At 34.5% G+C, this 144,179-nt stretch overlaps 7 protein-coding genes across 9 annotated transcripts in view; 1 reads left to right on the forward strand and 6 right to left on the reverse strand.

Moving 5' to 3' along the window:
* Positions 1 to 11,934: 11,934 nt before the first annotated feature.
* Positions 11,935 to 45,605, reverse strand: LOC132706325 (endothelin-converting enzyme homolog). Of its 3 annotated transcripts, none has more exons than XM_060677599.1 (12): positions 45,470 to 45,605; positions 27,193 to 27,259; positions 26,967 to 27,136; positions 18,692 to 18,923; positions 18,501 to 18,635; positions 18,162 to 18,448; positions 17,910 to 18,080; positions 17,706 to 17,854; positions 17,484 to 17,650; positions 17,087 to 17,431; positions 16,764 to 17,036; positions 11,935 to 14,203 (listed from the first exon to the last, which is right to left on the reverse strand). In XM_060677599.1, the coding sequence occupies exons 1-12, from the start codon at positions 45,479 to 45,481 to the stop codon at positions 13,839 to 13,841; spliced, it is 2,373 nt and encodes a 790-aa protein (XP_060533582.1). In that variant the 5' UTR covers positions 45,482 to 45,605; the 3' UTR covers positions 11,935 to 13,838. The 3 variants fall into 3 exon arrangements, with proteins under 3 accessions (XP_060533582.1, XP_060533581.1, XP_060533579.1); XM_060677598.1 differs by lacking the exon at positions 45,470 to 45,605 and adding an exon at positions 42,793 to 43,055; XM_060677596.1 differs by lacking the exon at positions 45,470 to 45,605 and adding an exon at positions 30,900 to 31,036.
* Positions 45,606 to 46,238: 633 nt separating this feature from the next.
* LOC132706383 (G patch domain-containing protein 4) lies at positions 46,239 to 48,596 on the reverse strand. Its single transcript, XM_060677693.1, has 2 exons — positions 48,423 to 48,596; positions 46,239 to 48,369 (listed from the first exon to the last, which is right to left on the reverse strand). Exons 1-2 carry the CDS (start codon positions 48,493 to 48,495, stop codon positions 46,352 to 46,354), a joined length of 2,091 nt encoding a protein of 696 aa, XP_060533676.1. The 5' UTR covers positions 48,496 to 48,596; the 3' UTR covers positions 46,239 to 46,351.
* A 134-nt stretch (positions 48,597 to 48,730) lies between these two features.
* On the reverse strand, positions 48,731 to 52,453 carry LOC132706384 (protein Fer3-like). Its single transcript, XM_060677694.1, has 4 exons — positions 51,681 to 52,453; positions 49,286 to 49,418; positions 49,037 to 49,224; positions 48,731 to 48,985 (listed from the first exon to the last, which is right to left on the reverse strand). The coding sequence occupies exons 1-4, from the start codon at positions 51,726 to 51,728 to the stop codon at positions 48,818 to 48,820; spliced, it is 537 nt and encodes a 178-aa protein (XP_060533677.1). The 5' UTR covers positions 51,729 to 52,453; the 3' UTR covers positions 48,731 to 48,817.
* Positions 52,454 to 61,357: 8,904 nt separating this feature from the next.
* LOC132706169 (proteasome subunit beta type-3) lies at positions 61,358 to 63,220 on the reverse strand. Its single transcript, XM_060677339.1, has 3 exons — positions 63,097 to 63,220; positions 62,335 to 62,900; positions 61,358 to 62,274 (listed from the first exon to the last, which is right to left on the reverse strand). Exons 1-3 carry the CDS (start codon positions 63,097 to 63,099, stop codon positions 62,226 to 62,228), a joined length of 618 nt encoding a protein of 205 aa, XP_060533322.1. The 5' UTR covers positions 63,100 to 63,220; the 3' UTR covers positions 61,358 to 62,225.
* A 1,096-nt stretch (positions 63,221 to 64,316) lies between these two features.
* Positions 64,317 to 65,791, forward strand: LOC132706399 (DNA polymerase beta-like). The gene is made up of 6 exons (XM_060677729.1): positions 64,317 to 64,478; positions 64,528 to 64,727; positions 64,780 to 64,940; positions 64,989 to 65,111; positions 65,159 to 65,330; positions 65,379 to 65,791. The coding sequence occupies exons 1-6, from the start codon at positions 64,412 to 64,414 to the stop codon at positions 65,658 to 65,660; spliced, it is 1,005 nt and encodes a 334-aa protein (XP_060533712.1). The 5' UTR covers positions 64,317 to 64,411; the 3' UTR covers positions 65,661 to 65,791.
* Positions 65,792 to 66,978: 1,187 nt separating this feature from the next.
* LOC132706400 (prostatic acid phosphatase) lies at positions 66,979 to 71,975 on the reverse strand. Its single transcript, XM_060677730.1, has 4 exons — positions 71,577 to 71,975; positions 71,430 to 71,528; positions 69,428 to 70,026; positions 66,979 to 67,787 (listed from the first exon to the last, which is right to left on the reverse strand). Exons 1-4 carry the CDS (start codon positions 71,673 to 71,675, stop codon positions 67,337 to 67,339), a joined length of 1,248 nt encoding a protein of 415 aa, XP_060533713.1. The 5' UTR covers positions 71,676 to 71,975; the 3' UTR covers positions 66,979 to 67,336.
* Positions 71,976 to 98,077: 26,102 nt separating this feature from the next.
* LOC132706491 (polycomb group protein Psc-like) overlaps positions 98,078 to 144,179 on the reverse strand; it is a 48,271-nt gene continuing 2,169 nt past the window's right edge. Inside the window, exons 2-8 of the mRNA XM_060677846.1 lie at positions 127,691 to 127,843; positions 127,508 to 127,598; positions 126,319 to 126,493; positions 121,380 to 121,709; positions 121,236 to 121,316; positions 101,908 to 103,337; positions 98,078 to 100,770 (exon numbers count right to left, since the gene is read on the reverse strand). Of these exons, the coding sequence (XP_060533829.1) occupies positions 100,179 to 100,770; positions 101,908 to 103,337; positions 121,236 to 121,316; positions 121,380 to 121,709; positions 126,319 to 126,493; positions 127,508 to 127,598; positions 127,691 to 127,820 (2,829 nt within the window). The 5' untranslated portion in view covers positions 127,821 to 127,843 and the 3' untranslated portion in view covers positions 98,078 to 100,178. The remainder of the gene's footprint in view (positions 100,771 to 101,907; positions 103,338 to 121,235; positions 121,317 to 121,379; positions 121,710 to 126,318; positions 126,494 to 127,507; positions 127,599 to 127,690; positions 127,844 to 144,179) is intronic.

Genomic DNA, 144,179 nt, shown 5'->3' on the forward strand with positions numbered 1-144,179 from the left:
TTTAATATACTGCTCAAAAATATAAAACGTCTCTAGAACAATTCATTCATTTATTCAATACTGTTCAGTAATACCTAGATTATAAACCAGCATTATTTATAAGTACGCTTGTACTGCCATATAATATTTCTTGATTTCTGTCTCCTTTTCCATGGTTATTTTGTAATACATACTATTTTTATTTTTACCTGCACGGATCTTAAGTATAGCAAACATCAAAAGTCCCAATATAAAGATGTATTTCTATCAATTTGTAATATTTTGAAATAATCAGTTTAACTGCTCATGCAAATTTATAACTGCAGTATGTGAGAAAGCAGTATACCGACGCGTGGGGTCGCCTTTAGGTTGGGGTGTCCGGTGCGACGTGTCGTAGACTTTTATTCGGTTGTCAACGTTCTGCGGCACGTACGGCAACGACAACGCGCGTTTTGTTTTACGTTGGCTAGACGTATTGTTGATCTTAATTGCTTGAATTCAGGGGAACCACGAACCACCACCGCCATTCGCAAAGTCCCCTAGTTCGACCGTTTACGACTTCGAAGGAGGCAGTAAAACGATTTACGTCCGATTTTTAATTTCGGTTTCGGTTTTCGGTCACGCACGTCCGATAAAAGTTAATAGGAACAAAGCCTGTGCTGACAGCTGGCCGAACCGACGATTGTTTGGCGTATTATAAATAAGGCGGCCGACCGCCATGTTGCCGGGACTTGTGCAGTCGCAATTCACACGCCCTCGCTTTTCTTAATTGAAATTTAAGAAGGCGCGAAACGCGCTCCCGAAGCGTCTATAGTAAATTTAAAACGGCCGTTCCCACCAACATTTTTAGCGGTCCCTAAATTTAGGTTAAGGGCTACGTTCGTTTGCTAAACCCGTATAGCCGGGTAGCAATGGCTATATAATTTTTTCAAAAGCAACCCATATTGATAATTTACTTTACTGAGATGGAGAAAAATATTACGAGAGAACTTATATATAAAAGCGGTTCGGCTACAGCCATATTCCAACCTCCACGAGCCTCGATAGCCGTACATATCCTCTGTGAGACTTCTCTTTCGCATAGCTTCCAGCTTTTCAGTGGTCTGTCTCTTTTTCTTCTTTTTGGTAGCCCGCACTCATAATTTGTTTTGGGTATTCGCTCATTCGACCCATATATACAAACCACATCTGTTGTTTTTCTCCAATAGCATCTAATAGTCTCTTTTCTATATTCATTCTGTTGAAAATTTCGTCATTATACATCATTTCTGTAGAAACTACCTTTTCTTTCATAGACTTTGACGTTTTCCACAAACAAGCCTCTGACTCATACGTAATTGTACTTTGAACAAGGGAACATTCTCTTCTTACACTGGGTGTAATTGACATATAACAATTTTTCCTTCAAAGTAAATAAGACCTAAAAGTTCAGATTTTCACGAAATTATATATTTTGACACGACAATTGTTTTGATAACACCGTGTCTTTATCAAATGTAGTATTTACAAACTATCTGCTAATATATATACAGAAAAATTATCTTACCAAAATTATTTACCAAAAATTCTTAAGAAGTTTCTTTTCCAATTTTTACTAAGCTTTTCGTGTTATGATAGAAATGTTTCAGTGGGTTGATGTACATCACTGGTACTTCTTTTCCTTTCAAAGCATCCCATAACTTATTTTATGCACGGTCATATGCCTTCTTGAGGTGAGCGATGGTTTTTTCGGCTAGTTGCGTCCCTCACGAAAACCACTCTGCGCTTCTGCATCTTCAATTGTGTCTTCTATACGATTTTTCAATAAACGTCCATACAGTCTACCAGTAGATGTTACACTTATCCATCTGTAGTTTTCGCTTAAATTTTTGTTTCCTTTCTTATGAATAGAGCTTATATGAGCCAATTTCCACTCATCCGGATTTTTTCCCCTTTCAGGTATGTAATAAATATAAATGTGAGGTCTCCTATGACAGCTGAGGAAGACGCCTTTAACACTTCTACCGGTATACCTCCCGCACCCGATGCTTTCTTATTTTTCATAAATCTTAATGTATGTTCTACTTCTATCTGTGTAAACTCTGGTTCCTGTATGTGTGTTGGTTCTTTCTCATACGTTATGCTTTTGAATTCATTTCGGTTTTCTGTTAGTAGTTCCTGATAATAGGCTTTCCATCTACTTATTCCAATAGGGTCTATTATTTTTGTCTCCTTTTTGTTGGTCTTAAGAGAATTTTGAGTCTTTCAAGCCTGCCTTGATTTCTAGCTTCCTACGCTTCTGCGAATTTCATTTCATTTATCTTTCCATGATTCATTTTTGGCTTTCTTTACTTCTTGCTTCGCTTCGTATTTCATTCTGTTGTAATATACTTTGTCTTGGTAGTCTTTTGTAGTCAAAAATTTTAAATAGGCTCGTTTCTTTTCCTCCCCTAATTTATTTGCTTCTGACTTAACGCTTCCTTCGCCGCCTCATGGATGGACTTTGTCAATTTGTTATATTTGTTTTCTATATTTTGTTCTTCTATAGTTTCAAATTTTCCAACCAGTTGTAATTTATACAATAACACCGTGGATTCGTAAGCTTTCTATATTGTATATTGGATAGTGAAGCTAATTTTTATTTTCTACTTTTGAGTTACCTCCAAGATGTTTGTGTGTTACGAAAAGTGCGCCAGTTACCAGAAAATGGTCTCAACCGCATACTGCTCCTCTTTGAACTATCACGTCATACCATTTAATTGCGAACTTTTGATTTACTACGATATATACGTTTGTTGAACCCATGAGAGAACTTGTTCTTGATATTCAAACTTTAACTCTATACTTCAACCTTAAAGAAATATTGCAAAAATTATAACGGTATTAGTTAATAATGTCTTAAGGTCTAGAAGAGTTAAAAATAAGTAAATTACATCCAATTTTTGACTCTGGGAAGAGAGAATATATGAATAATTACATGCTAATAGCGGTGATAAGCGTCTTCCCGAAAATTATAGAGAAAATAATTCAGAAAACAATGTTAGTATTTGTATACTTAAATAGACGGCTTCAAAGCAGTACACTCGGTGCAGGCATCGATTTTATAAGGTATGTTTGTAGGGCTGCTGATAAAGAACTTTTGGTAATTGCAGCATTTGTTAATTTAATAGTATTATCAAGTCATATCTAACAGGTAAAAAACAATATGTCAAGCTTCGGTGCTGGGGCCATCACTGTACTCACCTTACGTGCTGAATTTGAAAAATGCTGGACTTCACCACAATTCTTGCCTTTTGCTGACAAGACTGTGTTAATTTATATACGCCGGAAGAAAAAAGCATTGATGAATACTGCAAATACTGACCTTATTCTCCACTTAAGTTGGTTGTATTATAATATGCTAAAAATAAATAATATTTATCAAATGTATTCAAGAAAAAATATAGGACTTCTGATAATTATAAACACATAGAATAAGGTTCCAGAAAACGTAAGAAATATTAAAAAACTTAAATTGTTTGTTAAGCAAATTAAAGCATATGTATGTATTGTATATATAGGTGTTGTTATAAATAAATGAATCTTTAAAACAACGTGATAAGTAATTGTGGCACTGTTTATTATTATTATATTAGTGTAATGACATAGAGAAATAAAGAAATGTTTCCAAAAAACATATATCTACTACAACAACTTACGAAGCAACAATGAGAAGGTCCATTTAATATGCCCATGAGCAAGGATTAAAATATAACCTTGCGACATTCAACAATCAGTATGGCCGCTGAAGTTTGGGTGTGGCATTTTTACAGCAATATTTTCTCCAAATAGCCCAGATCTCGTTAAATAACCTGGGAAAACTAGTTAAGTGGATAGAAAACTCTGTGCAGGTTAGTGAGTGAAATGTAGGCGCGTGCGCGGAAGATCATTCCCAACTTGACGAAAATATCATAGCTAACCGAAGCACATCAATTTTTACAATAGACAATAGGCTACTAAATCAGTCTAGTTAGTACCAAAATTTAGGCTTTATTTAACAATCAACTAATCTCAAAATGGTGTTAGAGAAAGTTTTTTTACTTGCCAATACCCTCAAATGAAGACAAATTGAGATTTATTGATGATTTGAGTCAGAAACTATCAGCAACGTTTCGCCAATCATCCTGTTGGCTTATTCTGACTCGCATTCTACTCCGTACCTGCTTATATATTGTTTGAGAAGAATTGATGTATATTATATCAATTTTTCTAACAAAGAAAAATCCCAGAATCTATATAAATCTATAAACAACCAAACAATCTTAACAGTGACTCAGGTCCTTACCAGTGAACTATATAGGAACCAGTCAATGTTCATGCCACTCCTTTAGCTCCACTCTCCTCAAACATAAGCAGATACGGACTAGAATGCGAGCCAGTTTCAGTTAAGTTCTGGCGAAACGTCAACAAGTTTGATTTATAAACACAGCAGGACCCAAAAGTTTCTCGGTCCCTAAAAAACACGAAGTTTTTTGCATTATTGCTTGTGTCTTTTTTTTCTGATGTTAGAAGAAAACGCAACAAGCTCTAGAAAGATCTAGGCAGAAAAAATAACATTATCTCCAATTCGTAGTTTCAAATTATAGAGATCAAGTATTCATGCACCATTTTCGAATCAGTCGACATGTTACTAATATCGTTATAGAGAGCTTTGAACAATCGGAGTAATATTTCCATCATATGATATTGGAAGTGCTTCTTCCAATACACAAAGTGACCATGCATTCATTTTCCTTCAGGCTTGAAGAGTGCAAACATACTTTGAACGTTTCCTATACATTCCATGTTCATAATAACTGACTATTTCCAGGATAAGGCTAGCCACAGGTATTCCTACGGGCTTACTCAACAAACATCAGTTCAGATTGGGTTTGAGTAGCACCCCCACGTGCAGGGTGTGTGAACAAGTAGGCGAGACAGTAGCACACATTCGCTGCGAAATGACATAACCTCTCGTTTAGGCGTGAAGACATGCTTGGCGAATCATACCCATATCCTACAGTTATCAGTGAGCTTTCATCGTCTATGTGGAGTCACCATACTTAATGTAAAGCTAAGTATCTAGGACGAAGTACAATGGGCTTTCTGAGACCTAATTGTTGTAGTGTAGGCTACCGTCCTCCACTTACAGATACAAGTAAGCGGTACTTCCGAGTCAGAGAAGTGAGAGAAAGTGCTGATTCCACGCAAAATTTAATTTAATATATTGTATACGCCCGTTCTACATCAATATCTAGCCTTCGGTTTGGTGAGGCATGAAATTAAGTGTAGCCTACACTACAACACTTAGGCCTCAGCAGGTCCATTGTGCTTCCTCCACGACTGAGCACTTCGCTTTTCATCAAGTCTAGTCGCTCCACGTAAGCGCTGACAGCTCCAAGAGTCGTCTCCCTGATTACCGTAGGGGATGGATAGGGAGTTTGGGACATTCGCACACACTAAAGCATAACCGTAAAACACTTTCTTTATGGAGCAATCATGTGATAATGGCCCTGTGCTTATTTTACAGAAAAGAAGAATCTGTTAACTCTGATATAATACCTGAAAACAACTTTTGGCGAGTTTTTGTTATCATCTCGTGCTACTACAATATAAAGAGTCCTTGAACTCTTCTTAGAGAATATACACAGTGTTGTTCCTGTATCTGTAATCTTTCAATTTAGTTTTTTCGTTTTTATACACGTTAATTGTTCAAAGAAACGTCCACAGGCTACTGTAATACTATTTACAAATCGTCTGGATTCCTCCAATCGCCCTGTTGGCTTCTTCAGAACTTAAGTAAAACTGAATCCAGAAGGTTTGTAATTAGTTTTATACACGTATTTGTTTGTATGGTAGGCATTTTTTTATTGTAAACATGTTTTCTGTCCTAACCGATCTTCTGGGGTGGTCTTGGAATTAGAATTAATTTTTTTTGCACTTCTTTATTTAAATAAATTATGGTACCAAGTCGTTAATGATTGTGCGCGGGAAACACAATTGGCTTCACTGAAATGTCGGGACGGCTGAAAACAAAGGCGGCGGAGCAGAGGGGCTCGTAACAAAAACGATGTATCCTGTTCGTTATTCTTGAGCGGTTGAAGTGCGAGGGGAGAGGACGGGACGGAAGTGTTAAACAATGGAAGCTTTTCTGGACCATAATACTACTGCCGGTACGCTTGAACTTTGTTTTTCCTGTGCATTATACTAGGTGAGCAAAGATTCAGGTGTGTTGACATGGTACTTTCCACGCTGAACTGTCGTCGATCGATATGGCTGTCCCGACTGTTTTTGTTTATCTGGTAACGACTAATAAAATGCTATACGATCTTTATTTGTTTTAAAGTCGGTCTAAATTTTTGCATTTCTGTACCACCGAGCGTATTAAAACTTTCCCGCTTCTTCTATTTAGATATTCACTATAATTCTACCTACGTCGATCCTTAACAGAACCAAACAGTTTTAAGTGTTAATGTTAAATGATTGACTCTTTAAAACAAATTTGTAGCAACTATTAACAATTATTAACAAAGAAAAATACGACAATTCGACACATTTATTATTACTTATAACTAAACAAGACAACACGAACGGTAAATTAAATAACACTCAAAAAATAAACCTTCTTCTTTGTAGTCCTCATTTTCAGAAATTTTCCTCCCCTTCCCCCCCTTCACCAATGTCGTCTTTAATTAGGAAGATTTTCTAGTGTTATGTTCATTTCTTTGCACGTCTTTCGATTGGAGCTACCATAGGTGAAGAAACAAAGTTTTCCGGATCCCATTGAATCGATGCAAAGCTTTCATAAAACAATTTTGTATCGTTACAGAAGAAACTTCATTCTTGACAGTTATGATGTCATAAAAAGCTTGAAAAACATCTATGGGCTTGATAGCTTTCTTAAGTATGAACCCGCGATTCCGTGGCCTAGAGTTTGACATACTTATTTTATATTTTGTAGTTTTACCTCAAGAGGAAAGGGATACAAATAATTAAATTTTTAGAGTTTGTGTTATCACTTTTATAGTAAATTCTAGAAATTATTTATACATAATGTCCTGTTAAATTTCCACCTTCGCACTTGAAATGAATTAATTTAATTAAATTTTTTTTCGACATTAAATTTTGCAGGAAATTTTCGTACTAAAATTTTTCTCTCGTAAGGAGAGCATGATGTTTAAATATAAGTTTACGTTGGGTGTTACTACAGTTTGCATTTGTGTCGGTTTCCTCTGTTTTTCCAATGGAACTAACTAAACTCTTCTTATTTTTCTTTTGCTTTGCTTTTGCTTTTTTTGGTGGGTGAGCTGAAGTACTTTTTTTTTAAGATAAAGAAATAGGAGCAAAAAAAAAGAGTTTTGAAACAAAATTTGTTCATCTTTCCAGAACCAAACAGGATTGTCACAAAATACAACATTAAGCCGGAATATATCAAGTCTTTCTTAAGGTCAAATCAAAAAAAAAAAGAAAAATAATGATTTTACTCATATTTAACTTTTTTTAACTAGGAATTTTGTGTTTAAATATACATTAGGTGTCATTAACAAGCGATTAGAAAACATGCTGCTATACTGTTAAACTTTATGAACGAGATTTTTTGTCCAGATATATGTAGATTTCGTTTTCTTTTTTTTTATATTTGAAAACGAATGAGGTTTGGCGTATTTCTGTTGGGCCACAACCAAGGAAAACTTTTGCAATAAGATGCCTATGGGACAATTTAAAGCTGATAATGAAATTATGATTTGAAACAAATGAAAATGTAACTACCCCATTATTTTCTACATAAAATGCGATATTTCCTAATTTCTTAATAGGTTCGATGCTCTTGTCTTAAAACTATAACACTTACATTTTGCATTGCGATATGCACAAATTTTTAAAACAATAAAAAAAACAATTACCATAACCTAGAAGGTCCATAAATTAAATATCTGTGAAGTTGGTGACTATGTTAATAATAACTAAACAAGTTTACCAAAATAAAAAAAGAGAAAATCAATTGCCCAAGTGACATTTTAACTGTGAAGGTAGAGACCAAAAGTTTTATTCAATTCTTAACATCTATCAACTTTTCCTAGTAAACAGTGAATACTAACCCAAAGTTCGGACATATAAAAATATTCATAGATATACGTGAATTAGCTTCAAATGTTCGGTTTAAACCATTACCCGCTCTCGATTTGCGCCGTCGAGTTTGAAAACAGCCATTTATAACGTTCCATAATTCAATTTCGCTAAGTTTTTTTCCAATGCAGGACCTCCGTAAAGATAATTTCGGCAGTAAATTACGCCACTGGATAGGAAAACAAACCGCGCGGCGGGAAAAAACAATATAAAACGCGCAATTTTCGAATAAGCGCGGAAACTTGGGTCGTTTTCCGGACTGCAACTCTTTGCGAGACTGCAATCAATTTCGTTCTCCGTACTTTTCAAACCGTTTCCTTATTTGCGCTCTCTTCCCCGGTCGTAAATCTCGTCGAATTCATCGCAACAAACTCAACTTCTAAACTTCATGCGTTTAAAGCGAATGTATTATTTTTAACACGAAATGAAGGGCAGGAACTATAACACCTGTTTCGCACCGAATTCGCCAACTTCAACCACTTTATATACATATTTAAAAAATATATAATAAAACAGTCATGGACCAACGGCTTTGATTCGATCTATTTGATCGTTTTATTCGGCAACGCCATCTAGCTTTCAACGGAAACAGTTTAAAAGCGAAGTTTAGTAAAAACTCAAAAGATGTCGCAGTACATACACGGAATGGAAAAGAAGTATTTTTAATTCCCAACATACGCATTTTAGGTCTACGATAGAAATAACTGGAGCTGCTCAGAGATTTCGTTTAACGTTTGGTGGGTTGGTTAGTTTGACCATAATTGAAAGTTACTGGGAAGTATTCGGTTAGTTTCGGTTGAGCTGAGAGGAGAGAGTATAAACAACAGAAGCCAACCAAAAACTTATAGGTATATAGAGCCGGCAACACTGGATTTGGGTCAAACATTTAACGCCTTCTCATTAAATATTTATTTTAGCATACGGCGTCCAAATAGTGTGTCATTTATTATTTCTTTAAAAAAAAAGTTAAATGCAAAAGTTATATGTAGATATTATAAATATGTGAAGAACCAAACGTATATATTTTTAATGGAACACCCTGTATATTATTGCATTAGTAGATTTACATAAATTTACATTAAATTTTTTCCGACAAAACACCGAAAATTTGTCAAATTATGAGAAAATATCGCAATAAGCCCAGAAAAATAAAATAAACAATTTTTTCATTTTGTGAAAAAAAAATCCTTTCTTTACATTAATTTTCAAATTCTGCCTTTCTTAAAGCCCAAAATATTGTTGAACTAGTGTAAATGCAAAGTGCAAATGTAAGTTGGCCATGCGAAAAGTAGGTTAGCCAGACAAATGATATTTCGACCAATAAACAAAGTGAAACTTAATTAAATAGTTCTTTTTTGTTGTACACTTTTGTTCTTAGTTTTTAAGTGTTTTTTCTGGAACTATTAGCAGTATTTACATTGAATTTTTAATATTATTCCTAACGTGAAATACAGTTTCAATTGTTTTTCCAAAGTTGCTTCGAATTTCAGTCTTGGCCTGTCGGCGCCTAGCTCAGATTAGGTTCTCCATCGTAGCGTAGTTTCAAAACCTGCTGACTGCAAACAACCTTTGTTTTGTTTAAAAATCTCCTTTCAATGATTAACACCTAACCTGATCGGGAAAAATTTTGTCAACTGTCCTAATTAAGTGCATAAAATCTCAAAAAAGTGATGCCCGTATATTATAAATGCATTTTATTTGGCACATCGTCAGAAATATTCAGGTAATATTAATTTTTTTCCTAGTCTTTTGTGATCTTTTCTCATGGTTTGAAAGTAAAAATATGTTTGCCTCAAAAAAGACTAAGTTTAGGTATAGGAAGTCGTCAATAAAATTGAAAGAGCATTAATAGGAGTTGTTAATATACAGTATAAAATACAGGGTGTTCCACTTCCACGAAAATTTATATTTTCTTTTTGACTCACCCTCTATAAACAATTCGTATTAACTTCAAGACACGTTAATAAAAAATAAATAAATAAATGATTCTACCAAATTCTTGATAAATAAAAATTACAGCTGTCTGATCATTTTTGACTAAAAAATGGCTATAAATCTGAAAGCACTCAGACAACGACAACCCTGTATTAAGTGAACGAGTATAAAATGGAGTATCTTTTAATGCCACAATAGACAGGGTGTATATAAAATGTATATGTATGCATGTAACAGGTGATTCAATAAGAGTTTCCACATTACAATCTGAAATATTTTTGAAACGCCACTGTATTTGTTTATTATCATATGAGATTTCTAACCTCAAAACATAAACAAAATTAGTCATGGAGCAATATACGACTGAACAACGTGTAAAAATTGTGCAAGCCTATTATGAAAATAGTCGATCAAAAAAAAATGCATTTGGGGCTCTACGTGAAGTTTTCGGCGCGCAAAATCGACCTTCCGAGAGGACAATTTGGAATGTGGTTCAAAAATTTAAGCAAACTGGATCTGTAACTAACCTCAAAGTCCCTCAACGTGCTCGTGCAAGTCGGTCAGATCAAAATATTGCCATTGTTCGCCGAAGATCCAAACACATCGATTCGTCATCGATGGCAGCAAGTGGGCCTTACGTATTCAACCACACAGCGAATTTTAACAAAAGACTTGCATCTACACCCATATAAAGTCCAAATAACTCAGGAGTTGAAACCTCGAGATCATCAACAGCGCCGCGTGTTTGCAGAATGGATGGATTCAACGAAAATCATCTTTAGCGATGAGGCACATTTTCACGTTGGTGGCTTTGTAAACAAACACAATGCTCGTATTTGGGGATTAGAAAATCCAAAAAAAGCAATACGTCCTCAAAAACTCACTGTTTGGTGCGGAGGAATAATTGGCCCTTTTTTTTTCGAGGATAATGCGGAGAACGCTGTTACGGTTAATGGTGTTCGCTATCGAAACATGATATCTGAATTTGCATCCTCAAAAACAGACTGTTTGGTGCGGAGGAATAATTGGCCCTTTTTTTTCGAGGATAATGCGGAGAACGCTGTTACGGTTAATGGTGTTCGCTATCGAAACATGATATCTAATTTTGCATCCTCAAAAACTGACTGCTTGGTGCGGAGGAATAATTGGCTCTTTTTTTTTTCGAGGCTGATGCGGAGAACGCTGCTACGGTTAATGGTGTTCGCTATCGAAACATGATATCTGATTTTGCATCCTCAAAAACTGACTGTTTGGTGCGGAGGATTAATTGGCTCTTTTTTTTTTCGAGGATAATGCGGAGAACGCTGCTACGGTTAATGGTGTTCGCTATCGAAACATGATATCTGATTTTTTCTGGGAGCAGTTGGAAGGTATGGACATTGAAGATTTGTGGTTCCAACAGGATGGAGCCACTTGTTACACATCCAGAGAAACGATGCAATTGCTGCGGGGCGAGTTTCCTGGTCGGATTATTTCACGTGAAGTGATAGGAAACTTCAATAAGCGACATCATCTTTCATACCTAATTGTAATACACTAATCTAAAATGGCAAATAAAAATGTTTGTATATTTTTATATTCTTCCGAGTTTTTTTTATTATTTTAAAGTGGAAATCCTTATTGAATCACCCTTTATATGTGTGTATAAAATATATTAATGTTTGATTTCTCTGTATATTTGAAAATAATTTCAAATTATTTTTTTAGTCGTAATATGTTGAACGACCGCAATTTTCATATTTTGGATAGGACAAGCGTAAATAAGCTAATCATTTTGCATTTGGTAAAATATCCTCGCGGAATGAATTACAGCTTTTTTTAAAACCTTGTAGGAATTTATACCAAATATTATTTTCAAACAATTAGCAAAGGGGGAAATAAATGAAGCAAGCGATATTTATATCGAATAATAGTTATATACTTTTTATCACAGTAAAAATATACACAAATTTACACAAAATCGACACGAACTGCCGATATTATAATCAGTTTCCTACACTGATATGAGACAGGCAATTGCTAGCTCAGCCGGTCCGCGGCTAACAACGATATACACTATACAAAAGTTTACTATAACAAAAACATAATTACAGTATAATCGAAAAGCGCTTTGTATCGGTGTTTTCCCGCGCGAGGCCGCGCGCGCCATCTACATCCAAAATCTTAAAACAAAGATCTGTAAAAAATTACAATGTACCGCGGCCTCCAGCGGATTTGTTCCGAGCGGCGTTTAACCAACCAACATACCATGCAATCGGGGCCGCTTTAAATCGTTTTTGACGAATTTCCTAATTTCTCTAAGGCACTTTTGTGAGTCCTTTTGAAATTATCAGAAAATACATTTATTCTGGTAAACAAGCAAGGAAGTCAAATGTTCGTATGTCTGTGGCTACGTTGGCTTTATCGCATGGTATTTTGGATGGGATTAGTACCGCTCCTCCTAAATTATCTACCCTATTTAACCTCGCGTGATAAACGGAACGGAAAATTCGTATCCTGTTCACGCGTCATCAAAGAAACGGGAAATGGTTTTGATCTTAAAGGATTACATACAATTGTTATTTTATATTAAACTATTGTTTTGCTAATTTCGAATAACTAAGAGAAAAAAGGGTATTTTTTCAAGCCAAGGTTGATTAAAATTAACTGAAAATAGTCGCCTTTTTCCACACAAAAATGCGCAGACGTATAACTGGGTGCATACTCTCGTACCGTGTTGTCTCCGGTAGAAAATGGTAATAGCTTTGTTTGTATTGTTATTGGCACTGTCGCTTGGCAACGTCCCCTCGCATCATTGCGCAATCGCAATGGCGAGCATAAATTCTACTGTTGTGGGAAAAAACATGTTTAGCACAGGAAAGCAAAGTTGTACTTTGTTCGCTTGTGCTCAAAATAGCGATTTTTGTAAGAAGTTTTAGTTGGTCAATGATCTGCGAATGCGACTAACAAAGTTTTGCCTCAGCATTGATATACACATATTTCCGTGAAGAGTAGGTAGATAGATAGGATTTTTAAAAAGGTTTTACTGCCGTTTTGCTGTTCCGATAAAAAAAACACGTCCTATTTAATAAAAAAGCAAAATGTTTTTTGTAGGTTATGTTGTTTATTTGTTTATATGTTTCTGCATGCGTTCACCAACGAAGAGAGGGCAGCAGCTAGAATCTGGTGCGCCGGTTCTGAAACTGACTCGGTAAAACAAAATAAACACGAAAAAAAATAAAGAGCAATCTGTAGTTTGAAAAATTCTGTGCCTGCGTCGCCATTAGAGTAACTTATACTTGTCCTGGCGTACGAAGTACGAAAGACAGCATTCTCTCTGAAATTGGGGTGTAACTATAACACCTATAACAACCTTAAACAAATAGGTGGCGAACCACTGCTCTACATTTGACGGAAATAGACTATACTGGGCAAACTTTATCGGTCGAAGAGAAACCATTTTGTATGAGAAAAAGTTCAAAATGCAGACATAGTTTTTTTTTTATTTTAATCTAAGCGTTTTTTGGTGCAAAATAATTTTTCAAATTTTTAAGGGCGTTTCCACTAAGAAGTTTCGACTGATTTTTTTTTTCATTTCTACCTCCTCCTCTATCTATCCCTTTCTCTTTCTATCTCTCACTCTTTCTCTTTATGGATTTCTTTAGCCTCTCTCTAAAAGCGAAGTAATGGACTTTTTTCTTAAACAATGGTTTCCCATCAACAGTTTTTTAGTTACCTTCCACAAATGCAAAATTCGAAATAAAACGTTTGGCTAGACATAAGATTGTATCACCCTTGGCGCTTTGCAGCCCCGAATAGGTTTACCAGACCTCGCACTTTTTCCGGGGGTTCATCTTCGATCCGGGTTTGCAGCCGAAAGCATCGCTGAACTCTCTGAGATTGCTGACCGCTCCGATGACTCGAAACTTTGGCGGAGAATGACTGTCCCGTTCGATTTCCAAATTGGTCACCTCCTTGGTGATCGTCGAGCACCAAACTTGCGCGAACGCGACGAAAAACAGCTGCCGGTGACTGAGTGGTAATCCGGGCAGCCTCTGAGGTTCCGGTTTGTCCCTCATTAGGTCCAGGTAAGCATGGTACGCGGCTTTGAGGCCGCCGTTGTCGGCGATGTTCTCCCCCAGGGTGCGGTTACCGTTGATGTTTTTGCCGTCGATGCTGTACTGACCTAGTGCGAGTGAATTTTATCAAAGAAAATAACCAAAACTATTTCTTGAAGGAAAGGGGTCAAAATTATCAATTAGATAAGTTTTTGCTCCTCAAAATCGGTACTTCTCCAAAATAATAGGGCAAGAAGTATAAACAAAGAAACGGAAGTCAGCGAAAATTACAAAAAAGCAAATAGTTTGGAGCACGTTAAAGAAAACTATTAATGAAGCAAAAAACTTTTTTTTTTAATAAAAGGGAGAAAAAATCCATCAAACTGACAAAGATAACAGAATATTAACAAATAACAAAGAAATTTATGTTGCTTCTACCAACAGTAAGTCCACAGAATCAATTTAAAATAATAACACGTTCGTTGATGTTTTCATGGAAAACCAATGAAAACAAAGTCATTCTCGGACTTTGGTAGAATTGCCGCCGAAATCTTTTGCATTTCTACATAAAAAAAATAATGGGCGGAAGTAGACTTATCTCGAAACTAACGAAAATATTTCAAAATTTTTTAAAGGCTTGCTGAATATCTAAATGAGAATGACATCATGTCAAAAAAATAATCTGAGTACTTTCGATCCAGATCGGATGTCGTGTTCCCATATTTTTTCTTTCTTTTTATAGGTTTTTATTAGGAAATTGTGAAAAGTGTAACCAACTATGACATTTAAATCTGAACATCTGGACATTAGAAATTTAGTCTAGATGAAGCGAATTAGCCGTTTAGCCATTAGAAAATATTTCACATATTGTAACAAGGTCATTTTTTTAATAGCATTTCTGAACTATATATATATATATATATATATATATATATATATATATATATATATATATATATATATATATATATATATATATATATATATATATATATATATATATATATATATATATATATATATATATACCCAGCGTTGGCGTATCTTTTACAATGAAATTCTAATATCGTTCACAAGAATAATCCCAAAAAAATTCTTTACCTCACTTTAATGAGGTCGAGATTTGTTTGTTTGGGATGTAACCAGGGAGTTATGGAAATTACATCATACAATTTACCGAATGTATCTCAGAGACAGATAAATGGCAAAAACACTCATTACAACAATTGCTGTCCGGAAGAAAATGCTTCAAAAATTTCGTGTATAATGCTTCTCAAATGTCAAAATGTGTCGGGTTCGGGTCTTATTACTTCGTATGCTAACATAACAAACGATTCTCGATTAATTTTTAGTGTAAACCGAGGTGCAAAGTTTGCTGTTATTATAAATTCAAATTCAAAAAATAGTCTAATCCAGTACTAATAAATAAATTTAAACACCAATAGTTCGCCATGGGTTGAATACTGAGGAAAACTGTGATGGGAAGATTCTAACAAGAATTGAAATATTCTATCCATGGTCTACGGGTGTGCCCCATATTGCAGAAACTGAACGATGCTAATAAATGTTTTCTACATAATCTATTTAAAATGCATTTTTTTAAAATTTCGTATACTTTTTGTTCTTTATACATTTTTATTTTTATTAATCCTCATTTAGAAAATTATAAAAATGGACCTGAAAAAAATGTGCAAGATCCTTTGCCCTATTTGTTTATTTACACTTATTTGTTATCATAATTGTCTTTCTGTAAAACATTTCGATTAACTGAATAGCTGTACAGAAGAGTAATTTACAGTTTTTTGAAAAACAATTTTTAGGAACTGTTAACTAACCAAAATACCATACTGTAAACGTACCTGCTCTATTGACTGTTAACATTTGTTGCTTATTCAAAACGTTTCTTAAATATTTAGATTTGTAATGTCTCAGGTTGTTTACTACTGTTTGTAAGAGTTTATTAAAATTTAATTGTCTATCCATTATTATTCTGGAGTATTTTATTTGATCTGTAGACTTTATCTAACTGTGTTCATTGCCCGTTTATTGGACGAAAACGGCATAAAAACCTTCTTTTTTTTTCCATTCACAGTAAGTAACATGTGTTTAAACCAGCTCGTGTTTACTAAAGTCACTTTCCATTTCCATCTTCGTATAAAGATGACCCCTGACGTGGTACAAATTATTTATGTAAGGAATGAATAATATTGTTCCTAAAACGGATCCTTGGGGGAGCCCATAGGAAATGTTTCTTTTTAAACTATAACAAGTATTAATTTTTGTGTTCTGTGTTCTTTCCGTAAGACAAATAGTTTCCAAGGTATTCCGTGTACGCTAGAATCCTCCAATACCTCAAAAATCAGTTTATCAACTAGAGAAACATTCTTTTTTTATTGTTTAACAGTGAGTTGTAAATTTATGACGTCAAATGGGCTATTTCTTCTTTAAATAGCGGTTTTATAATAGAGATTTTAAATTCTTCAGCCCAGTTTCCTGCTTCAAAAAATTTGTTTATTAGGTAAGTCAATGGTATGAATTTCGACGATATTTGTTTAATTGCGATAATTCAATCCAATCTCGATTACTTGCTATTTATATAAATACAAATGTTGCAATCAAACGTTAGTTTTTATAAGATATAGATATGCTGCATTATTGTGATCTTACGGAAATAAAAAAAAAACTCACTGTATTGGTCGACGACACACTTGGTCCTGTTCTTGAACCTCGCGATCGTCTCGTTCTTCCACCAACGGTTGAGGTTGCCGTTCTTGTCGTACAACCTGCCTTCGTCGTCGAAGCCGTGAGTCAGCTCGTGCCCGATAACCACGCCCATAGCTCCATAATTGAGACTGGGAGGAAACGACCTGTCGTAGAACGGATTCTGGAGGATGCCCGCCGGGAACACCATCTGGTTCTTGGTGGGGGTGTAATAAGCGTTCACGCTCGACGGTACCATACCTGGTGAGGGAGGCGCGTTATCAAATTTCGACCCTTTACCGGCTACTCACTCCACGTGGTTCTGTTAACCGGTTCGTTGATCTTCTCCAGATTCTTCTTCCAGTTGTACGAGTTGATGTTGAGGTTATTGTCGAAGTAACTATCGGCCCTGATGGTCAGGTTCTCGTAATAGTTGTCCAGCTGCGCGGAATCCTTGACGAAGTCCGGGTAGCCGATCATGTCCGAAATAGCATCCGCCTTGTCCACGGCCACTTTCCTCGTCTCCTCGTCCATCCAGTCCAGGTTTTTGAAGTTTCTCTTGAACGCGTTCCTCACGTTGCTAATCATCTCCTCCGCCTGAGCTTTCGAGTCTTGGTGGATGACTTCTTTGACGAATATCGCTCCTATGGCGAACCCTGCGAGAACACCCACAGATACATTTTAATACAGACCAACCAGAAACCTCACCTAGTACGGTATTGGTGTCTTGTATGCAGTACCTCCACTGAGGTTCTTCGCCGCCGTCCGAGCCATACAACGCCACCCTCAACCCCTTATACGCGTCCCTGAACACCTTCGACAAATAGGGAACGAAACTTCTCACCGTTTGCCAAACTAGGTAGTTGTTCAATGTGCTGAAACCGTAGGACATCATCCAGAGAGCACTAACGCGTCAACATTGCCACTCACTTGTTTCCAGCTTCACTACTTTGGTACTCTTTGATCAACAACGTCAAATTTTGCAGGTATTCGGGAGCGTAAACGATAACTGGCTCCTTGGGACCGACTTTGCGATTAACAGTTCGCAGAGCGTTGCCGAAAAACGATCTCCAGTCTATCTGAAAGAAGACGACATCAGCCCGCAGGTCCGAGTCACCGCTTGGTTTTATTTACAAATGGTGCCAGGAGTTGCAACTCTGCAACCGTCATGTTGTGGTAGAACTTCTCTTCATCCCGCCTCAACTCGTCGGGAATGGTGATATTGGCGAGCCTCGTTTCGAAATCGACCACAGCCTCCATTTGTTCTAACGTCTCGTTCAAATCGCCACCCAGTAAAACCCCAACCTGTGATAGAAAAAGACTTTGGTTTTTGCTATTTATTTTATACTGCACATAAATTTTTGACTACGTCTAAAGAAGCTATACCTTGGTCATGTAGTCCTTGTAGGCCTTGAGGATTTTTAAGTGCTCGTCCGTTTTGTTGAGGTAGTTGTCCCTGCTCGGCAGAGCCAATCCGCTTTGATCCACTTGGAGGACGTGTCTCGTGGAGTTTTTGTCGTCCTCGCCTACGTCGTAAGAGAATAAGGCGCCGATGTGGAATTTGTTCTGTACGATTTCCGCCGTTCTCTGCAGCGACCAATTGGTAAGGTTGAACTTGCCTATGGTGTCGTTTTTATCGCTTACTTTGAACCCGTCCCTGGTTATATTCCAACCTGCGAACGGCCGACCTTTAACCAACGACACCCATCGCGATTTTATACCTACCGCCTAACTTATCGATCAACTTTAACATCGGGTCGGCCCCCTTTGCCTCTATAGTCTCGTTGACGTCGACGCACGAATCGTAGTACATCTTGGCCTTCTCTTCCGCCTTGGACTTGAAGGTTTCTACTGGCTGGTCTGCAAACCAAAAACTCCCGACTATCTACCACTTCCTCCCAAACAATCGTCATTACCCAAGACCCGTTTAATAATGAGACCGTTCTGCTGCTCGAGCTTCATGAAGGTGCCCCAGTTACTCTTCCCCCCCGGTACGGGATTAGCCTTCACCCACTTCCTGCAGGAGTACTCGTAAAAATCGTCGCAGGGATCCACGTCCAAGGCCATCGCCTCCATCATGTGACTGGCCGCGTGAACGCACGATTGGTTAAGACACGGCAGGTCCTCTTCCAATCTGGTGTATCTATCCTGTAAGCGGATTTTTTATAGAGGTTGCAAGATATACAGGATGTTACTTTACTGACATCATTAAATTTAATTAGTAAATGTGGATACCACCGTGATGGCAATGTATAATTAGTAGTAAAGAAATAGAATGCGTCATTCAAGAAATAAAATCAAACGATCTTTGGTTACGTTATTTAAAACTACACAATTTAATTAAATCAGTTAAAAATATGTGTAATTAGCTTTAATACTATATATCAGATACCAGTGAAGTATATTTTAGCTATATTTGGCACGCCGTCTACGTTGTAAAGGGCGAATCATTAATAAATAAGTTTAAGACAGATACGACTCTTAAATTACCAACCGTTTAGAACTGATTAAAAAATATTTTGCTTAAAATTTAACAATAGATACAAATATTTCGAAAGTTTTGTTTGGTGTTATAGCAATCGTTATTAATTTATCGATTAATTATATTTTTTATTATATTATTACTATAATTTATGATAATTGATAATTAATTAATGAGAAAAATTAGAACAAAACTTATTAAAGATATAAAGATGATTTTAAGTAATAAATATATTCTTTGTTGTTTTAACAGCTTAGAATTACGATTTTTCTTATTATATAAATATATTTTATTCTTAATTTTATTCAATAGCGGATTTTAGAAAGGCATGCATTTTCTTTTTTACCAATGCTTATCAGTTATCTCAGATGTAAAAGTCATTCTATCACCGCGGTTTAGAATTACATTGTAATAAGTATTTTAATAAAAACCCCTTTTTATACTATGTATTTGTATTTTTTAATACTTGTTCTAGCTATTCTTAATATACAGTTATTCAAGATAAGCGGAAATATCCCCATAAACCATAAGATATGCGAATATGATGGTTCCATAAACACACCAATACTACTTAAGATTTATACTTAATATTCCAAAAATGTTTGTACTCAGTCATCTTCTCTTTGGGTAGTTATTTAAATACATACAAATAAATAAATACACAGTTTAAGTCAATATTTAATATATTTCAGAAAAAACACGTATTAAACAATAGAGAGCTATGATGCTACGTGACTCCGGAAAATCAAATAGATTTATTCTTTATTAAAATATGGGTTACGAAAGCAGTTGAGGAGTGTCAATTTTAAAATTCAATAATTTCTATAGAAATATTGCCATGTATTGAACATGCTTCTTATAATACAAAAATTTTAAACATTTTGTTTGGTACTTTTTCGAGTAGATGTTTATGAGCTACGTAATAAATTATTTTAGCGTATTCTGGTATGCTGCGAAAAAACGCATTGTAGATCATTTTTAGTGTTTTTAGTTTAGCAAATCTGAATGAATTTCTGATTTCAAATCATAGCATTCAATAAGTTCTATTTATTTATTTATTTATTTGATTGACTACGTTTTACAAAGAGTCACAATTTCACAACAAAAATATCACAAAAAACAATCAATCACAATTAAGACAAATCTACCCGGTGGACATTAAAGCATTAAACTATGAAGAGATCTGTATTAGTTTTTACTTTATCTTTAAATTCAACGACAAATCTGCTACGATAATTCTGATTGTTGGATTTTGTTTATATACATGCACGATATTTATGAATATGAAGCAGCTGTTGATACAACTGAAGACATGGCAATGGCAATGGCACGATAGACAATAACCAATAAGCTTTAAATATTTATTTATTTATTCTTAATTTAGGTTCAAACAGCACATGTTTTCAAAAAATCCCCTAATAACAATAAAATGTGAAAGAAAAAAAAGGAAAAATTAAATAAATTAATTGAAGGCATTAAGAAAGATATCCTATGAACATATTTAATAATACTAATACTGTGGGGCCTAAAATTATTTATTTATTTTTTTTAAGTTTTAAGAGAGACTAGTTAAGCCAAAAAAGATTTGTTTTAATTTTCCTATAAAAGACGCTTTAAATTCTGAGTACGGAGCATTCTGTCCTACATTTGTTCTATGATAATAAATAAGTGCCTTGAATTTAGTCTTAGAACTCGTAAATCAATGGCCTGTAAGAGGCAAGGAGGAGGCATAGTCAACTATTTAGTGGATATAGTTCTTTTCTTTTGAACTTATTTGGCAATAGTTGTGATTTTCTACTATTTTTAACCAAGGTACCAAAGGAACTTAAGCTCTCAAGGTGTTTAATATGTACCTCGTACATTGGATTCCAAATTACCGAGGCGAATAACAGTTTGCTATGAGCAAAAAATAGAAATACCAGTGCTTTAGGATTCTTAAAATCTTTGGTATTTCTTTTAATAAAGCCCGCAAGTTTGTTGGATTCGCTAATAACTATGTCAGCTTCTGTTTCTCATTCAAAATAACCCCCAAGTGTCTGATTTCATTGACTTTTTAAAGATTGTTTTATTTAAACTGTAGTCAAAGTCAATGCGACTGTTTGTTTGCATGGGTAATGTCCTTATCAGTGGAGACATAGTTGTGCATCATTCAGAGGTAACAGATCTTCATATATAGGATCACTTTGAACAAATTGTAAATATTGCCATTTCGGTTACTAATAATCAGAATGGTTTATTTATTTTTTAGAACATAATTTCCGAAAGATCATGGACTCTTGTTGATTGTGTGGACCTTGTTGTTGACTATAATAAGTATGTAAGGTGTATAACTGCTATGAACCAGGAGTACTTCAATTGTTTTCCGGAGGGGCAGTACTAGGGTGGATCAAAAAAAACGATATTTTTTGGATCTGACACATAAAAACTAGTTGCAAGTTACCTCTAGAAAGTACGTACCACATATGAGCTCTTAATATTAATGGGAAGATTATGCTCATTATAGTTTTGCATTTTCGATTTAGTCTCATATATAAATACTCACATCTTATCACCAATATATCGTTAAGCCAATTTTATTGATAATTTATCACTGTTTGATGATACTGTTCCATTCGATATAAAAACGAAGGTAGTTGAAGCTGTGATGGTATAAATTCTAGGGTTAAAACGTTTGAGAGCGATCAAAAGATGAGAGTTGAAACGAAAAAGTATTTCAAACCAATAAAAGCTGTAAATGACGCAACAGAGCATGGAGTAGCGTTGGTCTCTGAATATAACCAAAGTTTGACGAATAACGAAGAACAGTACTGTATAAAATTTGATATGGTGCATTTTTTTTTCTGTAATAGATAATAAATAATCTCAAAATTTCTTAATTCAATGAATAAATTGAAAATCTTTATGAAAAACTATGAATATAAATACGCATTGCAAATATCTTCAAAATGGTTCGGGTAATCGATAATCTACAAGAAACCTTTTTTGTAAATCATTAAATTTCCCACAAGAATAATTGAAAACATTTCACTATAATTATTTTTCAGTGAACAACAAAATTCAGAACCAAAAGGTATTTTTCTTTAAATTCTTCAATCTTTGACTTCGAAAATCTTTAAAATGGTTTGATTTATCGAAAAAGGATAAGAGACCATTTTTGTAGATCGTTCAATTACCTTTATTTAATTATCAATAAAGTTGGCTTCAAGTCAAGTTTCAGTCAAGCACTGAAGAGACCGACAGGATGATTGGCGAAACGTCAGCAATTTTGACTCAGAAAAAAACGACCCAGGAGGAATCCAGAAGTTTTGTAAAAAGTATTACAGTAGCCTCTGGAAGTTTCTCTGAAAAATTAACGAGGATATTCTTTTCGTTAATATTAAGAGCTCATACGTGGCAACTAGAGGGAACTAGCAACTAGTTTTTATGTGTCAGATCCATAAAAAAAGTTGTTTTGCTTTACCCACCCTAGGCAGTATACTATGCGTTCAGAAAATGATATAGGGTGGTTTAGTGAAGAGCTACGGACTATGAAGGGACAACTAAGGTTTTGGGGCGATATTAGCAAGCAATATAATAATTATGCGGATAGACAAAACTATTTGTGATATAAAAAAGAATATATAAAAGCAATCAGTAAAGCAACAATTACTGCAAATGATGATCATATTAATTGTTCTAGAACTCCTTTTAAAAGCGTGTGGCAAATTATTAATAAAGCAGTGGTAAAACTAGGAAGTATACTGAATCTAATAATCTCGCATGTAACGATATTAATAAAAATATTCTCACTATTGCTCATAAAGTTGTGCAGTGTATTCCAGATTCGAATGCTGATCCTTTAGAGAGTCTCACAAATTTTATTGTGACAAGTTTTCATTCAAATAGCCGTTATGGCGTAAACGTAAAAACAATTAAATCGATGAAGAATCTGATATTAACTTATTAACTTATGTTCCAGAGCGTACGAAAGATAGCTCGAACCTAGAATATATATCATATATATCAAGTATATATCTCAGTAAATAATGCACTTTTTTGATGAGAACAATATATTTAATGAAAATCAGGTTGGTTTTATAAAAAATAAGAATACTAGTATGGCAATCCTTAATCTTGTTTCTGATATTGTGGATGCTTCTCATGGGACGTGCTACAATGCAGTTCTGTTTTGCGATCTTAGTAAGGCATTTGGCTGTGAGATTCTTTGGCGAACGCTGGAAGCTTATAAATTTGATAAAAGAAGCCTTCGATTTTTAAATTGGTATCTTACGGGAAGGTGCCAGGTTGTGCAGTATGGCGACGTGACATCGGAGGACGGACAGAAAATAACTATTGGAGTACCTCAGGGCACCAATTTAGGTCTTATACTTTTTCTTATAACAATAACAAGCCAAGCTCCAGAAGAGGAACAGGAAAATATATCTGGGGAAAGAGAAAACACCCAACAACAATTAAGACAAAATTGAACAATACACAAGCTGAAAAATAGGAAATCATCAAGGCTGGAATGGAAAGTAAGCATAACGATCCCCATTTTCAAAAAAGGGGAAAAGAAAGAACCAAATAATTATAGTGGGATCAGCCTCCTAAACACGACTTCAAAATTATTAACAAAAATTAATACAGAAGAAGTCTCAAGGGATGGTATGAGCGAAGAACAGCAGGGATTCAGACAAAATAGATCGACCATAGACGCTATATTCATCTTAAGACAGATTGCCGAAAAGGCCATAGGGTACAATAAAACCGCGTATATGTGCTTCATAGATTTAACAAAAGCATTTGATAGAGTGAGATTACATGACGTCATTCAGCTGCTAAAAGAACGAGACGTAAACCGAAGGACAAAAGACAACATTCGGGACATGAACAACGGAAATAGCACGTATTTAAGGATAAACAACGAACTCTCTAGTAAAATACCAGTATCAACAGGGATCAGACAAGGAGATAGCCTCAGTCCAATACTCTTCAACATTATAATGGACGAAATAATAAAAGAACTCAAAACTGCAGGCAGAGGATACAGAATGGGAAAACATGAGTTTAAGATAATTTGTTACACTGATGATGCGGTTGTGATATCCTAAGATGAGGATAATCTGCAAAAACTACTACACAGATTCGAAACAGCTGCAGGAAAATTCAATATGATCATATCGACACAGACGCAATCCTTGACAATAGCGAGAGAACCCGGAAGATGCAAACTGCCAATTTATAATAAAAGTGTGGAGCAGGTTATGTCTTTCAAGTATCTAGGGGTTAACATCACGGGCAATAGGAACCTGAAACAAGAAGTAAAAATGCAAACAATAGTAGCATCTAGGATATCAGGATTCCTTCGAACCGTAATATGAAGGAATAAATACTTAAGTATCGAAAGCAAAACACGGATACATAAAACTTGTGTTAGACCAGTTGTGACATACGCCATAGAAACGGGGCCGGACACTGCAGGTACTAAACAGATTCTTAGAACGATCGAGATGAAGACATTACGCTCAAACGCTGAGAGACAGAATAAGGAGCAATGAAACTAGAAGAATGTGTGACGTTCCGGATATAGTGAGATGGGCCAGAACTAGAAGAAGAGCATGGAGAGATCATGCCAATAGAATGGAAGACGATCGACTGGCGAAAATCGCAAAGGAAGAGATACCCAATACAAGCAGTCCTCCCGGAAGACCACCAAAGCGCTGGTATGAGAGCTGGACCTCGGAGTCACAACTTAGGCTGCTTCCTTGACATAATCTTAAAATAAGAACAAGAAGAAGACTTTTTCTTAGATACATAAGAGCATATGTCCTAAACGTCTTAACTTTTGATAAAGAGGATGGTAAAGTTTTCAAAAAAATATATTTCCTTAATATCTGTAATACCACTTCAGATATTTTAATTAAATCTGGCACACATGTACTGTGTATCAAGAGGCATTATTTAGTGTACCACATTTTTTTATTACATTAAACATTTTTTATTAAATTAAATTTTTATCAAATCTGCTCATAAATGAATGCAAATGCTACTATTCTTTTAAGGAAATCAGTGGCGTGCCACTAACTGTCTATGAACAAATTATGTCGCCACTCCACTGGTTAAACCGTGAACTTTTTTGTGGAAAATGAAGTATTCATATAAAACAAAACATCTAGTTTTTAGTTACCAACTAGTGTCCTTCAGAAAAAAAATATTAGAAGGCTGTTCCCTTTACTCTTACAGTTTTCATAACATCCTAACAACAAGTTAAATAATAAAAGATTGTTAATTAAATTTATTTTATTTATTTAAGTTTACATATTTCGCATTCCCACTTCGATTTTTTGAAGTATTTTAATGAAACAGATAGACAATTTTAAGTATGAAATAATAATGATAACAATTCTCTGCATGCCGAAATATTGACGATATTGTTATTACGGCGCAGAGAAGCGGTTTTAATTTTTGAGTGAAAAAATAATTTTTATTTTAATAGAAATCAGTGGCGTACCGACAATGTCTACCAGAATAGACATGTGAATTTCCGCACACCCGCCACTGATATATTTTTAAAAAAATATGGTATACTAAATAATGCCTCTTGATGTATAGTATACGTGTGCTAAGTTTCATTAAAATATCTAAAGTGGTATTATAGATACTAAAAAAATATATTTTATTTTGGAAGACTACCGCTCTGTATCTCAAAAGTTAAGACGTTTCGGACATATGTTCACACGAAGTTTTCTTTTTAAAATGGACCCAAATCGCGCCATTAATTATTGACATTGAATAATGAAACACCCTGTATATAAATGACCTATCGCTGATGTATACAAGTGTATATTTCACTTTTTTTAGCCGAAAATGGTTTTATTCTAACAAACTATTATTAAACAAACACGAAATGGAAAGAATTATATTTTATTTAAAAGATATTGGTCATATCTGTGGCAATAAGTTCCTTGGAATTCATATGGATTCAAAAGCACAATGGGCGAGCATATTGGGGCTGTAGCGTCGAAGTTAAGCAAGAGTCTGTATCCTTTGCGTCGTCTTGCCAAGTATGTTTCAAATATAGTACTGCGAACAGCGTATGTGCATGTTTCGTATGCCTCTCTGGGCGATACAATTTTTTCATTTTTTACCTATAGAGATTAAAGAGTTCCCATTCTCGGCGTGAAAATGAAACCAATTTTGGGTAACAATGTTTTCTATTCTAATGAGGAATACTTTAGGATACTTTTCTGGGGGTTGACTCCAATTTTGATTGTGTTTTACAGCTTGTTTTAATAAAGACCTACTTGTTATTTTGGTGTGTTACTTAGATGACTAGTTTGATCATACTCTTTTACCTGAAGTATATAAATTGCTGTTTGAAATGAAACATTAATAAATTGATTGATTGGTTGGTTGATTGATTGAATGAACTACCCAGCGTTGCTCCCTCAGTCTTTGCACTCATCTTTTTTTACCAATTGCACCTTGGTAATTTATCATTAATTATTAACATTTTCCAATGTTGAATGATAAGTAATTGACCAGGAACCCTTCATATACTCTATCCAAGTCATTTTAAAATAAGATAGCATCTTGATCGTTTTTATTTAAAATCGTCGGCAAATAATTTACACTCAGAGTTTTGGCAAATAGTTGATTAGTAATAAAGAGAAGAAAAATAAAGAAAAAGCTGACATAATAACATCTTGTATATATCGTGGTTTACTCACTTTGGTCTCTTGCATGTGGTGCTCGATGACGTTGATGACTATAGATAATACTATGACTATCATGAAAAGGAACGCACCCAAAAATATTAGTATTCTTTCTAAGGTGGATCTGACCTGCCACAGTTTGGCTCCGGGATGGTACCTTATATGGGTCGCGCTGGTGCTGATGCCTGAAAAAATCGAATCGAGGTGGAAACCAATTTTTGGAAGCGGCAAACACACGAACCCTCCGTCAACTGGACGCTGTTTACGCTGTCGTCGTCGCCGAAATCTGCATTGGTGTACCGCGTCATCTGCAACAAAACGGTCCGCTTTTCATTTCAGAAGCAGAAGCGCTTTCAAGCAGCAGCTTAATTTTTTATATGCCCCTAGGCACTAACAAGCAATTTCAGTTCCTAAATGTTTTAACAGGTAAATTATTATAAGTCACAATTGAGTATTATCAACATGTATACTACATTCACATTGACTTTTTGGATTTATTTAAGATTCTATACATGTTTGCCCTGTAGAGCTGTTCTGTATCGATGATTAGGTCATAAGCATATGGGATCATTAAGCCTTTATTTTATAGAATTTGCATCCTGTTAATCGCACAGGACTTAAGTACCTGAAATGCGAGAGAGCAGAGAGCACGATACACAGTAATTTTAGTTTTTTATTCACATAGTCTATTATTCCAAACGTGACATTTTATTACTTAAAAGCGCCTTCAATGAAAACTGTAAAGGCAGCCCCCTTAAAATGATTCTATGACATTAATTTTACATTTTTAGTTATTTCTGCTCGTCCTATAGTTTCTGGGATTTTTACACGCTCATTTTTATAATTTGCTAGATGAAGAATAAATAATGTTAACTTCATTTTAATAAACATCTCAAAAAAAATTATTCTATGTGTGAGCTTTGAAGCAATAAATAACTAAATAAACATAAATACATAACAAATCAGCAACAAAAAGTAAACCAGGTGTGTTCAAAAAGTAAGGTAACTTTTGTAATTGGGCAGGCTACGTACATTCGATCTTTGAAATTTTTTTGTTATGTTGGTACACATGTCCCTTTTTGTTTTAGAGACAGGAGCGTTAGACGTGTTTTGTGTGTTCGGCGATTTAACAGCGATGCTCCTTCGACCGTCCTTTTGTTGAAAACTAAACAGTTTCGGAACAAATCTTGCTGCTTAATGCACCAAACTTCAGAAAAAATTGCATGTCGACGTCTTCAGCCACTTCTCTAATAGATATGAAATATCAAGGTTTTGCTTATTGTTTTCATTGATTATCGTGGCATAGTAGATCAAGAGTTCTTACCACAAGGTGGTATAGTCAATAAAGCAATAAGAAGAAAACATTCGGAATTGGGGGAAAACAATTCATTGATTTTGCATCACTCACCGCTGCCTGTGTCTAACTTTTTGGCGAAAAACAAAACCAGAAACATCGCCTCGGCCATCATATTTACCGGATATGGCCTCCTGCGACTTTTTCCTGTTCTCAAAACTCAAAGAAGGAGGTTTGGAACGAGTGAAGAGATAAAGAAAAAATCACTGGAAGAACTCAATGCTATACCAGAAAGTGCTTACCAAAACATTAATTTTGATGAATAAATAAATACCTCTTGTTAAAGCTTGAAAGTCACCTTACGTTTTGAACACACCCCATATAAAAGCAAATAACAAAAAAAAGGTGGAGAATGTCAAAAATAAAAAGAGATTTAATTTAAAGTAATATTTAGGTTAAACTTTGTATTTTACATAAATTATGTAGAAATTTCTGTAAACATTTATTAGCATGAGTTCCTCTCTGCAATATGTGGCTGCTTATTAAATGTGATCCAAAACAACTTACCGGTTTTAGGAAAAATCTTCATTTGTTTATGTTTGTAGATATATTTTGAATTTGATGTGCTATGTTATCGTTGTCTACAGAATAAACATATATTATTATTATATTATTATGTAAAGCGTCAAAAAAATAATACAACTTCTAGATATTTAACAGAGACGATTTCTATAAACCGCCCTGTATTTCCGAAGCTGTCCCTACGAACTAGTTGGAGCCTGGTAACTTTATTGCTCAATTACATCCTACGAAAAAACAATATCCGATGAAAGTACAACGCGTATTTCCATATCGCATTCCTTGCGTCAAAGTTCACGCCAAATGTAAAAGTCCATCGAATAGCAACTGCAAATTGTATGTGGCTACAAAATTACACAGCATTTTTTTTATCTATTTCTGTTGTCGTTTGTTAGAGACACCGTGTATGTAGGTAAAAATGAAACTGCCGTTTTATTTTTAGGTTTCGATTTATAACGCAAGCGAAATTGCAAACATTCATCTATTTTTAGGAAGAGAATAATGTTTTCCGCGTATATTCGCAGCGAGTTATGGCTGCGAAGATAGGAAACAATAGGTACATTTATATAATATAATGTATAATAAATGCAACATTGCAAAGAAATCGTGAAGATTAAACTAATTGAAAATTCTTAATGCATTTTGTAATTTGCTGCTCTTAATTGAGAAATCTAAGGGTTAACAAGTTTTTTCCGCACCGCCAGCGTCAAATTAAATAAATAAAATAACAGGATAAACCTTACAACTTTTCCAATCACTTAACGCGCGATAAGGTCCGTATTAAGTGTGTCATCACAATTTACAGTAAATGCATTGTAAACGATTTAATATAGATTAATTAATTAAGATTCTTCCTCATGTGAGGAGCTGTCTTCTATTATTGATATTTGACATTTGTTCTTCTTTTTTTCTTCTGTAGTAAATATCGTTATTATTGTTGTAGAAACGCACTTATATTGGATACTTCTTATTCGGACAGTACTTCCTCTAGTCATAACATTATTGGTAAGATAAACTTTCGTGCAGATATACTCAAACTATATAGCTATTAGATAATATAGGAGAGGTTATGATTTTCCGCGCATGCTTCTACATTTCACCCACTAACCTGCACTTTGCTTCATTTTCTTTGCAAATAGCTAAAACAATAACTCTTTTTCCCAGAACATTTAACGCGACCTAGGCATATTTTGGGAAAATACTACAGTAAAAATGCCGTATTTAAGCTTATTGACAATTTGTCAGCGGCCACGTTGGTTGTTGAATGGCGCAAGGTCATTGGGTATCGGCATAGGCAAGGTCTCTATATGTGTAGTAGCTATATGAGAAATACATATTATCATAAAATCAAAGTATGTAGTTTTAAGGTATATTACCATACTGGTAAAATATTCACTCGCCCCTAAAATAACACTTACACACAATTGTTACTATCGTGCTTACCAAAGTGACATTTTCCGAACATATTTTATAAATACAAAATATGCTAGCCTACAAGCCTACTATTCCAAAAATATATATTTGTTGACTTCTTTCTAATTTTCTTTCTATATCTCTCAAACCAATATATCTTGTTTCCTCCAAAATGAACGGTGTTATTTTTCTTTTGTCAAATTTTTGATACTACTGTTTTTCGCCAAAACACAATTTCATCGATTTCATGTGAACTTCACATCTGTTTAGGTTTTCCATAGCAATTTTTGCCTTATTATAGGAACATAGTCCATGCTTCATCCAAAATCTGTCTGTATATAGGGTAGGTATTTGTTTAAAATAAAAAGAGCGACCTTTTCTTCAACATAATGAATTTCCTTTGGTAATCTCCGCTTAACATCGTTCTTACTGTTGACGCTACAGATCAACAGCACATACTAAAATTAATTCTTTATTTATCTTATTTTGTATGATTTTATGGGTTAATTTTCTGCCTACGTCTTAAATTCGGTCGAACCGAACGGAATGCCCAGTTTTATTACTCCGTGCCGTTTACGAACAGACTTTAAGGCACAGTGACGGCACGTCGGGGCAGGCGACTCGTCCTTACCCGAAGTGCGAGTCACAAAAACGTCACTTACGCGTCGATATTTTCGAAAACAGTCCATGGCGATCGACGGGCCCAAATTTGCGTATTGTTTATGGAATAAACGGTTAATTTAAATTCGTGTTCGCGCGATTACGAGCCTGACGGGGGACTGAGTTCCGTGTTCGTGCGGTCGCGCTATCTCTCCCAACTGTTTATCTGATGTTTGTTTGGATTGGGATCGCAGCCCGCTGGAAAACCGCGTACATTATTCAAGTTTGACGCTCAGTCTTTACCGGGTGGCTTTAAAAAATATTTCGGCACTAGACCGAATATAGTAATAGTAATAGGGGCAGTAGAAATTTATTTAAATACTTGACGAGTATAAAGTAATAAATAATCAAGAGAGCAGAAAAAAATCTCAAAATCAGACAAATACAACCAGTATTCTTCAAGCTTTCACGGAAGGTATTAAGGTGTCTTCAGGAAAAGAGAGTAATAATCGTCCTTGGCCCTTATTCTTGAGCACGATAAAATAGAAAACCCAAGAGAAACTAAGCGAGTTTGTATTGGGAGTGCGCAATTCCTATTCTTGAATATGATTAGATTGAAAACCAGTAAAATTTTATTCCCTGAAAGTTTTCTAAGTTAAGGAAGAAAGGAACCAAAGATTTGGCAATTTATTCTAACAGCTTTATTATTATCGTTACAGAATATCTTGCGTAATATTGACGACGCTGAAGAATGTTTTAACGTCAACAATAATATTTTCATCACCACTAATAGCAACAGGTGATATTATATCCATAATTGACGATAATGGAGGCCCATCACCTTGTGTCGTGTGGAATGTTCTTGTTTTCTGCTGGCTGGGCCTTTGTATTTATTTCCTAATCCATCCAAGTCTGTTGGTAAAAAAATTCAACATATTGAAAAAGTTCTAAAAGAAGTGTTCCAAGTGTTGGTCAACTTTACCTAATGGGCCGTCATTGTCTTCTCAGTATAAGTCGCCGCGCACGGATGAGATCCATCATAACTTCTTTTTGTGCGGCCGCAGTGGAAAGACGTGTTCGTCCTTTTTTCTTTATCATATCAATATTTATAATAAGCTCACAGTTAACCACAAACTTAAAGAAACTACTTAATCATTTAGATGTACTTTACAATTTAAAAAATACAATTTATATACGTCACAAAGGCAAAACGTGAAGACACAAACGTCAAAAACGTGGATAGATTGACAGACAGATTCTCCGCTTTTTCGTCACTTTCTTGTGGTTCTAGAATGCGGTTTCCTGCCGTTAATTATAACCTCAACAGGAGATTACAGTTCGTCAGATGACGAAGAATGTTATGATTTTTAAATATTATAACTTCTGTATAATATATCGTTGGCGCTGGTCAATGGATAACAATAAGTAAGACCCATAAATTGACCACAAATCCGGGCCGCACTACCTGTTCTAGGAAAAAAGAAAGTTTTTTGCAATGAAATCAGCACCAAACAATGAAAGTAGCTTAAATTGAGTGATTCTGTTAATCCTTTTCATATCTAATGAGATTTTACTCAGCATTCAGTATTACTTGCTAAAATATTAACTAACACCAAAATCAGAACGCCCTTTATATTTTTTTATTTTCGATTAACACTAATGTTGTCATTTCAAAAACATACACTATACCGGGTGTCTCAGTAAGGGCAACGAGGTACCTATGATTTTTGAAAACGAATGTTCCTAAAATTTAAAAAAAAGTAAATTGGCCATGAGAAAATGCTGGAAGTTATTTTCGAGGCCCTGAAATGGCCACCACCAGAGGGCGAAATTAACTTCTTTAAGTTTAAAAGCCATTTTCTGCAATAATTTTTTATATTAATGATACTTAGAATGAACGCTGTTTTTTTCTAAATCCTGCAAAATGTCACAGTATTTCGTTCACCAAAAAAGTGAACAAAATAGATTTTACTTATAAAATAAATAACAATGACAATAACAATGGTAAGAGTGAACGAAGTAAGGAATCGGAGAGTTACACTTGACACAAAGTGGTCATTTAAACACCATATAGAAAGAATAATAAATGATTCTAATAGAATGGTTGGTTTTATTAATAGAAATTCCCGGGACTTCAATGATCCCAGAACACTTATTTCCTTATATTATGCTTTTATTCAAAGTAGGATTTCCTTCGCATCTGTTATCTGGAATCCACGCTACGCAGTTCATATCAACAGAATCGAGAACACTCAAAATAAATTCTTAAAATTTCTCGCTCTTAAGACCCACAGTCGTATAGAAGAAAGAGATTACCGCCCAATTAAAAATCGGTTCAAAATACTCAGTTTGGAAGATAAACGGACTGTGGCAGACTTGTGTATGCTTTACAAAATAACAAACTCACAAATTCATTCTCAATATCTTTTGTCGAAACTTAACTTTAGAATTCCCGCTCGAGATTTAAGATACGCTAATCTCTTTGAAATCCCATATAGTAGGACCAACACGGGGCAGCATTCCCCTTTGCTAAGAATTCAAAGTTCGTATAATACACTTAACTCGAATTTTAACCTCGACATCTCTTCAATGTCTCAGATGCAGTTTAAACGATATATCAAATACTCCATTATTATTAGTTGTGTTCTACATCCGACTTATGTTTGTTTTGTATAAATCCACCGATTTCAACTAACATTGTGGTTGCTATTTTTTGGTACTAAGTACTGTAAGCGACCTAAACGTGTAATAAATAAATAAAGCTGAGACAAATTCAAATCGTTTTTGTTAGATGCTAACACCAGATGGCGTTTTCTGACATAATGACAGAAATAATTTTCTGAAAAAAAAACAATATGAAATTCTTTACGTCAATCAACCAGAAACCAAAAACCCAGTAAAAATGGCATCTCAATATTTAAGAAGAATAATTTAAAAAGATTATTAATATATTATTACATTTTATAATATATTAATATATAATAAATTCGTTTATTAATTACAGACGTATTAACTAGTAAGCAAAAAACTATAAAAGAAATAAAGCATCTAATTTAATCTAATTATCGAGATTGTTATAAAATAGTACATTATGCATCAAGTGTGGTAAACGGCATTTGAGTCACGACATTAGTTGCCATGAGTGGAGCGAGTGCTTAATAAACGACATATTGTATGGCTAAGCCAGTATACGCAGCAAATCATTCCGAGAGAAAACACTTTAGTAGAATGGTATTGTACCACCGGAAATATAGTGCATTTATTGCTTTGGCGTTTTGAGTATTTTACAGTACCTTAACAACATGACCGTGGTAAAACCCATCCAAGCAGATGTTTATTCTGCATTAAGTAAGCCTTGCCTGAGATGAACCGTAACGAATATTTGTAGAAAATTGAAATTATTATTTGTTATTTTAGTTAAGTATTTGGTTAAGCATTGATGCTGCGGGGCATTTTCGAACACGTAGAAGCGTTTATTTTAAGATCAGATGATATATATAGTTCTTAAAAGTTTAATCCAAATTGCAATATGTTCTTATATATTACGGAGGCACCTGATTCTCGCGTTTTGACCCTATCTTACAGGTAAGTTTGAAAATAATCATTTTTGTCTTATGGGTCTGTCGATGAACAACATTCTTCTTCTTGAATTTTTGTGTCTTCTACATAGCTCTTCGATTTGTAAACAACAACAGTCTTTTTTACTACTATAAATAAAATAAAAAAATATTTATTAAAATCTTACAATTAAACATTTTTAACACTTTAATATGTGGAGACCATGGAATGAAGCAGATGTTTCCCTGTTATAAGAAGACATGGAAAATAACGCAGAATTTGAAGACGAAGTGGAGATGGTAGTCCAACCTAATGACAATTTAGAAACGAACGAAAAAATAGATGCATTTGTCTTCGGATGCTAAACAAATTGTTTTAAATGTTTACAGCTTTATAAGAAATTCGGAAGGGGAAGTAAGAGCAACAATAAAAACGAGTTTTTTTATTAACATGTTTGAAGAATTGCTCTGTGAAAAAGATTGAAAACATACTTATAACCCGCTTGTTAGAGTAGGTAGATAAATTCCTAGGACAGTCCTGGAATAGTTACGGGTAAGAGTCTGCTCGGCAGGGTGTGGTGCGGTTTTAGAGTAATAAACAGTAGGCAAAGTTAATCATGAGGTCGGTTGTAAATGCACTATAATTCTGGTCGAAGTATACTTAAAAAAACGTTGTTAATGTCCGGTACATCGATACACCGAGTTCTAAAAGACCACTGTTTACACCCATATCATATTGAATTATATCAGGCTCTTAGAAAGTGAATTTAATAGTAGAATTGACTACTTTAATTGGCTAAATTCTATGGTAGATGAGAATCACAATTTATCTCTAGTATTATAGACCGATGAAGCTAGTTTTTCCAGCAATAAAAGGTTCAATTTGCATTGCATTAGACGCGTGAAGCGATTTATCAAAATCTGTGAAGTGTGAACATCTGGTGTGATATTTTAGGTTATCGAATTATAGAACCATTTTTCTTTAATGATAAAGTTAATGGCAAAATTTAGTCAAACTTTTAAGAAAACCACTTGCCGATTTTATTACAAATTGACCTATTACAAACAAGAAGAGATATGTGGCTACAACACGACGCATGTTCAGAAAACTTTTTTTAATTTTTAGGAACATCCGTTTCCCCAATACCGTACCTCGTTATTTTAAAACACAACCTCAACATTCAATATTTTAAAGAATGATTTATTTTATTTCAAATGTTAATAAGCCTGCTTAATTTTATTTTATTTTCATTATAGGATACTCAATTGTTTACGATTCGATCATCAAAAAGATACTTCCAGAGAACTTGACATTCTGCCACCAAAAACGACCGCCTGCTCCGCCTGATAAGATAATTTTTAATAAACTTTCGTGCAAATATACTCAAATCATATAGATATTAGATAATATAGTGGACCTATTACAGGAAAAATTCATGCGCCACAGGTGGCATTGATATTCTTCGTAGAGAAGGTTATGATTTTCCGCGCACTAACCTGCACTTAGCCCATTTTCTGTCTAAACAACGATTTCCACACCTCTAACTCATTTTCCCCGAACATTTAGGTAACGATGCCTAAACATATTTTTAGAAAATATTGCCGTAAAAATGCCGCATCTAAATTTTTTGACGATCTGTCGGCGGTCATATTGGTTGCTGAGGATTGGCTAAAAACGAGATTTGGAATCTCGCACATGCGCATGTTTTTTTTAATAGTTGCTTCATAAGTTCCTGTATTATTCACATGGATTCAATTCATCTACAAAATTAACAGGTACCTTACTTAATTGCAGAGATAAAAAGATAAAGTATGTCCATCACATAAAATTAACTATTAAAACAAAAAATCAGAGGAGCCGCCTTTTTTCCTGTAGCTTATTCCATATTTTTGGGACCTCTCTTTAAGTGACGTTTTTATTCTTGTCTCGCCCCAAATAACGATCTCCTTACAAATATCGGATTGTTCTTAGAGATTGACCGAATATGATGACATTGTGAATAATTATAGTTTTCGCGTCCTTCCATAATTTATTTTGGTAATCTATTATTGGACTGTAAGCATGTTGGTTGCAAATAAATAAATACTATTTGTATTCGCAAGTGCCCCCCATCATTAGCTTTGTTTCCAACGTAATAGCCCCACAGCCGAACACGTATCGTATTACCACCGAACTATTCGCTATATTTCACGCACGATGACGTCAATCGCCGATCTAATTTTTCTATATTTGACGCAATTGCTCGACCCCGTTCCCATCCGAGTTGGCTTCGCGCGTTTTACATGTAAATTAAATCGAAATTATTGGTGTGTAATTCGACCGGATCGCTGCCCTTGGTTTGTCCCTTTTGCGTCCCGAGAATCCCCAGCTAATACAATTATCGGAGACCTTGGGGGCACGACCCACGCGATCAAAGAGGGTGGAGTCTTGGTTGACGCCGAGGTTGACACGTACGTAAGTGTTACGTTTTAAAATAACGACGTATTTTGAAAACGGTTTTGACTTGCGCCATGAATATGCATGCGCGTATAATCTGGATAAACATCGTTGTAAGTCGACAAAGAAACTTCAACAGGCTCTGGCACTGGAGCACGACAATTAGATATATATTTGCATATATGTATGTCGGAGATCGTAAGAAATAATCGAAAAAAAAAAGTAATAAAAAAGAAATATAAACCCGGAGTGGCGGTTTCTGACGGCGAGCGAGGCGACATGGGTTAGACTTCTCGGACATATTAAAAGAATGCACAACACACCGCTCATCGGCTATCGGAGCTACACTCGACTCGACTTATCGTCTTCCCCCGCGCCGCGTTCCGTTCCCATGGATCTATAATAATCAGAATGACAGAATTATAACTATTTAGTCTAGATCGATAAATAATACGAATCAAAAATAAACAATCTAAACACCCAAAACGAAATATGGGAAAATATCGACCACATAAAGCTAAGGGCGCCGATACGGCCATACTGACTACTGCACGTCCTCGGGCATTTGGTGGTCATCTAAACCTCCAAAGCTTTACCTATACAAAAACTTTACTAGGAAACCAAAATCAGCTTACTTGCAAGTTGCAATGTAATATTATTTGGCAGACCTATGAAAGCATCAGCTATCAAGAACATTGCAATTTGGTTCCACCACAATCATCCAGTAAAACGCTCTTTACTGGAATATGGATCTACCTCTGGCGGCAAACGCCCTGTCAATACCACAATGCTTGTCAGGATAATCACCTCCGGCGACACACGCCTCTCCAACCAAGCAAAGCTTATCGAAACAATCACCTCGAGCAACACATGTCCCTCCACCAATGCTTATCGGAACCACCACCTTCGGCGACACAGGCCTCTCCAATAAAGCAATGCACTCCGGCGATACACGCCTCATCTGGGTCACACTGTTTACCTTCATGTAAACCTAATCAGCCAACAACACACCTCCAGTAAGACACATCTTAACTAAACTAGGCAACACCGGGCCTCTAGCTTTGGCGAAACACGCCCGTGCAATAACGCAATGCTTATCGGGATAACCACCTTCGACGACACACGCCTCTCCAATCAAGCAATGCTTATCGCAACAATCACTTTCGGACATACCTTCACGTAAACCAACCAGGCAACAACACATCTCCAGTAACTTACTGGGTAAACAACACTAGGCGAACATATGCCTCCACCACATAGGCCCTATTAAGTAAAATAACAGAAATCCATGCCACCAATCCTTGCTTGGCCTCCGCCAAACAAACCACCAAAATGCTGCAATGTCCCAGATAAATAATAAAAAAATAAATAATCCGAAATTATTTTTACTTAGTTTAGCCAGGACGGATTGAATTTCGTCTATCGAAATATTACCTATTTCTTTTAAGCATTCGTCGACACAGGCTCATTCCGTTACTCATTTTTCATGTCCTTATTCCGCTTTACCTCATCAGGCACACGAATAAGCTGATCATAAGCACATTCAAAAAACGTACTTTTGAACTATGTCAATAACTTGACAACGACCATTTTTAAAATTGTTTTACAATATACGAAATTGCCGACTGAAAAGGACTTTACAGTAGCTTCTTCCAACTTTTCTTTTATTTTTATTTTGATTTTCTTTTTTTTGCCATCTTATCGATATTTTTACTTGCTAAATCAACAACTTTCAGAGAGTGAAGGAGATTTCACCGCAGTATTATTAGTGTAACAATGTTTGTAATTCCAAAGAGTAAACTGATCTGCCGAATAAAAATTGTGCAATAAGCTCATGTTTTGTGCACTTAAGTGATAATTGAAGATTTGCATAATTCTGTGCTTGTCCGTTAGCCACTAGTAGTGCCACAAGCAAAAAAATACAATTCAAGATTATATTTCGCTACAAAATAGTTGCAATTCACTGTTAGAAAACCACTTCCACGTCTGATGCCAGAAAGAGCACCAAACAAATTGTTAGATTGTTTAAACACAAACTACTTCGGCAATTCAAGAACATATAACAATTAAAATTTGGTAAATGCATCTATGATTACAGAGGCGTATTCTATGGTATCACGTTTGCTACTTTATTTATTGGAAATGCCAATGCAAATGGTATACCTGAGGTGAGATACTTTTGTCGTCCAAAATAAACAATTAACAAAACATTTTTTCAATTGCACTATACATAACTAATAGCGTTTATAATTTTTTTATAAAACCTTCTCCAAGTTCCGAATGTCATGAATGAGATAAAATAAAAGTAAAAAAAAATATTTCTTTCCATTGTATTGAAAAAAATATTGTTGTTTTGTTTCAATGGGAACAAGTTCATTGCCATTTATGGTCACAATAACTTTTAAAAGGGCCTCTTCGGATCGTTGAGTTACATACTACCTGCCAGTCTTTCTGTAATTCGATGGTTTGAATAATGTTAAGTGGTTTAGAATTTACAACCATTTCTTATTATATTTGCTGTAAGTCAATCAATTTTGCGAAAATGGTCAATTTCCACTACCGCCATCAATCGGTGCGCCTGTCTTTTTTTTAAGCAAATTTCCAAGCTACCCGAGTTTTCGGTAATAAGTAGAACTCCTGATACGAAAATTATTTATTAATTGAACTATAAATGAATTAAATTTTTTACTGTCATGTAAATCCGTATCCATAAAAAAATATAACATTCTTTTTTTAAACTAGGACATTTAATTCCCAATTAAAGCATAGATCATTTAAACCAAAAACGAATAGCGATACCCAATTTGATTAAATCTTTGTTCTAATATAATATCGGTCGTCATAAAGTCGATCAGTCATAAATAATAAAATTTGCTAAATTCCATCAAAACGCATCATCTGCTTATTGCATCCCTCAAAGTCGTTCAGTCATTGGCCATCATATTTACATGCAATAATTTCTTAAAAAAAAAAACAATCTGAATCCGTGCTAACTAAAAAGGAAAGATCTCGCCAAATTGAAGCTTCAAAGAACCAGTGAGACGGTTCTTAGCTATTCGGCCGAAGATGGAGCGAAACATGGAACAACTTGTCACATTTTAAACTATTATAATATCAAACTGCTTTATGCCCACCACTTGTCCGTGCCTAATATTTCGAAGGCCGTTTATAGAAAATTTCAGTACTATAGGGTAACGACAAAGATTAGCGCTTCGATCCAATATGACGACCGGAAGGAAATAGAGCCAATCGTTTGCCTAGTCAACCGTCCAACATAGCATAGCAACAAAACAGCAAAAATTTTAAGTGACAAAATATTCCTCATGACTCCCATAAATCTACTCTTTTTGCAAAGACTGAATCCCATTTTTTTTCTCTTCTTCTTTCGAGAGGCCATAAATCCACAATTGCAGTTCATAGATCGAACAGTAACGCATTTATTTACCCCTGCACTAATCGCGATTATTATAGTCACTTTCACTGTCCGAATGTTACCTAAAAGTGCTAATCCCACTTCTGTTTGATTTAAATAATATTAATTGGGATGAAATATTCGAACTAACTGACGTTGATAAAGTGGTGAAGTTTTTAATACTAACTTACTGGAGGTGTTCAGCTTGCATGCTCCTTTAAAAACTGCGAAGATAACAAAACCGCCAGCTCCTTGGCTCCCGGAAAACTTAAAAATAATGATAAAATTGAAACATGTCTAAATATAAGAAACAGAAAACCGAACAATCCTGGATTGAATACAGGGAGTTGAGAAATCTTGTAAATATGAATGTTAAGCCGAAGAAAAAGGCTTTTTTACAACACAAGTTTCTTACGCATCCAAAAAACTTCCGGCGTATACTTAGATATTTTAATGTCTACTCCGGACCTTCACTAAATACAGATGTCTCAAATATTGCGAATGTTAATGAACTTAATCAATACTTTTATAATAATACCCATGAAACAGACTTAAATAAATCCAGAAAAACTTTCATTTTTTAATGTCAACCCTAACAAAGTAGGAATAATAATACATCAAATTAAAGATGATATTGCACGTTATCCCCCAACATTTGCCGCATATTACGTATATTTTTAATAAGTGTTTATCTACTAACAAATTCCCTAAACCCTGGAAATACGCTACACTCCTGTTCCTAAAACCTCTCAACCGCATGATGAAAGGAAAAATAATTAGTCTAGATGCTGCCAAAATTTACTTAAATGACTTTCTCTTACGGCCGGTTGCAGAATGTAATGGGTCTGCATTAATCCAGAAATCGTTTTAGAAGCTTCGGATTAACTACTGTAATAAAGATATTCCGAGCAGTTGTTTACTGGCCCGCCCTATTTAAAAAGGACAAGGTTCAGCAAAATAAACAAGAACTAAAAGTTCAGATTTTCACGAAATTATATATTATGACATGACAATTGTTTCGATAACACCGTGTCTTTATCAAATGTCAAATACATTTGTCGTGAAAATCTGAACTTTTAGTTCTTATTTATTTTGATAAATAAGCCACCTCAGTTCAATTAGTCTTCAGCGTCTTCAGAATGCCTGTCTCAGAATCTCATACAACATTCGTAAATTTGATCACATATCTACTAGCCTAGAGGATTCTCGCTGACTAACATTAGACGAACGTTTTAAACCGCAGTTTTTAGTCTTAATTAAAAAGTAATATCTCTCCAACGCCCGACGTATCTTTCTGACAAACTTACATGTGGATCAGATATTCATTCGGTTAATACTCGTCACAGGGGGCTGTTTACCGTTCCCAAACGTACTTCGGCATAGGTCCAGCGCAGTTTCACGTATAATGCTATCAAGGCTTACAACAAACTCCCTCTCCAACTGAGATCAATCACCTCACTAACTTCATTCAAACAAAAACTTAAACAATACCTATATCATAATAGAGACCGATCATAAAACTAGTACCTATCAAATTGTATATATGTATTTCTTTTTTGACTTCACTCTAGCAGTGTTAAAATTATTAAAAATGTTTTTTTTCACAATTTAACTCTACCATTTTGAATGAATGTCTATGTAATTTATATACCATATTTTATTTTATAAATAGTGTCAGATGCTCGTTTTAGGTGGTTGCATGAGAGGCTTTCTTTGCCAGCGTACAGCTGCCAAAGTGTGCTAGCATCAGTCAACGATCATCTCAACAGACTGGTAAAGGAAGTCATCGTAGCGAAATGAGTCTAAGGAGTCTAAACGCCACAACACTTTTAACTTTAGCCATTTATAAACAGCTGACTCCTTCTGGCTTTAACTGTTTCAATCCGAATCCCTTAGCCAAGAATGAACACATTTCACATCAAGATATCATACGTTCGAGCAAACAATACACTTCAATAGACGCGCTTGAGCAAATTGAGCCCGTAATAGGCACACATAAAAAAAAATTTTGAAAAAACGTTACAAAATGTCGCAACATCTACGATCGGTTAAACATAAGATGATTGCTCTCGAAGCAACAGATGTGTGTAGTATATCGTGCAGCTAAAAGGAGATCAGTGGGACTTCGACAAACAACGACATCAGCAGTTTCTGAACATCATCTATTCAAGAAAGAGGTTGAGATTCGGTCATACGTGAAGCAATTAAATCCCCCTCCCCACTGTCATTGGCAGTGATTTAACGTACGCGCAAACCAATCGACCCTCAGTTTCAGACAGCACTCTGAAGAAGGTAGACGCGTCTTTAGCGAAACGTCAGCAAGACGGATGCAGTGCCCGAAGGCAGGAAAAATTCACAAAAAGTTTAAGCTGTGATATTATTTTCATAAACAGTCGGCATTCAAATTTAAACGAATTTTGACCCATCCTTGTTCGGCGCTAGATTGACCACAATCATTTCCCTAATTTTTCGCAATACATATAAATTTAATCGTTTCTCTTGGTTTGCGCTTATAAATTTCGAAATTGCCGCCCGAGTCACTTCCGTACCGCGTCTCCAATTATCTCTGCCATGTTGGCTCCCTCGCATCCCAATAATCGTCACCGTCGTCGATAAAATCGGAATCCGCAGCGACAACAACACACGTCACACATCTGTCAACACCAAACGACGCGGCCGGTCGCTCGTTTGATGTGTCACTCGCGCGCAAAGCCGCCCTGGATCCGGGAAACCATTCGGCGGCTATATCGAAACGATCGCGTCCTATCTAGAGGGCCGCGGCTCCGACTCGGAGCTTCGCGAGTACGGAACTGCTTAAAACACGAAAATTACGAGTCAGCCGTAGCCGGGGCTTGATTGTCGACAGTGCTGAATTAATCGGAAATAAAGCTCGTCTACCACCGATGACGTTAAATCAAGGCACTTATTGTCCCAAGACTATATAGTTACTGGACATATAGAGGCCCTGCCAATGCTGACAGTTCAGGAACTCATGAAGCAACTATGTAATTTTTTTTTGAAAAGTTAAATTCAACGTGCGCATGCGCGAGATGTAAAATTTCGTTTTTAACCAATGGCAGCTCTAATGGCAAATTCTGACGTTGGACCTTGCGGCTTTCAACAAACAACATGGCTGCTGACAGATCGTCCATGTTTGGATGCACCGTTTTTACGGCAGTATTTTCGCAAAATATGTCGAAATTCTATTAAATTTTCAGGCAAAAACGGAGTTAAGGTGTGGAAAGGCAGTGCAAAATGGTAGCACTCGCGTCGACGTCACTATAATTCTGTAATTAATTTGGCGTTTTTGTTCTTTGAGCCCTGTAAATACTATGCAATTTCTACATGTATTTTTTCATGTAAGCTATTTTTTACGATTTTTTTTGTTTGTAAATCGGCGCGAAACGATATTGAACTAACTTTGAGATGCTAGATATTGCACAAAAAATATCTAAGTGGAAAAAGAAGCACTTCCAATCGACAGTGGTTGACAATGGGTATTTCTTATGCTTGTTCTAGTAACTTAATTGTTTTCTTATATTTCATGTAATTCTTGTATACTAAAACATATTTTAAGTGTACTTAAAAATGTAGGGATTTTTGTTTAGTAATTTCTGTATATGTATTTTCCAGTTTGTTAAATGTAGGAATCACGGTTTCTCTAAGATCCTATTAGGTTCTCATATTTGCCACATTTGCTGTAATTTTGTAAAACAACAAAGCATTGAAAGCACAAATTATATAAGTTTGTGAGTACGCTACGGAAATATTGACGACACCAAAAACAATGACACAAGGCACTGACTGTTCTGTGACAATAACAATTACTTATCCCGGCGTTGCCAATTATGTTCGCATTTCAGAGATTGATGTTGCATTCTTATAAAAATTAATCAGTATTCCAGAAAAATTACGGCAATGTAGCAATTCAGACCCGCATGCGCTCTATTATCTCATAGCTATATGGTTCAACATTCGATATGCGCATGCGCAAAGCGCGTTGTCGACCATTACGATCTTTACGCGCACACTTAGTGGAAAACGTAAAATATTTTTGCAAAAACAGCTTGAATTATCATGCATAGTGGAATAATGAGTGTATGGATGGAATACAGATTATAAAATTGAAAATCTATAAATTCAATAGTCTATTAAAAAATAATTTTTTAGGGGTTTTGATATTCGAAAAATATTATGTTTTTTTATATATATTATTGTTACTTTCAAAGGAATGATTAATTTACTGATAACATATGCTTGATATACTTTTCAAATACGCAATCTCCTACTTGGCATCTTTTTCTGCTTTCTGCTTTGCCGTTGAACAACCAACAGGACCGCTGACAGTTTTCAGTAAAGACCTGTTCAGCATTTCGTCAGAATATGCCCAGATTCCAATAAACTTCAGGAAAAAAAAACTAGTTAAGTGTATGGTGATAGCTTTTTGTATGAGAAACGGCGCAAAATGCTAGTGAGTATCTGAAATTTAAGGCTACACGCGAATAAGTAGCTTATTGTATGAGAAACGGCGCAAAATGCTAGTGAGTATCTGAAATTTAAGGCTACACGCGAATAAGTTAATAATCCAGTGCTAAAATGTTATGGCTGCTTGAAAAAAAAGCAAAACAACTGGAATTACTTCATTATTAATTAAGTAATTAATTGAGTGAAAAGCGATAAGTGCCCGCCAATTACTAATTGCCAATTACCAATCAAATTAAAAAAAAACATATCTAAAAGTGGATTTGGAGGCTCATTTCACCCCTCACACGTACTTCATCAACACCCCCCCCCCATATAAAAAGCGATAAGTTCCCGCCAATTACCAATCAAATTAAAAAAACATATCTAAAAGTGAATTTGGAGGCTTATTTCACCCCGCAAAGTCCTCACACGTACTTTATCAACATCCCACCTCCCACCCCATGTATTAGACAGTTAGATCACGTGGTTTCCATCTGGCCACAAATCTAAACGGTTCAACTGTGAGCTTAAGGGATAGTGACCGAAAGCAATGTTAGGGCTAATCTGGTTGATGCTTTGCCGAATGTTTTTAACGCTCCAAAATTTCGGCAATCTTATCCCAGTCGACCGATTTGTTTTGACGCAAGCAGCAATCAAGCAGTGCCAGTTTCCGGACACTGTGTCGTTTGTTTTCGCAGGCCACTTAAAATTGTAACGACAAACATATCTTCATGCGTGTTGTGTAAATAATTCGTCGCTTACCTTTGCGCTCATTATTCTCGGCACCGTACACGTTGACGGATGTTGGCTACGACCGCGGAAAACAACTCGCAAATTGTTACGCGAGCGGGACGATGTCGACGCCCTCGACGGCGACGCCTGGCGTCGCGATATTGATCAACGTTTGTTAGTCCGGTCGAGTTTCCGTGAAAAAACTGCCCAAGAGCTAAAGTCTCATAACAAACGAAATTAAACAGTTTTCTGATATTAATAATGTACAATATAATAATACAAATGAAACAATGATGCTAATATTTGTTTGTTATTGTACGCTAATGGAACATTGCTTCGTGCGATCGAGCTTTTAATTATCGTATCGCGCCACCTAGTAGGAATCTCTGGAACTACCGGCGACTCGCGCCTGCCTTTTGAACTAGCCGCTAGATGTCGTAGCGCTTATAATTTTACACTTAGATTACCTTATCTGTGGTAATTTTGTTCAATTTGATATTTTGCCATGGTGCGAGTTTAATAGAATAATTAGTGGTCCATAATTCTGCGAAAAACTGATTTTCAGATGCAGATAGTCATAAAACATGTTGGAAATAACCAGAGGAAGCATTAAATGGGTAAGAAATTTTCCTTATTTTTATTATTCGTTATAAAAAGTATAAAACCGCTTTTATAGCGCAAAGTTTAGTCTGAGGATTTTAGTATAATGAACTATTTGGTAAATTTAAGTTCAATGAATGCTGAATTTTTTTTTAGCTCAACTTACATAAATTACCCAGCATTGCCTTTTATAGACGCAAATGCATAGGCGGAGGGAAACTCTAGGATGTCACAAAAATGTTTCTATATCCTTTCACTTTAAAGTAATATATTTTAAAACAAACAATAGGTGAAAAAAAGTACTGACAAAAATCAAGGTTCCTTGGCGGCGTAACCTTCAATCTCGTGCAAATTGGTCTCCATGAAATTCAAAATGATGTCACCTTTGATAAGGTGTTTATAAGGTTTCTTAGGCCCCAGCATGCAGTCCACATATTTGGCATTTTTGCCAAATTTGACGTTTTTGAACTTGAGCTTTACAGTTCCGTCGGGCAACTTTTCATTCTGGCCATGGGGATTACCCACCTCCCCAATCATTATATCAGAAACTTCTAAACTTTTAGTTTTTTCCTCGTTCATATCATTTTCAATCTCTGCTTGGTACTGATCCAAGGTATCGGCAATAGAATTTATATTCTCTTCTAGATTATTCGCTTCTTGATCAAAAGCTTCGTTGTCCAGCCCATGTGCAGTCTTTTTCTTTTTTTTTACGTGGAAGACGCGAGAATTGTCTGTGCTATCATTAAGCCTGCCTTCAATATCGAAGCTTTCGTTGTCTTCCATTTCAACACTGTCATCTTCCATAAGTTTTAGTTGCTCTTTGGTGGGAATAATTCTTTCACGGGTAACGTCGCTAAACCTGACACTTTTTCTCCTCGTCACTTGGGTGGTTTTCTGTGTATTTAAACTTTCAGCAAAACTCAATTCTGTTTGTTTCACTGTTACTGGCGTCGAAACAATGTTTAACACCAAATCGCAAGAGTCATCAATACTGTCGGATAAATTTAAAGCGGGGTTATCCAATCCCTTTTCTTTTTTTGATTTTTTTCTTTTAACTTCATATTGTTGGTTCATAAGGTCGTTATTTAAATTAGGGTCTTCACTGAATACCGGGTTATCCAAACCATATTCGCTTTTTATTTCAGTTGTCCGTTTTCGCTTCTTTTTATTTTTCCCTTCACTCTTAACCTCAAAAGGGTTATCCAATTGCATTAACTCATCCTCTTCTCCACTAACAATTTGAAACACGGGATTTTCAACTCCCTTATCTTTATGCTTCTTCTTCTTTTTTTTGCCTACTACCTCACATTCACCTTTTGAGTCTAAAAGATCTAAATTTTGTATACCACTATCTGCTCTCAGTGTGCTTTCTTCAATCTTCTCTTTCTCCTTCCCTTGCAAACTAGCAGCTTGTTTCCTTGTAACCCTACCTTCCTCATCATGTATTTGTACATTTACTTCAAGATGTTCTGGTTCCAATGGTAGGGTATCATCCAATATTTCCTCAATAGGGTCCAATGAGTGTTTTTCCAACTTTATAGGCATATTGTACATGGGATCAAATGCTGGGTTGTTCACTCCCTCAGGAATATTTGACTTACTCTTTTTCTTTTTTTTTCCATGAGTTTCTTTCAATTCTTTATCTGCCATGTCATTAGTGTCACTATTTAGCTTTCTCTTCTTATGTTTCCTGGCTTTACTTACTTTACTTTCATCAATATAGGAGATAAATTTTTGTTGCTTGTCATTAAGATCCAGTTCACCGTTGGGCCTAACCTCGCTCTCAGACTCTGATTGCTGTTTCTGCAAGACTCCATTGTTGCCAACAATATTACCATTAAATGAGCCAAAGTTTGGTAGTTTCTTTTTAAAATAATCAGACATTAAACCACTGTTAAGCAAAAAACTACTCTTTTCCTCAACTTGCTTGTTATCTGTCACCTCCTCAACTTCTTTAGATGGTTTTCTAAGCTCCTTCAAGCTCTTTTTGCCGAATATATTGGCTAAATCCTTTTCGGAATATCTGCTCAAATCTTTACCCCTAGTGAACTTTTTGTAATGAACCCTCGCTCTGGATTTTTGCGATTTCTCTTCCAACGATGATAGCTGAACCTCTTCCACTCTCTTACCGCATAAACTTTCCAAAAGAGCACTGAAATTCGCCTCGTGGGCAGTCCACTGGTCATTTGTCTCCTTATAACCCATTCCTTGACTGTCATTTTTGTAAGCTACTTTTACATGTTCGGTTATGCCGTTCTCCTTCGCCCCCAAACCTTTACCTGAAGTCCAACCCATTTTTTCCAACATTTTTTGGCCAAATTTGTTGGTATCTAAAAGCAAAAGATTAAGAGGGAAGCCCGTAGCGTGATTTCATGACAACAACCTTGCGCCCAGTCTTTTCCGCGTGGATTTAAGGACCATTTTTGCTTTCGTCTCCTTTCTGCTAACATTGACATTTCGAGAACGTCAAACTTAACGGTTTGGGGGCTGAAATTATGCCCAAAAATGTAACTTAACCTAGAAACATGTGCAGCTGTCGCGTAAAAGGAATTCTTCTTCTTCTGTACGTATGTTGGTCAATTTGGCTGCATCATTTGGCCAAAACTGGTTTGGGAATGATTCATTTTATTTTTAGTTTTATAGAAAGATTTGCAAAATGAATTTATTTGTCATTAAAATATAATACATGAATTGTATAATATTTAATAATGGAAGACATGTTGGACTAATACAGTACGCGAACGTATCACAGAAACACAATAACAAAACAAGGGCTGCTCAGTTGATTAAACCATAGGAAATGTATTCCCTTTGCGGGTAGATATCTCCTCCCTTCACGTCCATAGGATGGCCGTGCAGCAATTCCGTCATAAAACTAATGTAGGTGATGGCCAAGCGTAACGTTTCGATGCGGGAAAGCCTTTTCTCGTAAGCGAATGTCGGGACCTAAGGCGAAAATATTAAGATTGGAATTGAGGAGGTAATCGATATGTTTACTTTTCTGCGAAGCTTGTCGAATGCTTCGTTTAAGTTGAACATGCGTCTGCGCTCTCGAATGTTTGCCGCCCTTCGTTGGGCAATCGTCGCAACTCTTCTTCTTGGTTTTTTGCTCGACTGCGAGCTTCCTGATCCGTTTCTTCCCATGCGATTCGACACTAAGCCGCCACACTGTTGCCTAGGCCATACTGAAATTGCAGTTAAAACTAGCAATTTCAATGGTACATAAACTTTCTGGTTAGTTCTTACCGAGATCAGAATTGAACGCAGTTAATATGTCGGGATAACCCGGAAGAGCAGGATTTTGCCCTGGAAAGTGATGGGGGTCCCACAGGCCGCCGTAACCGTTGATGTCGGCGGGATACCCTGGGAATTCTGGCCCCTATATCCAAAATAAAATGCCAGTGTGTCAAAGTGTCGATATTGGAATCCATAAGAGATATGAAGGTGATTAAATTAGAAAAAAGTTGCAAAATTTAGAGGTTAATAGTGTGCTGTCGAGAAAACAAAAAAAAATCGCATTAGTTCCGAAGATACGTTAAAAAAGCGAAATTTGTGGATTTTTTTCTGGTGTTATTTAAATAAAGGTCACTGTCCCGTTGCCACTTTTTTAACGTTGAAAGATTTTAAGTTTAACTTTTCGTTTTGGCCAAATCATCATCAATTTATTATCATATGTTCACATAGCATTTTTTTTACGAATACAACGATCTACGACACAATATGATTCTACATTATTTAAATCGCAAAAAGGGTAACATTTTGAATGTTTTAGTGTAGTAGGCGCTGAGTGAATGTCAGAGTAATTTTATTGACATATTGTTGCTTTCTTTTGCTCTTGTTTGTAACACAAAATAAAACCTGATGATTAACTACAAATTTAAAAACAAATAAGTCTGCAATGAAGAAAAAATAAATAATGTATTATAATGTTACTGTAACTGAAATTCGGAAACATCTGTTGGAAAAATATAACGTAGAACTGAAATCGCGAAATATACTGCTTATTTACATGTTGATGAAGAGAGGTGAATGGTATGCTAGCAAGTGTCAGACAGATGAAAACTTTCCCATTAAGATCATTTGGTCGGACGAAAACAACAACGAACAACGGCGAAATTGGGCAAGAGATAATCCTGGAGTCCACCGAATATCTAGACGATGATGATCATCATTTTGGGTTTAATATGTGGGATTTTCGGAACACGTTTTATATTGGTTCTCGTAATTCGGAAAAATGGATAGGTATCCAATCAAGAGTTTCGTGGCCCCTTTATTCGACGGACCTCACTCCACTCGATTTTTTTTTATATGGAGTAATTGCCATAATTATGTTTATCAGCAAGTTTTTGAGACTGAGGGTCAGCTGAGAAGTCTAGTTCTTGAAGTCTTTTAAAACATTACAACTAATGTGTTTGGAAAATATGGTCACTTGTTTGAACATTCTTTATAAAAATTTTTTGTAGCTCCTACTGAGCGAAAACATTAAAAATTTAATTTGTATCTTACATCGTTATATTCGTTATAAAAAATAATATAATGTTTACACGGACCATACGAAGAAATTTAGTTGATAATGATTTTGCCGAAACAAAATGTCGTAATTAAAATCTTTCAGCGCTATCATGTGGTGCTCCAAAAGTAGTAACGAGAAAGTAACCTTTATTTTTTTATATCTCTTTAAATAACACCAGGAAAATCCGAAAATTTCTTGTTTTTTTTTTGACGTATATTCGGAAGTGATGGGATTTTTTTGTTTTCACAACACCACGTTATTTAAATTTTGCAACCTTTTTCCAATTAAACCATCTTCGTATGTCTTATGGTGTCCAATGTCCCCATGACAGACATCATTAACTTGGACGTACTGTACACTGACTTTTTTTAAAATTCAAAATCTGACAACGGAGTGTTAAACATGCGCCAGCGATTTCAAAACACGCTTTCAATCAATAAGACTTTGAGACGTTCAACAATCAATATGGCTGCTGACATTTCATCAATTCAACGGTTTTCAGCTTGGATGTGGTATTTTGCGGTAGTATTTTGTCTAAATATGCCCAGATTCCAAATTTTGAGAATCTAATGTGTGAAGTTCATCGATTAAAAAGAAAATGGCACAAAGTGCAGGTAGGTATTAGGGCTAGGCATTATATATTTTTCATTTATATTTTGATTGCGATGGTTTTTGGTTAACATATTTTTGATCAGATTTGCCGGATTTGAAAGGCTACGTCGTCAAATTTTAAATTAAGAACATTGATTTCGTTTGTTTTGTTTGTAAATAAAAATTCGATCGCTTATCATTAAAAATTTTGCCGATTTATATGCATATAAAAAAACAAACGTATCAACATTTCTAAAAAATGATATTTATTGGTACGTATGAGGGGTAAACGGCAGAGGAATTTGGTTTGATGTTGAAGTTTGAAGGAATCGGAGGAAATCTGAAGAATTTTAGAGGTATTCTAAGGAACTATAAGTATAAAAGGAATATTTGAGGTTTTTAAAGGATCATTTCTAATAATAATAATGAAAAAGTAAATGGAGGAAACCGCTTCAGCTTTGAAAAAGCATTGAATCCATAGACCAAAATGGGCAACTTAACATTTTAGTTTTGGCATAGATTTTCAAGCTTCCTTACGTTGTTGGCTTCCCATGGGCCGTGGTCACTAGTAAAAGACATTTTCATTAGTAACAACTTTTGGGGGGCACAGTCCACTACAGAAAACCACCACACCACACCCTCGGCCGGTCAAAACTAGCTTATGGTTGCAAATATCAAAATCCGGGCTCTATTAGAAGTTCAAACCAGACCACGGCCGTGCAGAAATTTTACGCAGGACTTTTATTGGTCGGAGGTCGCTGCGGGGTCGGTTTGGACGACAGCCCTTGCCAATGGGGTGGCCGGAACATGTTGCCGTTACCGTGGATCAAATTTCGACCCTATATCCAGGGTTCGTAGCGAGGAAATTCGACGGAAGGGATTTATCGACTCCCAGAGAGATGCTGAAATTTTCCCGATGTTGGAAGCTGTTTTATTAATATGGCAAACGTAGATATTATCTGGGGAAACGTTAAAGTCAAGCAGAAATATTATTCCGCAATTATTGCAATGTAAGGATATTGATAATGGTAGTTATTTAACATCGTACAACTTTATGTAAAAAATAATGATTCGCCAAATGCCAATTAGCTTAAAAATTATTTTTTTGTAACATGATCTCCTTTTTCTTACTGCTCCCTTTTCTTTTTTCTTGTTTTTGGTCATCTGTCCCAGAAAGTTGTGAGAAAGATGACATCGCCAAAGTTCAGTGCAATTAAGAAACTTCCGGTGCGTCAACGTAATCTTGAAGAATTATTGTTGGACTCCCATGTGGATTGTAAAAAGCATTTTCATAATATTTTTAATCATTTTATACATATGACTAATATACGCGATTAAAATATAAAGTCGGACGTGCGTGTCTTATGCTGTTTGTAGTTTTATTGTTTGCTTTAAAATTTGGAACCCTTCTGTACTATCTTTGACGAAAGCGAGAAGAAAAACAAAGTTTTAATTTTACATAAAAATGACAACTCAAAACAATTAAGATTTCAGGTCAAAGCAAGTATGTAAGACATTTTAGTCAAACTGTGATCATATAAGAGTAGGCATTTTAATTGAATCATAATCTTAAAATCGATAAGCGTGAATTTGACAAAGCAATGTTGTTGGTAAATATACAGTGTATAACACTATATCATAACGAATAGCAACAAATTTATAAAACAATTTTGTTATAAACCTTTTACCATAATATATAGTGTAAAGCAGTACGGAAGAAATGAAGATTATACGGTACTAAAAATATGACAGAAACTAGTGCTGGCTCAGTTTTCAATGAAAGCTTTCCAGCTGGTATTAAGGATGCATTCTCTTTCTTAATGCGAGAGAGTTATAAAATGTAAAGTTGTAATTACAGGGATCATTAAACAGGGTGAACAGCTTAAAAGTTATATCGTAAAGTGAAAGATAATTTACAACGTTAGCTTTTAAAAATTCCGTATTTCAGTTTTTAAAATTGACACACCCTCAGTTATTCTTAAATTAAGGTCACACTAATTTGCATGAAATAAGAAGATGAGTTTGGCAAATGAGGCCTAACTACAGGTAATAAATATAATAACAATTAAGAAAATAAAAGCTTATATAGAAACAAGAATAATGTAATATACAACTTAATTTATAAATTTTAGTCAGTTAGAGAAATAATGAGGTGCTCTACGTTGATTTCTAGCATTCTGACATTCTTCTATTTCAATCGTGTGTTGGACCCACTTACTCCATTTTCCAATCCGATTGCAAGTTTCAACGTCCCTCATTTAACAAGTGGTGTTATGCCTTGCTACATGCACCCATACCACATCTGTGTTTAATTGACAGTGATATGTGACAGTGAAGTACTTTGTTTTGAAGTGACAAATTTACAATCTTACTAAAATTGCTTTTCATTTAAAGTAACACAATCAATAAAGTCTTTTTTTTGCTTGGTAGCTGACATTTTCCATGACTATAACGCACCCAGGAGAAATAAGATCTAGAATTTGCTGGAAGCGGTCTTCAAAAACAGCAGCATTTATTTCTTCTTGATAGTCTCCAGTCCGTTTCTATTGAAATGCTAGTAAGCCATCACCGAGAAACCCATTTTTGTGAGTGAGAAACCAGTTATGAAATACTTACATTCGTATTGGAAATGTTTGGAAATATGGGGAAATATATGGTAACATATAGCAGAAATCTCTGAGAATAATTTCCAGAATTCGCTCTACAAACCAAGCCTAATGATGGTGGTTACACTTTTTTCTAGAATATTAGTATAAGCAACTATTTCAATAAATTTTTCGTAAATTATTGAATGTCTACGTGAAAGTATTAAGTTCCGTGACTCAAAAAATATAAAATGGGTTACTGCCACAGCGTTGTGTTAACACTCGTCTACAAAAGTGAAACAAAGAGTAAAACGAACAAATAACCTAAAGCACGCAAATATCTTCTTACCAATTCATAAATTGGCCACGACTCCCAGTAATAAAAGTTTCTGTTTGCCAAATCTATATGAAATATGGAAAAACTTTTTGATAGAGAGACGAGTTTTTGAGCGAAAATTATTCCACCTCCTTTTACCCCTCGCCCCGGGATGGTGGTGGCCCTTGAAATTCATATATGAAAGGGGGAGTCGAGTGACAGTTCCGTTAGAAATTTGATTTTTTTTTTTAAATTGGTAAGTAGCAGATTTCTGCTTCAGATCTGCTTACATCTCCCGATCTTTTTTGATGCCATCCAAGAAGAAATGAGAAGCATATGACATTTTCAAATAAAATTAAATTTGCGCTTAGCTGAGAGCTTATTAAAAAGTAGAGATGAGAGATGTCATTTTGCAACTCCTAGGAGCAGTGGATAAATGGAGGAGGTCAATTTTTGGTCAACTGGTGCTTTTGGTTGGTTTCGTAGAGTTTCTTAAAAACAAAAGTAACACTGACACTAACTAAAAAATACGTATACTGTATTTTATTGTTGAATTGAAATTTATGGAAGTCATTTAGATATTATTGACGGAAACAATAGGGGAAATATTTAGACGAAAATACGAGGAAATATTTAGGAAATATAAAGAAATATTTTCTTTTGGGGAAATATTTATCCACATTTTTGGAGTTTTTTTTATTATTTTTCCTGAGTATGCTTTTATTCCAGTGCACATTCCTTCCATGAAAGCTTGCCTCGCGCTTTTTAATTTGCATCCTGCTATGTTTTACCTAAGATATACTTACTTATATACTTATACTTATATATACTTCATTTACCCAAGTTTCGTCCAGATAATAAATATTCCCGTTTCCGTTTAATATAATGTCGTCCTTCTCTATTAAAAATGATTTTCTTTATCGAAAATTCAATTTGGTGAAAGTTCTCCACAATTTAAAATCATAAGTTCGTTTTGTCCAAGGTACGTATTTCTTTTTTTAAATTAATCAAGTGTATTAATCTTCCGATGGCAGTCTTTTAATTCTCACTTTTGTTCCTGTAGTTTGGTCACCTGCTATTTTGTTAGTTTTGTATTATTATTTGGTCAGTATATTGCTGACAGGCCAACTCCAGTCATATTCGAACACATTTCAACTATCGTTGAGTTTTGGCGATGAAGAGCATTGAACACATTAAGAATAAGAAGAATGTTATCATTTTTGGGAAGCTCGAAGTTTGTGAACAACTACCGGAAAGTAACTGTAATTCTAAACACTAAGGCATATGTGGGACGTTAGCACACAGCTACGGCTAAGAGCACTAAGTTTTACAGTTCACTTCGCATTAAGAAACAGAGCGTAATAATCATTCTGGAAGCGAAGACAGATTTTTCAAAGAAGCTTTGCTAAATCTTCAGGCGTTTTTGAAGATAATTTTGATGAAATGATAAAATATCTTCCGACTAATTCTGTAATACTTATGGATACCGCATATTCATGCCGCATAGCTTCATCTCGGAGAGAACAAGAAATTCTCGACTGTTTAACCATCAAACGTATTGAATCTGAGGATAATTTGATAAAGAACATATAGCAAAAGAACAAAGCGAGAAGAGTGAGTCATGCAGCAAAGAGTTTCAGAAGATGTACGGGCACCAGAGAAGGCATGCTAGCTTTAACCTTGCATCAAAGTGAGTGAGTGAGTGAGAACAACATATTAACCGGATGGAAAGCATAAAAGAATGGATGAAGATGAATGGTAATATGTCACAATTTGTCACAGTGGTCGCCAACCTCAATGGAGATGGAGGAGGGATACCAAATTTGCACTAACATCGTCTTTTAAAATACGTTGTAATTGTGCTGAACCGCTGCATTTCGAACTAAGTCCTACAGAGAAAATGTGGCGTCTTCATTACTTGATCGACCCATTAATTATAACGCTTTTGCTTTTCGTACACTATTTTCAGTGACGGCGAATAAGTAAACCCCATAAATTGACTCAAATCCCTGGTGGTAATACTCGCTAAAAAGAAAGAACATTGCAAAGAAATCGATTCCAAACGCTGAAAGCGGCTTAAGCATTTGTTGGGCCACTCTGTAGTCCATTTGCACACTTTACGGGGTTTTCATACTCTACACCTTTCTGAAATTAATTACAGTGTCCCGCTCTCCCGGAAATACCATGCATGGAGTAAGTCTATTTTAGGCTATCATGGCAACAAGCCTTTTTATTAAAAATAATCTACCGCCACCTCAATGCTATAGGAATAACAAAAACCTATCAATCATCGAGATTGTTCGAAATTTGGGAAATATGTGACCGGGTGTCCGAAATAAACGGATTATTATTCGATGGGGGGGTAGGCGAGAGATCGTTTTGACACGGCCACGCCAAATTAGATGCGTTAAAGCGACTAATAGGATTATACAATACAGAAATCTGCAGTTAATTTTTGTCCCCCTATTTGACGTCGGATTGGGTAATACAATAATATTAGGCGTTTGATAACGAACGGAGTTATTTCCGAAAATAACGTTACAATTAAAACGACATCCTTTGACGAATATTTCTTAATTAATTAATGGGTGATATTTCATTCTTGTCCTGACCTTGTTATTGGATCAAAAGAATTAAACGATTGAGGTAAAAATATTTATTTGAATATACCGGGCGACACAAGAAAGTGGGAACACTATAACTTTTAAACGGTTTGAGATAGCGATTTGAAATGTGGAAAGGCTGAATGTCCAATTTTGACAATATGTAGTCAATGGTTGCACGTCCGGTTTGAGCGGAAACGACCGTAACTTTTTTTTTGTATTTTTGGATTCAGAAGACCTTTCTACGTAGGGTAGGATTGTTTTTCTCATATCTTTTTTGTTTTTTTTTTAAATTTGTATTTAATTTTTAAAAACTGTGTCTAGGAGACTGTGACCATCATAAATACTATTTATCGGGTCACCTGATCATGGGAATGATTGTAAATGAAACTTTTCTTTGCTTGTCTAATGGCAAATAGCATTCAATGTACTAAACTATAAAAAAATTTAGTGGGAACAAAAACTTTTCAAAACCGGTAATTTTTTTGAAACATTTTGACACTAAAATTTTCAAAATCCATTAAAAAATAAACCCACAGGAAGGAAAAAACCAGATAAGTGAAGTACATTTTTATACAAACAAAACGTTGCTTAGGTGGCTTTGCTTCTATTCATCATCAGGTCGGCATGATTGAAAATTCTGTCTGTTTGTACATTTTTATCTGATTATCGATTTTGTCGTGTTATCGATTTGGATTATGATGGAAAACAATAATCAATTTATAAATGGACAAATAGTTGATATGTTTCTGATATACGGGGAATGCAGAATATGTATGTATGTGTATATGTATGCAGCCCGCTATGCGAGACGTCGCCATCCTGCACATTCTTTCTTTAGAAAGCTGGAATTGAAAATGAAAAATCCACGAAATAATCGACATGATAATTTTATTATAAGTGAAGAAATGGAAATTAATGTTGTACGTCAACGTAAATCCAGCTGCGTCGCTAAGAGAAGTGTCATTAGAATTCGACATCTCAAGAGAATCTGTGATGAGAAATTTAAAAAAAGACTGCTATCATTCTCTTAAGTATAACCTTCATCTAAATCTTTATGAAGTTGACTTTGTAAGAAGACTTCGATATTGTAATTGGATGTTAGATAAACATGACTATTCTCTTGTTCTTCTGAGTTTCCGGTAAAAAGTACTTGTAGCTTATGACGTGCGTATACATACCATACTTATGTTAGTTTTTGACTATATCCCCGTATTCCAAAAGCATATCAACTTTTTACCATAATAAAACACTTTCAACAAAAAATTCTAATCGTCGAATCTCAGAAGAAACTCACCCTTGAGTTATTTTTTCAATACTAATCTGTTTTTTTCTTTCCACTGCATGAGCTTGCCGAGAGTTTCTTCTGCATTTTTAATCTTATTACTTGATAATTAATAATGAATAGAAGCAAAGTCACCTAAATAATATTTTGTTTTTATAAAAATGTATTTACTTATATCGTTTTTTCCTTCCTATGAGCTTATTTTTTAATGGATTTCGAAAATTTTGGTGTCAAAATGTTGCAAAAAAGTACCGCTTTTAAAAAGTTTTTGTTCCCTCTAGGGTGATGTTTGAAAAAACTAGGTTATCCTAAAAAAATTATATTTCATTACATTAAATGCTATTTGCCATTAGACCAGTAAAGAAAAGTTTCATTTACAATTTTTCCCATGATCAGGTGACCCGGTAAATAGCATTTATGATGGTCACAGTCTCCTAGGCACAATTTTTAAAAATTAAAAAAGAAAAAAAAAGAGAAAAGCCGTCCTATCCTGTCGTTTCCGCTCAAACCAGAAGTGTAACCATTGACTACATATTATCAAAAATTACATTAATCCCATATTAACCGTTCAAAATTTGAAATCGCTATCTCCAGCCGTTTAAAAGTTGTACAGCATCACCCGGTATGTATTTTTGTCGGAAATTGAATTCTCTATAAAAGAAAGCTGTGATTGCAAATTTTTCGTCTAATTCTTTTCATTATGGAATTTTGTAACTAATAACTCACTATACAAAGAAGAACAATATTGATTTTTAATGTGACGTTAAAGCGCTACAGAAAAAGGCCTCTAAATATCTCTCTCACTATCGAACTTGAAGAAAAAATCAAATTCCTGTTTTACGTACCATTTAAATACAAATTTAATTCTAAAAAAATTCTCAAATTTCTAGGAAGTGAAGGTTCTAGAAAGTACCAAAAATTCTATCCACACTAAAATTTTCTTAGTCGTTCTCCACTCCCAAATAACCTCTGTAGTTCCAAAATCCCGAAAATGTCTTTTTTACGAAAGCGTATCCTTATATTCCATTTTCTTAATTCACACTTTTTTTTTACAAAATTTGCTTAAAAAGTTTGGCAAATTTACACTTTTTTTGCAAATATCGTTAAAAAATGAACCTTAGTATAGCTATTAAAAGGAATAAAATGTAAAATATATAAATTAACTTTATTACCAAGAAACGAAAAATGTAAAAAAAAATCATATTTTTTTTTACATTTCGCCAAAGAATCGAATTAATTTTGTCAAAAAGTTTGTGAATTTATACTTTTTAACAAAATATTTTTTAAAAATTGTTAAACTTAGTTTTTCTGTAAAAAAAATTGCGAATTCACATTTTTTTTTTACGCAATGCTTAGTTTTGATAAGTCTTGTTGATAGTTTTTATTTGTTTTGGTTATTTTTTGTCAATTCTTATTGGTTATTTTACAAAACATTATGTGAATCTCTAAAAAAAGTTTCTGAATTTACTCGTTTCTAAATTCTAAAACATAGTTTTTCTGTCAAAAAAAGTGATATTTCACAAACTTTTTACTAAATTCACACTTGTTTTGTTAAAATTTATTGATTCTTACTGTTTTACCTAAAATTTGCACCTTTTTTACGAGTTTTCGCAGACAAAAAGGGGGATTTAAAAAAACATGTGTATTCGCACACATAGCCAGGATTTATTTTGTTAATGAAATTTGGTACGGCGTACTAAAAACGTCACAAAATTGACTCCATCTAGCGTTTCGCGGTGTCTTTTTAATAACGCAACTGTCTTCATCGGGGCGCGAAATCGCTTCGCTACTCTCGAGGGCGATTTGTTTTGGCCACGCGGCTATATTAAATATGTCTCACCCCCAAGTATACAACGGCAGTCGTCACAGTTATTATGCACGTGCAGAAGTTAATATTCCTGTAACGAGGGCGCCTCGGTCCCTCCGTTCTCCTTTCTATCAAAAACATATTGCCGAGGAATCCGAGCCAATTAATTAATTAACGGAATTCAATTTTTCGATCACTTTCGATCACGTTCGAAATTAAATTTTGCGGTTCGACCTCTGCGGCCATTTTCTTTTAGATTTTCTCCCGTTTTCCAAACGTCGCTACGAAACAAAGTAAACTAACCAAAAGCTATCAATTTCAAATTTAGAGTTTGGTCCCCTGACGGAACCAATCGAAGTCGTGGACGGGGGGTCGGGATGTATTTTCAAAAATTTTAGATCTTGTCTTGTTCAAAAAGTTTTGAACTATGACCTGCAGCCATAAACTTTATTCTTGAAGCTTTATCAGAAATGTACAGGGTGTGTTTAGGGTTGTGGAATTGATCGATCAAATGTTTTTGTGTCAACCGAAATAACTTTAAAAATATAATGAAATTTATATTTATTTATTGTGCGTTACGTCGCCATCGCCTCGTTCTGAGAACTAATTGGCGTGGATATTTTTATTGGGATTTAAATTGAATATCACAAACCCATAATAATTTATTATAAAACACATATTATTATTAAATAATTATAGACAACACTCTGCAATTTTTATTTCAAACAATTTGATCGAATTTAACTAGCTAATTAAGAAGTGGCAATTGAGCAGTCCCAACACTAGCTGTCTTAGTTATTCGCAAAAAAAAGGACATTGTGGTACACTCGGATCGAAAATTGGCCACAACAGAAACACTATGACTAAATTGGTGGTTTCTTTCCTGAGAGTTAAAACTTCGTTTTCGTAAAATTAAAACTTCACCTTTTCGGGGGCGAATTCTTAGCTGCGAAAACCATACAAAAAGGGCCAATTTTGTTTTAACAATGAGGTAGAGCTGGAGCTTCAAAAGTTATAATTAATACGATATATTCCGTGCTGTTAAGATATTCAGGTGTTTGAAATTTGCAGCTGTCTCGCGAGATATTTCTTAGGATAGGAACAAAACTACCTTTGTTGTGAAGAAATTTCCCGTATTTCGTATCATAGGTCCTAAAATTATTATAGTCATAGTTAACAGGTATGAAAAAGTTGTATATAACGGTTACATAATATAGATAATGGAAATATGAAAACTTTGGATTGAGTGAGCCGTATTGCGTCACACAACTGATTCGCATTAAGGCCTGGACTAGCCAACTTCACATTTTCAATTCGTAATGCTTAATCGCAATTTGAAAACAAGCAAATAAGGAATTGCATAATCTATGTCATTTGTTTACTATTGACTTTCATGATACGCAACAAAATGATGAATACGATTATAAATTGAGAACAGAAAATTGGTTAATCTCGGCCTATTTTTTGCAGTTGGCCGAATGATTCTGGCAATCTTGATCAATAGCAGTGATAACATTGCGATTGGTGAGGATCTAGTCAGATCCGAGTTTTTGGGATCACCTGGCCTATAACTAAGTATGCGCAATCGAATGTTGATTGATTGATCATAGCCAGGGGCAGAGAAGGGAGTCAGTTATTATCCGTCTTTTTCTTGGTTGATTAGTGGACATTTTTAATAGAAGAGACAGGAGATATTAAATAATAGCGGACTATATAAATAGGCGACATTTATAGTAATCCTGCAGTTTACGAATTTAGTAGATGGGGCCATAGATACCAAATTGTCAGTTGTTGCAACCATAGTTCTTTATAAAATTTTGGCACTCACTGATGCCAAATAATTTTCATTTCCTAGATAGTCCGCTACCCTTTTATATAACTTTTTATAGTGCTGTCAAATATACAGTCAAGATACAGTTTTTGTGGTAATTTTGTTGTTTTGCCAAATTAAATTGCTGTTGTTGTTAATAATTAAATAAAACACTACCACGCACTCAGCGTTTTTTTCTTTCCTTTAAATTTTTGCTAGTTCATCTTTGAAAACTTAACTAACTTAATTTTTGATTCGCTATTTTCGATTTGGGGTTCAAAATGGAATTCTATTAAATATTATTAAATCATTGTGTAATTATCTGGTTGGAACATGTTGCAGTTTTTTTATATTTTACTATTTTGTACTTTCATGGATAAACTGAATAAATATAGCAGTTTAGCATTTAGATAACTCATATCAACTGTCCTACTTATTACAAAATTTATGCTGATTTGTTTTACTTTATTTTTAAAACAAAAAGTATATTAACTAGAAACAGCTATTTTTTGATATGTAATATTATTGCACCCAGGAAGCGATTTAATAAAACTGTTAAAATTTCCCCTTCAACCCACTAGGAAAACAGCAGGATTAACCTATTTATTAATAAAAAATTGAAATTTCTTAAAATACACTTAATTTATAAACAGTTTCAGTTTATAATGACTGTGGCTTAGTCCATACGCGTCTTCAGGTTTTTAATAGTCACCTTGTCCTTTTCACTGCAAAAAAATGATCTGCTTGAAACAAGCAAGAGGTCCAGTTGAAAAAGAGGTACTTACATGATATAGACGGTTGCGCCCCAACCAGAAATAGCGTCTCTGTCGAAGGCATTAATCAGAGCTTGGGATGTGGTCTCAAATAAATCATCAGGTCCCAAATTAGGCTCCCACAAGGACTCACACATACCATACAATTGTGCAGAAGCTGTCCCCCCTACAACAAAATCGTCTGGCTCATTGATGCATCCAATCAAATCCATATTGCATATAAAAGGCTGGAAGGTCTTGGGCTCGAGCCCAGCAATAACGGGTTCCACAAAAAATGGTCCAAATCGATTTTCATACAACATGTGGGATACCATGGAGCTGAATACTTTGGGTGATATAAGCCGGTTTTCTTTAAGCTCATATAAATTTTTTCTGAATCGGAGCTTTTCCATAACGGTTTGGGTATCAGTGGCTAGACCAGGTAAGCCTACATACAAATGGGGACCCATTTCGAACACTTTCTCAAAATTCGTGGCAACCGTTTGGGCCTGAATGCCAAACCGTCTATCAGCAGCTATCGAAACACAATTTTCGCCCTTCATGGCCACCATGGCTCCCCCATTATATGCCAAGATCGACTGCAAGGATAGAATACTATTACATTGCGACAACGGAATATTTATTCGACAAATATTTAAAGGCGTCTTAAAACTTCAAAGCTTCATTTTAAAAAACAATTTGCTGCATCATTAAACATAACCTAGATGTTAAATTGTCGAATGCTGTACTGAATTTTAACCCTGCATACCATAAAAATGACCGGCAATTGCTTACCATATTGAACTCGATTAGCCGAAAAAGTAATATGAATATTTTCAAAAAATTTCTAAATAATATTTCAAATTGAAACTAGCAGCGACAAATACTCCACTTCGTTGCTATTCCCTGATTGGCCAACAGTACAAATGGTTAGTTTTGCTGACAATTTTGCTTGTAGATTAAGCTTTGCCATGGAATGGATTATTTAGTTTATTAATTTGTACATGTAAATCTGCGCAAAGGATTTTTTTTTAATTTTAAAGAGTTTAGGTTAGACCATATATATAAATAGTTGGTATTTCGTTTTATATTCAAATTATAGCTAAAAGTTGTTTGAAGTTATCTTGTGTTTAATTATTCCAATAATAAATAAGTTTCTCCTTTGACAGTCTTCTTACTTTATCATAGCAAGTGTTGAAGAAAATTGTATTCACTAGTTGGGAATTTCAAAAGAAATATCCTCAACAGTAACGTAAACCAGCATGTCTATCCAAGGTGTGACGTCACAGTTGCGATGTGCGTTAGAAGATTAAGGATGCTGTTAATTTTTTCATATTTTCGGAAACCCTGAGCGGTTCCTGTTTTTTCTTGTATATAAAATAAATTATTTCTAATTAAGGTGTGTCTTTTTTGGTTAAATGATCAAATCAATTCATTATATGCGTTTGTTGTCCTGCAATGCCTAAAATATTTGGTTCCCGACCATACTCACGCTCGTAATCTATCGAAGACTATTAGATTTAGTTCCTGAGCTATTGTGCGATCTATCAGTGCCTGCTTCACCAATTAGCTCTAAGTTCTAACCATAGAGTTACTGGTAGCTATGTCGTTCTAAAGTTCAAAGAAAGATACCGACATCGCATCGACTAATTAGTTGCAAACGCCACTACCGTGCAATTCATAGAAGTTTTCTTCAACTAATGACTTTCAGCGTTTAACGAGAGATAGCGCCGCATAGAAAATGACAAGATTTAAAAACGCTTTAATATACAAAAATACGCACAAATCGTAATTTAAGTGCTTCATGATGGTAACAGGAAAGTGTTATTAAATATCTTTCATTCCTGAAGAAGAATTCCTGATTTCGCAAATTGTTGCCGTGCTAAGACTGGCCTAATGATCCTACTAGTACCGGCTATGAGCATCGAAAGGTTTGAATAAAAATATTGCTACATTTGAACTAATATTTCTGGGCGAATGATCCTGGTAGTCGTGCCCAACAGCTATCTGTGAAACGCATCATTGAATTGAATTGAACTAATATTTCCGAAAACGAAGTTAGGGTTAGATTTTCAAAATATTTGTAATTTTTCATCGAATCGTTTACACAATGAGCAAAAGAAAAGCGCCCGGCGATCCGAAAAATTTAAATCAGGATTTTTGCGACTTTCTGATCGGTATTTTTGGAAAAGGTAGCTTCAGTTACTGGAAATTTATCCGTTTTAGAATTGGCTGAGCATGAATTGAACGTCAATCGCAATCATTTTAAAGGGCAAGTGTATAAGAACGCGGCTAGGGTCCTGGCAGCTCATCCGACCCGTATAAAATCTGGAGAAGAAGCCAAGCACCTGAAAGGGATAGGTAAAAAGATCGCCTTAAAAATCGATGAATATTTGCAGACTGGTAAACTGAAAAAACTAGAAAATGTACTTGACCACTTGTTTAATGTACATTTGATAATAATTAAAATTTTTGTAGATACATCATGACGATAAGGGCAATGCCATAAAGCTATTAACTAGAGTGTCTGGAATAGGGCCAGCAAAAGCAGCAAAGCTGGTTGATGAGGGCATCACTTCGTTAGAAGATCTACATAAGCACCCCGAGAAATTGACCCATCACCAATTGATTGGATTAAAGTAAATTGTTTCACCTCCATCTTCTACACTGCTATTTTTCCTTTTCAGATATTTTGAAGATTTTGAGAAGAAGATACCCCGTAATGAGATAGAACAAATCGAAAGCCAGATTAAGAATCAACTGGAAGATATAGATCCCAAGTTTGAGGTCACTATTTGTGGTAGCTACAGGTAATTTGTTTATTTCCTTATTGGGGAAAATACCAATGTAATTTTAGACGCGGCAAGAGTGAAAGTGGCGACATTGACGCATTGATTACCCATATTGATTACAACAGTTCAATAATTGATAAGAAGCATAAAAATCAGGTGTTGAAAACAATTGTTGACAAACTCATGCAATGTCACTTGATAACGGACACTTTATCATTAGGAGAGACCAAATTCATGGTAGGTTTATACCCAAAATGAGTAAAATTTGCATTCCTTTTATTTTAGGGCACTTGTCAGTTAAATCCTAGTCTCCCTACCCGTCGTTTAGACATTAGATTCGTGCCATTTGATCAGTATTACTGCGCGGTCCTCTACTTTACCGGTTCAGATCTTTTTAATCAAAATATGCGGCACCACGCGCTGGAGCAAGGATTCACTCTAAACGAATACACCTTAAGGCCCTTGGGACTCACAGGCCGCAGTGGGGAGCCTGTGGAAATATTATCAGAAAAGTGTATTTTTGATGTAATTGATTATCCTTACAAAAGTCCAGAAGAAAGGGATTAATTTAAATCTTCATTTCTTGTAAAAGTACAAATTAAATTTTAATTAACGACAAGACTGGTGGTTATTTTTTTAAGGTGGTTTAAAAATAAATGACTTAGCTAAAAATGATAAATAAAAACTTCTAAATTTGATACCCATAGTCTTTATTCAAAATCTTCACTGCCATTTTGAGATCCTTAAAACGATAAACAAGTCATTTTCATCCTGAAAAATCCCTGGCTTTAGACAATCAGTAATACTGGCACGACTGTTTCACTCCTGTTTCGACTCCTTCCTATAGTTTGGTTTGAAAATAGATCACAAAATGATTTTTTTGGGATACATAGAGAAAAAGGCTTTAGTGCCACACCAATAAGAATTCTGTTTTACTAAAGACCATATAGCTTACTAAAGATATAGAGGCCCTACCCAATGTTGGCAATGCAGGAACTTGAGAACTATGCGGTATTTTTACGGCAGTATTTTCTCAAAGTATGCCCAGATCTTATTAAATCTTCAGTCACAAATGAGCTAAACTTGTGGGTATGGCTGTTTAAAAAAAAAGACCCAAAGTGCAGGTTAATGGGTGAAATTTAAGCGCATGCTCCGAGAAATATTCCCAATTCTAAGAAAATATATTCACTGCTAGCTATATGCTAAAAACTAATTGTCGACCCGTATTATATTAGTGTATAAAATATTTTATACACCGGAGAAAGACATCAATCAATAGCATAGCATAATAAATTCGATTCCTGCGAAATTATAGTTTTCGGAGCAAATTAAAGCTAAATAAAATTAAGATTCGTTGCTTCTAGAAATTTAAAAGTATACCAAACATAAATTAAGCCATGACTTGTATCAATACGGTTACGAATTTTCGTTCTCTGAAACTCTCTTACTTAGAAGTAATCGAATTATATCGGATATTCGATATACCCCAAATATTATAAATACACATTTTAAAATTTATTCAGACATTTCGGTAACGCAAAATTTAAAAATCGAGCAAAGTATTGTGTATTGGCTAGATTTACCTACGCAAATAGAAAAAGGTCTTTGGGATTCACAGGCCGCAGTGGGAATATTATCAGAAAAGTGTATTTTTGATGTAATTGATTATCCTTACAAAAGTCCAGAAGAAAGGGATTAATTTAATTTTTTATTTATTGTGAAAGTAAAAATTGTAATTGCTTTTTCTATTTGCTTAGTAGTTCAAATAAATCGCGTCCGCATTGTGACGTTGATTTTAATTAACGGCAAGACTGGTGGCTATTTATTTTAGGTAATTTAAAAATAAATGACACTTAGCTAAAAATGATAAATAAAAACTTCTAAATTTGATACCCATAGTCTTTATTCAAAATCTTCACTGCCATTTTGAGATCCTTAAAACGATAAACAAGTCATTTTCATCCTGAAAAATCCCTGGCTTTAGACAATCAGTAAACCTAATACTGGCACGAGTGTTTCGACTCCTTCGTTTAGTTTAGTTTGAAAATAGATCACAAAATTATTTTTTTGGGATACATAGACAAAAATTCTTTGGTGCCAGACCAATAATAAGAATAAAAAAGAAAGAATAGATGATACAATGCATTATAGAGTAGAACACAAATAAGATATGCCCAGTTTGACTATTAAATATAGCTTGAGAAGGGTAAAGAGGGCATATTTCTCCTTCTCCCCTCAGGCCTTCAAGCGTAATACTCCTCGTTTGGTAGCTGCATGTAAAGCTCACTTTTGCGTTTCAATCGATAAACGGCTAGGCTGACTATGCAGGAAATGCACAAAATGGTTGAGACCATTCCACCGAGCATCAGATAATAAATGAAGGGCCAACCGCTTTGGCATTCTGACTCCCATTGGTCTAGAGGGATAGAAATGCTCTTTAACTTCGATTCAAAATCTGGCAACAAGCAATTTAAATTGCAGCCTTTGGCTGCAAATTGTCGAGGTTCGGTGGTGTTTTTGTAAAAAGTTTGGACGAAGTCGGTTCCATTTTGCGTCCTCCACAACTCAAAAATTATGGTGGCCGTGTAGGGTGGTGGGTGTGGTTCGAACGCTTCCATGGTGTTCAGAAGATTGGCGATTGTGGTATCGTGAGCGGAATACATAAGGAACTTGGGGGCGTAATACTGAACATTCCTGGAAAAAATATGTAGAAGGAAACACATTAATCGTTTAATCTGACCACAAAAAGTTTAAGTGTCTATTTTGCGTTATGTCAGCCTTAAATTTAGTAGTAATGACTTATTGGTGTCAGACATCAAAAACAAATCTTTCCCAAACACGGATATATCAACTACATTATATACTGAATTGTTCAAAATCGACAAAAATTACTAATATCTAGAAGCATCCATTGTTTAAGAGAACATGGTGGCAACTAGGCGCCTAAACTTGCTTCAATTGGTCTGTTTTACTAGAAACCATATAGCATACTAAAGATATAGAGGCCCTACCAAATGCAGGAACTTAAGAACTATGTGGTATTTTTACGGCAGTATTTTCTCAAAGTATGCCCAGATCTTATTAAATCTTCAGTCACAAAGGAGCTAAACATGTGGGTATGGCTGTTTTTTAAAAAAAGACCCAAAGTGCAGGTTAGTAGGTGAAATGTAAGCGCTTACTCGGAGGAATATTCCCATCTCTACGAAAATATGTTCACTGCTAGGTATATGCTAAAAACTAATTGTCGACCCGCATTAAAGACAAAGCATGTTGAGGAAATAACCTCTTGATTACAACCATTTAGGATTCGCTTAATGCGCTATAATTATAAAATATTTTATATTTTATACACCGGAGAAAGACTTATCAATCAATAGCATAGCATAATAAATTCGATTCCGGCGAAATTATAGTTTTCGGAACAAATTAAAGCTGAACAAAATTAAGATTCGTTGCTTCTAGAAATTTAAAAGTATACCAAAAATAAATTAAGCCCTGACTTGTATCAATACCGTTACGAGTTTTCGTTCCCTGAAAATCTCTTACATAGAAGTAATCGAATTATATCGGATATACCCCAAACATTATAAATACAAATTTTAAAATTTATTCAGACATTTCCGTAACGCACATTGGCTAGATTTATCTACGCAAATACTAACCAATGACTGGAAATTTTCATGATTTGTAAAACTACAGAATTAGTAATAATCTAAAAACTAAACAAGTTTTTTCTAGACACGGTATTTCTGGAATTGTACGCTCAGATAATCAATTGAACAGATTTATAGGTTAATGTGTGTGTCATTCATAAAGCCTATAAAACTACCCCCTTAGAAAGTAGTTTTTCACCGGCGGAATTTACTATATTGTAAAATTATTAGATCTTTTCCTCCAATGTTGCCAATGTTAAACTATAAAAAAAAATTTTATGCTAAAACAATTGGCATTAGTCACATAAATCTTGCCCAAAAACCAAAATTTGACAAATTATAACTTAAACTAAATGAATCATCCGATGGTTTCCAATCTCAGGTTAACAGTGTCATTCATAAATGAATTCAAATCTTCCTAGACCTAGGGAGGCAAAAACTCAATATTTAAAACATTAAGTTATAAATTTTAATTTGCAAAATGTTTAAATTTTTTGGCTTGAAAGGAGAGATGTTATGTCAGTCCTAACACAGTCTGACGGTTATTCACCAATGTCCTGTTTATATACTTACGTTATACACTATATGGACAAACATTATTAATAACTAGAAGTACCTATTATTTAAAATAACCCAAAAACTACTACTACGATGCTCTGTTTTCTACATACAAGTACTCACTTTTGTGTGCGATTCCTAAAATATCCAATAAGCTCATTGAAAAACGGCCCCGTCTTTAATCGAGCCATTTCTTCAGTCCAAGTAGGGACCACGAAGCTAAGCGAAGCCCACGGCTTTAGTTTATCAGGAAATACTCCCTTTGCCCATTCCGGCAATGTGAAATTGTAATTGCTTTCGATGAACAGCGTGCTGTATAGATACTCGAGAGATTTTAAATCGTGTATAGAATCCCCCGAGTATTTGGTAACGTAAGCGTACAGATCGTGTAGCTGATGAGAGAGGTTTTTAAAGTACTGTGTTTTAAATAACTCTTTTTCCAAGCGGTTGAATTTTGGGCACTCTTTTTTAGCGGCCAGTACTGGGTCCATGCTCTCTGGAATGGTGTGAATCGGGATCGGCTGCCACTGCAGGTCCGGGTTCCATATATCAGTCTTAACAGGGGGGTATAACCCGGCAAGATTCGCCGAGGCAGACATGAGAGTCCTGTCAACATCGGTCGATCGTACATAGATGTCCCTTTCGGAGTACACTTCAGGCAAAAACTGACTATATCGCTGACGCAACCATTGGCCCAGTTTGAAATGATTCATTTTGCCAATCTATGTAAATAAATGACAGGCGTTATTTTATCTTTTCGAAGGACATAGTATACCGAGAGCGTCAACGACATGGCTACACTTTGATATATAAAACCATTGAATAGCAACCTCACCGGAACTGAGATCAACTTTTTTAAATTGAAATAAAATACCCTGTATATTTTCCAATCTTAGTATTCGATGGGTAAGATCAAATAGACCGATAGCTGTAATAGTTTTGGAGATAGCGGACTTCAAAAATTTCACTGCAATTTTTCCTCAGTCAATTTAAATAATAAAAAACATACATTAACTAAAAAATTGATAGATAAGTAATTTTTATAGAAACCCGTTTGATAAGAAAAAACACTTTCGCTTTTACCGGAAGTCACTGAAAATTCGAGTTTATCTTAGTTTTATGCAAAAAACTCCAATGGAAAGCCCCATTTTTATTATTTTGTGTTCAATTTAGAATAAATTATACAATAAAGTGTATGTTATTAGGTGAATGAAAAATGTTCAAAAAAAACATTGACAGTAACAAATATAAAATAAACACATTCCACAGACATATTTTTAATATGTGCTTTGGAGAAATAATTAATAAATTATATTGTAAGTAAATAATAAATTATAAATTATAAAACGCGAACTAGCTAACTGCTACTAGCGTACAATAAGTACAAATGATATAAAACTGTCATAAATTAAATTCCAAAAAAATGTTAACCATATGCATTCAAACACGATATAATACGTTCTTTGAATTGGCGCAAACATATTTCCATTTTTATTGTAGTGATTAAGATATAAGATAAGATTTCTTTAATGTGGCTCCGTGAAAAAAGTCTAATGGTGTCAGGTCTGCCACATTACCTGGCCATTATTGCCTATCCTAGATACCTAGATAATATCCTGGAATTATGGGCGTAAGCGTATATTGTTGAAATTTTCAACAAAAAGCAGAGTTTAATGGCCCATGAAAAAAAAAATTATCCAACAATCACCTAAAACTCCAAGCTAAACGTATATTAAAAACCTGTCTTGGAATAAAGTGAATTATTTTTGTTAAAAATGTCAAGATATTTTGTAGGAGCTTAACTAACTGAAAATTAACAAATAATCAAAGTTAAGGTTAGGGAAGGAAGTGTAACTTGACTTTGCCTTTTGTATTTTGTAATACAATATAGTCATATTGTTTTATTATAACTTTTGAAATTAGGAATGATGTCCTGTTTTTCAGTGTGTCAGTTACAAAAGTTCATTTGACATTTTAAGGATTTAAAACCATATATTTTCGAAAAAAATGTAAGTACTGTTCAACTAAGTTATGTGTAGCCGTACCTTATCTCTAAATTTCAAATTTTTTATGACTTGGCTAGTAAATTCATTCAAACTCGGTATACTAAATTGAACTAACTTACATTTGTTAGCATTCCGTAATCCACAGGCCAAAGCGATCGGTTTCCATAAGGATCAGTTGGATATGGCCTGATGGGAGTTCTATCTCCATGTCTAAAAACCTGAAACTACACTAGAAACTCCGCAATCGAAAATTCTTTCAAACTTACCACAACTACGCCGTTTAGTTCATCGGCCGAGGAATTTTCGAAACATAAAGAAACTAGAGCGCAGATAGCAACAACGTTAAATAAAGAAAATACGGACATGTCCGGATTTTTGATTAGGGTTTCAGGTACTTAAGTTTTTCGGTAAATAAATACGTAATCTGTCACAGCCGGTCACCACAGAGCTCTATAGCTGCCACCACTAATTCATCTTGCTTATTTTCCGCCACATATGGTTTTTAAATGAATCCTAACCTGTTATCAGGAATAAATAACGTACTAATACGGAATATGAAAAGCATTGAATCATAGTTAAACCGTTTATACACCACTCCGAAATCTTTTTCATCTTATTTTCGATTAACTGCACTTTGGGCAATGGTACAAGGAAAAATCGGTACAATCGTTGAATTGCTATTTATATGTAATGTAAAATGTTTAGGTAGGTGTTAAAAATATAATTTTATTATCAGATTCTTGAATGCATGTGATTTTAACAGGTTTACCCGTGTCGTCCTCTAGCGCCAAACAGACTTGTTCTGTATTGATCTATCCCCCAGCAAGTTGTTTCGCTATAAAAACTTGGCCTACCGTCCGTTAGATGTCGGCACTAACATCTACTGTACCATTTGTTGGTGGGGATATTGATAATATCAGTTTGATCAAAGTTAAAAGTTATCCGGTATATAATTAGAGAAGTTTTCCTGAAAATCACCCGCTTGGCAATGGAAATCCAGCTGGCAGACGATAGGACAGTAACAGCAAACGAAATAAAAATAAAACTCAACCTCTCGGGGCTAAAAAATACTTCTGAAATTTTTTAGCTGACGACGACATAAGCAGAACCTTATTTATTTATCACCGTCCCAACCCTGAAGTGCAATGGGATAAAATTTCTCCCCCCTCCTATGACAAGATCCAATTCAATCTGCGTTCCGGTGAGATTAAAAATGAACGGAAGGGCACGCGCCCCCTTTCCGTAAGGGGGGGTGAGTCACGCCGGCTGTTTCCCCCTAACCATAGGTCCTGTTTCCATTTTCGTTGCGAAAAATGTTAGAAAATTTGTTGCTAGTCGAATAAGTCGCGGGGCCTTCCATCCAGGCGTAATAATTAACATAAAAAACAAATGAACGGCTTCGATCGAGGCCAAGGCGATTGAACAGCAACCGAAGAGGTATCGCGACGCCGCAGAGGTCGCTGCCTATCGCATGGCAACAACAAAACAGTTGAATAACATTTGAAACGAAACGAAACCTGGTAAGCAGGGGAGCAGAAAAGAACATCGGTGTGGAAGAGTATCGGTTGTCCGCTAGCGTTTAAACTGTGCGGATTGGTGCGAATCGAGTCGATGCCCCGCCTGCGAGGCCGCCCTCCACAGTCCGTATTGGCAGACGGCAGGCAGATGCTTAGAGATCGCCTCCTGATCCGGATGATTTTTTTTTGGGAACGCGTCGAGATGGTAATTCATTTGGTCGATGAAATGGTGGTGGTGCGAGGCTAATGAGGACCATTGGACTATCGTACGCGCATTGTCGCAATTCTAAGGAAATTATTTGCTGTTGTAATTTTAAACATACGAATATAACATTTACTCCAAGAAATTGGTAAAAGTGAATATTTTCGCGGAGCTGATTCGTTCGGAGGATTTTTTAATATTTTAAAAATAGTGGAATTTTTTTTTTTAATTTTAATTTGTAATATGATTTTTGACAAATCCTATCCATATGTGAATGAAATATGTTTGTGCATAAGAATAAATGAAATATTTCTCATGCAACTACATATATAACGAGATATACAGAATCCGAATTAGCTTAAATATAATAGGACAAACAATTGAAAACCTCAAATGAATGGAAAGAACGTTTTGGCTTGGTTTAACAAAAAAAAAACTCATTTATAAGGGAATATGAAGAGTGTTGTTACTCAATCTAAATAAGGCCAAAATCAAGGAGCAAGATATAGAAAGTTTTACAGGTTAAGTAATAATGATAATTATAATTGGCCTATCCCAGAACATCATAGCATACGTGCAGCATTCAGTAGTTATACGTTAGTAGTGCTGTAGCACGGAAAATGAGTGAAAAGAACGGAATCGTCTTTTCACCAGGTTGCCTCAGCTCAGTCATCAGACGTAATCAATACCAGCAGAAACTCAGTTAACTTACCTTTTATTGGAGTTTAAAAAAAAACATTTTTATATACATAAACAAACAAAGGTGGTTCACATAGGATTAGACTCATTAAGGTGTATTAATCCATTAGTGTAAATTGTAAACACTACATTTCTGAAATGTGTTTTCTAATTCATGGGTTATACGCGAGTGTATTAAAATAATTCATAATAATAAGCTAAAAACTGATATGTAAAAAATGATATAAATGTAAAACTATAGATTAAACCCGGTTAGACTTAGGGTGCATACGGGCATGAGTCATTTATGCTCCTACAATATTATCGAATCTTTACAACGAATTGTTATTGTTAAAATTATGCATTTAAGAGGTTTCAAACAATAAACAAGTAAATGAACAAAGTAGCTTCAGCCGCAACTTATATATTTTTCATATTGTTTGGAAATGGTTTATCCATAAATAAATGAAGAAATTGATTTTTACTGACTTTTATTTATTATTATTATCATTCATTCATAAACCAAACGATACTTCAAACAGGAATACAGGGTGATTCAGCGTAAATTGAACAGGGGCTTACTTTTAATCTTCCGTGTATTGTTACGAAAATTCAAAATAGCCAATCGACATAATAATTAAAAAATGCAATAAAAAAATATCCGTCACGAAAATAAATACATAAACCACGAGGTTAATTTTTTAAATAAAACACCCTGTATGTTATCGAATTTTTGCATTATCCAGAAAATTGTCGAAAAGTTTCAAGTAAGGTATCCTATAACTATCTTCTTACGAAATGAAGACATTTGAAAGTTGGTCATTTGGAGATGGTTGGTTGGTCATTTGGTGAGCGTCTTATTAAAAGTTTAGATGAACTAATAAATTCGATTTATTCTATTGATCTATCTGTATTTAAAAAATATGATTATAAGTTCAGCGTTGGCACATCTATATTAGGCCAGCAAAAACATTGAAATTTCAAATGCAATCACCCTGTATATTACCACATGTTTGGAATAAATATTAAATTAAAAATAAATTAACTATACTCATAAGAAGCATTCTCGAGTACTTTGCAAAATTTTGGCTTATTCTAATATTTTATTTTAAAAATAACACACAAACGCACACTATGAATTCACAGCAAATAAAAGCGTCCCAATGAGGTCATCGCGAATACACCTTCTCGGAATTTCAAGACTTGTCAGCGCCTGGCTTTAGGCAAGACGCGATTTAAAAACTAAGTTTGGCACTCAGTATATTAAAATAACCTTCTAGTTAGTTTATTTTGCACACTAATATGATATTTTAATATTCATTGTATTTAATTTTTCTGTGAGAGTGTAAAATGGAATAAGATAACGCGCGTTCAACCAAAATTAACGTTATAGAGAGCTGAATTCATAGATAATTTTGATACATGCTTTGGTCCCATATGAACGTATAAATTTAGTGTTAGCAAGAAGACTCATTTTTTTATCCACTCCTAATTTTAATGATACAGCTGATGCAGAGATGTTTATAAACCATGATCTTACCATGATTAGTGAACTTTGGCGTGCCCATGGTTTACAGTTAAAGCCATTAAAATCTCATTTAATGAAATTGAGAAATATAAATAAAGTTAAGCTCCCAAAGCAAAATATTAAAATGATGTTAGATAACACTAAACTTTCCGTTATCATATACTTATAAGATTTGGAGACCATTTAAAAAATGCGTTTCAAAAGGCACACATGTCACTAATAATTTTATATAGTTAGAGGCATATTTCAAATTTTAAAATAACGAAAAAATTATGTTCTCTCACATTTTAACTACTATTATGTGATTTATGTTCTTTTTTATCGATGGTGGGTCTAGATGCCGTATTTAGAGGTCGCAGAATGTTTCTGTACGTTTTATTATGGTCTCCGAAAATATAACCATGAATCTTCTCCAAATTGTCAACTTCATTGCTGTAGACCTCTGCTCAACTCTACTCGTCACGAAAATTTTACATAATCTAAATTCATCGATTTTGGTATAAGGACGACTTATTCCTAGAAATACCATCCGTCCTGCAAACATTCGACGCAATTCGTTTCTGCAATCCTATGTCACAGGAATGCACTAACTTTAATTTAAATGCATTTAAAGAAATGTGCAAAGATCATCTGCTAGTTGCTGCCTGAGTGAGGTTTGTTTTTTATCTCTTCCGATTTTACAGGTATCTTCCATTTTTTTAGTAAAGGCTATTTATTTTTATTATTATTAAATGGTTTTTATCATGTTGATACTTCTTACTTAACCTAATTCCCACCTAACCCGAAAAAGAAAATGCCTAGACTGCACTGCTACATGCAACATACACCAAAAATTATCCTATAACGCTCATTTGGTTATTTATCTACAAATTTTCTATCTAAGCTGCAACTGATATTCGTATAAAGCTCAGCAAAGCCCATGATAGTGTACCTACGAAACGGATGTGGACGGTTTTGACTGTAAATGATATTAGCGATCAATACATCAATGCAGATCTGCATGGCTATAGCTTCAGGGTATCGGATTCAAATGAAATCAATGAGGGCTGAGGCAGGGTGTAAATTGGAGAGGGGGTTATCTTTACTTTGCTATACGCTGAAAACTCGGTTGTCTTGGATCATACGAAAGCACAGTGTGATCGAAGAAGAACGGCAAGATCCAAAAATAAATTGACAAACAACAAAGAAAACGGAAGAATATAACTATCCAGGTGTGAGCCATAAGGACCACATCATAAAAAAAATTGCAAGGGGACGATCAATAACGGGAAAATTCAGTGAGGTTTATATTGTAAGAACATAACAAATCCCACAAAACTGAAAATGTTCAGCTCTTTGGTACAAAGGACATCAACTTATGGCTAAGAAATTTGAATATCCGAACCAAAAATCTTATGGGAAAATTAAATTTTCAGAGCACTGGAGAGGAGGTGCTATGGAGTTACGCTGTTGGACCAGGTTAGTACGGAGACCATAAGGGCCGTTTATAAGTTGAAAAAAAGTAGCGGACAGGATAGAAGAAAAACAATTATCGTGGTAGTCACATGCAAGGATGGAAGGTTACAAAAAAAATGCTTTAATGATGCAAAGCTAGGAACGGAGGAGACTTGCGAGAAAATGAAAATTGGAGTATCTGGTGTTTAGGATGCGATAAACGGCGACACACTTTTAAATGTCATTCTGCCTTACTTATAATTTCAATTGAGAAAAAATTAAGCAGGAAAAAAATTATTATATTAAATCAGACAGGGGAAAGATAAAAATTAAATAAAATGAAGAGATAAGAATTAAATACGAGAGTTTGTTTTTTAAACAGGGTTTAAAACGTCTTGGTTTTAAACACAAGTATACTATTTAGATTAAGGATCTCTAAAGGAAGTTGATTAAGAATAGAGACGATCTTATCTGAAAAACAATTCTGTATAGTGTTTTGGAGGGTAAGTAGACTAATGCAACATGCAATTAGATATGGTTAGCCATTTGCTTGATGTCGACGTATGGCTTATTGGATTATATTTGTGTATTAATAGCATCAGGCATGAGTTTTGCAATTTTTGAAGCTTATTTGCTCAACCAAAAGTTTCACTGAGCGATCTTTTAATCTCCTTTTTGGGGTATCAGCGATGGCGATAAATACTATTTAGGTTCGCATAATTCTTATAGAGAACATATATTCCGATGATCTATAAACCTAAGACCCCGATTAATATCAGACATAAATTTTTAATGAAATCCTTTACGAGGTGATGCAGGTGATACTTCTGAAATTTCATTCGCTGGTCAATGGGTCTAAACCCAGTCACACCTGATTTACTATAATACAATATAAAAAGATAGGTAGCAGAACAACTAAAAACGTACTAAGAATACAAAGGAACATCAGTGCTTATCCCCAAAAACTATGATAAGTTATTATTGTAAGAGAGGGCTTGAAATCTATTATCTAAAGTCGTCGACCCGCGTTATTCGACATTCCCAAAAAATGTAAAATGGGACTCAAGAATTGATGGCTTTAGATAAATCCAGTTTGACAAAATTCACAAGAGATGCGCCAACACATTATTTAGAAACTGCGTCATCAATATTATGGACATCGCTCAAATTTTCGGGTAACTACAGTCGGTACGTATAGTATTTTTTCAGTTTTCTTTTAGTTTCTTCTTTCACTTACATTTAATGAGAAATATACTGCAAGTAAATATCGGCAATGTCATTAAGAGTAATAAAAATTAAAATAAAAATCATTTAAGAAACTTTATTTGAAATATAAAAAATAAGGCAGTTTGAGAAGCACTATGTCAAACAAGTCCATACACTTCAATAAATCACTATTCAGAACTGAAGGTAGAATATTTTATCAAGTCAGCTTGTATCAAATTTCGCTTAAACAAATGAGTTTATTTTTGACGCCACTTTTAAGTCAGTGGTTTTGAAGCAAAAGCAAACTGAGCGCTAAAATTTGCTAAATTCCAATTGCGCTTCGAAAAATCATAGCAGATTTATGGAAAGAGAAAAAATCCTTTAGAGATATTGGTAAAATAATTAGGAAATCACATTCAACTGTACTGGATTTGTATTGATTTATTACATAATCAATACAAATCCACCGGATCTATAAAATGCGGCCATACTCAGGACGTCCCAGGAAGTTAACTGCACGAGAAGATTCTTCTGTTGTGAAAAAAATTAGAATTAATTCAAAAACGAGCACTCCAAAACTTGCATAGGAAATCAAGGAAGAGTTCTCAAAAAATGTTAGCCGTCAAACGATTAGAAACCATTAATTTCGGGAAAAAATCGAAAAAAACGTTTGGAATTTGCCAGTGAAAACATTAACATAACCAATCAGTTTTGGGAAAACGTTATCTTTAGTGAAAAAATTAATCTTTTTGGGTCAGGTGGTCGGGATAAAGTTTGGAGGAAAAAAATACTGCTCTGAAAATCGAAAATGTCTGTCCTACGGTGAAGCATGGTGGAGCCAATGTTTTATTGTGGGGTTCATGTCAGCTAATGGGACTGACAATTTTGTTTTTATTGACTGGCTATTTGAACATACTAAAGAATAATTTAAACCAGAGTGTTGAAAAACTTAACCTTGAGGATAACGATCCTTGTACGATGTTAATACCATAGAGCACCTGTGGGAAGAATTAAGGCGACAAGTGAAAAAACATCAAATTACGAGTAAAGACCTCGAAAATAGGATAAGAGAAGAGTGAGAAAACATATCGCCAGAAGTTACAAGAAAGCTTGTTTTAACTCTTCCAAAAAGACTTAACGCGATTATTAAAGCAAATGGCAATTGAATAAAATATTAAACTTTAAGAAACTTTTCAATTTATCATAATAATGGTGTACTTAGACTTATTTAAAATAGTTTTTTCCTTTCCAAAACTGCCTTATTTTTTATAGTTGAAATAAAGTGTTTCAAATTTTTATTACTCTTAATGACATTGCCAATATTTACTTGAAATATGTTTCTCATTAAATGTAAGTGAAAGAAGAAACTAAAAGAAAACTGAAAAAGATACTATGTATACGGAGACTTTTTTGACCGACTGTATATTATTTATTGAGCTACAAAGACGCGTGGGAGACTTATTAGCTTTTGCAATCTGCCTCGTTGTAAATTTAGTTTGGCAGGGTCGCTGGGGTTGTAATATTTATATTTTCCTTTAGCTAATCCGTTATATTCCTTTAAAAACACATTTTCATTGGCTAATTTAATTCCAAAAACCTGGCCATTCGCCCGGCCGGAATACTGATAAACGTGATCAAATTATTCTCGAATTGTCGCGTGTCTATGTGTCTATGTGTGTGTGTGTGTGCCTGCATTGCGTAGAATCCGAATCGGCACGATCTCGTCCGAGCGACGATCCACAAAACGCGAGACCGGCTCACGCGATACCTGAGCAAACGCAGAACTCACATCGGCTCGAAGTTCCTAGATTCGGGCTGCGTAAAACGGGCCGCGCGTCCCGTGCCCCCCCTACCCCTCGCGGGGTCCGGGAACCTGTTTACGGAATTGCGGCATCGTCGCTTCGCTGACGCAGTTACGACCAACTGGAAAACGAGTACGCGCGCGTTCTAAATATTTCGGACCGAGGCCCGACGACGAAAAACGTAGATAACGTTGTAGGAAATGTTCTAGAAGCTCCGCTTGGGCTACCTTTTTACGCTTCCGAACGTTTTTGCTACCGGAGAATGTTCTATGAGGAGAGGGGCTCTCAAAGCATATAAAACTATCATTCGAACCGACTAGATTCGATTATAATACGAGCCTTTTCAACTTATAGAACCCACTACGAGTATTTTATTTCCTAACATTGCTAAAACTTCATTCAGTCCTTCCTTTTCCAAGCACAGACAATCTGTATTTGGTTGTTTCTTTTCCTTGCTTCGTTACGTCTAGTGGGATTATTCCGCCATATCTCCCAGGTTAATTTTTAATCGAAGTTATTTATTCTTACATTGAAAATTTGTCAGCGTTCGAATAACTATCAATTTAAACGAAAGGAAGAAGATATTTGACGAAGACCCCACAGAAGCGAAATCACGCGTCTTGGCACCTTGTTCTCAATAAAAGTATTGTTCAAATTGTCTAAATTGCATTTTAATATTAGACTTAATTTATACAACCTACCAACTTATCATGTGTTATTTGAAAACATTGCTAAAACTTTTAGTCTCATTTTTGAGCCACAGACAACCTGTATTTTGTAATATTTACAAAAGTTGCTTGCTAGTTCAATTCAATAACAACCCCGGCAGAAGGAATCCAGAAGTTTTGTAAATAATATTACATTAGCTTGTAGACATTTTTTATAAAAAACATGTATTTTGTTTGTCGCGTGGGATCATTCTGCAGGTCAACTGCTAATCAAAGTTATTTCTTTTTACGTTTGAAATTTTTTATTGACTATTGACAATATGGCAATTTAAACGCAAAGAAGATATTGACTAATCCCCGAGCTATTAAAATATATCTATTAAAAAATATATAAAAATAATAACATTGTTCTGGATACACTAACAGAATAGTATATTTGGTAAAGTTTGGTAAAGCGCATTTGAGTGACGAGTTTATTTGGAACGAGCGGAGCGAGTGCTTAATAAACGAGTGACTTAAAAAATTTACCAAACGCGTTGCATACTACAATTTTTCGATGACCGTTAGTTTTTGGGTACATTTTTGCAAAGCAACACGAAAACATTCGCTGACATGACAGAATTGACAAACGTCAAAATTCAAGCCGTGCAGTAAACTCTCCGAAAACATCCGATTGCTCCCAAACCGTCCGAAGTTAGTGTTAGTGTACGTTAAATTGGTGTATAATTAGGTATTTTACAAAAGGGAGTAGAAAAATAGATTTATCTTTAACTTTTACTATAATACTAAAATAACTGGCCATTTAACAGCGTAAGGCATCATAAACAAATCAAGAAAATAATTGCATACATTATGTATAAACAGTTTTTTCACTCCAACTTTGATTCGTTTTCTTTTCCTCCTCGGTCTTTAAGAATACTTTCTCATTTTCGCTATACTTCTCTTCTATAATTGTTTCATTAGGGAAATTTTGTGCTCTGATTTTCTTTTTAGTTTCCTATACACAGAAAAAATATCGTACCTGATATTAATGTCCTGTATTCATTAACTGCAAAATTATTACGGCAATGTCTTTTTCATACTATTAACGCAAGCAAGTGATTATGACAGTGCCTAAAAAATATTAGTTAATATTTTTTTCAATTGTCACAATGTCTGCCCTATCACTACCATAATGCAAGAATTTAATTATTTTTTAGTTAAAAGACATTAATTCATTACATTAATATGTACATTAAATCAATAAACTAGATGACATAAGTTAATCATTGTTCAATGAGAAAACTAATGCCAAGGCTTATAGATCAATACTTCTAAAGCCGTAATTCAATAATTAAAACTATTACAATACTATAATTATGTCGAAGAAAACAATGTATACATTCTTCTACATAATTGTTTTTTGGTATAATGTTTCCATCTATTTTCAACAATCAGCATTCAATATTTTAGAAGTATTTGTATATCGTTTTTCATTTCAAATTATCTTACTCGTGGCCGGTATGTGGGTGGAGTGCAAATGTATTAAAATTTTGGTTGAATTATGTCCACGAGTAACACTGGAGGTGTGAATTATTACTGCCATCTATTTCTCCCGTAGATATGCAGGGTTTTGCTGGCAAATGTTTCATTCGCGTTTGTATTGTATTAATATAATTATGTTTTATGTGCACGACTGCCATTCTAGGACATGGACTATCGCACAACGGATACCAAACTAGTTTTTTTAAATTTATCGTTGCCTACTTCCCAAATCAACTTCACAACGATATACGCCGCGTAAAGTTAAATTAATTCTATGAATAAATCATACTGCAACTTTTTTCAAATTTCCTTATAAAGGTTACACCTGTTTTATGACAAACCGAGCGGAGTCAACCAGCATGACTATTCACGAACTTTCCATTTACTTGCGGTTTTCAATTGTTCGTAGGTACTACGAAATTTTAGCTTGGATAAACACAATTTGTGTGCATTTCCAATCATTTATCGATGGAGTTTTGTAGATTAATCTATCTCGCCCCAAGTGTTGTCTCTCTCCCATGTGATGCTTATAGTTTTTTTGTTACTTCTGATGTAATAGCTTAAATCTTTTATTAATGTCGTAAACATATTGTTAACCATTGTCGAATAAAACTTTATCTACACTAAATCACAAAGACGAGCGATAAAGTAAATCCCGGAGAATTGACCTACCCTTCTTTAAAATTTTAAGTAAACAGAAAATATTCAATAATAAATTAGTAATAAATCGTATTTCAACAAAAACTTGTTCTTCTGGCCTATATGTTGCTGATTTTTTGTTTTTCTTTGCTCTTTTTAATATTGTCTTGCCTCTCAAATCAGGGAAAGATGTCCCGTCAAATATCGCGAAAGTTCCTTGCAATTTTGGTTCTTTTGGAAACTGAACATAATCTCAAAGAACACTTGATTAACTTCTGTCGATTTGGCCTGGTTTTGCTGAAAAGTCTGATTATTAAGTGGTCTGTAAAGTTACAGGTTACATTTGTAATTTAATATTTAATTTAATGTTTAAAAACCAATGAAGTTGCACCAACCAAGTACTCTATACAATAAAGGGCTACGAGGACTACTGACTAATCAAAACTAAGTACAAATAAAGAAAAACATGTGTTTCAAACTAAAAATCATATTTTCCTTTTTATGGCACGCTTGAAAAAAGAATTTCCATTTAAAAAACACAACCTCGATACTTGATACTTTTAGGACTGCCTGCGTAGTACTTTAATTTTAAAAAGTGACCAGAGTAGTAGGTAGGTAGGTATACCTAAGTATTGGTTTCATTTAATTTATTTTGTTATTATTTTTAGGTATATACAGGATGAATATGGTGTGGTATGGTTTTAGTGGCACGGATGAATACCAATACCAATTTTCAAATAAACTATTTGATATAATGGGTTGTCAGCTCGAAATTATAATGATAATGTTCATTTCCATTGACTTTTACAGAAGTATCGGATAACGTCAACAAGTAAAAAAAAAATACATTAGAACACTAAAATACAAACTTCAAAAACAGATACGTACAAACATACATCAACAAAATAAAAAAAAAACACACACAAAGTATCACACTGAGAGATCGATATTATTAAAGTATTCATCGATAGAATAAAAGACATTCTTATTCAAAATGAGCTTTAATTTTTGTATCTGTTTGACGGACAAAGGCAACTTATTATATAGTTTTATTGGTAAAATCTGCTGTTAGCTACTTTGCCTAACTTATGAGTTGGCACCTGCAAATTAAGGTTGGCTCTAAAATTGTAATCTCCATCAATTCTGGTCATGCAATAATTAAATAGATTACACTTTATGTAAATTATGCTATTGAATGAAATCAATGTTCACTATTGATTCCATTTCCCCCCCATATCAGGTACCGAATCAAATTTTGTTTCTAAATGGCTTACGAGAAAATAATATTAATTACAACGAGCAGAATTTTGATGATTTAAACAGCATCTATATATTTAGTTATCTCACATCCTCAAGCACTTAATAAGAAACCGCAAATCTTGGAACTTTTCTTTGAAATTACATATAATAGTTAGAATCACACCTCGAAGGTAGAAAAGAGTTTACGCAGGTCAAGGGTGTCACAGGCACCTGAATTAATGCACGGAGGGGTACTCCTCAAGGCTAATGCATTTCTTCAACTTTATTGAATTTCTATGTTAACGATTTGCCTACCAAACTAGAAGCAATAGGGTTACGAGCAAATTACGCTGACGATGCAAATGTAATTGTGAGAAAGTGTTTTATTTTGAGCCAAATAGAAATCTACTGCAAATGTAAAAACTACGAGTTTCTTAGGAATAAAACTGCATCAAAAAATTAACTTGAAAAAATCAGATAATCATTTGAATCCCTCAAATATTTTCTTAACCGTTTAAACCCTTTTTAGATATTCTTGTTAAAAGAAAACCAGACAACCTAAAATTGTTTTGTAATAAGAAATTTGTGGCAAACTAAACTTTACTAGCTGAAGCTTTAATACTTCGGACTAGTACAGTCGGTTTTGACGTATGGAATAGCTCACTGGGCATTTCTGATGAAATAAACACACAAAAGGAGTAATACGGGCAATAGTCAAAATTTATCAAAACTCAATCAGAAATTTGTCTGTACACTGAGAAAAAGAATAAGTTCCTGAAAATAAAGCATATTTGTTCTAATTAAACAATTTAATTCGTTTCGAGCAATTAAATATCGAATTCGGGGAATTTTTTTTTTTTAATTCGTGTCTCAACTAATATACATTTGTAGGAAGAAAACGAGTGTACTAGGTACAATTATTATTTATTTGCGAGATCTTTTAGTTGAAGTAACAAAAGTGGAATATTTATTTCAAGCAATGTAAAATGAAATTAGGAGGAGCAACTTGCGAACAATAATATTTAATTGAACGAAATCTAGCGAAAGTCAACGTTTTGGCAACATCAAATGTGCTGTGCTTGTATTGATTAATCAAAAAAAATTGTTTTATAAAAAGTTGTGGTGCATGATGGTCGAAAACCTGCAACATTCGGAGATGTTAATTTGCAAAAGCAAGAGCAATGTAGGTGTAACCCTATTGACTGTGGGAGCTTTTACAATGGTAAAGAGTTGTAATGTTATGCCATATTTTCTTACTTTCTCTCTTTTTGCACTTATAGCTTCTTCTATCTGAGCAGATGTCTTAAATAACGCATACTTACTAAATACTAAATTTATTTTCTTCAATAGAATGTACCTACCTTTTCTTGAAGAACAATAACTTCCCTAGACTTATGCCTCCGGGAATTAGAGATTTACTTGCAGCAAATAAATTTTAATTTGAGGAAATATGGTAACATACCATTAATTTAACGTACGCTTTATTCCAAGCAATAATTTCAGAGAATAAATTAAATAATAAGAATATGATTTACAAAATTGTGGACTATGAATCAAATATTTTAGTTTAGACAATTAATGTAATCAATTTTGTCTCAACAAAAGCTTTATTTACTGTGAACGTACTTTTGTTCTTGTAATTATTTTTTTCGAAACGTTTGTTAATAGAATTGGTTCAATTCAGCTTAGGGAAAATTTCTCTCTGTGTATCTTTACATTACTTTCTTTCACTTATGTAGGATGCAAAATAAAATGTCACAAACGACCTCCTTCTGGGTAATTCATAGTTATATTTAATACCTAATTCTACCATTTTCAAGTATATTTGTAAAATGGTGAACCGCACGTTTTCTCAATTTAAAGCAAAAGTGAAGGAATTCCTTAATCAAAAATGCGATACTATGCTACAGTATTTTCTAATTAGATACTTAATAAATAATTTAAGATTCATTTATATTTTGATTATAACATTTATATGTTCTTGTTTCTGTTGATGTGCTCGTGAATATACAATGTCTCTCAGTGTATTTACACGATTTGAAGTGGCGAAATAAGTTCTATTTTATTGCAATTTATTTTGTTATTTTTAAAAACGCGCTGAAAGATTTTTAAAACTTTTTTTATCCTATATACCTCGATAACTTGCAAACCACAAGAGCGTTAATTAATTTTGAGATTATAATCAATCAGTTTGAAAAGTTTCCAAGCGTACAGAGCTTTCCAAACGACGCGAGGCGCGATAGCGCGGCATAGCACAGTTATAGTTATAGTTCGTAATTATTATGATTGTCGCCTCGTATAGGTTCTAATTTGCAACTGAAACTCGGTCGTTATAATAATGAACGCGTAATTATTTTCTTGTTACGCAAAAGTGCGGGGTAAATAACCGACAGGACGAATAAAAAATGTAGCGTAAAAAGTGTTTTTAATTTGACATAAACGCGTCTTGCTATTTTTACATTCATAAACACCACAACGACAACTATCCAGATTATAAAAAATAATACAGCTTCAGAAAATTATTTGTCATTTTTAACACCATAGGCAACTAGATGCGAAAAGACGTGTATCAAGAAAACTTTTATTTTGGACGATAGTTCCGGTTATGGCGTCAAATTTAAACTGAATCGGTAACTTGACACGTGGTAATTTTTTTTTTCAAAGAAACATCCACAGGCGACTGTAGTACTTTTACAAAACTTCAGTATTCCTCCTGCGTCGGTTTTGTTGAGTCGAACTTGCTAACGTTTCGCCAATCATCTTGTTGGCTTCTTCAGAGCTTGACTGAAAATGGCATTTTTCGGTGTACCTGCTTATATGTTGTTTGAGGGGCGGAGCTAAATGAGAGGCATAAAAACCGCCTCGGATGACTGATTCCCATATTCGTCGCGATTAAGATTGTTAGGTTGTTTATAGATTTCTATAGACTCTGGGATTTTTCGTGGGCAGAAGAATTCATTACATGCAAGAATTTTAGCTTACTTTTAGTCTTAAGGTTCTTTCATATTCTTTGAACCTAGTTGATATTTTTCGTCCGGTCTCTCCAATGCATTCTTTGCCGCATATGCATGGAATGCTGTAAACTCCTGGCATCTCAAATGGAGTTTTGTCTTTGGCGGATCGAAGATGTTGAGAGATTTTTGGACAAGTGGTAAATCTGGTTTTGACGTTATGTTTCTTTAGAACTTTTGATATGTGGTCAGTGATGTTTTGAATATAAGAAGGACAACAGTGGCAAGTGGAGGATTGCTTTCGGCCTCATTGCTAGTGGAAGATGATTTGTGATTGGACGCTTAATATCTTTAATGTGGAAGGAAGGTTTTAGAGAGAAGAGCAGAGGTAAGGTGTTTTAATTCTGGGTTCAGTGACTCGGACTGAGTTAGTTTTACGGCTCTGTAAAGAAGAGAGTTGATAACCGATGATTTTTGGGCCGGATGGTGATGTGACCATGCATTAAGGTATCGGTCTGTGTGCGTAGGTTTTCTGTAAACACAATGCCCCAATGTTAGGTCTGATTTTCTATTGATAAGAATATCTAAGAACGGGAGGTTATCATTAGTTTCTAATTCAATGGTAAAACGTATGTTAGTTTAAATGTCTAAGTAAATCTGCTAGGGATTCTTGATCATTAGGCCAAATAACAACAGTATCATCGACCTAGTGTTTCCATAATTTTGGTTTTAGATGGAAGGTGTCGAGAGCGTTCTTCTCAAAGGCTTCCATAAATATTTTCGCGATGACTGGTGATAGTGGAGAACCCATTCTGTTTCCGACGTTTGTTCAAAAATTTGACCGTTATAAGACAAATATGTTATATACATATTATATAAAATATAATATGTTCTACTCCTTATTCGGAAAGAATTTTAGAATAGAATTTTCTTCAGCGTTTTGTTGTTCTGTGTAAAATAATCTGTAACAAATCAAAAATTAAACGCATACCCAATGAGACACTTGCAGTATCAACCTCTCGCTTTTCCTCAAATACTCTAATAATAATCTCCTCTATGTTTGATCATCTTTTGTTTCGAAACTCCCGAAATTAAATTTTGAACAATTGTTTTTTCGAAGAAAAGTTTATCGATTGATAATTTCTTGGTCTCTAGTTGATTAATGTCTTAAATTTCAACAAGTTTTACAAAAACACAGCGTAGAAAAATTGAATAGGCATCCTGTATTACCTATTGAACAAATATTTACAAATTTACAATTTACAATGAACATTATTTTCAAAGAAGCTTCCACAGGCCACTGTAATACTTTTTACAAAACTTCTGGATTCCTCCTAGCAAGTTCAACTCAGCAAAAACCGACGCAGGAGGAATTCAGAAGTTTTGTAAAAAGTAATATTATATGCAGCTTTTGGATTGTGTGTTTTAGCTGAGCTGGCAAATCCTAAAATATAATAATTGTACACTTACTACAATGTTACTGTGTGTTTTTTAAACGCGTTTTCGTTGAGGTAGTTGAAAATTCCACAAAACTGGCAATAAAATAAAAAATATGAATGATAACCTTAAACTATAAAATAAAAATAAATAAGAATTAAAAGTTCAGATTTTCACGAAGTTATATATTTTGACATGACACTTGTTTCGACAACACCGTGTCTTTATCAAATGTAATATTTACAAACTACCTGCTACTATATATACCGAAAAATGACTTAACTATTACGAAAGCGCAAAAAAAAATTAGATGTTTCAATATATCATAAACCTTAACACACGGACACAGTCATACATAACAGCTCAAATCACCCTTATACACACAAAATGGCTGCATTTAACTCTTTTATACACAGACTTCTTAATACGCCACTCTCAAAATAAAATTACAACAAAGAACTTAATATCAATAAGCAAATTACACTGAACAACGGTTACAATCCATTACAGATAAAATTATAAACAAAAAAGAAATACAGACAACAGTTAACTCGATTTATCCGAAACCTAATACACAACACGAACAATTTAAAACAATTATATACATAGTGAAAAAGTTTCAAAAAATTCGTCAAAATGTGGTTTAAAAATAGCTTTCAGAACTAACAACACAATAGGAAAATATTTAAAAAACAATAAAACGAAATGTCCCAAAACCCAAAAATCAGGTTTGTGCATGTTCAAATGCGGATCTTGTCCTAAAATTTATATTGGACAAACAGGTAGATCCTTCAAGAAACGCATTAACGAACATAAAAGAGCGTTTAAAAACAGTAGTCTAGATTCTAATTACGCCACACACTTAAACACAGAAAAACACATTTTTGACGACAATTTTGATATTTTACATATAGCCACAAAAAGTAGAGAATTAAATTTATTGGAAGCCGTGAAGATTAACAAAATGAGACATTCAAATGAATTGCTTAACGATTAATTTGATTTAAATACCTCTCCTTTATTGAACTTAAATTCTCACAACAACATTAATTAAGGTTTTATGGTCATTTTTCGGTATATATAGTAGCAGGTAGTTTGTAAATATTACATTTGATAAAGGCACGGTGTTGTCGCAACAATTGTCATGTGAAAATATATAATTTCGTGAAAATCTGAACTTTTAGTTGTTATTTATTTTGATAAATGGATTTTCATCAGGTAAAAGCCACCTCAGTTCAATTTTATAAGATAAAAGGTATATACGTATTTTCCCAGTTCCGTATTCGACGTAAGGGTCTGAAATAAATAACCACCCGCTTTAACCACTAAATTAGTAACTACTGAAACTCTATTTCGAATAATAATTCAAAAGCAAAACACAGGAGCAAATCTAAGCGGGTCGTATAATCCAAAATTCAGTGGATTCTGTGATGTCGATACTCGTGCCAAAACAAAAATTTCCCTTTTAAAACGATACGAGTATAGCCGATGTCAAACGAAGAGCAGTTTGATGATACTGCCTTCTGATCGGCTCGGCACCTATAGTATGTTGAGTGGTGTTCATGTAGTGCGAGAGTAGGTATAGTTTTCGTAAGAAATCAATTGCATAATTAAGTCTCCACCGCTATTGTGGTTATATTTATTATTTACAACACATTTGAGTGATTTAGCGGAAGAAAGAATCTTCTTGAAACCTGGCGTTTTGTCTACACATAACCAAAATATGTTAAGGTACGTAATTCAGTTAATAATATGCAAATAATTTGATATTTTGGTGCTTGCCGGTTGTGCTTATTACGTCACGGGTGATCGTAAACTTTTATTTATTATTATAAACATTTTATTTGTTTCACGTAATAGTGTAATGTACATGGTCTTGACTTATTCCCTGGGCAAGTCGCTTTTCCTTAAAGAGAGAAAGAAGGGGTTTCACATTAGTTCTCATCAGTTATAAGTATAGTTCGTAATTATTATGATTGTCGCCTTGTGTAGGTTCTAATTTGCGTCTGGAACTCGATTGTTATAATAATGAACGCGTACTTATTTTCATGTTATGTAAAGGGCTGTAAATAACCGATGGGAACGAATAGAAAATGTCAGGTATGGTCTGTTCATGGATATAAGAAAGTGACCAATTGCTTTTGAATGGGATTATCCAAGGGTTGTCATTAACACACAATGCAACAAGATTATTACCTAAAGTTTCAGAATTTAAATTCAGGTAAAATTGTGTCCGTAATAGAAAATAATTTTATACCTACCTGTGTTTAGTATTCTTTGATTTGGTATACTACTTAGTTTAAGTTTATTAGTAATCATTCTTATTTCGTGTGTAATACAGCGTGTATTGAATCGTGTGCGAATTATGCAAAATATGTGCGAGTCTAGTGTATCTCAGGAGATGCTCCCTCCCAAATGTAGAAAACACTATTCTATTGAGACTAAGGAAGTTATAAACAATGTGAGCGTGGTGCCAGCAAGCAAGCATCCTTAGAAGAAACAGCCACATTGACGAAAATTCCAACATCAACTGTATGGAAAATTGTGAATAATCCCATTTCAGCGAGGGAAAAAAGAAGCGATGCTCACATTTTCTCGAGTGTAGATGAAAGTGATCAAGATATAATACGGCTTAAAATTTACCAGTTATACGAGGAACAAAGCGTGCCTACATTAGGAGGCTTGAAAAATATGAAACCTGTGTTAAATGTGGCAGAACTACCTTAAGGAAGTGTATTCAACACATGGGTTTTAGATTTAAAAAAATTGACAAAAGGCAAGTTTTAATGGAATCTTTTAGAATTCGGAAATGCCGACTGGAATATTTAGAAAAAAATTAGGATTTACGGAGAACAACAAAGGCCAATTATTTACTTGGATGAAACCTGGTTCGACACTTATGATACTCCTTAAAAGGGTTGGGTTGTCTCAACTGATAAGTGTAAAACAAACGCGCTATCAAAAAGAGGTAAAAGAATAACTATTTTGCATGCTGGCTCTAAAGATGGTTGGATTCCAAATGGACTTTCTCTGTCTGCGAAAAATATTAGAGATTCTTCTCTGGATTACCATGAAGACACCACCGCTGATTTATTTGAAAGTTGGTTTAAAAACATAATAGTTCCAAACATTCCTCCTAATAGCGTCATTGTAATGGACAATGCAAGTTATCACAGTAGACAGTTGACTAAAACCCCTTCCTCATGTGACACAAAAGCAACAATCCAAAACTACATGTATAATAACGACATTTATTTCCAGAAAGGTTATACTAAAAAGCAATTAATTGAGGTTCTACAAAGCTTGAATCTAGAAAAGGAATACGACTATAAGATTATTCTCTGGATCACCATGAAGACACCACCACTGATTTATTTGAAACAAACTACCTTCCTCATGTGACAGAAAAGCAACAATCCAAAACTACATGTATAATAACGACATTTACTTTCACGAAGATTATACCAAAAAGCAATTAATTGAGGTTCTAGAAAGCTTGAACCTACAAACGTCTGTGATAATTATGCAAAAAATCTAGGGCATACAGTTTTAAGGTTTCCACCTTACCACTGTATATTTAATCCCATTGAACATGTTTGGCACCAACTGAAATCTGCCATTCGTCGTAACAATGTTTTTCCCCGTGTTCACTTCAATATCCTCAAACTTATAGAAACCGAAGTTTTTAACTTCTGTTAAATATATAGAAAAATTGCAAATAATATAGAACATATAATAATTAGAACAGGCGATAATAGCGATAGTGATACTGATATATTATGTGAATAATTTTAAGTAATTTAAGTAGGTAATAAAAATAATTTGTAATTTTATTTTAGATTTAAACATAAATACGTACATAAATAAATAAATATTGTTTAGTATATTTCCTAACAAAATCCCAAATAATTAAATTCTAAGGAAAGTGCGGACCTGTTCGGCTATATTTCATTCTTACAGTTTGCCCGGGTCTTTCCTTAATTCGTATCAGTTAGTCACTTTCTTATATCCATGAACAGACTTATATAAATATATAAAAAGGATTATGAATTCGATATAACAACGCCACCCCGATGGACTTACCCAATTAATTTTTTTTGTGGAATCAGAATTGGCGAAAACAGAATTTTCCTGACCACGTTCGTTTGGAAGACAATCTTATCTCAAAAATGATAAGATCTAAGGAAATTTTATTTGCACCGTCTTTCATTTCACAAAAAAGAAGCCTACTGTCGCGAAAAGTTCATCTTTAAATCTATACACACCTTGTATGGTATGTCTCGAAGTATACAGTCTTGGATAGTGGCGGACCTTCCCATACTTATTTTCCCAGTGGTTTATTTATAAGTAATTATTTATTTATAGATTTATTTAAGCCCATTAAATTAACAATTTTAAATCCGAAACCAGATGTATAATTTAGCTGGTTAACTTCGGTACACACAATGAAGTATCCAGGATGAATTAATTCCAGTAAAAATTTCCAGACAAAAGCACCTATACACGGTGTTTTAAAACAAATGGGCCATAGAATACCTGTATATTCTTTATATCAAAATATTTCGATTTGTCAAGTAAACCTAAAGTCAAAACTTAGGGAGATACACGGTGATAACAGTAAGTTTTTTTTTTAATTATTTTTTTACTTAAGTTTGCACTTTTTTGCAAAAATAGCATATATTTTTTGTAAATTCTGGAATAATATAAAATAGGGTGGTATTTTCTAAGTAAAAAAAAATACTATATCTGTTTTAAACCGCTTTCAATGTATTTACATTTTTCAAGGACAGTGTAACCCTATATACAAGGTGTGTTAAAAATTATAGTAAAGATTTTTGTAATTGGGTGATCTTCGATATTTGTTTTTTTTTTGTTATGTTGGTCCCAAACATATGTTCACAGTTCAGCCAGTTTGCACGTTTACTTTTATTTGTGAGACAGAAACATTAGACGTGTTTTATGTGCTCGGCGATTTTCCGCTTTCAAAAAAAAAGGATCAAATAATTTTGTGTAAAAAGTGGATTACAGTGCTGCAAAACACTTCAAATATTGACAACGGTATATGGTGAAACTATTTTGAGCAAAAAAAATGTTGGCCGAGAACAAATGGTGTTGAAAAATCGTCGAATTACTATTAAAGAAGTGACTGAAGAAGTCAGTATCTCTATTGGCTTAAAGTTTTGGGCGTGAAACGTGTAGCAGCAAAATTTGTTCTGAAACCGATTAATTTTGAAGAAAAGGATCGTCGGAGGAGCCTCGCTCAAGGATACTGATCTTCACAAGAAGGTCATAACTGGTGACGTCATGGGTATATGGTTATGATATCGCAACCAAAGCCCAGTCGTCTCAATGGAAGATCCCAGAATCGCCAACACCGAAATAAGCGCAAGTTCCATCAAATGTCAAAGATTTGCTTACTCTTTTCTTTGATTATTGTGAAATAGTACATGAAGAGTTCTTACAACAATTTCGCACGGCCAATACAGAGTATTACCTTGAAGTTATGCGCCGTTTGCGAGAAGCAATACGAAGAATACGTCCGGAATGTGGGAAAACCATTCATGGGTCACGATAATCACTGATCACTCATCGTTGCTTGTGTCTAACTTTTTGGCCAACAACAAAACCACAATCATGCCTCAGCCACCATGTTCACTGGAGATGGTCCCCTTGCGTCTTTTTCCTTTTCCCAAAACTCAAGAAATCCAAGAAAAGAAGGAGGTTTGGAAAGATTGAGGAGATTAAGAAAAAATCACTGGAAGAATTCAAGGTTATACCAGAAAGTACTTACCAGATATGCTTCAAGGATTGGGGAAAACGGTTGCACAAGGGGGGGGGGGATAACTTTGAAGCGGACAATATTAATTTTGATAAATAAGTAAATACTTTTTCATAAAATTTAATTAGTAGCCGAATTATTAAAAATATTACATTTAAATGGATTTATGAACAGTGCCAGTGAATACCGAAAAAGAAAGAAGACTTTTAAGAACAAAAAAAGCAACCTAATATATTTTCAATTGCTATTGCTAATGAAAAACCAAAATAAGGAATTTTTTATTTAATTAACTAACCTAATAATTATTCTAAAAAACAAAAACTTACTGACTACTTATGCACTTTGAGACATTTTGTAATTCGTTTAATTGACCAATTTTAAAAATTGAGTTTTTGATACGGAACTTATTAACAGCATTCTGAATGTTATACCATAGTTCTTTACGACTTTTTATTGTATCTGCTTTAATATAGTCCCAAAACAAAAATCCGGATTACATGTCGGCCATTGAAGAAGCGGACTTCTGCAAATCGATTTATTATGTATTGCATCCATCAAATCTATGAAGTCATGTTGTAAAAAATCTAAAAACGTCGCTGCATCAATATTTGAAGGTAATTCAAATGGTCCTGGTACATAATTATTTACTACCTCTATAGACCGACCAACAAATAAATACAAATAACACACATAACTGTCAAAATTACTCAACAAAACCAAACAAAGTCCACTTTAATGTTGTTTAATGTAAACAATAATACATTTTTTTCCTAAAAAATACGAGAAAATACCTTGCCTGCCTTATCAGGAATTAAATTTGAAAATATAAAAAAAAATACGATGGTGTTTTCGCAAAATACTGTGTGCAGGTGGCTCTCTATCTACAAGTTATCGTAAAAAGCGCAAAACTCGAAAGAAAAATTAGTTTTATCACCCAGTAGCTCCGTATTGTTTTTAGGATATAGGTTTATTTGACAAATCGAAATACTTTGATACAAAGAATATGTTGCTATTCTATGGCTCATGCGTTTTGAAACCAAAGTATAAACATAATATAATATATAACCTTTGTTTTTAAATAATCTTAAAATTCCATCAAAAGTCGAGACCATATACTTTGAGATATACCATACCTAAATAACCGACAAGGTGAAAAATAAATTATAGACGTGGAGTTTTCACGTTCTCGAAATGTCACAAATTTTTGTGTATAAAATGATGTTGCATAAGCAAAACTCAAATTGACCTTTTGATATTCCGCTCAAGAATTTCTGACAATGTCTAATTTTACTAAATCAATGATAATTGACGTAGTCCTGATGAAATAAGGAAGGCTTACGAAAGTTTTACAGACAATACATGTTTGTAAGTATATATGCTTGGTATATATTAATAATAATAAACTTATGTATTACATATTTATCACAATTTTGCTCGTTATTTGAGGTTGGGTGGAGACACCGCGTGTTATTTATTTATATTTTATGCAAAATAACGACATCGCATCGACTATGTACGGTTACGAATGTTTATTGCAATTTTCCCGACAATAAATTTCAAAGGTTGTCATAACAATTATAATAAGTGTCTTTCGTCACAATTATGTTAATCCAGATTAATTATTGTAATTTGAAAACGCCGGTTTTACTATCTGCGTTCCATATTATTAGCCGTATCGATTTTGCCAACATGAAGATCGGTTTACAGGGTGACTCACAGCACACTCCATACGAGACATTTGGATATGAGACGCCCTGCATAATTTTGCATTTTTTGTCTCCGCCGTCGCTTTATTATTTTTGTATATTTTGTTACTCTGTACCACTCTAGATATATTGTATACTGTTTTTCATCAGTAATAAAAAAATTTGACTCCAATTTTTTGTTCAATATTTACCAGTGACGTGAGAATCAGATTTAAAGGTTTTCAATAAAAATTATTAATTAAACAGTTGCCGGTTTTGCTATGTATTAAAATCGTGTATTTCTTTGTTTCAAAACACTGCATCATTCGGATAGAAGTCAGGAGGACAAATTTGTGAGAAATTGAAAGGGATTTGTTGGATGTTTTTCTTTAAAAAAATTGTCCATGATAAAAAAAATATTTTTTTTTGTCTGTTCGTTCTCTATTCTTCATTTTTAGGGTTTAACGGTGATAATTTTTTAACGCTTTGAGCTGTGGAATTGAGATTCTGCTTATTTTTTAACACTCGCCTGTTTTTTCTCGATTTTCAGTTGTTTTTTGAGCAACGCTATGAAACAGAGGTTGCAACGGAACCTATTGAAATTGGGGGCTGGGGGTAAAGAAGTATTTTAAAAAATTTGAATACCAGATTTGTATTGGTCCATGGAAAAAATCTCGATCAAGAAATTTGGCCAGAGGCAGTGCCATAAACTTTTATTCTTGATAATTGTCAAAAATGTACAGGGTGTGGTCGTTGTTCGCAAAAAACTGAAAATTGAGTTTCTTTTTTAATGAAAATTAGCTATAACTGAAACACTATGTTGCAGCACTCAGTTTCTTTTACATGGACAGCTAAAACTTCTATATTTCTGGTTTTCTGGTTTGTACAGGGTGCGCGCGTTATTAAGTGATATGTTATTACACAAATGGCTGAAATTTAGCAAGAGGGTAAAACTCCACCCCTGTAACCCTGTATTTATAAAAAAAATTGAAAACATTTCACTTACAAAAATTGTTTTCTCTAAAAACATTTAGGTAGTCGGAAAAGAAACAGAAAAAGGAGCATTTTTGAAAATTGCGCTTTTGGGGATAAATTATTAGCTGTTTTTTTATACCTTGAAAAATCGGACTTTCTGGTATAAGTATATTTGTAGGGCTCGCCTAGAGCTACAATTTTCGTATTTCCGTTTTTCATTTATAATACAGAGTGTGGAAAAAAATAAGTCGGAAATCGCTACTGATGCTGTGTGTGTTTTTTTTTAAATAAATCGAGTGCTTGTTACTTTCGAAAATCAGAGCGTTCATCTTTTTTTTTTAGATTTTCGTTTGTTTTTTGGACTTTGCTATGAAACACGATAAGTGTCTGAAATTTGAAGCCATCCACTTGAAATTTGGCACATATATAGAGTTTAGCTCCGTAACGAAGCCTGTTGAAACTGGGGGGGCTTGGGTGTCGAGAAGTATTTTTTAAAAATTAAAAACCGCACTTCCAGGGTATCGAAAAAAAATCATTTCTCCAAGACGGTATATACGATCGAAACAATTCTTTAATCAAACGATGCGCAAGATCCGGATCAAAAACCTTTATTCTTGATGATTTTTTAAAAATGTACAGGGTGCGTCGGCAATTTGCAAGAAACTGAAAATTGGTCTCCCTTTGTAATGATAATTGACCATAACAAGAAGGCTGTGATTCTGATGCCAGTTTTTTTTACATAGCTATATAGCCCGTATGGACAGCTAAAACTTTTGCATTTAAAGTTTTCACATACTATACAGCGTGTTCGGGATATTCCGTCCTATATTCATAAATGACCCAAATATGTAGCTATCGATTTGAAATTGGGCACGGAAGTGCAAGTCCGTACCCACATCTAAACAGAATTTGAGCGTAATCAAGTATCACCAAATATATTTTTTAAAATTTTGAAAAATTTCCTTTGAATATTTTGGATTCCAGAAAAACATGATTTTCTCAAAAACTATTCAACCGATTATCAAAATTTTAGAACCAGGAAATGCGGGAGATCCGGGGCTATGACTTTTATTTCAGACATTTTTTCGATTGTATACAGTATCGTAAATTGTAAGAGAGAGTTTCAGGTTTCGTCTATCATACAGGGTGTGCGAGATACTTGGAATAGTATCACTGGAAATCGTTATTACTTGTACAATTTTTTATATTTATCAAAGTTTGTCGTGTCTTTGAATTCGGCGATACATGAAAGACGCTTTATACACGGTGTATGCACAATACAATTACATCAATTTTGCGAAAGTTCCATAGTGGTCCGCAGGAGGACGATAGGAAAACAATGCGTCCCTCAAGAAAAAAAAACTGAATTGGCTTCTTTTTGCCCCACCAAGCGACGATTTTTCGAAAGCAACTTTGTTTAAAAGGCACTTTATACTATATAAGGAAAAAGCAAGGAGGTTTCGCGAGAAATTCAGTAGTAAATTAAAACAAAAATTTCTGGTAATCAAGTGTTTAATTCGACCACATGTAGTATACACCCTACACAAAAATTACAAATACGCAGAGCCGAAATAGACTCGGCCCGACAAACAACAATCTAACCCTATACGCGTATGATTACATCTTGTTACCACACAACGATCCTAGAAATTCCAGAATTATATACGGGGGAGTACGAACATCGATAAAATTTTGATATTTTACACTACTATATATACAACGACCTTCAAAAAATCTATCTACATAGGTGATTCGGGAGCAACGGTGAGGTATCAAAAAGTGAAGGGGTGGAGGGGGAAACGAACAAAATACCGCGCCGACACGGACGAAAACTAATCCGATATATATAAAATATAACAAAAATTTACAACAAAGAAAATATTTTTATGTACAAATCGAATCTTCAACAAACCGCATCGTAATTTCTGTATACGGTGTAGCTCACTACTGCGGCAAATTTTTAATAAAAAAGATGCTTGTATAGATGCGATGAAAAAGTTGCTATTATACAAGGCATCTCGTAAGTGCCTCACAACTTCTCCAACTCCCAACTTCTTTATTTTAAATGGATAACTCGATCTGATTCTTCAAATCACTGCTGAAAAGGCTGAAAAATGAATATATTTTATTCTTTCGAACCTCCATAATTTAGTTAGATAAGATGAATTATTTTGGAAATTGAACTTTGGTAAGTCGAAATATTTCGCGAAGACCATACAAAATTGTTTGGTCAATTTTTTCCTTAGCAAGGCGAAGGTCCACTAAGACTTGTTAAGGAAAATTCGGATCCCATTAAAAAGGGGAACTTCAGTCGCAGTTTCATGAATGGTACAGTCTTGGGAATCCTGGAATTTATTCCGAATTTCCCGTCAACGAGACTATTTTGGAAAGACATCTGCCGACTTGGTGCTTGAAGAAAGTGCTAAAAGAACAAAATTTAGAACCAGATTTTGAGGCTCAAAATGGGTCGTTGAAGAAGCGTTGGACACAATAAACTTGAATTTGAAAATTAATGGTCACACATCCTACGATGTTTATACAGCACTGTTGTTAAAAATTAAAATATGTAATAAAAATGAGAGGACAGACATTTAAACACATATTTTGCACACATTATGCATATAATTTAGGTTTTCCTTTTACTTTTTCTTTAGTTCCATTAGTAGTGTTTTCAATATTTATTTTTTGGTGCTTATACATATAATAAATCTGTTTTGATGAAACTGGTTATGTACGTACTATTCTTGAAATGGATTAAACACGCCTGACCTCAATAACTCGAAGTTTTGAGAAGCTTAATTAATTTTTTTCTCAAATGCCTCTTCGAGTTACCAAAGTCCGATTGTAACTCCTTTAAACGGTTTTTTGCTATTGTTCTTTCTAGTTAGCATCGTTTTGACCAAGTTTGGTATGTTATTGTTTTTTTTAAATAACTTTGCAAATAGCATAACCTTCTATCAACTTTTGAACATCTTGTTTTAGATAAATCGATTGCCAAATTGTTAAATGCGTATGCTTATACGTGCAAAAATGGTAAAAGTGCTTTAGTTAGAAATAATTACTTTCCAAAGACCACAAATCAGGTGATCTAAAGCATATTTTCTGGAGTCACCTAACTCCCTTGACGTAAATAAAACCAAAAACAAGTAAACCTTTGGCAATTTAGGGTTTTTATTGACTTTGGATAGAAAATATAAAATAGTGTTTCGTTTACTGTACAGGAGATCAAGCTATTAGGATTAAGTACATAGGTAAATCTGAAGGAATCGGCCAAGAAATAATATATCCATTTAAAACAAGGAAGTTAGGTGCTGTCATATACTTAAGGGATACCCCGTATAACTGCAACTCTTTTATTCGCATGCAACGCATCCAGACAAACAACTTATGTATTCAAATTTTTTCGATAAAATAAACAACTATGGAGATATCAAAGAACCCCGCAATGGTGAGCTACCCTGTATATAAGGTGCGAGTCGAGGAACTTTTAAACGTTTCATAGGTACGCCAAAGAAAAATAACTAATAAATAATATCTCTATAGAACACAGAATCACACATCACTGCCGAGACGTTTAGTGACTAAACCTGAACTCGTACCACTTTCACACCGATATCTCCTTCTTCTCCGGCACCTTCTGCTCCACAACTATCGAGCTCTTCGTCGTGACCAACTCTTTGGGCACGCTCGCGGCTCCAGGGGTCACCACCGCCTGCGGTTTCACTTCCTCGGGCTTCTTCTCCTCCGGCGGCTGTGCGCTGACTGCCAGCCGGGTCTGGTTCTGCTGCTGCCTGTTCATCAGCAAACTAGGGTTCGGGATATTTCTGATGTTCTGGTTCTGGTTGGGTCTCAAGCTGCGGATCTGTGGATTTACGGGTCTGAACTTCGGGATCTCGTTGGGTTTGGATGGGAGCCTTTGCAACGTCTGACCTCTCACCGCCTGGTTGATGGCTTGCAAGCTAGGGATCTGAGGTCTCGGCTTGGCCGCTTGGTTCGGCATTGCTTTGTTTAAAGAAGAATGCTCGGTCGCTACTTTGGACAACATCTGCAGATTGGACAATTGCACGTTGTTGTTCTTGACGTTTTCCGAAACGTTGGTCAGTTGTTTGTTGAGTCCGTTCGGAGGTGGCTCGATTTTGGGCCTCTCAGGGGATCTACTAGGCTTGGACAGGTCCAGCGCTCCTATGTTGTCGCATCTGCAATTGTAAACAAAGGAAAAATTGAAAGCATTCTTGTCTCTATCTGTTGTAAAGAATTTTTGTACTTAAAATTTTCAAATTCTCATATATATAATGACTAATGAGAGAATAGAGTTAGGAAATGACTTGTGGCTTTTGAATCAGTTTTGTGTTTTAGTGTTGTTTTTAAATTTTTAATTAACAAGGTAAATTTTTGCTCCGCATACAAGTGTAAAAATAGAAGTGTGAAGGCAAGCGATATATGACTTCAGGTGTATCGTACTTTTATCTGATGATACCATTTGGGAAAGATGCGGCTGATCGCCATTAGCAGGAAAAATTTCCAGCATTCTAGCTGTAATTTGTAGAATGCATTTTAAACCTACGGGTTAGTTTTGAGAGGCGGACATGACCTCTATTTTTGATTTTCTCAAAGATCTTCAGAAAAAGTAGTGAGCCAGGAGTCTCCTAAGAATAGACCTAAAAAAATGGAATGAGCAGAGAGGAGTTTTAATAGTAATAAATTATTATTGCATCAGATCACAGGCAATCTAGATGTGCAAAATCTTAGCTGCTAACTTGATTCCTAAATTTTTACCTAAATAAAATAAATGTAATATTATGACGACCTGCAAGTATTAAGATAAAGAAAACAATAATAAACAAGGAAAAGATGAAACTAGCATGAAATGGTGGAATATCTGAAGCACAGACTATAGAGTTATTATATTAAATCGAGAAAGGTGTCAAAGTTGGTGAATACAACTAGCTTATACTTTTCGGCCACTATTATACTATTAGCGAGCTTTCTTATGCCAATTGGCGGAAAACTGTAGAGCTTCGAACCGAAACTTGTAGCACATCTATTGTTCTTGATATAGAAGGGAACCAACAAGTTCTCGTTCATTATTTGCCTATTTTGATATGTGTGCTATTTACAAATCTTCTGGATTCGTTCTGCATCGGTTGTTGGTAAATCGAAATTGCTGATACTGATATTTAGTTAAGCTGCGAAGAAGCCAACAGGGTGGTCCAGAAGATTTGTGCTCGTGTAAAAAGATTATATAAAGGATAAATTTTCATTATAAAATCGCTGCTATCAAAAAAAGTTCTATCTTATATTCTACTACAGTGCCGCAACCAAATGACACCCACCTGTCTGGTAGTTTCGGTATGATACTGATGCCCGACTTTAGATTCATCGAATTCTTGATCCTCTCCAATGGAATTGTTCCTGGAAGCGGCCTCTTGGCGACGGGTTTCGTTTCTGCCGGCTTCGGGGTCTGAGGATTGATCAGCGTAATTTCCAAGCTTGGCCTCTTGTCATCGGTTTCGCCATCCGCTTTCCTCTTGGTCCCCACTTCGACCTTACTGACGGTAAACCCGGGGGGATACTGAGGCGTCCTCATTACTTTCTTGTCCGTGGGTTTCTCGTGGCCGGTGTTAGCAGATGGTTTCGGCTCGATGGTGCAACGCTGTTGCAAACTAGCGATCTTCCTTTCCAGCGATTTGTTATTGGTGCTGATGGGAAACGCTTTGTTGGGTATTCTGATATCGTCCGTCGCTTTACTCTTGGCGTAAGATTGAATAGTCTTAAGAAACGTCTTCTGAGCTTGCTTGTCAGATTGACCGCTCCACTCTTTCCGCGCGGTTTTTGGCGGTGACGGTTCTGGTTTGGCACTCGGCTGCGTGGTGGGCGGTTTCAATGAGCTGGTAGCTTCCTGCGCAGATTTAATAGCGACTGGATGGATTTTGATAGCCGCATCCGCCGACGGTTTGTTGTTGTTGTCCGCCGCGATTTCCTTCTTCTTCTTCGGCTCCGGGGGACAGTAAAACGTAGGCGATTCTTTGATTTTGGGCAACTTTATGGTGGGAATCACCGGCTGACCTCTATCCTCCGTGTGCTTATGCCTCACCTGTCTCATCTGTAACAGTTTCTCCTTTGCGCTTATCTCCGTCTTGTTGTGGTGTTTGTGTTTGTGCCCGTTGGTGGTAATCTTCACTTTGAGCTTCAGGTCTTCCTTCTCGTTCGAGGTGATCTCCGCGTGCAGCTTCCGCTTCTTGTACGAATTAGACTCGTTCTTCGAATGTTTGCTCTTCTTTCGCTTTTTGGTCACGTGGTAGTTCGCGTACTCCTCCTCCTGCCGCGTGTCCTCTTCGAATTTCTTCTGGAGGGCCCACTCGCGGTCCCGTTTTTCCGCGAACCGTTTGATCTCCTCCTGGTCGGGTTCCTCGTACTCGAACACGCAATCTTTGATCAGTTTCTCAGGTACTGGTGGTTGAGGCGCTACGGTTTGGGTTTTGAATTTGCTCTGCAGTTGAAGGTGGGCGAACAGTCTCTCCTTGTCTTGCTTCTCGTTCTCGGTCTCCTCGGGTCTCGTCGCGGGTTCTTCGACTGGTTTCGTTTCAGGCGAAGGTACCTTCTCGGGTTTCGGTTGAGGCGGTTCGCTGTTATAGCTGGGAGTGATGGGGACCACCTGGAGTTGTTTCCCGCCCGTAGAGAGTGCCGTGTTGACGATCTTAATAGGTCGAATCTTTTTCGTCGACGGGGTGAAGATGCGGTAGAAGAATCTCATCGGTTTTTTCTGTAACACACCAGGATGTTAGGGGTCAAAAGAATGGAAGCATCTTATTCGCGTTCGGAACGGTTAAGTTGTTTTTTTTACGGTAGGTATTTAATGGCGGCTTTATCGCTCGCTCCTTGTATCTATAAAAGCGCAAACTAATCTAAAAATAGTACCAAAAATGTTCGCGTAAGCGAGGTCATAGCGGTCCCATTTTTAACGGCGCGCCGTTGCGTTTTGGATGGAAAGATGAGTTGTTGAAAAGTTTTACTTAGTAAATTACAAGCCGATGTACTTTTTCTGACAATATTTTTCTCCATAACTTCCCACGTTTAATTTCTTCAATTTACCATCAACCTCCTTATTTAAAAACCGTTTTTGGAAAAAACGATTATAAATAAATATGTATTTATTTAACACTTGGCTAGTATATTGCATTAGTTACAGAGACCCCACCTTGAACCCAACATTATTAAAAGAAAACAGATTTTAAACAATACATTTTTATTTTTGCAAAGTTGTGCTTTTTACAAACTGAATATCAAAATCATTTGGGACATGACTGGCTCTAATATTACTACTACTGATGGTAAACTTTTACAATTTTATTTATACTGCTCGCATAAAAATTGTTAAAATATTCTTCCAGATCTTTAGCGTTGCCTTGAAAGCTGGCGTCAAACACACATTCATCGTTTTTCCTACTACCTAGCAAGTTTTTAAAGAGTTCCCCACATTTCCTTACTGTCGCTTTTGCACCTGTCTATATTTTCCACATGATAGTGGCAGTAACCACTGTTTCTTTTCTTTTAATAGAGCTTTTATTGACTTTAGGCTATATTGCATCTCAGATATACTTATTATTTCGGATTGATAAAGCCAATTTGGAAATTTCTACAATAAGTGAGGTGTCACTATGTTTTAAGAACCATTGCCTGAAATTTAATACCTACAAAATAACTGCAATAGTATTCTGTATAACAGCAGATAAAATGAAATTACTACAAACCTGAGTAACCCATTAAATAAAAAAAATACTTTACTCGACCTGTTTAGAAAAATTGTATAAATTGAAAATTAATCTTTCAATATAAACATGCATTTTCCAGACCTTTCAAATCGTTGCTTTGTGAATCGTTGGTTCTGTATTGTGATATTGTCTATGGCCTCTGCTTAACATCAAGTATTTGAATATTCCAAACAGGAGTATTTTGAGATTCTAGAATTTATTGCTTTAATTTAATTACACTAGTATTTGATCAAAGTTAATCAACAATTGGCACATCGTGACTAAAGTGGCGTTTATCAAAATTATTGGATAATGTAATATTAAGATTTTGACTTTTGACTATAGTCTTGGTTTATGTCAAATATTTTATTAAATATATATATTATATTACGTAGACGTATTGCTGTGGGCTTATATTACCTACCGAAAACTTAAATAGTCCGTCTCAAATTTTTTTGAGCATCCCTATATGGAAAATTTGTTATTATTTGATTTTATGAAAAACGGGCAACGTTTTGCTTATTTTAAAAAGTCAGAGTAGGTGAAAAAAATAAAAAGGCCGTCCATAAATTGTCTTGCTATTATACTCATGAATTTAGAAAATACATATTCGTTAGTTTGTGCTTAGGTGATATGTTTGCAGCAATTGTGGTCGCTGAGGTTTTTACATTTCCATATACAATTTCATTCCGGACAATTTATTAAATATTTTTATTTAAGTAGCTTCTGATGATTTTTTTTGCGTTTTCAAAAATATTGCAAAAAATTAAAAGGTATAATATGTAAAGGGTGGTCAGGGATCACAATGTTATCGAAAATCTAAACTGGGAAAAAACAATTGATTTCAATTTTAACACTTTTATTTGGAATTGGAGGTTTGGATGTTGCCTGTGTGATAGTTTTATTTTCTTTTTAGACATTTAATGAAAATAATAATAAAAATGGGTTGTTTTTGGTTCTGTACTATATTTTCGCAAGAAATTTTGACATAGGATTAATAATTTTCCCGAAATTTCGAACTCATTATTTAAAACGAAAAACAATCTCCCATTCTTAAAATTATTTATATCGTGCACGCTTTCATTCGAAAATCGTGGAGAAAAAAAACGCTGATCCGACTCAAGTTCGCGTAACCTCTGCCTTTCGCACGATTGCCCCCTCCACCTGATGCAAGATCGGCTAAAACGGTCTCGCGTTCCCGCGAACAGTCAAGTAGGCCATAGAAATGCAAATGAGAGCTCGTCGGCAATTATCGCCTTTTACAATTTTATTAACGACACGACGGCGTTTATGCGAGCGGGTCGGGTTTTTATTCGCGTTTAAAAATAGGAGCATGCATCCACTAATTATAATAAAACGTCTGTTAAACTATTTAAAAACAAAAATTCAAAAACTAGAAGTTAAAAATTAAAATTAAATTATTTTTTAAATTCGTGAATTTTAAATTATTAATTAAAATATTAAAATAAATAAACTATGGACAGAAAGACGACATATTAAAATTTAAAGGTAAATTAAAATTTTAATTTAATAATAAATTAAATAAATAAATGATTTTTAAAATAATACTCTCTACTCGAGTGATACATTTATTTGACTAACGACACCTGTGTTTTTTTAAATATTATCATGAATATATAAAAAGAATAACCCTAACAGCAACTAACCACCAAACTAGAATCTCGCAACTTCATCACAAAATTTAGAAAAATAATTGGACAAGGACACTTTTTTATGAAAATCGATTTTAATTTATGATGATTCATTTTAAATGAAAAATAACAATAATATGATAATAATGTGATGATAATTATGATAAAAAAACGTTTTGGTTAGTGTTGGTCAGTATAAGTTGGATATACATACAACCCTGAAACAACTAGTGACCGTAGTAATATTAATGGATAGGACACTTATGTATGTAAATTATAAGTTATAATAATTTTCTATTTTTTTTGTAAAATATGTTTTTTTAAATTTTGTTGCTAGACTAGTCGCCATGCTTCATGCGTCCAGTCACTGCGCAAATTTAGGCATACATAATTTGTCTAATGCACAAAATTTGAGATTATATTCTGATAATTTTATGATACATTTTAATATTACTATGCCGTTAGTTGTGGCAATGCTATATGTATAGTATTTAAAATCTAATAAAAGCGACGTCACTATAAAACAGCATCAATTTTTGTTGAGATAGATTTAAGCACTAGCGGCTTACTTAGTCGATTGCTGTTTTTAAGACTTTCTTTGGTTTTCTGTCTGGAATTGGCAAATAATAAATTGACAGAAAATTTTTAATTTTGCTTAATGTTATCATTCATTTTGAATTAATTTACTAGTAAGACTATTTGATCGATATCTACAGAAATAGAACTGAACTAGAATGAAGGTTCACTTATAATTGTTACCAGAGGAACCAATAGTGCATTATGCAACAAGTGCGGTAAACGGCATTTGAGTTTATTTGACACGAGCGGAGCGAGTGAGTTAAAAAGTTTACATTATATTACAAAATTACAGTTTACATTTTCGCAAAACCACACGAATACATTCACTGACATGGCCGTCAGAATTGACAAACGTTGCTCCCAGACCCGTGCGGTAAAATCCCGGAAATGTCCGAAGTGGCTCGGATTCGTGGGAAACGAAACTGACGTGGTAAGGCGACGCTTCCCGCACGCTAGATCGGTGCGTAATTAGGTATTTTACACACGGGAGTAGAAAAAAAATATTTCAAAGAAACTTAAAACAGTAATAAACAGGGAGAAACCATAAAACACAACCGATACCGGAGGGATATTTGATGAAAGATCATAAATGATTTTTTACTCCGAATATATATTTTGAGAAGCACTTGATGGTGTTGATTAAGGAATTACCATAAATGGCAACACACTGAACAGTATAAGCTACGCAGACAATACCATCATGTTTGCAGAGAACTTCGAAAGTTTACTGATGAAGAGAGTGATCACTTAGTCCACGTTTTGGATTCGAAATGAATTTATAGAAAACTAAATGACTGATGCAGAGCGAATTTCGTGAAGGCAAATTTTGTGTTTTTGAAAAATTCCGTAATATATTTTGGGGCGTAAAAATCAAACTGTTGGGTTGTTACGTCTTCTCATGTGTGTGGGTAGAAGCACGGACAGTCGCTAAAAAAACTACCAAAAGATTGGAACAATTTGGACTTTGGCTATACAGAAGAATATTGAATATATCTTGGGCACAGAGAGTTACCAACCAAGAAGTCTTACGAAAAATAAATAAAGAGCTATAATTGATTGACAACCAGTCGGAAATTCCAGTACCACGGTTATAACACGAGGAGCGGTATAGATCACTACAAGAAATCTTTCAAGGCAAAATCAGCAAGAGAAGGCCGGGGGCGAAGGAGAATATCTATCTTGGTTGGTAAATCTAAGAATTTGGTGCCGCAAGATACCAGCAGAACTAAACTATCTGCACTTTGAGAAGAAATAACCCCAACCCCAAATATGTTAATTTATAATAATAAAAATTATAATACCTAATTGAAGTCATTACATAAAAAATGCTAATTTATTGGTTAGTTGCACCAAAAAATGTGTGTGAGCGTGTTGTGATTCGAAGTTCCAACGAATTTAAAGTCCTCAAACCTTAAAAAAAATCTTAGGCCAACATGTTTTCAGATTTTTGGATATTTAGACGCACCAAGCGATAGATAGCAAAGCAGCCTAATATGTGGTAATTTTTTATTCATGATTATGAGGCGCCAAGGTGTTTTCTGACAGATTGACTTTTCAAACACATTAGCAACGTCAGGATAGGTAAAAATAACTCTCCATTATCACGTCTTCTTATTTTTATTAACAGGTCTGTAGAACCATAACTTCTTTTTCCTATAGGAACGTTGCCATGAATATTCCTCACCAACCCGTCTTCATAATACGTCTGCACTGCACCCTGCCCCCCTACTTTGAACCGATGAGCTAACGTTCTGATTCTTGCGCTTATGCTCGATATATTTAATCTTACTATCCTTGCCTTGCCGAAGATTCTTCTCTATGTTCTTCATTTCGCAGATCTGATGTTTTTCGGTGCCAGCTTTTGGTTCGGCCATTTATGCCAGTAAAAGCTTCCAGATATGATGGACTCCTTAATAGTTGAAGCCGTTGATGTACTTGGTGCTTGTTACTTGGAAACCGATATTGTTAAAGGATGGCACTTGTTCAGGGATAGTGTTATGTAGTTGGAGCTTACAAAATAAACGGTTCTTTAGCTATATGAGAGCTTTTGCCTTTTTCGAATATATCTTAAGCTGGAATTTATCAGAAAATAAGTACAAAATCATGTAGAACCTTTGGCAAGTAGAGCTGCGTCATCAGCGTAACACATGTTAATAATTTTTTTATTTTATTATTTGCACTTTTTCGGGCGACGGACATACTTGAGAAGTATAAAGCAGTACCGAAGAAGAGCGGGATGAATGAGAATTAATTTAATTAATGAAGGTTATATAACCAGTGCTCACCAAGCTTTTATGGTAACAGGTATTAACTAAGGTGCCTTTATTAAAATGAAGGAAGCAATTATTAAAAAAAAAGGTTGCTAACTTTTTAGGTGCAATCATAAAATATCTTTCGTTTGATTCGGTAGTATGAGGTTGCGGGAAATTAAAAATAGATGTATAGTCTTTCAAACATTACCTAACGTGCACAACACGCACTGAGTAAATGTTAGCGCCTACATAATAGGTATCTTTTATGGGCGGCAGCTGCGCTAATCTTGGATTTAAGTTAAGTCAAATATTTGCCAAAACGCGGGCTTCGACGATAGTAATAACTACGCTAGGCTACAGCACGGGGGGGCCACCTATGAAGTTGTTAACAACGCTCAGGTCGGAAGTGCAGGTCCGAGGATCAAAACTCGTGGCTCAGTGCCATTATTATTCCGTCCGAGACGACAATAAAAAAATAACGCGACGAGCGTTTCAACTCGATTGTCCCTTCATTTACGCTCACCGGGACGCGAACAGTACGGTGGCCGGCGTTGCCAGACTTACACTGCATATTGCGGCTAAGTCGCGTAACTTTTGGCCAGTTTGATGAACACCACTTTAGTCACAAGTTTGATTTGAATAACGACTGACTGTAGAAGTTTATCAAAAAATTAACTCTTTTTAATTATTCCGCTGAAAACTAGAAAATTTTCGTCTACCAGTTTGGCTCACGAGTTTATTTGGCACGAGCGAAGTGAGATAAAGAGTTTACCAAACGTTGAACTGAGTTGGCTTTTACTTGAAGAAAATTAATTTATCAACATAAATAAGAACTAAAAGTTCAGATTTTCATGAAATTATATATTTTTATATGACATTGTTTCGACAATGCTGTGTCTTTATCAAATGTAATATTTACAAACTACCTGCTACTATATATAATTAATGTTATTGTTAAGTTCAATAAAGGAGAGGTATTTAAGTCTAATTGGTCGTCAAGCAACACATTTGAATGTCTCATATTGTTAATCTCCATAGCTTCCAATAAATTTAATTTTTTACTTTTTGTGGCTGTATGTAAAATATCAAAATTGTCGTCAAAAATGTATTTTTCTGTGCTTAAGTGTGTAGCATAATTAGAATCTAGACTATTGTTTTTAAACGCTCTTTTATGTTCGTTAATACGTTTCTTGAAGGATCTACTTGTTTGTACAATATAAATTTTAGGACAAGATCGTCATTTCAACCGGTAGACACCTGATTTTTGTGATTTTGGACATTTCGTCTTATCGTCTAACCAAAACTAATCAAAATCTCAAAAATCAGGTGTCTACCTGTTGAAATGCTGATCTTGTCCTAAAATTTATATTGGACAAACAGGTAGATCCTTCAAGAAACGCATTAACAAACATACAAGAGCGTTTAAAAACAATAGTCTAGATTCTAATTATGCTACACACTTAAACACAGAAAAACACATTTTTGACGACAATTTTGATATATTACACACAGCCACAAAAAGTAGAAAATTAAATTCATTGGAAGCCATGGAGATTAACAAAATGAGACATTCAAATGTGTTAACGATCAATTAGATTTAAATATTATTAAATTAATTAAATTATTAAACTTAAATTCCCCCTCACAACTTTAATTAAGGTTTTATTGTCATATTTTGGTATATATAGTAGCAAGTAGTTTGTAAATATTACATTTGATAAAGACACGGTGTTGTTATTTATTTTTACCAAACGTGTTGTCGACCGTCACTAAAAAATCACAATTTACCAAAAATTAAAAATAATTACTGATTATCGGCTACTAAATTCCCACAAAATATTTACCAGTTGCGATTAAATCTATTCGTTTATCGTTCTGGTCGATTCTGCTATTGTTATCTCGTTTTAACTGTGAACGTTAGACAGAGCAGAGAGATGTATTATTGGTTATGTCATATAAACAACGGAATAAACACAATTTTAAAACGTTATGTTGTTTATTAAACTTTTACAATTGATCATTAAGCAGTTTATTTAAAGAATGACTGTAACTGGATGAAAAAAAATCCAAGAATAGAGTAGATTTTTTTTTCTACTCCCTTCTGTAAAATATCAATTAAACACCGATCTCGCGCGTGAAAAGCGTGATTTTATGACGCCCGTTTCATTTCTCACGGATCCCTTCCAATTCAGATATTTTCGGCAGCAATCGGATGTTTTCGGAGATACTACAGCCTGAGCCTTAAAAACATTTTCTGCCTTTCTACCAGCACCCCAGAATATATGCCATAGCTGATCACTAATTGAATTCTACAAAGGTTAAAGATCTCGATCTTTGCCATAGACAGCTGATCTCTGAGCAACAATCCGCAGAAACTGCTTAGTTTAGATATTTTTTTTACTTTAGTTGTATGTTTGATAAAATTAAGATGTTCATCCAAGTAAATGTCCATGAATTTTATATGAGTTAAGCAGTTGTCTTTCCATTCAATTTAATTTAAATAGATCGGTCCCTTTTGCATTTAGAAAATACTACAAGGCTAGTCCATTCTGTGTTCAACCTTCACACAATGTCTTCATCTGTCTCGCAGCCTCGGTACACCATACTGACACAACACCCACGGATGGTCCATGCTGCACAACCGAAGAATCATCTGCGAACTGGCTGTAGCATTCCCTTGTTTATTCAAGTCATTCACATATTGTATTATCTATTCAGATTGAGAAAACACCTTTTTACTTCCGTCTGATATACAAGCAGTGTGTTGCCTACCATTTAGATAGGATTTGATAAGGTCCCAACAACAATACCATACTGCTCTGATCCATAAGAATACCGTGATCAATCATATGAAAAGCCTTCGGAAGATCTAAATACAGTCCGGCTATATGTTCTTTCTTAGCCAATTCAGTTGATATGGTTTTTATAAACAGATAATAAGAATCTGAGAGCATCTTATGTTGTTCCAAAAATCTCACAAGTCTATTGCACAAAGATACTGGCCAATAGTATTTTAGACATTGGCTTTTTTTAACTGATTTGTGAAAAGACCCGTGTCAAGAAGGCAATTTATTACTGTATGGCCAGTTTTATATGGTTTGCTATTTTTCTGAGTATATCATCAGATGAAAACTTATGTTCACAATCTTCTGGTCAGTTGTTGGAAGTCAGAAAATACCATTTGCACATCTCCATGAATAAACTGTGGGCACATTAGAAGAAGTACTATGAGGAGCTCGTTCTGTGATCGGAATCTACATATTAGCTTGAAAATTCGTATGTTGCGTTATTTGGTGTAGAGAAGCATTCACTACTGATGGGTAAGCAAGTAAGTCGTGTTACTACAGTTCCAGTGAATTTTTAAGAAGAGTAGCCCACAGAGTGGGATTAGCTACCATCATATTCAATCTCCGTTAGGAGTGGCACTAGTAAGCGTAACAAGACCTAATATATGCATACATGTAAAGTTTTAACTCTGTTTTTTTTTATCGTGTATTGTGAAACTTTGTATATTTTCACTGCTAGGCATTTTAACTTTTACTCTTATTTTGTTATTTGGAACTGAGAAACCTGGAAAGTTCACATATAAAAATTCTATATATAAAGAATATAAAACTTGATACAAAAATAGCGTAGTTAGTTATATTAATAATTTAATTGTATTCGTTTTATATAAAATAATTTTGAATGCCCTTTTATAAAATATATAGTTTTTGCTTTATTTGACTTTCTGTGTAGAGGAATTATTTGTATTAGATAATTTAGGATTTTCTTAAAAGAAAATAAAAAAGTACTTTTTTATTAATATAATTCATATATTTTCAAAAGTCTGAAACATTAAAAAAAGTACGTCTATAAACAATATGTCTGTTTCATATGTATTTAACACACTAATAATATAATATGAAATTTCGAGATTTTTTAAAGTTTATGATTTCAAAAAGAAAAAAATATGCGATAATCCGACAACATCGCAATACAAAAACCCGCTCCGTTCGATCGGCCGATACGAGTCCGGGCCTGCCGACTGAAAACACGTTTTCTGGCTCGGCCATCTCCGATGGCGCGGCCCTTTAATCCCGAAAGGGCCCCCCCGGGGGTTGCGAAGGGTGACGCGAGGGAGCGAGAGCTTATACGAAGGAAGTGCTTTATCGAACGACGTCTCTCGTCCTTGTCGTCGACGGGCGGAGACAAATTACACAATCGAGATGACGTCTAATATATTGTTCTTGCGTCGTAGGTATATCAAAATTAGGCGCGAAATTCATAGCTGGCTTGATGGTTCCCTCGAGACCAAATAGATCCGATTTGATGCGGTTTATAATAACCATGCAAAGCTCTGGTAGACCCCTAATAGTGCCGTCCATTTAATGGCGAGTGGCGATAGTATTTGTGCAATTTATCTTCTACTGGCAAAATTTCGATTCGAATAATTGAGGAATTATGAAAGTTTTCTTAGGGTTTCACATTTTTATGAGTCGAACTTAAAACAAAGCGTAGATATTTTCTAACTAGCTAAGATCAGATTCGTCAACAAGCGACGTTAAACAGGTTGATTGATAGTAGGAGTAAGATGACATTTTAGATCTTGCTGTAACCGAAAAATCGCCCTTAATACCTTCGGATCATTTGGATCAAAACTAACACGCTTGATATTTTGATTGAGCCCCCTTAAAAAAGATAGAAGTTTTGAACGTCCAACAAGTAGGCTTTGGATGGTGCGATCTTAACACAGAAATCAAATGTGACATGTGTGACATCTATGTGTTTTTTTTAACTGCGTCTAATGTTATTTTTTGCAGTTCTTGATTGTTGGTTTGGATTAAATTATTTATAAACGCTTCTAAAACTGTTATTACTTGTCAAACCAACCACTATTAATTATTGTTTGTCGTTTTGCTTGCTCTCATTTAAACAATACACCATTTATATGAAAGACTAAATCAAAACTTGTACTAACAATAACATTCACCAAATTAACGCGTATTAAAAGTATTACAAACTTTGTACTCTGAACGAAACAATATTTTAGATTATTCAAAAATGTACAGGGCAACAAAAATTCGCAGTTGATAACATAGCACGGTTACATCCCTATTGGACTTTTGTGAGGAAACCTTGAGAGCGACTGACAGTCTATGGCGAGGGATTCGGTAGTTTGGGAGCAAAGTGTAGTGTATATATGACTCTGAAATTGTTGTATCCAAGTAAATATGTATTGTCGTACGACATGAAAATACGGTTATCTAAGAGTTTTGTTCGCTATCGCTCGTCTTACTGCAATAGTGTGTATCGCCCATGTTTAGAGACTGTGACTTCTCATCGGCTACACTTTCTGTTGGTACATTTCTAAAAATTTGTGTATATATCCGCATCATTTAAGAAATTAAATACATCAAAAATAAAAAAATCTTTTCAACTTTCTATGCTGTTTGAAAAGTCGTTCTTTTACATATAATGCCGCAATTCAGGCCAGCTCGTTAAATCAGGATCTCAAATCAGTTGCTTGCAAAAGTTTTAGCTTCTATTTAAGAAATCATAAGCAAACTAACTAAAGTGTAAAAAATAAGTGTAAATTAATTAAATGATAACTAATTAAATAAGGTTATTCTTCGATATATAATTTAAGGTACACATTTTATTGTTAAAATTTCATCCCTTTTTTTACTCGCAATTTAGAATGTGTAGGTTTTAAAGCCAGACTTCGCCCATGTAATAAAGCTAAATAAATAAATAAAATAATAAATAAAATATAAATAAATAATAATTAAAAATATTATATTTAAGTCATGTAATGCGTAAGTTGCTTCTAGTAACAAGAAACTTACACACATTTTCTAAAAAATACTCCATAACTCTGTACCCAAAGTGTCTAAACTTTTAAGTTTATTTTTCTTACGATTAATTTAAGTGTCAAGTGGTATCCTCATACCCGACGATAAATATACTTATATTCAGGGTGGGCCGTAATGAATACGCCAAAACGTTTTTTACTGACAAATCATCGCTCCATCGTAATCTTAAATAGAAAGCAACGGAACTAACAAAAAACCTCCGACTTCAAGTTTTCCTGTTGATATTTCAAAAATTGACATGAGTCATAGATAAATAACAAAAACAACAAGAACCAAATTTTGATTTTAGGAATTGGCGAAATTTTATTATTTATTTTTTTAACAACAAAAGGCGTATCAATATAATCAATATGTTCATATATGTTCACTAGTTACCTAGTAATGATGTACTTACCTATTTATGAGAATTGTGCAAGTCTATTTAACAGTGCAACATACCAATTATTCTATTAAGTAGTTTGCTTTGAAGATTTTTTTTTTAAATTACTTCATGAGTGACTACATAGATCAATATTAGCATATCTCGATGTATACGATCCAAAAATTCGACTAACAATAACTAATTGCTTCTCAAGGTCCGAGGGTGTACATCCGCCAAAGTATTCATGATTTTAAACCAGTGGTCGCCAACCTCTTCAATATGTTGAGCTACTTTGTTAATTTCGGAATAAACAGTGAGATACCCACACGGAAGCCACGTAACGCAAAGATTTTTTTGTGGAATTTTGAAGCTGATTTTTGCAGTTTGTATTTTTAAAATTAAAATCGTTGTGAGAGCTACCACATCTGCGTGCTCCCGACGAGCTGCGAGTGAGTGCAAGTTAAAAGCTCTGCTTAGAAAGATTGGGCTAATAGTTTTGAATAATTTAATCGACTAAATACAAAAAAAATATAATGATTTATTAGGAAATAGGAAACCGAGCAGTGTATTTGTTTTCGATATCACATAGTCTACAGGCAAGGAGAACGTCATCTTCTTGTCCATACTTATGCGTAAATCTTTAACAGAATCTACTTTTTTCAAAATTAAGTTTCAATTATAGTCGTACGAATACTTTTGCGGTGTTCAAATAACCGATCTAAATCAAGTTAAACTAAGAGACAGTGCTTGACACTGTTAATAAAAAGCTTAAAATCATTTGCATAGAGACCAGAAAGAGTATTTTATGTCGTTGAAAAAAATTAGGAATAACAGAGGCCCCAAGTGCGAACCTTGCGGTATCCCAGAAGTAGTCACGCACGGTTTAGATTTTCACTACGACTCCCTGTATTCTATTGAAAATATACGAAGCTATCTAACGAAGCAAATCTCCGTGAACGCCAATGATCGCGAGTTTGAATGGCAATATGTTATGGTTTAACTTGTCGAAAGCCTTAACGAAATCAGTATCAGCGGAGTCCACCATAAAAAGTTGGTGTATTGAGAGAGGTTAGATTCAGCTGACCTCCCAGGAAAAAGCCCATGTTGCTCCTGAATTATGCGTAATTTGGGAGCATAAACTAGAGATTAGTATTTTTACAAATTTGATCTTAGAATTGCTTTTTGGCATATTCGTCACGGACCACCTTGTACAATATGAGCCCATTAAATTTAATTAACAGCAATTAATCGACCGGCGTGCAAAAAAATGAACGCGCATAAGCATCGTTGCGGTTTCGTTTCGATTGTAAGAAGGCGAATATTCAGTCGTCAAGTCGCTCGTATTCCGTGTGTGTGTATGTGTTTATGTTACCGTGTAATCTCGCATTTCAAGGTCTCAACGTTCCGCTTGTTTGCCTATACTAATGATACATTGATATTAGCATAATTAGACAGCGAAATATAACAAGCTTTCAAAATTAAAAGAGTCCTTAATTAATTAAGTATAGGCTGTATAGTATATATAGACCGAATTTTAAACGCGCGAAATTGCTGCCTAATGCTTGGTCGAGACCAAGCAGACAAAAATACAAACCACCACAGCACAAGGTCAAAAATGTACAACAAAATTGAACTGAGGTGGCTTTTACTTGATGAAAATCCATTTATCGAAATAAATAAGAACTAAAAGTTCAGATTTTCACGAAATTATATATTTTTACATGACAATAATTGAACTTTTCGTTCTTATTTATTTTTACAACAAAATTCCACCAGAAAGAAAATTTTGGAAATGAAGATTTGTTGCTATGTCACTCCTCTTCACCGAATGGTGGAAGAATGAAACGCGAATTTGAAAGAACGAGAAAGTTATTCCACAAACAAAAACATAAAGGTGAGCTCCGCTCAAGCCCTAAGATTTGCCTTGTCGGTTCGGCAGTTGCCAAAAGATATACTAACTACAGAAATGCAAGTGCGACACCAACCAAAATTTTACACAAATATTTTTTGTATTTTTCCATAGATCTTGCATAATAATAATTTTGAAATGCCCCCTTCTTACAAAAAAAGCGAAGCACGTCTGTCACCTCAAAATATAATAATAAATTATTGGAAAGAAAATAGGGTTAAAAAAAATTCTATCGATGTGGTAAACACCTTGTGTATTTTGACTACCCTCTTTCGATAGCTACTAGTCAGTACCAGCCTAGACTCGAATCCAATTAAAAATCCATTAAAATTAATACCACATGACTTTAGATAGATCGGAGGAAGTCCAATAAAATGCAGTCTTTTAGTTTTTTTTTTGTAATTGGTTGACGTGTAACGCTGTATACTTGGAAGTCTATCTTTATAGTTTGCAGTTATAGGGCAATCATCTCTATGGATATTCGGGGATAAAAAGATAGTGAGCTCTTAACCATTCCGTTGCAGTAGTGGCCCTTTAACATTTCTAAACTATTGTTTAATAATTAACAACTAATATTTCTAAAAATTTGGATATCTTAACTCAAATTCATATTTTTTAATATTTGTTGTTTGTGAAATATAAGACCGAGCCTAAGGCAAACCCTTTCTCCATTTGTAGAATACTTTGTGGGACACACTGTATACGCTGAAAGACACACGCCACTGGCATTGTCACTATTCCAAATGAAAATAACTAAAACTATGACACAGTTTTTTTTTTAAATGCATATTTTTAGAAGCTGAAGCAACGATTATTTATTTTTTTAATATTATTTGATACTTCCAAAAACTTAACTAAGCTGTACTTAGTATCACTAAAAATAAGGATAAAGTTAATCCTGCATGTTAATAACAGCATCGTAATCTTACTAACTTTGGGCATTTTTCAACTACACGCAGAATTTTTTTTCTGAACATTTTCTAGCTTGGGTATGGGTTTTATAAAAAGAAGATCAAACGTGGTTAGCAGATACCAATACTCACAGGACGAAAGCGCAAGACAAAATGAAGATAAATCGATGCTAAAGCTACTTATAAAACCTAAGCTTCATAGGTCTTAGCTGTTACATCATTTATAGGATTCGAGAAAGTTAGTTTATAATCAAGCGAGACCCCCAAATCTTTAATTTTATTCACCCTTTTTATAGGCATACTTATACAAATGCAATTTTTAATATTTAAATTCAAAGTATTTATTGGCGAATAGCGGTATATTAAATTTATATCGGAGTTAAAATCTTTGAAATCATCGGAAAATAGCAAAATCGTTGCAAAGCAAACAAATTTCAATACCATGAATAAATACATAGATAAACATTACAAGAGAACATCAGGACCGCTATGTGAACCTTAAGATATATTTTAAAGAATGTCAATGTCTCGCTATGGAAAAGGAACTAAACAGTTAATTTAGAAACTTTCTATCAAAAGCAAGACCATCTTATAAGTATCTCACAGCACTTGACTCCTTTACTATATTTTAATCTGTCTGTATATTACATAATTTCGAATTTCACTAGTTTCTTAGATATCTTAATTACTTCAAAAATTTTGAACTGTTGACAAACACTTATGTCATACACGGAAGCACAAGAATGGCAATTGCAATTGATTTATTACAAACAGAATGCAGAAGAACCGTTATCTTGTTTCTCCTATTATTTCCTATTTTAATGTCATCTCTGACTGATGCTGAACGATAATTTAAGAAATAAAACGAAAATGGTAAACGACAAAAATGCAGTTTAATTAGCGCATGCAGCCAAAACGAGAAAAATTAATTTAGAACCTAACAAATAACTGCTTTTATTTGACAACATTTTTGTTGCATTGTCGTGAATACACGCTAGTATTGTAATGAACCTTCGATATAGTTCTAGATCTGAGGTAGTGAAGGCATCGTCACTACAAAAAACAACAAATTAATTCGCCTCTAAGTTCAATAGGCCTAGAAAGAGTAAGCGATAGGTCTTTTACATAGCCACGGAGTCGAAAATCCAATGGCTGCAAATCGGGTGGTCTGGATGGCCGATTCCAGACTTTCTTAATTTATTTAAGTAAATAAAACGAAAAACCTGTGCCAAACTCAATGCTAACCAGAACGAATTTTGGGGTTTTCATAGAAAATACGAAATAGCCAGAAACTCGGTCATAATAGCATAAATGCATCACATCATATAATAACGTATAGAGAGTCGTATTTCAAAAAACGAAATTTGCATCCTTGAAATTGGTGTACATGATTGGTAAATTTTGAGAACCTAGTAAGCGATACATAATTTTCAATATAAATTTCGAAAGAGCGATTCTACGCTTGATGCATTATTTAAAATAATAATAATTAATCAAGATATTTAAGAATCTATTGAAATTAAGTATAACAAAACGTTAATCTTCATCTTCTTCTTTTTATATTGTCTATGGCCTGTTCTTGTCTGATCTTTTTTTTCTGAAGCTGCAGCAATATTTTTGATGTGACTGCCAGCTATCGCTATTTTTTAAAGGAACTTCCTGGTTGTCTGCTGCTCGCTGTACGGGTTAGTCTATCGCTGTCTTCCCATCCATATGCTATCCTGCCCCCCCATCCATATACTATCCTGTCCCTTATAAAGGTCTCTTATTTGATTGTTCGGGATTCTGTGTCTCTTAACGTTTTCCCTGCTCTTGGTCTCAATGTTCTCATTTAGGTTGTTCTTTTTCGTTTCTGCTGTGTCGACACTCGTTTCCATTGAGTATGTCAGTATCAGTCTTTCACTATACGTACTTTCTCATCCAATCTCAAATTTTTGTTTCCTTTATTTGCTTGCTTCCGTACACTTTCTTTTAAGTCTCCGTAGCTGGAAATTTCTATTCCCAGATATTCCAACCTGGAGACTAATTCGATTATTTCATCATTAATTGCGATTTTGCATCGTGTGGATTGCCCCGCTACTACTAAAGATCTGGTCTTAGATGTGGGTTTCCGCCACTGTACATGCGAGTATGCGCTATAGATTATCTGAGATCAAGATTGCATCGTCTGCATAACACAGGATTTTTATTTGTTTTCCCCCGACCCCGTATAAGTGTCCTATCTCTTTTATTTCTCCTGTAATTTTATCCACTATTAAGTTGAATAAGAGTGGGCTTACGCAATCTCCCTGACGTATTCCACATTTGATAGCTACTTCCAACGTTAATTCATTTTCGACTTTAATTTTTGTTCTGTGGTTAGTGTTAATGTCTTTAATCTTCACCATTCTGCTGGACTGATTTTCTTCTTTTAGTCTTTTAATCTGACACAATTAAAGGCTTTAGTCAATTCTATAAAGAACAAGCCGGATTGTTATATGCAATTGCTTTCTCAGCGATTTCTCCGATTATGAAAATAGCATCTATTGTTGACCGGCTTTATAGGTTGATCTTCACTAACAGTATATTCTTATTGGCGACTACCCTCGTTAGCAATTTGAATGTTGTGTTAAGTAAGGTGATGGTACTGTAATTACTACGATTCTTTTTATTGCCTTTTTTATATATTAGTATTGCAATATTCGTTTTCCATAGTTCTGGTACACGCTTGGTATCTAAAATTTTCTGAAAAAGTACAGCGATATTATCCATTATGGTTTCTCCTCCATATTTTAAGAGTTCGTTGGGTATGCCGTCGGGCCCTGGTTCTTGTCACTTTTTTTAATTCCCAATGCAAATTCTGAATTCTTCTTTTCTGATTCCAATGTTTCGTTTATTGTCGCTCTTCCTCTACACGTGTATTTATGTAATGTATGTAAGCTATCCATTTCCCTCGTTCTATTTTATTAAGATTTTTATGTTCATTAATAGGTTTTTCTTGCTTCGAGTATTTTACAAACTTTAATTTACATAAAGGTCGTGTTCCATCTTTTTGGTATACTGGTTCCAATTTTCTTTTTTCAGGTTTCTTATCTTAGAATTTATAAAGTTGTGTCTTTATGTTGCTGATAGTTGAGTCTTATTGCTGGAATATTGCACTCCTAGACTTCCTTTTGCAGAGTGTAGTATGTTGGATTCCATTTTTGTCCAGATTCCACGTAAATTTTCTGCAGTTGTCTTGAATCTCTAATAGGTAATAGAACATGAACCCATTAAATGTACTCCAAAACCAAAAAATGGAGGAATATACCGAGCGTTCCAATGAAAATATGAAAGCTAAATACGGTGAGATACTTATGAGATAATATGCAGCAGTGCGCTACGTAACGAGAGGATGACGAAAGTAACTTACCCTCTCCCACTTAAACGTATAAGCGACGTCCATCAGGCTGAAATCGGTCGTTAAAACCTCCCCCTTGTATATTATATCGACCTGAAAGTGACAGATAACCGTTATCGGTATCATTCGGCGGCGAAGCAAAAGGCAAATGCTTACCCGATGGTCGCTGGTCAAACCGTGTTTCATCCTGATAAATTTTTGCAAATGTTTCATGTTAACCGCTGCGGGACAGCTGAGGTACCTTTTATCACCGCGGCAGTGTTTGTCGTCACTCGCGATCACTCCGTTACTTTTGACGTTTTTGTCCTTCACACAGTTACCGTCGTCTTTACCATCCGAAATTTGAGTTTGAGTCTGTTCCGCGGACGGTTTTTTGTCCGGTTTGATGTCGGTATCGTCCAAATGGACCTGGTAGTACTCCAGTGAGAGCGATATCGAGTCTTCCGGGCTGAGGTACTGCGCCTTGTCGCCGACGCACTGGGCGATCTGAAAAACAACATGAATTTCGAAAATTATAACTACAAACGTTTACATACATAGATACATACATACATACATACCTACATACATACATACATACCAACATAAATACATGCATACATACATACATCATACATACACATACTCTCTTGTTAATAAACAAGCTATTCCTAGTCTATATAGTGATATGATTGATGAGATTGTGATTGCTCACCTTGCCACCAAACTGATAAAACGAATTTGTAATATATTGTAGACAATTTTGGATCCATAACATAATAGGGAGAATTGCAAACAAATAGTAAAAACAATTTACATGATAAGTTCTGTATTTGTAACAGTTTTTTACATTTATTTACTAAAAAATTACAAAACATGCATTTTGGTTTTACTTATTTATATATATTTTATACAATTGAATATAAACCTGTTAAATTTTGCTAATATTATTTTGAGAATCTACAAAACAAAAATTTAATTTTTATCTTTTCTTCCAGGTAATGGCTTTTAAAATTTTTAAATCTGTAAGTTGCCTTCTCTCAGGATATTTTAGTAAATAATACTTGTAATTCTTATTTATAATTTTTTATATTCAAATAAATATACCTATAAAAACAAGAATCAAAACATAACAAAACCATTTGTTATTCAAGTTCAGCTTATTTTTTTATTACAATATACTAGATTGATGGTCCCATTACAAAAAATAGAAACAAATGCTTTCCAAATTCTACCCACTTGCAAATCTTAAAAATTCTTCCAGTTTTTTTGTGACACTCCTATAATACCATGAAAAACAGGAACATTATCACATTTTAGAAACTAACGATATCTTAAAAATCAACAAAATATTCTAGATAATTTCACGGTATTTAAGCATTAAATCCTGTTTTTTTTATGACGTCAAAGACGATTTTAATTTTTATTCTTCAACTTTTTCATAAGAGTAAACACCCTTTTTCTTGAGGTAGACACCTTTGCCTTGATCGGGATTGATTTTTAGAAAACGTTATTGGATAAATTCTAAAGGTGGTGACATTTTTTTTTTCGGTTGAGCCAAGTTTAAAACAAAATAAAAAACTAAATGGGACTTTGAAGTTTGTTAACAAGTCCGGGTCGCTTTTCATATTAACCACTTCAGGTTTAACAAAATATGCACAACAAAATTCGATTGGAATTGTACAAAGTTCCTTTGGACTTTTACAACAAACGATGTAAAAGTTTTTAAATATAAATATTCCATGATAAAATTGTCATTTTAGATCCCTCCCCCCAAACTTTTCAGATTTTCTGTAAAATTGCAATAGAAAATAAAAATTAAAGAAAAATATAAAAAATTAAGTTAAGTAATTTTTACCGAAGTAATATTGATATTTTCAGTGACCTTTTTTCGGTGGAGGGGGATTTTTCTGATATTATCGCGAAAAAATATGAGTCTAAGTCATTAAATAGTCAAATAAGGGCACAACATCTCAGTGAAAACCGCATATCATTAATTACCGCTAGAAGAACCTAACGCTCAAAAAAGTTGGATTTTGGGAAAAATTTCTACATTCAAGAATGTCTAATTATCTCTCATTTATCAAATAAAACGCAAATGTATTATTTCGGATTCATAATGATATTTAAAATAAAAATAAAATCTTATTTTTATCTTTACTTTCTTCACAATCCCTTCTAAGAGCGTCAAATTACTATGTAGTTGCCATTTTTACGTTTTGACTGTTTTTAAATATTTGGTATTATTACTCACTTTTCCATTAAAATTACTTTTAATCAATAGCTCGCTGATTGTTGATGTATTAAATCGTAAAATATGGAAAATCATTTAACATGACGGAAATAATTGGCTTATAATTTTCAAGATTGTCGTGAAAACAATTTTTTTTTACCTGACCAAACCTACTTATCTTTCTAGATGCTTCTCAAAGTTTTTTACCGTTTTAATTACTTTTAATTTGTTAAATATTTATTACATTTAAACTCAACGTAATTTCGAGCCTTGAAAATACTGATTAGTTCAATAAAAATTACTACTAACTAAATATTTTAGTAAATAATAAAATTCAAAACTGGTGGCAAGGTAAGCAATCAGAATCGCGTCACTCATAGCACGATTGATAGCTTAGGAAAAATCCTTTTTAAAGACTTTAAATTGCGTTAAGCCGTTTTGGAGATATAGACAATATTTCAAGAACATCTTTGAACACCCCCCAGTTTCAGGCAGAGATTTCAATTCTTCTCAGCTCCACTGCAACTATCACTATCACGGTGAGTGTTTCAGTAACGCGAAAATTATTTCCAGTATTTTGTCTATGCCGATTAACTTAATAAAACTTTTTGTTCAATTTCTAAAGTCATTTGCTTCCTTAATATCGTACTTCCTTGTCATTACTGGTTACTAAGTTTAGATCTTTTCAGCACAAAAAATAAATAATTTCGAAAATTTTATGGACAACGAGAACTTTTTCGAGTTATTGGATATTATCATGGATCCCAGATGACCACAAACCCATAAGGAAAGATCAAATAACTTCGACGTTGAACAACGTGTGGTTGATCAAGCGGTTTCCTTCATCCAATCAGAATAATTATTTCTTTTATTCAGGTGATTTTGTATTGATAATTTTTTTATAGCTCCAGACTGTTACTTGAAAGCGTCGATAAAAGTACCGCGAATATAGAGTAGTAGAAAATGCAATAAGCTGCATCATTGGTCTACATTTTAAACACCTAATTAAATTGCTTGGGACAGTATTTAAAAAAAAACAATATAGACAAGAGAGTTAATCCAGAAAATTATAGGAAAAGCAAAGGAAGGTTTCTTCTCATACAACCTCCAAGCATTGTGTGCAGCACACTTACAAATGGGAAATTTTTGGAAGTTCTAGAGTTGAAACGTGTTTTTAAAGTTGTCATTTTGAGTATTTTAATTAACTCCAATCAATAAAAATGCGTGTAGGACAAATGTTTCAATTTGTATTAGGAAAATTTCGACTTGTAGCCTATATTCTTGATTTGCCTTTCTTCTTTGATCTTGACACTACGCACGCGTCAATATCTCAAAGAGTGTTGCCAATCGCTATTAAATTGCTAGTGAATTGAACGGTTCTATCATTTCATGTCAACAATGATAGTTTAGCAGAATCTAAGTTAAAATGACAACACTACTACTAGAACAACTTCATTATTTGAATGGAAAAACTCAGAAACTTTCTATGTAACATATATTATGGACTTTCTTTTGCTATTTTGTGGATAAACACATTCATTAGGAAATGTAGTTATTTTTAAACCGTTATAACCGTATTTCAAAGAAACTTCCGCAAGAACTTCGTCCGAATTCCTGCAGCGCATCATATCAACTCAATAATCAATCAATAATCAATAGTTTGTTGTATAATTTTATGACACGAGATTTAAGCTATCGCCCACAGAGTGTTTGCTTATGAAATATGCACATTTTGAAAAATATGAAAACGTAAGTTATGCACCAAGGTAAAATGGTTATCTGCTATGAACATAAGGAACTACAAACAAAATAATACAATTAAAGTATTGAAAAATATTGGTGGCCTGCTCGAACAAACAAAATAAATATCAGTAGAGTATGTAGATGGGATAACATTTTTAATAATAATAAAATAATTTGAAGAGACTGTTCTAACAAGTTGTTGCAAATATTCTTGAGATTGCACTGTTTTGTATACAGTTATATCTTACCTTAACAACAATATATTATTTTAATACTGTGTAATGTGTAAATACTGTCAACTGTCAACAGTAAAAGTAAATCCCTTTAGATATCACTAATGACCTAACCAGATTTTTAATTTTTTTAATAAACTGCGACCCAAGGCGTCGTAGACAACTTAACTTATGCTAATTCAACAGTTTGACAGCTAGTGTTTGCTCACATTAACTCTTAAGTGTGATGACTTTAACATAAACCAAACTTAAAGTTTTTTGCAAAGTAGCGATTTTCAGTTTGCATTGTTTTTTGCATTGATCTAACCAATTTTTTTATCTTTGTTATAGTTTGTTCAGCTTTTTGAACTGTAATTGCTCAAATATCCCTGTTCATACCAATTCTCGTTAACAAGAGACAACATTTCATTTACGAATATTCAAAAGAAAAGACCTCGCCACTGTACCTTGTGGGACACTGAACTTCACCTCTAATAAATTAAAAATAAGTTTTTATTTTCACAACATAAAGTTTACGCCAACATCGAATAGTTTTATGTAGATATTTTAAATACTTTTCAGATTTAGTGGGGTTCCCAAAGTGCCTTTTATCTTTTCCGCGGAACAATACAAGAATCCAAATCAAAATTTTGATTTTTCCGTAATTTTTGTTTTACATATTAATGGGTATTATTGAAACTACAACCTTGAGAATATAAGCATAGGATTTTGAGTAATTTTTAAATATTTTTTCTTAAAAAACAAGTAGTATAATCTTTTTGTAATAGTATAATTTTTTTAAGACTAATAATTGAATTAGTTATCAATTATACGATTCATCTTAATTTGGAAAAAGAAGTTTCCCATTAACAATTTGTTCAATTCATATTATTTAACTTAATATGGCGAACGTGAGGAATATTCTTACCGTTTCTTCTGATTCATTCATCATGTCCCTTTCTCTCTCGATGACGCTGTCGTCACTACACGAGCTACCCGCTCGCATTCCCGTACTCCTGTAGAAGTCTTCCCGCCTCTGCATTTCTTTAAAATACAGGGACGGCACCAATTTGTAGACCAGACTTTGGATTTGCGGATCGGGGCTGTAAATCATAAAAAATAACGCTTATATCTTAATAATATATATACTGTACTTCTATATTTTCCAAGGGCATACACCCAATTACAGAAAATATGTAAATTAGAACAAAGCGATAATTGCAGCGCACTAATTAAATCTTACAAGAGAAAAGGGGTAAAAACAAAAAAACGCAAATTGAATTTATTATTCTTTAGATATTCTTTATATTTAAAGAACGGGCCATTACATTGGTTCTGCCCTAAAATTTATTAAAAAAAAAAAGGATCAGCGCTGAGTGAATTGTAATGTGAAATTAAAAATAGATTTCCGTTCCAATAAGGACGGACAGTGTATAGAATTATTAAAGAGCTTATATACCGTGGACAGTCCGTCTAAGCTTAAAAGACTCCTGTTAGAGTAACGGAAGTTGATCAATTTCTCTTGGGTAATAATATTCCTATAATTTAACATATTCGTAGATTGACGACCTTACTAGAGATGAAGAATATTCCAATCGACGCCTTATAAACGTTGTTTAAACAAGTTTAGGGGTATGGATGAACAGCCATTTTCTATTTTGTCATTATTCTAAATATCTGCTCAATGAAAGTAACCACCACGTTGATTGTACAGTCGAACAGGTTTCGCAGTGCACAACTGATGTACCATGAGCAAGGCGCAATCATTTTGGTTGCCGATGTTCAGAAAGACTTTTAGGTTATCCTCCTCAAACAACAAATGAGATAACTTGAATGTAATAGATAAATGGTCGATGAATATTTTTAAAAAGCAAGGGCACTAAATTCTTCCCTGACCTGGCAGCGAAAACTCTAGCATATATATTTAATAAAGAGTAGTTGCCTGTAGTCGAGATACGATTCCATTAAAATCAATAAATCATTGCAAAATCCAATGTTCTGTAATTTACGCAGTAATATTTCGTGATCAAGTAGGTGATACGCTTTGTGGATATCTTTGTTTACAACAGATTTTATTGGTTTGTAGAAAAGAATGTCAATAAACGGTTGATACCTACCGGAAATTTTGAGGTTTTTTCTTGTCGGTAGGACACATGGGACACTGGGTTTTGCTCGTCTCCAAATACCTTATGATGCAGCTGCGACAAACTGGAACAATGTTATAGAGATAAATAAATAATTTGCATAAGTGAGAAAGCCAAATATAGTTATCTACTCAAACAAACAAACTTCAAACTTACACGTGTGAAGACATTCCACCAGGGTTGTCGCGTCTATAAAGTAACCCTCGCACAATCTGCAGGTGATCGCCGGGTTCAAATCTCGCATCACTGGTTTTTTGAATCTATCCATCTTGTGTTTCAATGCCATCGCGAATACAACGGTGTAACAATCTGCAACAAAACAAAAATGTTTACTAAATTGACATTTTTCCCTATCTATTGCACTCAAACATCGTCATTTTACAGCAAATATGATTGGATATGTTATGACAGCAAATGTTTTCGCAATTTTACACTGTAGTGGTAAATTTACTTTTTTTCAACAACTGTACATCTACCTGAAAGGCTTATTGTAAGTAATTACGCTGATATTTTTGTAAAGTTACTGTGAAGTTAAGTTGCGAGGTCTATATATGTCGGGGTTGTTAATATACAATTGTAATTGCAATTACTTAACTTACAGACCTCGTATTTTGCTGAAATTTTGGATATATCTTTAATCATGCTTAGACGATTAGTAGATAAATAATGTGGTTAATATTCCGTAAACAGGCTGTATATAGTTTTCCAGTAAAACTACTGTGATATTTAATAATTTCGCTTGATAATTTTGGTGGAATTTTAATTATTCCTTTAGCAATGATCAACAATTACGAGAAAAATGTTGCAAGAACTAGAATCGACATGTAAGAGGGGTTTCCCCACATACCCAATGATCTAAGTTGCTTATCTGAGCAAAAAATACTACTGTTCATTTTTGCTATATTTTTAGATTACATTTAACAATTTACCAATAAATTGTTCACGATTTCAGGAAATTCTATTACAAAACATTTAAAAAAAAACTAATTTTATTACATTTACACTTGTAGCTAGTAAAACCTACAAAAAATATAAGATATAAGAACTTTTTTCGAACGTCAGATAATAAAAAGTAAAATGTGATTTTCTATGGCTTGTTTGTAATAATTATTTGAATTTTGCCGTAAGTGTATTCGGAGATTTATGGTCAACAATCGGTGCTCCGCAAATGATAAAAATTAATGACGTTCATACATTCTTTAGACAATAAAAAATAGATTATGTACTCATGCGCGTAGACTTACATTACCAACGACAACGAGAAATCGTAAATAAATGCCCGCTAATGTTCGGCTCAAGCAGCTCGCTCAGCGGGGTCCCGGTACCGTTCCTTGGGGCACCCAAGCCAACCGGATTTGTATTATTTATTATTTATGGTCATTACGAGCACAGATTTGCTGCATAAGCCGGTAAATTTGTGCAAATCAATGCGTGTTACCTTATTTTATGCCTTAAAGCATTTACTTTTAGTTAATATGCGGTGACCAAAATAATTCGAGATAAAAATCCAGTTTTTATTTTCTGATCTGATGCGTAGGTTCAACTATTTTTGTATTATTATGTTCCAGGTCTCAACATCATTGGTGAGTTCGTCTCATAAGAAATCTGAAATAAGGGCCAGTTAACCAATTTACTGCAACAGCATGTTTGTTTAACCCCGTTTTTCTTGTGAGTTGAAAAACGTATTATTATTTTTATTATTATAAAGGGTGGATTGATGATCGATGGTTAGTTAGACGCGTTTACCGAGGTTCTTTTGAAAATTTAAATCCTTAGGTTTTAGAGCCTGCTCTATCCAACTAAAATATTTTGAACGTTGCGGATTCTGACAATGGACCCTGTTTTAATGTGACTTATGCAATATTATTATTATTACTCCTACTATTAATATCTAGTGCTCTATTGTCCTAAATTTTTAATTTAATTAATAGGACACAATGAAATGAATATATAAATATAACAATACAGTTACACAAATAAAAACATCAAAAAAAGCTTTAGCAGTACAGAAAATTAAAAAAATAAAAACAAAATAACAAAATAAAGAAAGGAATGACATGAATGGTCTTAAGTCTGTAGATCGAAACAAATAAACGGAGAAAAAAATGCAAAGGATGACGATGAATTGAAGTTTAGGAGTTCCTTGGTCTTCGCCTTAATAAACGTAACACTCTGTCTCTGGTAAAAAAGCAAACGCTACAGACACGATATTAAAATTGTGCCACATAACTGACTTAAGAGAAAGATTTGTCCTAGCTCTATTACAGTAAAAAGAAACAAATACCGAGGCACGTTCTTTGTCAGGCATTCTTTAAAAAGTTTCTTTGGATGTTTTAGAATGTTTTATGTCCATTAAGTCCATAGGAATGACACCAAACCACTGAACAACACATCAATTTGCCCTTACATAAGAGAAGAACCGACTTTTCGATGTATTAATATTTGGAAAACCTTGCATTGTTTATAACAATAAATCCGTAGCCTTTAGATGTATGTTTAGCTTCCTGTGATCATTGAATGCCAAATATAATGACTTTGTGCTAACAAGAGGGTTCTACAAAGAATAATTGAACTCTATCTTGTAAAACACGATTCTTTGTGCTAAACCTTAATATTCTCAAGGTTAAGTCTTAAAAATTAAAAATAATCTTAAATCATCGGCAAAAAAAGTTTGGACGCACTGATTTGATAATTTGAGTCATTAACATTAAACATTAAACATAATTAATTTGATTTGAGAAATAATTTATTTGATGAATTGATCAATTATGCTTAGCGCTTACTATCTATATCTAGTAGATTTCGATATATTAATTACATCCATAAAATTTTCAGTTAGCTGCTATTTGACCTGAAATACTAAGCCGAAATTTTAATTGCAGCTTGCGAAAGCCCTGTATATTATATAGATCTAGATAAATTTATTGTTTGAAATGAAACACCCTGTATAAATATTATCGAAACTTCTGGAAGATATTAAAATTCCGTTTAAAATGATGTGCGATTGTGGTATGCTTAGGTCGTAAGGTTTCCGAAATTATCGCAATAATTCCTAAAGATCTCATTATCTTGACGTTTTAACAGTAATTATAGCGACGGGACGCCATGTTGTTTAACAATAATTGGTCAATTAACGTTTCAAGTGCTTTATATGCTGTTGCGGTTTAGATGGACACTAATATGCCAAAACATTCACGATGTTTTTTTCACATTGTGTAATAGTTGTGTAGAAATTTGAATTTTCATTAAGTTTTGAAACGTAAGGTTAAAATTTATTCCGCCCTTTTTTTTTCTGAAACTGAAATGCGTATTCTTATATATATATATATATATATATATATATATATATATATATATATATATATATATATATATATATATATATATATATATATATATATATATATATATATATATATATATATATATATATATATATATATATGGGGTCATATGTTTGAAAAGAATTAATATTTTCAAATCCGCTACATTTATTTATTTAAGTACTTAACAAAAAATTTCACTTTACATTTTGTACAGTAGTCATAAATATTCTATTAGTATGCCTAGATAATAATTAAATAAATAATATAAGAAAAAGGACAGCAAATCACAGTATGATTAATTATAAAGGATATGCTACTGGAGAGAAAATAGCAATAGCTTGTTTTGTAGTAGATTTAATAACACTTTATTGATCCAAAAAAGAAAATTATCTAGGCCAGTTTATGTTCAGCCAGAAAACGTCCCTAGCTGTCTGTGGAGCAATCTTATGAGTTGACTTGTAATTTAGACACCAAAATAATGTTATTTATAAGAGAGAATAACAATAAATTGCGTGAATTTTACGTGATTGTAGTGATACTGATAGTATGTGAACAAATTTTACTAATCTTAGAAATATTTTTGATTTATGATGTGACAGGGTAGGATAGTAATTTAGATTTTACGTAACGTGAGATGTCGTTTAAATCTGTATTAGGACCGGCTCAGGAATTGGGTATACCTATTAATGAGGTACGCTATTGCAACTGAAAATAAACGCTCCATAACTGCATGTTTGTGTCCAATTTTGTGGTACATAATTATTAACCTTCTAGGTTGCATACAGAAGCAACCAGTTTCTTTAATTCTGCGACTAATTCTCTGAGATTTTCTTATTCCATGCGTTAGCCGGAGGCAGGAATTTTGCATTTTTGGGATGCGTTCACTATTTGCAACTGTTATGCCACAATTATAGAGACTGTCGCAATAGTTAATATTTGGATTACGAAGACAAGTATTTTTAAAGAAAATAAAATTTTTATTTTGAAATATAATTTTTAAGTTTTTAAGTTCCTGCCACTACTTGCTGAGCTTCTTCCGGTTTAAACGAAACATATACCTGTGTATCATATGCAAAAAAATGCTAAGAATATGAGGGAAGATGGAAAATTTCAAGTATAAATACAAAATAGTTTAGATTTTAGTCCGGAATCCTGTGGAACCTTTTCAAAAGCAAGAATTCAGATATTTGATGTCTATAATTTAAATTTTATTTACAAAACTTCTGGATTTCTGCTGAGTCGGTTGTTTTTGAATGAAACTGACGTTTCGCCAATCATCCTGTTGGCTTCTTCAGAGCTTAACTTAACTAACCAACGAAGGAGTTTTGTAAATAGCATTATAGTATCTTGTGGAAGTTTCTTTGTTAGATAATTTACAGTTTGCGTTCTATTTTTAAGATAATTTGAGAGCATATCTACAGCCTGATTGAAAACAGGATATAGTTAAATATTAAGCTTAGTAAACGATGAAGTGCCTAGCAATATAAGAACTGTAATTAGTCCCTTTTAGCTTGCATTAATAACATTGCGTTATCCTTGTACTGTATAGTTTGTTGGTTTAAAGGGTGTTCAAAAATCTTTTTAAAGGTAAGTAAAATTAATTTCATTGGTAGAATGTTACAGGATGGCATCAAGGTAAAATATGTCTATGTTACTAACGGAGTGTTTGTAGTTCTTTTGCATTTGAGTGATTTGGAAGTTTGCTGTGCAATGGGTATTAAAAACCTATTAAATAGTATTAAAAAAAGATTTGCCAATAATATTTTATACAACTTTGTACATTTGTAATAAGTAATATAGGAAACGTATACATCTTATTTCTATGTTTTTGATTATGTTTATGTATTTCAAATATATCGGATACCATACCAAACACACGTATTTCTTGTTTAGATAACCAAAAGAAAGCATAAAGTGAGATATGCTATTTAATATAATTCTCCAAAATATTTTTGTCTGGGAGAGAAGTAGTATAAAATAGCTAAAGAATTTGTTTATATCGACATTATCGAGTAAATTTGTTGACATTAAACTTTCTACATGCTCGCTAGAATCGATTGGGACACCCGTATCACCGCAAACGCGGTGATTTATTAGAACCGACGTAGTGAAACGGACCCGAACGCGTACCTTGAGGTACCCCGTCGTCACACGATCACACGTCTCACGTATGTCGCGTCCGTGTGGTAACGTATGGTATATAGTGTGGCGAGATGTGCTTGAACAAGGGTCAGTAGGAAGTGGGCGTAATATTGGGAGGGGCCGTCCGGCTAGCCTGACCTGGCCAGGCATGACACCGTGTGTTGGCTGAAGCGGCGGCCGTCTACGACTGCCGTAGCGTCGAATACGACGATAAATTATGGAGATTATATGCGTGCACGCACGACACGCGTGACCGGTTATACGGGGTATCGATAAAATTACTTTTCTGAAGTTTTTTCTGCACTCGAAGCTATGATTTAGTCGAGAAACGAGCAGAACAATCGAAAGCTATGCAAGGCGGGATGAATCTCGCTCGTCAACGCAAGATTTGCTTTGGTTGAGATTTATGAAGACTTAAAATTATATCTTTTTAGACATTTTGCAATTTAAGGATTGCTGTTAGTTTTATGTCTTTTTTGAATCATTGGTATTTCTGAATAATATCGGAAACATGGGTCTACGATTCACTTTTTAGGACCGTTTCTAGGCAGTTGTTTAAGAACTCTCAACGAAGCAACTACGTCGTTACTTTGATCAGCATTTATTTTACCGTATTATATTTCTCACTAATTTAATTTTAATAAACTGAACTAAGATTTTTTTTTCAGTGAGTTGAACCCTTTTATTCCAAACAATAAAAACTTTAACAGCTTTGATAACAGTTTTGCTTAACTGTTTTTCAGAAGAAAAGTAGGGAAGAGTCGATTCTTAACAATGAATAATTAAACTAAAGGAAAACTCAATTTCAAAAGGCGAAGTAATATATTTTATTAATGTAATATAACAATATAACATTATAGTATCCTACTAGACTACATAATCTAAAAAAGTGATGAAACAATCTTACAAATCTTAATAAATTTAAAGTTACTGAGACTTTTTGAGCTACTTGGTACTTATTATACCAACTGTTGACCAGGTAACTAAATAATCCAATTATTGTACTTTTTATAAACAAATAAGAGACCAAACAAAACATCGCAAGAAGGAATAAACACTTCGGAAAAATCCGAATGAACTTAATATCGATATAGACAATCTAAATGAAATTAATAAACGATTTCTAAAATTTTCGTCGTCCAATCTTCAATAAATTCAGATCTGTTCATAAATTGGTTATATCATTTTAAGGATCATGTTCATCCTACAAAAGATTCTCTTGTCTTACTAATTCTAGACAATCATTCGTCCCATATTAATTTGGAAGCATCTCTTTACTGCAGCCTTTCATTTATTACTTTAGTTCCCCACAGAAGCCACAAAGTTCAACCATTAGGAGTTTTTTTGGTCCTCTTAAGGCCTCTTAAATATACCATCGAGTGTGACCGTTGGATGACTCAACATCCTGGGAGGGCTATCACACAACAGCAAGTAGCTGCTATTTTTAATGAAGCCTACAAACATGTTGCTACAGTCGGCAATGCTGGCTCGGGATGTTCACTGCAATTTATCCATTTAACGATGGCATTTTCCAAGAGTATGACTTCCTCCCAGCTACTGTAATTGACAATGTAAATATTGTCTCACCAGTCCAAGGAGATGAAAATGAACCAAAAAATGATCAGACAGAAATGAGAATCAGCCACAAAACAATCAGACATTAGACAATACAAAAATTTACTCGCCAAATCAAAGAGTTGAAGCTAAACCAAAAACTTATCATCAGGTTTTCAAAACACCACAAGTTTTAACAGACAGAGAAAACTGAACATATTGCACTTACTGCTATCAGTCCATTGCCAAAAAGAACTCACACAGAAAAAAGAAAAAGTTTAAAATCGGAAATAATAACTTCGAGTCCATTTAAACAAAACGAAGAATTAGCTATATCAAACAAAAGGAAGAAAAGTACAGTCCCATTAAGATCTTTATCCCCTCAACCGGGACCATGGGGTGTGTCTTGTATTTCGGAAACTGAAAAATTGTCCTATAAGAAAAAAGATTATTTTTGTCCATTATGCAATGAAAAATATGAAGAGCCACCTGCTGAAGAATGGATTCAGTGTTTCAAATGAGAAGATTGGTGGCATGAACAATGCACCTCTTATGAAACAGGGTTATTTTAATGCGACTTATGCGAATAAATATGTGCGTACACCTAGCCTGAGGTGCGCGCATAATAACTTGTTTCAGTTTTTTAATAATAAGTTTTTTTAATAATGTGCCAATGTAATAAATACTTGGTTCTGTACTTCTTTTTAACATACTTTAAGCGTGAAACTGCGTTCACTTACCCCAAGCGACTCTTTTCTATTAATGAACTTAAAAAAAGTTATTCGGGATTGTTAACTTTGGTTAATATATGTTTATTATTATTATTTAAGCAATTTTTTAAAACAATGAATGTTTGAATGGATTGTTAATAAAAAACCTAATTTGCACAAATAATGTCCTTCTAAACTCGATATTTACAGGTAATAACTGTAATAATCTTAAATTATCTATTTATCAACTGGATTTAACTTGTATGCGTACTGTTCGATCGATCAATTTTGTATTATTCATTGTTTGATAACTTACGTTGAATCCTTTTGAAATATGCGATTTTCCTTAACTTATCAATAACTTCAAAACTTTGAATCGATATTATTACGGTTGTCTGCCAGTTGAAATAAGGTAAGTCTGATAAGCGCAATCTATTAAATGAAATCTATTAAATTAAATGAAATAAACGATAGCTCCTTGGTGAAAAATATATTAAAATTAGCAACCCAAGCATTTTATTTATTTAACAGTTTTATTATTATAATCCCGTGTTAGCGAAGCAATCGTTAAGTTTGAATCGAATCAATTATATTATACGAATTGTAAACATTGACTCAATTGACTTCGTTTTGAGTCTAGAATCGGGTTTTGGTTTTTCTGCTTCTCACGTACATTCCAATTTGTGGTACATGATGCCCAACTATGCCAACCTGAACTAGCTAACCTAACCTAAACTGTGGACTTATAATTTTTCCTAATCAATTTCGTATATTAAAAAGGAATTGTCACAATCGATTTATTTACTTTAAGTTTCTTCAAACTTCCCCAAAGTTTCTTTAGTCTTATTAATAAACGCAATAAAACAACTTATGTAACTCTAACTGTAATTAGCAAATTTAAGTTTCCATTCGATCAATCGAAACTAACCATTTTCCCGAAATGCTTTGTTTAGAAACAGAAACCTACGTAGACGGGTGAAAGCCACCCTAATCCTGGCGAACAATGACAAATTACCGAGAGCCTCGATCTCTATAGCAGTCCACGACCCTCGGTCCCGCTCGTTTTCCCCCTCCCCCTACCACCGCCGACCAACCCTCGCGACCTTGCCGCACGCCCTTGCCACGTGGTCTCGAAGGACCCTCTAACAGGAGATCAGAATCGCGCAGGAGGTGGGCGTAGCCCTTCGGCACCCCTTCCCGTCCCTTTCGCATTCACGACGGCGACAATTAAGTTTATTGAAGGAGGGTAGGGCGAGAGTGCGGAAGGGTGATCGTTGTGGGCGGGGAGGGGACCAATGGAGCCAGATGTTATACAACTTTAAAGCAACAAAAACGATCGGCGAGGAAGTTTGCTAACAACAAAATGGTGGGCTGATCAATCTTTCGACTAACATCTTCGAACGCGTATGTGCGTGTATTAACAAAATCTAGGTGTAGGTATATAACGTTTTTGAAATTTAGCGACCCTTCTAGTCTATTTTCTGGAAATATCATCGTATGTTTGTGACTCATCGTTTTTAATACTTTAATTGTTCTTTACTTACTTTAATCCATCTTTAATAGTGTTCCCTATTTATTGTCCATCTTACTTGCTTTTGATTAGCAGCCATAATTTCAAAGTGGTGTGTTGAGTAATCAAACGTCAGTTTTATTACGAGTAAAATAATGGTCCGCAGTGAGACTACTGATCCAAGAGTGCGAGAAAATTATTATTCGCCACTACCATAAAGAGAAAACAATGCTCGAAATTTCCAGACTGCGGCAATAACCATAACCAACAACAATTGTATTTCATAAAATTAAGAAATATGGTGAAGCTGCCAGGCCACTAGGAGAAGTAATTGCAAGGCGGAGTAGAGGAACTGGGATGAATCTTTCGAGAAGGTTATCGCAAATATATCCGAGCGGTATTCGTCTCAAAATGACTGTAAAGTTTCCACAGGCCATCATGGTACGGGGTTTTATGTCTACCAAAGAGTTACACTTTATTGGAGGCGTAGTAAACGCAGCCAAATATATATATTCTTCAACATTCGTTTTTACCAATTGCAATAAAGTTACATTCATCCGGAGCAGTCCGGATCTTAATCTAATAGTCAGCGTTTCCGATTGTAAAACAATGAATCAAAGCGTAATCAACAGCAATATAGAATGGAGTGTAAAAATAATTCCATACACCATAAAAAACATTGTTAATTTCATTTCCACAATTTAAAATATAACAACGTTAATCAACGATGCGTTCTCTATTTGGTTGGCTAAAACCCATTATTAATTTATCGACCATATTTAATAAACAGTAATCGACACAAATTACCGGTTTAATCCATTATACGCGTTCGTGTCCCCTTCGGTAAAGACTAGGCGAGTAATACCTACTTCTATAAACTTTCCATTCGGTTTCGATCGGTTTAAAATTACAGTGTCTGCGATTGATGCATATCGATTTAGGCTCCTCGTTTAATTTCTCTTGCACCGTATAACATATATAGGAGAACGGCAGGGACGGAGTAAAACCCTTCGGTGGCGGCCGTTGTTTCGTTCGTTTGTTATTGGTTTTTAAAGAAAAAAGTTTTTGATTTTGGTGCTATTCGGAAAAAAAAGAATAAAACGTGAAACATATTGACGGATTGAGCAAAAAACGAATGGATTTTTAAAAAGGCTAATATTATTTAAAAGCACTTTTCCTTTCTAGAGAACAAAGGCTCTATAAAGGCTCAGTCATCGAGACATCTTTTTTAAATATCTCCAAAAATGTATCAAAGAAACTTCCACGCGGGCTACTGCAATACCATTTACAAATCTTTTGGATTTCTCCTGGGTCGGTTCAGTTGAACTTTGAAGAAACAGGATTATTGGTGGAGCGTCAACAAGTTCGATTCATCACCAACTGACGCAAAAGGAATTCAAAAGATTTGTAAAATATCCAAAAATTTTCGTTCACTGTTACTTCAACCATCTGTTTTATACATAACGTTCTTGACATTGCGCAATTCTGAATAAGACTAACTAAAACGCTTATCATAGAATTTTGATTCACCATTGATATTTTATTCGTAATTCTCGCTAATATTTATTTTATGGTACTCTCAGATTATAATGACATATCAAACGTTGTATGATTGTACTGAACCTTCATCCATATTAAGATTATATTGTAGATATATAAGGTTGTTCGGAAAGTCATTTCGTTTTTTCCCGTCAGAGGACTTAATTACGTTTTTTCGAAACCAACTTCACACTTAAGCCGCATAACCATTATATGTCTTGAGAGCTGATATTGCAAGGCTTGTGTGTAAAAAAGTTCTACTAATTCTACGCAGTAGTTTTTGGTTGGTGCCCTTTTAAATATGGAGAGCAATAAGCAGCATTTTCGTCATATTTTACTTTTTTACTTCAGAAAAGGTAAAAATGCTGTCCAAGCGAGAAAAAAATTGACGGATGTGTATGGAGAAGGCGTGTTAACAATACGCCAGTGCCAGAACTGGTTTGCAAAATTTCGATCTGGCAATTTTGATGTCGAAGATGCACCACGGTCTGGAAGGCCGGTCGAAGCTGACATAGATGCGATAAAGGCATTAGTTGATGCAAATCGGCGAATAATCCCACGAGAGATCGGTGAGAGATTAAATTTGTCGAATTCGACTGTTTATGGCCATTTGAAAGGAATGGGCTTAACCTCGAAGCTCGATGTGTGGGTGCCCCATGTCCTTACGGAGCGAAATTTGTGTCGTCGCGTTGACGTATGTGATTCGCTCCTCAAACGTCAAGAAAATGATCCATTTTTGAAGCGGATTATTACTGGGGACGAAAAATAGGTTGTATACAACAATGTTAAACGCAAGAGGAAGATGAACCGGCTCAAAGCGTGTCAAAAGCCAACATTCACCAAAAAAAGGTGATGCTCTCCGTTTGGTGGGATGTCAAAGGAATCGTTTTTTTTTTGAGCTTTTGCCGGACAATACAACGATTAATTCAGAAGTCTATTGTCATCAACTGGACAAATTGAATGATTCACTTAAAGAGAAGAGGCCCGAATTAATCAACAGGAAGGGTGTAGTGTTCCACCAGGATAATGCGAGACCTCACACAAGTTTGGTCACTCGCCAAAAACTTTCACAGCTTGAATGGGACGTACTGCAACATCCACCATATTCTCCAGATCTGGCGCCTTCCGACTACTATTTGTTCCGGTCCCTGCAAAATTTTTTGGATGGCAAAACCTTTACCTCAAATGAACATGTCAAAAACCACCTGAACCAGTTTTTTGCCAGCAAGGACCAAAACTTTTATGAGAGGGGAATTATGTTACTGCCAGAAAGATGGCAAAAGGTGTTGGACCAGAATGGCCAATATATAATTTAATAAAATATTTATTCATTATACGAAAACTGTCTTTCATGTTCCCCAAAAAAAACGAAATGACTTTCCGAACAACACAATAGATTATACGTATTAAGATAGTAAGATTTTTCAAATAGATGACCCAAAGCAAGCAAAAAGGAAAAGGAATAGGTAAAATGATTGAAGATGGATTGAAAAAAGTATAGAAAAAGGTAAAAAATGGAGAGTCATCAACAGGCGATAACATTTCAGATGAGTTAATGAAATTTTAATAAACTGAACTAGATTTTGTTAGTAGTTAGCAATTCCTGTTATGTTCGCCTTTAACGCCCTAACAAGAGCCAAATCTATATTTACTAAGTAATCTTGGACGGTGGAATATTAAATATGCATCAAATACGATGCAAAAATGCGACTTCTTGATGATGAACCAGAAAAAGAAGACAGGGTAACTTTACGCATGGTGAAATATATAATGTTACTTAACCAGGAAAACGTACTTGTTTGGAAAAATTGTCATAAAAAATTAAACAAATGCCAAATCAACAAGCACTCAAAATTCCGAAATCAGACTCGTCGCAAACTATAGCGATGTCTTTTTTATATGGACGTCACTACATTCTAAAATTCCGATTCAATGAGTCCCTGCCGTAGTCCCCATGAATTTTGAATATGTGAGCTGAGACAGCTGCGAAAATACCCGCGCGTTAGGTTTTAGAGGACCCTCTCTTGTACGGGCTAAAAATGTGTCACGGATCTGTCAAGTGAACGTGCGGACCAACAAAGTTTACCAACTGACGCGGATATAGTTCACGAAGCCAAGAAAAGTTTTCCCCGCTCCGCTACACTTTCTTATTTAATCGTTAAATCTCGGAAAGGGATTTTTCCTATTTTCCTTTTTACCGAAATAATAGAAAATGAACTTCCATATTTGCGTGCAACACGGAGAAGTTAGTACTTATAAGATGTGAAGTTTCCTAAAGAAAGAGAGAACATCAACTTGCCTAATGAACTGCTTCGCTGTTCGCCTATTTATTCATCCGATCGCGAAAAGAGATGTTCCCCTTTTTTTACGGAAATAATAGAAAAGGAATTTCTACTTTGCGACTAATACGTAGCACATGAAGATAAATACTTTCTATGCGGAAGTCCCCTGAAGATTGTAAGAAAGATGCCGATCTGAGTCACAGTGGAGAACATCAACGTCCCTAATGAATACTTAAGTGCATGCGATGATGAGCAATGGCACTATGGGAACTAAGTTAATCAACTCAGTCAACTAAGTCGAATCAAAATTTGGACGAGAAACGTCGAAACTCCGACAAAGTGGTCGCTGATTTATTTTTAAAGATAATTTTCAATTGTCTTCAAAGATGTTTTAATAAACGTGTTCAAAACGACATACCTTTAAAGAAAAAAAAATCTTTCGGACCTCCTTATTGATAATGGATTGGGTGGGTGGCTTTAAGTAACAGTAAGTAACATTTGGTGTTTCGCCGATAGTTTTTGTTATTAACCTTCTCATCTTTCTTGTTTTCAAATATTGAAGAATAGATAGAATAAGTTATTTTAGGTCCTTTCTTCGGAATGATTGATTTTATGTTATTATCGTAGTCTCCGTTTTTTTTAATATTGTTAAATGTTATATGTGCATGTCGAACTCATTTTCGTCACTCGTTTTAATTGACAGCGGCAGATTTTACGCGATTTTATCTCGAAACGTACACAACCTGATTGTTTCTCCTAATCGCCGGTATCGAATAATATCGACACTCGAACCGTTTACCGTTTCATGTTGATTATAGAATAAACAGCGGTCCGAATCAAAGCGTTCGTCGATATACGATACGAGTTTAACGTATCGCATTCGCAAAGCCCACGATTCGAGAGTCCAAAGTCTATACCTTTGTGTTAAATGCGTGTTTTAACCGGGCGCATGTCATTATCAAATGCCGTCCCCCTATATCGAACCTCCCCCGCCGTCTCTGAGAGCACTCAACATCCTTTCATACGATGCACCCCTCAGTTCGAATTAGATAATCAGGTGCTTTATAACGGAACCAATTACTTCTGTGACTGTCGTTAACGCGTATAGATCGTTAACGGCGACTTAAGCGTTAATCTAAATTAAATTGGGAAAGAGCCCTGATGATTATATTTTTGCGGGTCAAAATAAATCGCATGTTTTATAAAAAACATTCTTTCAGCGATCTGCTAAAGACAATCTATTTGATTGACGGCCATTCATTCAACGAAATAGCTTACAAAATTATCAATACCAAGACTACCTCTAGTCCTACCTCTTGCTTATTTCTTTAATTTCTTGACTTTATCTGAATTTATAAATTACTCCAGACTACTTTCAATAGCTCAGATACGTTTCAATTCAAAACGCGAGTACGTTCTCCTTTAAATTTCCTCACGCAAATCAACGCGTCAACAAAATTCGCGATCCACAGTGTGAAGTCAATGCCATGAATTTTTTATCTCAAATTGAGAAACAAGTAATTGAACAAGAAGGGAGCGCTTCCCCCGTTTCATCCGCAGACCATCAAGGTAAAGGATTTAAAGGAAGCGTTTTCTCTATTCTTAAATTTTTGCATTATTGCGAGTTCATTTTTGTCCCTTTTCTGAGCAATCGAAAGAAGTTAAGAACATTTTGTTGGTCCTTCGAGCCGGATTTGAACTGTTTTTTACAACGAACGAACGAAAAGGGTGTTTCTCACTTTTTGTCAATGTACATCCCAATTTAAATGTCGATTCGGATTTATTTTATTCGAAATAACCTCTATCACTAAGTATTTATACGTTTTTTCGGCCAGGCTTGGCTTGTAAAGTTTTATAAATGAAAATGCAAAAGCTTCGTTTGTCTCTTTAAATTCCATCTAATATGGTTTGAGGGATGATTGGCCTCTGTGAATATTAGGTTTCTTTGGTAAAGCTTTGTTTGTCAAGTTCTAAAAATGAGAAACTTTAGATGCAAAGCTTGGCTTGTCCCACTCGACAGTCTAGACTTAAAACATGCATTTATTTTCATTGGTAAAAAAAATGCATTTTTTCGATCAATCATATCTTTTTAAAATTTGGTGAAATATCTATAGCTACGATCTATGTTCTGTTGCTCTAGTCCTGTTATACCTTAATTTTAAATTCTATTCCATTTCTTCCAACACCGAAAAAGTGCGTCAGTCTCCACAATAAGGAGAGGATAATAATGAACTTTGTTACATCCACACAATATGGCAGGCAATTTTCTCTCAGTCTGCATGTATCTCGTCCAACCGTTTCCAAAATGACATATTGTGAAAGAAAGAAAGGAAGTTATGCTGCTTTGTGATGAGAATTGTGTATGTAAAGCACCTTTCTTGCTATTCCTATTAAACTTTTCGAAGACAGCAACTTTTAGAAAGACGACGATATGTCCGAATTTTCTGTTACGAAGTGTGGGCTGGGTCCGGGCTCTATTCAGACGATATATGATGACCTGGAAGCCAGCATGAAGGAAAGTAGGTCTAAAATAGAGCTGTTATACGCCGAAAATAGCCTGCATGGCTACGCAGAACTGATGAAAGACTCAAAATGATTGCGTAAATTTGTCGGGCCCATATCTCGGTCTTCAAGAAACCTTCATCGGTGGTTTTGGTTTCTAAGGGGCTGAGTCTCACTCAAATCTTGTTCATTCATTTTGCCCCTTGCTGCTTCTGAATTTTAAATAATCTGCGAACAATCTTTTGTAGTTATAGTATTTGCAACGTAGTTGATATTAATAAATATTTTGTATTTCTCAACACTCATTGGTGTATTAGAACGCAGTTCAAACGTGTATCTCACAATTTGTGCGTTTCAAATATCTAATTTTGCACACGACGTCTTTTAATTTAACGTGTTGACAAAAGTTTTGCTCTAGTTCAAGTACAACGTCAACCACTAAAACCTCATTTTCTAGCCCATTAGACCTACGCGTTTTGACGTAACCGTCACAGTCGAACAAGTGGCGGCGGTATAGGAAAACCCGGTTTTTTCCACGCACGCTAACTCTGTAAACAAACACACCATCATTACATTAGTAAACCAAACAGGGTCTCGGTTAAAACAAATACGCGCGGCGACGACGAGGAGAGAGTTATTTATCGAAAACACTTGGCGTCGTCACTCTTCTTCTAATTAGAGAGCGTGGATGTTATAAATCCAAACCCTCTGCCTCGACGTCGTCCCCCGGCGAAATTATTTTTTACGCCGTTCGTCCCCCTCCGTGCTCGCATACCGCTATAGCGTAGAAAGGGACAGCGTTGCGGAACCGTAGCTATAGTCCAGTCGTTTGCGATGGGAATCATCAAAATCATTAATCTTCGAATACAAGATATATCAAAAGTGGCAAACAAATATGATTTTGTTATGGCTGTTAAGAAATTTCGACAGGATTACTGTAATACAATTTACCAATTTCCAATTTCAGCTAAGCTCTAAATAAGAACAGGATGCTCAGCGAAAAGTCAGCAGTTCGACTCATCAACGACTGATGTAGAAGGAACCCAGATCAATAGAAATAAGTCAGTTAGAATTGGCGAA

Source organism: Cylas formicarius, unplaced genomic scaffold, assembly GCF_029955315.1.
Source record: "Cylas formicarius isolate icCylForm1 unplaced genomic scaffold, icCylForm1.1 PGA_scaffold_8__14_contigs__length_24414737, whole genome shotgun sequence".
NCBI lineage: Eukaryota > Metazoa > Arthropoda > Insecta > Coleoptera > Brentidae > Cylas > Cylas formicarius.

Excerpts from the sequence above, each read along its gene's own strand:
- LOC132706325 (XM_060677596.1), bottom strand. The coding sequence starts at position 30,926 with ATGGACTGTTTTCGAAAATATCGACGC. Across the intron at positions 27,260-30,899 it reads GTTTTCGAAAATATCGACGC|ATGACGCGGTACACCAATGC; the intron begins GTAAGTGACGTT and ends GTTTTGTTGCAG. Across the intron at positions 18,636-18,691 it reads CATTATTAAACGGGTCTTGG|ACCAGCCAGTAGAAACCTTC; the intron begins GTAATGACGATT and ends TTTGGTTTGCAG.
- LOC132706383 (XM_060677693.1), bottom strand. The coding sequence starts at position 48,495 with ATGTCAATGTTAGCAGAAAGGAGACGAAAGCAAAAATGGTCCTTAAAT. Across the intron at positions 48,370-48,422 it reads CGGAAAAGACTGGGCGCAAG|ATACCAACAAATTTGGCCAA; the intron begins GTTGTTGTCATG and ends TTTTGCTTTTAG.
- LOC132706384 (XM_060677694.1), bottom strand. The coding sequence starts at position 51,728 with ATGAAAATGTCTTTTACTAGTGACCACGGCCCATGGGAAGCCAACAAC. Across the intron at positions 49,419-51,680 it reads GCCCATGGGAAGCCAACAAC|GGGCCAGAATTCCCAGGGTA; the intron begins GTAAGGAAGCTT and ends TTTTGGATATAG. Across the intron at positions 49,225-49,285 it reads TGCGTTCAATTCTGATCTCG|TATGGCCTAGGCAACAGTGT; the intron begins GTAAGAACTAAC and ends CTGCAATTTCAG.
- LOC132706169 (XM_060677339.1), bottom strand. Across the intron at positions 62,275-62,334 it reads GGCGCAACCGTCTATATCAT|TGAAAAGGACAAGGTGACTA; the intron begins GTAAGTACCTCT and ends ATTTTTTTGCAG.
- LOC132706399 (XM_060677729.1), top strand. The coding sequence starts at position 64,412 with ATGAGCAAAAGAAAAGCGCCCGGCGATCCGAAAAATTTAAATCAGGAT. Across the intron at positions 64,728-64,779 it reads AACTGAAAAAACTAGAAAAT|ATACATCATGACGATAAGGG; the intron begins GTACTTGACCAC and ends AAATTTTTGTAG. Across the intron at positions 65,331-65,378 it reads TAGGAGAGACCAAATTCATG|GGCACTTGTCAGTTAAATCC; the intron begins GTAGGTTTATAC and ends CTTTTATTTTAG.
- LOC132706400 (XM_060677730.1), bottom strand. The coding sequence starts at position 71,675 with ATGTCCGTATTTTCTTTATTTAACGTTGTTGCTATCTGCGCTCTAGTT. Across the intron at positions 71,529-71,576 it reads AACTAAACGGCGTAGTTGTG|GTTTTTAGACATGGAGATAG; the intron begins GTAAGTTTGAAA and ends GTGTAGTTTCAG. Across the intron at positions 67,788-69,427 it reads TTTAGGAATCGCACACAAAA|GAATGTTCAGTATTACGCCC; the intron begins GTGAGTACTTGT and ends TATTTTTTCCAG.